Source organism: Schistocerca gregaria, chromosome 9 (genome assembly GCF_023897955.1).
Source record: "Schistocerca gregaria isolate iqSchGreg1 chromosome 9, iqSchGreg1.2, whole genome shotgun sequence".
Taxonomy (NCBI): domain Eukaryota; kingdom Metazoa; phylum Arthropoda; class Insecta; order Orthoptera; family Acrididae; genus Schistocerca; species Schistocerca gregaria.
Window position 1 is genome coordinate 244,621,354 of NC_064928.1, and position 144,179 is coordinate 244,765,532.

The 144,179-nt window shown below is 44.6% G+C and overlaps 1 protein-coding gene across 4 annotated transcripts; it reads left to right on the forward strand.

Moving 5' to 3' along the window:
• Positions 1 to 38,450: 38,450 nt before the first annotated feature.
• Positions 38,451 to 93,396, forward strand: LOC126291817 (luciferin sulfotransferase-like). 4 transcript variants are annotated; one of them, XM_049985513.1, is made up of 7 exons: positions 38,451 to 38,714; positions 57,137 to 57,368; positions 62,030 to 62,129; positions 62,217 to 62,361; positions 80,384 to 80,504; positions 86,706 to 86,800; positions 92,750 to 93,368. In XM_049985513.1, exons 2-7 carry the CDS (start codon positions 57,167 to 57,169, stop codon positions 93,056 to 93,058), a joined length of 972 nt encoding a protein of 323 aa, XP_049841470.1. In that variant the 5' UTR covers positions 38,451 to 38,714; positions 57,137 to 57,166; the 3' UTR covers positions 93,059 to 93,368. The 4 variants fall into 4 exon arrangements, with proteins under 4 accessions (XP_049841470.1, XP_049841473.1, XP_049841471.1 ...); XM_049985516.1 differs by having other exon boundaries at positions 38,519 to 38,714; positions 57,145 to 57,368; positions 92,750 to 93,378; XM_049985514.1 differs by lacking the exon at positions 38,451 to 38,714 and adding an exon at positions 43,710 to 43,916 and having other exon boundaries at positions 57,145 to 57,368.
• Positions 93,397 to 144,179: the final 50,783 nt, after the last annotated feature.

Here is a 144,179-nt window from a genome sequence, read left to right on the forward strand (position 1 = left end):
TATGCACAATATTTTATGAAGTACTCGTTCGAGACATACCAATGTCCTCAGTTTATTACTTTTTATGAAGAAGAGCAGGTAAGACGCTGCAAACGTGAAAATTAGGGTACCCTACGATTAAGTTTAACAACTTTTGTTTGCTATTCACATACTTTGGCTTCGCCGGCCGGTGTGGCCGAGCGGTTCTAGGCGCTACAGTCTGGAACCGCACGACCGCTACGGTCGCAGGTTCGAATCCTGCCTCGGGCATGGCTGTGTGTGATACCCTTAGGTTAGTTAGGTTTAAGTAGTTCTAAGTTCTAGGGGACTGATGACCTTCAAAGTTAAGTCCCATAGTGCTCAGAGCCATTCTTTGGCTTCAGCTTTTGACCTGTGAAGTTAATTTTCGGTTGTTGGTTGAATTTTGCTGCCGAGTTTTATGTATTGCTTCCATTTTAGTGTCATGGAATCATCGATATTTTCGTGACTCGATTTGCGATACGGGAGTAATTAACGAAGAAATAGTTTTTGAACTCTGTCACAATAATTTCAGTTAAGAACCCCGTAATATATAATATAATTTCATATAGCTAGAACGTCCTTCTGTTTACAAAATATATCATGAACGTAAAAAGCTGAAACCTAAATCCAAGCAGCTTTAACAACTTCACGTATTTCTCCGGTTAGTTTTTTCGTTATTAATTTTGCTTTATAACATTGTTTCTTTGATATATTAGTACACAAATTTACAATTCTCAAACGCAGAATTAGCACCAGTTGGTGTATTGCGGTCCTTCACTTCAGTGTTGTCTTCAGTCCTGAGACTGGTTTGATGCAGCTCTCTATGCTACTCTATCCTGTGAAAACCTCTTCATCTTCGAGTAACAACTGCAACCTATGCCCTTCTGAATCTGCTTACCGTATTCATCTCTTGGTTTCCCCATCTGATTTTTACCTCCAACTTCTCCACCCCACTACTAAATTGGTGATCCCTTGATGCCTCAGTGCGTCCTACCAACCGATCACTTCTTCTAGCCAACTTGAGCCACAAATTCCTCGTGTCCCACTTGTATTCAGTACCTCCATGATTAGTTACTTGATCTAATCTAGTCTTCAGCGTTCTTCTATAGTACCACATTTCGAAAGCTTCTATTCTCTTCTTGTCTAAACTATTTGTAGTCCATGTTTCATTTCCATATATTGTTACACTCCATACAAATACTTTCAGAAAAGACTTCCTGACACTTAAATCTATGCTCAATGTTAACAAATTTCTCTGCAAAAACGCTTTCCTTGCAATTGACAGTCTAAATTTTATATCCTCTCTACTTCGACCATCATCAGTTATTTTGCTCCCCAAGTAGCAAAACTCCTTTACTACTTTAGGTATCTTATTTCCTAATGTAATTACCTCAGCATCACCCGACTTAATTCGACTACACTCCATTATCCTCGTTTTGCTTTTGTTGATGTTCATCTTATATCCTCCTTTCAAGACACTGTCCATTCCGTTCAACTGCTCTTCAAAGTCCTTTGCTGTCTGACAGAATTACAATGTCATCGGCGAACCTCGAAGTTTTTATTTCTTCTCCATGAATTTTAATACCTACTCCAAATTTTTCTTTTGTTTCCTTTACTGCTTGCTCAATATACAGATTGAATTACATCGGGGACTGACTACAACCCTGTCTCACTCCCTTCCCAACCACTGCTTCCCTTTGGTGTCCCTCGAATTTTATAACTGCCATCTGGTTTCTGTACAAATTGTAAATAGCCTTTCGCTCATCGTATTTAACCTCTGCTACTGTCAGAATTTTAGATTATTCCAGTCAGCATTCTCAAAAGCTTTCTCTAAGTCTGCAAATGCTAGAAACGTAGTTTTGCTTTTCCTTAATCTGCCTGTTACGGCAATTGTTATCAGTCGCATATCCTAAACATTTAGTAAAAAATAATTTTTCCATCAGAGCTGACGTTATTTTAATTGCAAACAACGGTCACACTGCACTTTATTGCTTTCTGGATGGGTGATTTCCCTCGAAAAGTAGAATCAGTAACCTCTAAAGGTCTGAGACTCTTGCTTTTAAAGTGATACACATTGCTGCCTAACTTATTTAGAAGCATTGACCCGTCTTCTTTATAGGTCCTTTGGACTTGAACATTATTCAGTTCAAAACAAATTGAAATTTCCTTCAGAAACATTTAAATTCAATTGCTCCTTCAAAGCTGGCGACCAAGTCTTCGCAGAAATGTATCTCGATTTCAGAGGGACAGCCATGAGGTGAGCTAAAACTAGATTTTTCGGAGTCTAAAATACTGCTATGTTGCAGGTTGTAAGCAGCCGTGAAAACTACGGGAAATATCGCCAGCGATAAAACAGGGAAATGTATTTGTGTCGCCGGCCGCGGTGGTCTCGCGGTTCTAGGCGCGCAGTCCGGAACCGTGCGACTGCTAGGTTCGAATCCTGCCTTGGACATGGATGTGTGATGTCCTTAGGTTAGTTAGGTTTAAGTAGTTCTAAGTTCTAGGGGACTGATGACCACAACAGTTGAGTCCCATAGTGCTCAGAGCCAATTGAACCAATTGTATTTGTGTCCTCCACGATATAACTGACACTCCTCTCATCTTCGTGGTTTGGTTAGAAGTCCATGTTATATCTGACTGCCTTGATTGAATATAAATTCCTTTAGAACACTACTCAAAAGTTATTTCAAAAGCGGATAAAAGTTACCTGTTTTAAACGTAAAAACTAGGCTTGTGTACAGCGGAATATTAATCTGTAGCACAATTCTTTTATCTTGGCGTCTCGCGCATGCCCGCCCAGACGCGGGAGATTGCTGCGTTGCCAGTTGTACGCGCCAAGAGAAGCAGCGCCATAGTATAGTATGGTTCGCAAACTTACGTTTAGGGGGGAGCGCTCAGCTCATGAAGTAGAGCCACCACGGCCGCATCAACCCTTTCGCTGCTACAGAGACGTGCTCCCCGCATTCCGCGCTGTGCGCGATTTTGTCATCACTGCACTGCTCGCCTGTGCTGACACGTGGTGTTCCGACTGCTTTGACACACTTATGATTCAATTCCACAAAAACTATCTGGCCCAAAAATTTGATTTTTACACATTTTCTTGACTGATACCTTCCCCCCATAAATGACTTAATTTTGTTTCGATGTTCAACGCAGTTATTATGCAGCATTAAATATAGTAAACCATTGCACGAAAGTTTGAAGAGTTTGCAGAGGTAAAAGTCCATAGAGTATACTTCCCGTATGGTCGATTTTAGTTGCCACAATGTTGCGAATGAAATGTGGACAAGATACCTAAATTTGATATAAAATTTACTGTATAACAATATCTCATTTGATTTAAGTACCACAGAGGTGTCGTATTTAATATTGAGAAATATTCCGTCTTTCGCGACTGTAACAAAAGTTTTATTTACACCGGGCACGTTTGGGTTTATTTTAAAGCACTTCAATCAATCAAAAGGAAGTAGACAAAATACATTAAACAAAACTGTGGACTTTCAAAAACATTAGCACTTGAATATACCGTCTATCAGTGAAGTGCTCTGAGGTATGTCAAATATAATTTTTGTGTGTGGCACATACAAACAGCATTTATTTGCTAAAACACTGATCACCCGACACAAACGTTGAATATTGTGTTACCGCAGCACAAAACTGCAAAAGTTGACTTTGCAATGGAGGAGACAAAATAATGTCCACTGAAGATGCTTCAAAAGAGAGAAATGCGTCTGGTCTAAATAAGTCGCTTATTACAGTTGCAGAAGAGGAATATATTTCAATACCATTGGTAAAATTGCGACTGTGGAACAAAAACAAGAAAGAGAACATGAGTACCATTGTGTATGTGCCATACCTCTCATTGATTGAGGGGCTTTAAAATAAAGCCAAACGCGGCCGGTGTAAATAAAACTTTTAATACAGTCGCGAAAGACGGAATATTTCACAATATTACATACGACACCTATATGATACTTAAATTAAATGAGATATTGTTATACAGTAAATTTTATATCAAATTTAGGTATCTTGTCCACATTTTATTCGCAACGTTGTGGCAACTAAAATCGACCATACGGGAAGTATACTCTATGGACTTTTACCTCTGCAAACTCTTCAAACTTTCGTGCAATGGTTTACTATATTTAATGCTGCATAATAACTGCGTTGAACATCGAAACAAAATTAAGTCATTTATGGGGAGAAGGTATCAGTCAAGAAGACGTGTAAAAATCAAATTTTTGGGCCAAGTAGTTTTTGTGAAATCGAATGTTAAGTGTGTCAAAGCAATCGGAACACCACGTGTCAGCACAGGCGAGCAGTGCAGTGATGACAAAATCGCGCACAGCGCGGAATGCAGGGAGCACGTCTCTGTAGCAGCGAAAGGCTTAATGTAGAGACAATGCACTAGAAATTTCAAAAAAATTGCATTGAAACGAATAAAATTCGTGAAGACACTTCGATATTGTTTTTAAATAATGAAAATATGAAACACGGCACAAGGTTTGAACTCTTCACCTTTCACTTACTAATCCAACGCCTTAACCGTTTTTTTAAAAAATATTTGCGAGCGTTTTTTTAATCTCTTTTTTTTCGTGTTTGTTCGTTGCTTCTGCTCGTGGCGGACGTCGCAAGACGCCCGTTTCAGTTCGTCGTTGATCAATTAACTCTTTTTTTTTTTTATTACAGAGGGCAGCTAACCCTCAGACCGAACACGCTGAGTTAATCGTGCTGGCGAAATGGCTCTGAGCACTATGAGACTTAACATTTGAGGTCATCAGTCCCCTAGAACTTATAACTACTTAAACCTGACTAACTTAAGGGCATCACACACATCCATGCCCGAGGCAGGATTCGAACCTGCAAGCTTAGCGGTCGCGCGGTTCCAGACTGAAGCGCCTAGAACCGCTCGGCCACACCGGCCGGCACCGTTACGCCAATGCAGCTCGTTCTACGATGTAACTCCATGAGGACTCTAACAACACGTCACACAACACTGTTCGTATGACTATGAATTACTCACGTTTCGTCGAAGTACAACAGGAAATAAACAATTACCGCTGTTCTTTATTCCGAAAAAGCGGTTCATGAGATTGATACAAACACCTTTCCTTGCTATCGCCTGAATTAGGAGTCTTATTGCTTTTTTGGTTTAATTGATTAATAGAATAAAAGGAACTGGTACAAAGAAAGCTTTTTCCAAACTTTCTACAAAAGAAAGTCTGCTATAAAGACATTGCTTTTGTTCTATTACTTTATTTATGACTGAACGTTTCTAAAACTGAAGACAGTCGTCCGTGCTGTGCTCTGCAGTGGAGATCTGGCAACGTCGTTCTCTGTTCATTGGCTGACTGTGTTTTGTGACGTCAGATGCGCAGAACGAACCTAAACTCGGCCGCCAACATAAATGACGCGCATTTTAGTACTCTATTGAGCTGTACTGAACAGATTCTGAACGCAGCTAGGCATTGTTTTATGTGGCGAGGAGAGGTCTCGCCCGCCGTTACTAACAAACAAAAAGAAAATGACGAGACAGCGTGTAGCGTTGCAAATTATTACGAGCTGTCACCTTGCACTGAAAGCGTAGCTCGCCGTGGAGCTGGGAGGAGGGCAGAAGAGCTTCTCACGCTGCCTGCTGTGCACAGCGAGTTGTGTAGTTGATTAACACTACGTGCAGTGCGTCACACACTCTCTGTCAATCTGAAGAATTGCTGTTAAGTATTGATCTATCTCTGGGTACTACAATCATACTGTTAAAATTTCAAATCAACAACGGCACTACTTTCGGAGATATAAAATTTTACCTGAAACACACAACCGTACTGACACTCTGAAACGGAGTTAGGTACTGTAATTTATTCAACAATAAATTAAAAGCACAACCACGAAGATAGGTGTATATCTCTTCTAAATTTCTGGAATTTTCTTTAGTTTCCAGACGTAATAACAGTACATTCGAAAATTATTTTATTGTGTTTTGGTTATGTTTCGGAGAGAGACTGAATGGAGGACATTCGTAGAGTTAGAATGTCGGATTTTATTAAAATTATGTAAATGTAAGCGTGAGAGTGTTATTGTGTAATAAGGGAATTTCTGACGTTTGTCCGAGTGAGACTGATTTGGTAAAAAGCAGCCAGAAGGGGCGTTCAATATTGAATTCATTAGTAATTTATTTTGTAGAAAGGAATCGTATTTTGTTTCCATTAAATTTTATCTAGTTTCGGAATTACGAGATTTCTAATCTAAATTACGTGTGGTAATCTGATTGGTTGTCCTTAGAAATACAGCGAGATGATCTGATTGGCTGCTTAACATACTAGCCCACAGCAATCCAGCATTTCCTGCGCGTTTGAGTAGGGCTTTGTGGCTCAGATCTGTGAGTAGAGATAGTCGCTCTGGAGCTGGCTTCTGGTAAACACCTGCGTTAAACCGCGCTTCTCAAATTTATACCAAAATGAAGAAATATGCGCGTTTGATGGGCTCTCGTGTAGTTGATGAAAATTGACTGCAGTGTTATTTTGAAAGTTTGTTCTTTGTGAGTGGTTTATTTTAGATTTCACATGTGGACATTTCAAGTCGTACATAAACTCTGCGTGGAGTGTGTCGTACAAACTGAGACATTAGGGCTGCCACTCCCGTACAGGAAGACTACTGAACGACTGAGTGTGTTAACTCGCAAGTAGTCGTGGGCCAGTGAGTATTTAGGACGTTTAAAATATCGTGTCGGACTAAATATGTTCTGGCTGCTTTTGGGTGTAACCTTATTACATGCCAGTCAGTAACATTGAATAATTAATGACGTGATATTAAATACGGTCTTGGTAGTAATTTTCCTTCTTTTAAAGAGAATAAACGAACTGCAGGAAATTTTAGACATTTTTTTTCAAACGAGTCATGCAAGAATCCCGAGCACTGGATAGTTTAACTAACTTCCATGCCCATGGATTGGAGTTACGTGGCGTTTGCGTGGTGGGTACTTAGTCGCGTATTCACCAACGCTCAGTATATACCATAGCAAAGTGACGGAGCAGACAACCTGAAACGTATTCAGGTAGGTGGACAGATATGTGAACGGGCAACCCGTCCCTCCACAAGCGGCAGATTTTATGTGCGTATTTTGCCCGAGCTGTGATTTCCAGACGCTACATTACTTCCTGTCGCTTCGTAGCTTAGTTGGTGCCTCCCATAGTTCTCACCATATTCACGAGACTCTCCATCTACATCTACGTAATTACTCAGCTTGAAGGTGGTTCATTGAACCCTTTGCCAGCCACTTTATTGTGAATAGCAGTCTCCCTAGCGTTCCACTCTCGAACGGCGCGCGGGAAAAACGAGCACTTAATTTTTTCTGAGCGAGTCCTGATTTCTCTTATTTTTTCTTGATCATTTCTCCCTATGTAGGTGAATGGCAACAGAATGTTTTCTCAATCGGAGAAAACTGGTGGTTGAAATTTCATGAGAAGATCCCGTCGCAACGAAAAACGCCTTTGTTTTAGTGATAACCACTTCAATTCACGCATCATGTGTGTGGCACTATCTCCGCTATTACGCGATAGTACAAAACGAGTTGTCCTTTGTACTTTTCCGATGTCATCCATCAGTCCTATCTGATGCGGATCCCACACCGCGCAGCAATAGTCCAGAATAGGGCGGACAAGTGTGATGTAAGCAGTCTCTTTAGAAGACCGAAAATAGAATTGCACTTTCTAAGTGTTCCGCCAGTGAATCAGTCTTTGATTGGCTCTACCCACAACATTATCTATGTAATCGTTCCAATTTAGGTTATTTGTAATTGTAATTCGTAAGTATTTAGCTGAATTTACAGCCTTCAGATTTGCGCGACTTAAGGCGTAATCGAAATTTAGCGGATTTCTTTTAGTACTCATGTGAATAACTTCACTCTTACTTTTCTTTATTCAGAATCAATTGCCACTTTTCGCGCCATACAGATAACTTATCCAAATCATTTTGCAATTAGTTTCGGTCGTCTGATGACTTTACAAGACGGTAAATGACAGCATCATCTATAAACAATCTAATATGGCTACTGAGATTCTGCTATGTCGTTAACACACGAGTGTTGGTACTTTAATAGTGGCAACAATTTATTCACAGCTCGTACAAAATAGATATGTGTATCCAAGTTTTACTGACCTTCAAAGTAGTCACCTGCATTGTGTATAAGCCGTTGCTAGCGATGTGGAAGTTGCAGGATACTCTTAGCAGTGCCAGTTATATTGACAGTTCGAGCGGCGCGGTCTATTGTCCGACTAATTCGTAGAAGCGAATGCCGTGAAGTGTTTCCTTCAGTTTAGAAATAGTTGAACTCACGAGGACTAAGTCAGGGGAGTGCAGCAGGTGGTGTAGCAAACAGCAGCCCCGTCAGTCAAACAAATCAGTAACAGCTCGCACTATACGTGCTTGAGCATTGTCCTAAAAAATGACGCTCAGGTCCTGCAGAAAGCGTCATTACTTCTGTCTGTTCATTTTTGTAACACAACCTACGACCTCCATTGTGCATCGGACGTGTTCAACTGCTCGCCAGTTAGGTTGCACACATTCGTAGGTTTCACGAGCATCCGAGTTACCGTCTCCTTTTCCCACTCGCTGCAGTTCATCCCCCGCTAGGGCGGCCCAGGTCAGGGTTCACGACTGCGGTTTGCGTGCGGTCCCTTCTCTCCGAACTGGAGTCCTTCCCTTTACCACCTCTACTTGAGGTCCATCCACGCACACCTCGGCCGAAGCTTCGTCTGGACCTTTTGCATGGCCCTAAGGACTCCGTTAACCCCGTCGCTTTCTGCTGTCACTTCCTATCAATTCTTGTGTTCCGGGGCTCTGAAGTGGTTTACACCGACGGCTCAGTGGCTGATGGTGATGTTGGTTACGCCTGTGTCCACAGAGGCCATATTGGACATAATTCCTTGCCTACTGACTGCAGTGTGTTCACTGCAGAGCTCGTGGCCATATCTCGTACACTTCAGTACATCCGTTGCTGTTCTGGTGAGTCGTTTCTTCTCCCTGAGCAGCTTAAAAGCTATCGACCAGTGCTACCCTCGCCATCCCTTGGCAGCGAACATCCGGGAGTCCATCTCTGCCCTGGAACGGTCCCGTCGCTCAGTGGTGTTTGAGTGGACCCCACGACACGTCGGAATCCTAGACAACGAACTTGCTGACAGGCTGGCCGAACAGGCTACGCGGAAACGCCTCCTGCAGATGGGCATCTCTGAAACTGACCTGCGTTCAGTATTACTCCGCAAGGTTTTTCGCCTTTGGGAGGCGGAGTGGCATAACAGTAAGCACAACAAACCGCGTGTCACTAAGGAGACGACGAATGTACGGGAGTGTTTCCTGTGGGCTTCTCGCAGGGAATCATTTGTCCTTTGTCGACTCCACACTCGCCATACGTGGCTAACGCACGGTCACCTCCTCCGTCGTTAGGACCCACCTCGGTCCCAAATGACAGTCGCCCTCCTCTTGCTGGACTGCCCACTTTTAGCCGCTCTGCGCCGGAGTTTTAACTTTCCCAGCACCCTACCTTCGGTGTTGGGCGACAATGCCTCAACAGCAGCTTTAGTTTTATTCGTGAGGGTGGGTTTTATCATTTGATCTAAGTTTCAGTGCATGTCCTTTGTCCCTCTGTGTCGCCCACCCTACTGCTTTTAAGGTGGAGATTTTAATGTGTTGCCGAGTGGCTGGCTTCTCCTTTTTTATTCTCATTGTACAGGATGGGCGTATGGGCAGGCGGTGGGCGTTATGGAATGATTAGGATTATTTTTAGAGAAAGGCCATTTATTGGCTAAAGTATGTTGAAAGGGCTACATAGGCCTAGGGAGGTGAGGGTGAGCCAGAGCTTAGAGTTTGGCGAAACATAGTTGACGATGCAACCGAAAGTGCTTGTCTGCCAAAACTAAGTCCACAGTGCCGCAGCACCGGCAGAAGCGGGAGATGTTCAATGCTACAGGGCGCGCATCCGACTCGCTGGTGAGCAAGAATACGAGAGGGCGGGCCCGGCGACGGGCGGCCGGGTGTGTTCGACGCACCACGCGGCTTCCTCCGCCCTGATTGGTCAGGACCGAGCAAACCTCGGTGCTGACTTCCTGTTGCTAGACCGTGGGACGAAAGAATTTGCAGGCAGCTAACACTGCCGGCCGTGGCTTGGCCGCAGTGGAAAAATGAAGTTGGCGTTTGGAAGCACATATAATAAAGTAAGATCTCCTACTGTCTGGCTCCTCCCTCCCCCCCCCCCCCCCCCCCCCCCGTCTTTTAAACCAACCAACCAGCCAGCCAACCAACCTCCTTTGAACGTTCTTGATCGATGTTCCCCGTTAATCCTGTCTGTTAAGGATCCCAGACTGTGGAACAGTACTCCAACAAAACAGGACGGACAAGTGTAGTATAGGCAGTCTCTTTAGATTTGTTATATTTTTAAGTGTTCTACCAATAAAACGCAGTCTATGGTTTGTCTTCCCCACAACATTTTGTGTGTATTTTTGCTAATTTAAATTGTTCATAATTATGATTCCTAAGTCTTTAGTTGAATGTATGGTTTAAATTACACTGATTTATCGTGTAACGGAAGTTTAACGGATTCCTTTTAGCACTCATGTAGATGAGCTCACATTTCACATTATTGAGGGTCAACTGACAATTTTTGCACCATTAAGATATCTTTTCTCAGTTCCTTTTGATCTCCTGATGACTTTACGAGACGATAAACTACAGCGCCATCCGGAAACAACCTACGACGGCTGCTCAAATTGCGTCCTAAACCATTTATATAGGTAAATAACAGTAGATCCCGTAACACTACCTTGGGGAACGCCGGAAATCACTTCTGTTTCACTCGATGACTTTTCGTCAATTACTACGAACTGTGACCTCTTTGACAGGAAATCACGAATCCAGTCACTTAACTGCAATTTCACTGCAAGCCGCTTTTGTGGTACAGTCAAATGTCTTTAAAATGTAGAAATACGGACTCGGTTTGAAATCGCTTGTCAATTGCACTCAGCACTTCGTGTGAGTAAAGAGCTGATTGTGTTTCACAAGAAAAAGAACGATGCTTTCTAAATCCGTGTTGACTGTGTGTCAATAGATCGTCCTCTTGGAGGTCATTCATAACGTTCGAACACAATATATATTACAAATTCTGCTGCATATAGACGTTATTGATATTTCCTGTATTTTAGTGGATTACTCCTACTACATTTCTTGAATGTTGGCGTGACCTGTGCAACTTTCCAATCTTTGGGTACAGATCCTTCGTCGAGCGAGCGGTTATATGTGATGGAGTGTGGAGCTATTGCATCAGCATAGCCTTTAAGGAAGCTAGTTGGTATACAATCTGGACCTGAAAACATGCTTTTATTGATTTAAGTTGCTTCATTACTCCGAGGATATCCACTTCTTCGTTACTCATGTCGACAGCTGTTCTTGATTCGAATTCTGGAATATATACTTCGTCTTCTTTCGTGAAGGCATTTGGGAAGGCTGTGTTTAGTAACTCTCCTCTGGCAGCCCTGTAGTTGATGTTATTTCCATTGCTTTCGCACAGAGAAGGCATTCACTGTGTCTTGCTGCTAACATTCTTTACGTACGAACAGAATCTCTTTGTATTTCCTGTCAGGTTTCGAGATAAAGTTTCGTCGTGGAAACAATTAGTAGCATCTCACACTGATGGCCGCGTTAAAACCCGAGCTTCTGTAAAAGATCGGCACTCTTGGAGATTTTGTGTTGGTTTAAATTTGGCACCCTTTTTTCGTTGTTTTTGCAACACTGTTTTGTGTACCAATGGGGATCAGCTCAGTCGATTATACCTCTCTCAGCTGCTGTCGACACTATATGCCCGTTGTCACTCATTACATTGGTGCTATCTCTTTTTGTCTCTGTGTCCCTGTCTCCCGTGTCACAGCCACTGTGCCCTTCGTTCTGTCCCACTACTACAGTCTGCTCTCACTGTCTGTGTCTCCCTCTTGCTCTCTTACTGCTCATTCCTTCCTTCCTTCCTGCTGATGCTGCCGCCGCCTCCTCATATTGTCACTATTTCTCTCTTCCTCGTTTTTATTGTCATATACACTTCCACTGGCTCTCACCTACTTCCTCTTTCTCTCCCCCACCCTGTCACTATTTTTTACACCCTTTTCCTAGTACTGCTGTGTCACTGTCAACTATGTCCCACTGCTACTGTCCCTCTTCCTTTGACAGTACCATTGTCTCCTTTGCTCTTTCTATAACACAACCATTGTGTACTGCCTTCCAGTATTTATTCTCTCTCTCTCTCTCTCTCTCTCTCTCTCTCTCTCTCTCTCTCTCTCTCTCTCTCGGCATAAAAAGCGAACTCTAGAAATGCGAAATAATAAACCGCAGAGAAAATTAATTCTACCGTTCAGGAAAAGTAGCAACTTGAATATATCATTGTAAAATGCGAGGGAAGTTCGAATTGGCAACTTATTGCACAGTGCAGAAACGAGCGAACGGAAGCTTACACGCAGACCGCTACCAATAAAGATTGCCAGCTAACGTCCTCACTGAATATAAATAGGATTTCTCTTACCGGATTCCTTATACTTGGTAATGTTTGATCATCATAAACCTCAATCAGTAGTAAATTCCTTCTCCATGCTGTCTGTCCTCCAGCAGAAGTAGCCGCAGTGATGGCTAACGAGGAAGCCACGTGGGCTGCAACCCGCGGGCGGCTGAAGTGCCAGCACAACGTCGCCAACTGTGCCGCGCTTCAGCTTCACCATGGCGCCTAAACTGACTCGCACAGTGTCTTCAGCTTCACCATGGCGCCTAAACTGACCCGCACAGTGTCTTCCGCCGAAAATGGTTCCCCCAAAAAGGGTCCAACCGACCCAGAAAGGTGCACCCACTTGAAGTATTAATGGCGAACATTCTTCAAACGAGAACGCATCACATGGGCAGGATCCCGCACACGATTGCCATGGGCCGAAAGCAAAGTGGTTCACCGAAGACGTAAAATTGCATCAGTGACAAAAAAGAGTTCATACAGTACTTGTATGCGTTAATCGAAACTGATTATATGTTCCATGCAGGGACAGAAACAGACACAGCGATACTGCATGGAAGTGACGATTTGATTGGATTGAGGAGTTCCTAGATAACAGAACGCAGCAGGTCATTCTCAATGGAGAGAAGTCTTCCGAAGTAAGAGTGATTTCAGGTGTGCCGCAGGGGAGTGTCATAGGACCGTTGCTATTCACAATATACATAAATGACCTGATGGATGGTATCGGAAGTTCACTGAGGTTTTTTGCAGATGATGCTGTGGTGTATCGAGAGGTTGCAACAATGAAAAATTGTACTGAAATGCAGGAGGATCTGCAGCGAATTGACGCATGGTGCAAGGAATGGCAATTGAATCTCAATATAGACAAGTGTAATGTGTTGTGAATACATGGAAAGATAGATCCCTTATCATTTAGCTACAAAATAGCAGGTCAGCAACTGGAAGCAGTCAATTCCATAAATTATCTGGGAGTACGCATTAGGAGTGATTTAAAATGGAATGATCATATAAAATTGATCGTCGGTAAAGCAGATGCCAGGCTGAGATTCATTGGAAGAATCCTAAGGAAATGCAATCCGAAAATAAAGGAAGTAGGTTACAGTACGCTTGTTCGCCCACTGCTTGAATACTGCTCAACAGTGTGGGATCCGTACCAGATAGGGTTGATAGAAGAGATAGAGAAGATCCAACGGAGAGCAGCGCGCTTCGTTACAGGATCATTTAGTAATCGCGAAAGCGTTACGGAGATGATAGATAAACTCCAGTGGAAGACTGCACGAGAGACGCTCAGTAGCTCGGAACGGGCTTTTGTTGAAGTTTCGAGAACATACCTTCACCGAGGAGTCAAGCAGTATATTGCTCCCTCCTACGTATATCTCGCGAAGAGACCATGAGGATAAAATCAGAGAGATTAGAGCCCACACAGAAGCATACCGACAATCCTTCTTTCCACGAACAATACGAGACTGGAATAGAAGGGAGAACCGATAGAGGTACTCAGGGTACCCTCCGCCACACAACGTCAGGTGGCTTGCGGAGTATGGATGTAGATGTAGATGTAGATGTAGATGTAGAAAACGTAACCTGATGAAGGCCTTAGTCCACATAAAAAAAATTACTCATAGCAGCTTATGAGGTAACAAAAAATTTCTGTCCTTGAACGACTTTTTTTACACAGCAGGCCCAGAGGATTACAGATAGATTACAGCTGACATGCGAGAACTATAGCGAAGATAAATATCGCGATCTACTACAAACTCATTACAATAGCTCCAAATGACAAATCCAAGAGAACAGCTGCCTTTCAACGGGTAAGTCGGCATTAACACAATAAATCACTGTTACGCCATATAGTGACAAGAACTGTTGTGGATATCTTACATCAACAGTGGAGAATTCCCTAAGAGTAACCCACAAATTATGAGCAGATAGAACAGTTCGCCAATATTCGCCTTTCGTATGCTATATTCTAGACAGATTAAAGTAGAAAAAATGTACTTATAGTTTCCAGAAGTGGATGTCACAGATAGCGGTCTTCACTTCTCACGCCAGTTGGATCACTCTCACCTCACCTCACTTTATAACACCTGTAAGTCTTTACTCTTTGATGAAGGTATATATACATACATTTTTGCTGCTGTACTGTGTCCATCAACAGTACTGGAATCCTGATTCCCATTTAGCTGCTTACTTCAAATTAGTAGTCCTTCAAAAATAATCCTCCATGCATATGTTCTATGATCAAATATCTGCATTGCTAACGAACTGCACCTATCTCCAACATTCCGTTGACAGAATTTCATGTTTGCTTTAAACTCTTATATGCTAGAATATTGCACCGTGAGCCCGTCTCCCCTCTCCCCTCTCCCCTCTCCCTCCCCCTCTCTCCCTCCCCCCTCTCCCCCCCCCTCTCCCCCCTCTCTCTCCCCCTCTCTCTAACCCCCTCTGTCCCCCCTCTCTCTCACCCCCCTCTCTCTCCCCCCTCTCGTCTTCTCTCACACCCCCTCGCCCCCACCCCCTGGTACCGTGCAAGTGCCTGCTCCAGATAGGCAACCAGCAAACGGAGATGCTATCTCCAAGAGAGTTGTCACACCTGTCACAACCAACGACTCAATATGCTGCACTGTAAAAATCTGTACTTACTAAGATTCCAGCAGTCTGCACAAATACTCTTGTAATTCATTGAAAAATCTGTTCATAGCTACATGAGTACTGTGAAGGTGCTTGATATTCTCTTTGAAAGTTATAATAGTATTTATATTGCCACACAAGAAATTTTCTAGGACTCGTGAGTATGCATGAGGAATAAAAAATACATTGACAGTGATGTCTATGAAAGCAAAGGTAATATCTTATCTGTTGCTACTTCTGAAAAGGTATGGCATCGAAAATAAAGGCCAAATTCGGTTTTACCTCGTCTGGTGGTGGTACAGACATGTTTTTTCCATTTCTTGGCTCAACTTGAGTCGTCTGTTATTGTCTACTGTTGGCGGAGCGTTGAATGCGATGGAGCAGGCCACTCGGTGCTCTGGCTACTGATGGCCCAACATTAGTTGATGAGAAATTTATTGCCCACCTGTGTGGCCGAACGGTTCTAGGCGCTACAGTCTGGAACCACGCGACCGCTACAGTAGCAGGTTCGTGTCCTGCCTCGGGCATGGATGTGTGTGATGTCCTTAGGTTCGTTGGGTTTAAGTAGTTGTAAGTTCTAGGGGACTGATGACCTTAAAAACTAAGTCCCACAGTGCTCAGAGCCATTTAAATCATTTGAGAAATTTATTCATTACAGTTTACAGTAATGTGTTGTCCTTAGAGTTGGCGCCTACGCCGGCATCGATGCACTATACAGATCTCACAAGCGACTGATTCCGGCGGGAGTTGTTGTTGTTGTGGTCTTCAGTCCTGAGACTGGTTTGATGCAGCTCTCCATGCTACTCTATCCTGTGCAAGCTTCTTCATCTCCCAGTACCTACTGCAACCTACATCCTTCTGAATCTGCTTAGTGTACTCATCTCTCGGTCTCCCTCTACGATTTTTGCCCTCCACACTGCCCTCCAATGCTAAATTTGTGATCCCTTGATGCCTCAAAACATGTCCTACCAACCGATCCCTTCTTCTAGTCAAGTTGTGCCACAAACTTCTCTTCTCCCCAATCCTATTCAATACCTCCTCATTAGTTACGTGATCTATCCACCTTATCTTCAGTATTCTTCTGTAGCACCACATTTCGAAAGCTTCTATTCTCTTCTTGTCCAAACTAGTTATCGTCCATGTTTCACTTCCATACATGGCTACACTCCAGACAAATATTTTCAGAAATGACTTCCTGACACTTAAATCTATATTCGATGTTAACAAATTTCTCTTCTTCAGAAACGCTTTCCTTGCCATTGCCAGTCTACATTTTATATCCTCTCTACTTCGACCATCATCAGTTATTTTGCTCCCCAAATAGCAAAACTCCTTTACTACTTCAAGTGTCTCATTTCCTAATCTAATTCCCTCAGCATCACCCGATTTAATTGGACTACATTCCATTATCCTCGTTTTGCTTTTGTTAATGTTCATCTTATATCCTCCTTTCAAGACACTGTCCATTCCGTTCAACTGCTCTTCCAAGTCCTTTGCCGTCTGTGACAGAATTAGAATGTCATCGGCGAACCTCAAAGTTTTTACTTCGTCTCCATGAATTTTAATACCTACTCCAAATTTTTCTTTTGTTTCCTTTACTGCTTGCTCAATATACAGATTGAATAACATCGGGGAGAGGCTACAACCCTGTCTCACTCCTTTCCCAACCACTGCTTCCCTTTCATGCCCCTCGACTCTTATGACTGCCATCTGGTTTCTGTACAAATTGTAAATAGCCTTTCGCTCCCTGTATTTTACCCCTGCCACCTTTAGAATTTGAAAAAGAGTATTCCAGTCAACATTGTCAAAAGCTTTCTCTAAGTCTACAAATGCTAGAAACGTAGGTTTGCCTTTTCTTAATCTTTCTTCTAAGATAAGTCGTAAGGTCAGTATTGCCTCACGTGTTCCAACATTTCGACGGAATCCAAACTGATCCTCCCCGAGGTCTGCATCTACCAGTTTTTCCATTCGTCTGTAAAGAATTCGCGTTAGTATTTTGCAGCTGTGACTTATTAAACTGATAGTTCGGTAATTTTCACATCTGTCAGCACCTGCTTTCTTTGGGATTGGAATAATTATATTCTTCTTGAAGTCTGAGGGTATTTGGCCTGTCTCATACATCTTGCTCACCAGCTGGTAGAGTTTTGTCATGACTGGCTCTCCCAAGGCCGTCAGTAGTTCTAATGGAATGTTGTCTACTCCGGGGGCCTTGTTCCGACTCAGGTCTTTCAGTGCTCTGTCAAACTCTTCACGCAATATCGTATCACCCATTTCGTCTTCATCTACATCCTCTTCCATTTCCATAATATTGTCCTCAAGTACATCACCCTTGTATAAACCTTCTATATACTCCTTCCACCTTTCTGCCTTCCCTTCTTTGCTTAGAACTGGGTTGCCATCTGAGCTCTTGATATTCATACACGTGATTCTCTTCTCTCCAAAGGTCTCTTTAATTTTCCTGTAGGCAGTATCTATCTTACCCCTAGTGAGATAAGCCTCTACATCCTTACATTTATCCTCTAGCCATCCCTGTTTAGCCATTTTGCACTTCCTCTCGATCTCATTTTTGAGACGTTTGTATTCCTTTTTGCCTGCTTCATTTACTGCATTTTTATATTTTCTCCTTTCATCAATTAAATTCAATATTTCTTCTGTTACCCAAGGATTTCTAGCAGCCCTCGTCTTTTTACCTACTTTATCCTCTGCTGCCTTCACTACTTCATCCCTCAGAGCTACCCATTCTTCTTCTACTGTATTACTTTCCCCTATTCCTGTCAATTGTTCCCTTATGCTCTCCCTGAAACTCTGTACAACCTCTGGTTCTTTCAGTTTATCCAGGTCCCATCTCCTTAATTTCCCACATTTTTGCAGTTTCTTCAATTTTAATCTACAGGTCATAACCAATAGATTGTGGTCAGAGTCCACATCTGCCCCTGGAAATGTCTTACAATTTAAAACCTGGTTTCTAAATCTCTGTCTTACCATTATATAATCTATCTGATGCCTTTTAGTATCTCCAGGGTTCTTCCACGTATACAACCTTCTTTCATGATTCTTAAACCAAGTGTTACCTATGACTAAGTTGTGCTCTGTACAAAATTCTACTAGGCGGCTTCCTCTTTCATTTCTTAGACCCAATCCATATTCACCTACTATGTTTCCTTCTCTCCCTTTTCCTACACTCGAATTCCAGTCACCCATTACTATTAAATTTTCGTCTCCCTTCACTATCTGAATAATTTCTTTTATTTCATCGTACATTTCTTCAATTTCTTCGTCATCTGCAGAGCTAGTTGGCATATAAACTTGTACTACTGTAGTAGGTGTGGGCTTCGTATCTATCTTGGCCACAATAATGCGTTCACTATGCTGTTTGTAGTAGCTTACCCGCATTCCTATTTTCCTATTCATTATTAAACCTACTCCTGCATTACCCCTATTTGATTTTGTGTTTATAACCCTGTAATCACCTGACCAGAAGTCTTGTTCCTCCTGCCACCGAACTTCACTAATTCCCACTATATCTAACTTTAACCTATCCATTTCCCTTTTTAAATTTTCTAACCTACCTGCCCGATTAAGGGATCTGACATTCCACGCTCCGATCCGTAGAACGCCAGTTTTCTTTCTCCTGATAACGACATCCTCCTGAGTAGTCCCCGCCTGGAGATCCGAATGGGGGACTATTTTACCTCCGGAATATTTTACCCAAGAGGATGCCATCATCATTGAGTCATACAGTAAAGCTGCATGTCCTCGGGAAAAATTACGGCTGTAGTTTCCCCTTGCTTTCAGCCGTTCGCAGTACCAGCACAGCAACGCCGTTTTGGTTAATGTTGCAAGGCCACATCAGTCAATCATCCAGACTGTTGCCCCTGCAACTACTGAAAAGGCTGCTGCCCCTCTTCAGGAACCACACGTTTGTCTGGCCTCTCAACAGATACCCCTCCGTTGTGGTTGTACCTACGGTACGGCCATCTGTATCGCTGAGGCACGCAAGCCTCCCCACCAACGGCAAGGTCCATGGTTCATGGGGGGGGGGGGGGGGGGGGGGGCCGGCGGGAGTAGCAAAGACTAAACACAGTCTCAGAAGCCTGAGTATTTATTACAACTTGTTTGAGACAGTAACCTCATGTCGGCTAGCGATGAGCTGTCTTCACCTCATTCAGTTTTACGATAGTGACTTTCAGGACTTCAGCTTGTTGCTTTGCTGACATATCAGCAGGCCGATAGGTGCAAGTGAAGGGCTTTTAGTTTCTCTTTCGAAATAAAGCTGAGCTGTTTCAGTGATGTGATGACTGCTGGTCGCTTTTTTCTGAGTTCACAATTGAAGCTGGTCACCTACCTGAGGTAAGGCAATCCCCGACGGGTGTGTTTCATTTTCCACAATGTCTGCTTTGTTCGTCATTTTGATTGGGACACGAGATGTTGGCCTGATCTTGTGCTGGCTAGGTAGGACTTGGAGAAAATTTTTACATTTGTCTGTAATACAACTCTGTAACATTACATTTATTAACTGTTACACATTCAATATCTAAAAGTATGTCTTCCTAATACTTGATATTTGCGTTGGAGCTTTATTTTTGAGATTATGCATACATGCTCAAAGTTCAGTCCTTCTGAATGGGTTAACAGCGCAACTGTGATGTTGGTTTTATCTCAGTCTGAAGAACCTGTAATTATTGAGGATATGTTGTCAGGATTCAACTTCGGTTTTTTAATAGTATCAATGAAAAATAGACTACAAGAAGCACTTTGCAAAGAGGTTGCTTCATCCATGCTAATATTTTGCTGAACACACAATTAAATTTCTGTATAGGGGATTTTATTATAAAAGAATAAGAATGTTACATAGTTTTTTCATTTCCAAGCCTTTCATAATTATGGCAGGATAGATAAACTAATCTAAACAAGATCTTAATTCCATTCCACTGTCCTGTATAGTGCATACATGTAAAGTAGAATACATTATTGCACCATAGCTGTCATATTGACTGGTTATGGACTCTTCTGATCGTTACAATTCAAATCACACAGCCTTTTTCTAACTCTTCATTAAATTTTTAAATTTCCTTATATGCTCTCCACTTAAGGCTACCATTGGCTTCTTTGGTCCATTGCTCTCTGGATCAAGCCTCTAAATGTTCTATTTTGTATGTAAGCTTTCATTATTATTATTATTATTATTATTATAAAATTTTGCACAATACAGTATGTCACATCTGTGATCTAATTTTACTCCAGGCTTTGGCATATTTCGAATAACCATAGCTGATATTCGTATTAAATTTTCAGATAACTGGCGCCATTCAAAATTCATTTACACTACTTTCCTTTTACGACATTGTGTGCTCTCAAACTCAACAACTGGAACGAGATTCCGAAAATAATGTATTTCTAGTCACTATACTCATATGTAGGTGGCCACTGTTGATATATTCACCAGTAGGTATCCAAGAAACTCAACAGCTGGAACGAGATTCCGAAAATAATATATTTCTAGTCACTATACTCATATGTAGGTGGCCACAGTTGATATATTCACCAGTAGGTATCCCAGACAATCGTCTACAAGAAAATAACAATTATGAGTTACTATTTAACTTTTGCACAAAACATTAGTCAACAGTATGTAACTGCACTACTTACAGGTTGCTGATTGTATAAAGCAGGAATTTGGTACGTGTTTTCATGCAAATAGCTAAGCACACTCTCTTCTACTGCTTAGACATTTTTCTAGTTTAATTAATTATTGTGTATCGTGGTGTAATATACACTGTGTACATGGACGTTATGCAAACATATTCGTACTCTGAAACTGTCTTCGCATTGGGAGACTACCTGATTGTCATAAGTGATGCTTTTGGAAGCTTTTTTCACCACAGTGCATGCTGCATTCCCAAGAATAACTTTCACAAATCCCACTTAACAGCAACATGCACTTACTGGGGCAGTACCGTACTTTGTGGGGCAGTACCGCACTTTGTGGGGGGGGGGGGGGGGGATGCGGAAGTGGCCTCGTGAGGTCGCCGCGGTGAAGCAATAATGGGGGCTGCAACTTCATGTATACACGTGTCGAATGGAATTGCGCTGTCTACTGTAGGCCTTATTGTGGAACTTTGATTAAATCTAGTTACATAAAAAACTAAACATGACAAGATGTGAAGCGAGAACTTTCAATCTGCAAGCACGGAAAGTGCCGCAACACGACGTGGCAAGGACTCGACTAACGTCTGAATTAATGCTGAAGGACACCACGAATCTGTCCATAAATCCGTGACAATACGAGGGGATGGAGATCTCTTCTGAACAGCACGTTGCAAGGCCTCCCGGATACGGTCAATAATGTTCATGTCCGGGGAGTTTGGTGGCCAACGGAAGTGTTTAAGCTCAGAAGAGTGTTCCTAGTGGCACCGTTCCTACAGCCAGCCTGTAGCAATTCTGGACGTGTGGGGTGTCGCATTGTCCTGCTGGAATGGCCCAAGGGCGTAGGAACGGACCTGAATGGATGCTGGTGATCAGACAGGATGCTTAGGTACGTGTTACCTGTCAGAGTCGTATCTAGACGTATCACGGGTCCCATACCACTCCAACTGCACGCACCCAACCCCACGACAGAACATCCACCGTCATGTCTGTTGACATGCAGGGACCATGGATTCATGAAGTTGTCTCCATACCCGTACACGTCCATCCGCTCGACACAATTTGAAACGAGACTTCTCGACCAGGCAGCGTGTTTCCAGTCAACAGTGGCATTGGACTTCTGATGAGCGGCCCAGGCGAGGCGTAGAAAAAATCGCTCTGAGCGCTATGAGACTTAACTTCTGAGGTCATCACTCCCCTAGAACTTAGAACTACTTTAACCTAACTAACCTAAGAACATCACACACATCCATGCCCGAAACAGGATCCGAACCTGAGATCGTAGCGGTTGCGCGGTTCCAGACTGTAGCGCCTAGAACCGCTCGGCCACCCTGACCGGCGCGAGGCGTAGAGCTTTGTGTTGTACATTCATAAAGGGTACACTAGTGGGCCTTCGGCTCCGAAAGCCCATACCGATATTTCGTTTGAATGGTTCGCACGCTGACACTTGTTGATGACTCAGCATTGAAATCTGCAGCAATTTGTGGAAGGGTTGCACATGTGTCACGTTGAACAATTCACCTCCGTAGTCGTTGGTCCCGTTCTTGCAGGGTCTTTTTAAGGCAGCAGCGATGTCGGAAATTTGATTTTTTACCGAATTCCTGATACCCACAGTACACTAGTGTAATGGTCGTACGGGAAAATCCCAAATTCACCGCTACCTCGGAGACGCTGTGTCCCATCGCTCGTGCGCCGACTATAACACCAAGTCCAATCTCACTTAAACCTTGGTAACCAGACACTGTGGCAGCAGCGACAGGTCTAGCAACTGCGCCAGACACTTGTTGTCTTATTTAGGCGTTGAGGACCGCAGCGCCGTAGTCTTCTTTACATATCTCTGTTTGGATGCATTGCGGCACTTCAGTGTATGTAAATGAAAAAAGTATAGGATAAAATGCTTATGGGTAGTCAGCTCTCGATAAATGGTTTCAGTGATAGAGAAATTGACCGTTAAAGGCAGTTGACACAGTTTATATCACTTTAGGTATAATATAACCTACACTCTTCCCAACAAACGAAGGCGTCATTTGATGTGTAATCCAGAATCTACATTGCAAAAAAGTAATCCGATACGCCATCAGCAGTTAACATTGGAGATTCGAAGATAGTGTTCAATGATAAGGCGTTAAAGGGATGAAATACTCAGCTTGCAAGCAGCTGCAAATTTTCAGCCTCTTCACACCTAATCCACTTTGCAGAGTCATGCGTCTGTTTACGTACATGCAAAGTGACATTAGTGAACAAAGCCAGCTGACCTTAAAAGGAGAACTTCACATTACGACTGTAAACTGTTTAGATGTTGCTGGACTTCTTGTACTTCTAATGTCGGTTCGTCAACAAGGCTCTACATCAAAGAACGCTGATTTCATTTGAACAGCATCCAGCCTCGAAAGTATATCTAGAATCTAGAACGACGCCCATACAAGAAATCTATTTTTCACTACTTTTGATCGCCAAGTTACCATTCTCTGACACATATGAGTGAGCCACTGGACCTGCCATAAAAATCATGACATTTTCTGTTCAGTAAAATTCCTTAGACATTTTCAAAGTCGATTTTCTTGAAAATTTTTCAGAGTTGCAACTAATTGCTGTGGTAGATTGATAATTCAGAAAAATAGTAGCAGTAACCGACACAGAGACAGACGTAGCAACAGGGAAGCAACCGCTTTTGTGACACTTACGAGTTCTTGACCAGGAGCGAATTTATTGTATCATCTGTGTGCTTTAATAGTTTAGTTTTTTGAGTTTCTACGTGCAAATTTAATATCTAATAGCCACTGTTCTCTAGTTTTCGTTTGCATCGTAAATTAAACCGATTTTGTGACACATTCAAAGTTCCTAATCAGGACCGAAATTTTTAGTTTCACCCGAGTCCTTCGGTACCCGTACCCGTGGTCTAGGGGTAGCGTCTTTGATTCATAATCAAAAACGTCTTCGGTCCCAGGTTCGATCCCCGCCACTGTCTAAATTTTGATAAATAATCAGCATTGGCGGCCGAAGACTTCCGGCATAAGAAGTCAGCCTCATTCTGCCAACGGCCTTGTCAAAGAGGGCGGAGGAGCGGATAGAGTTTCAGGGCACTCTCTTGCCCTAGGGGTGGGAAATTGCCCTTAAAGGCGGAAGAATCAGCAATGAACAACGACATGAGGATGCAGAAGGCAATGGAAACCACTGCATTAAAGACACGTAACGTGTATCCACAGGACATGTGGTCTGTAGTTGAAGAAGTGTCATGATGATCTCTCCATTGGTAAAAGATTCCGGAATAGTCCCCCATTCGGATCTCCGGGAGGGGACTGCCAAGGGGGAGGTTACCATGAGAAAAAGATTGAATAATCAACGAAAGGATAAGGCTCTACGAGTCGGGGCGTGGAATGTCAGAAGCTTGAACGTGGTAGGGAAACTAGAAAATCTGAAAAGGGAAATGCAAAGGCTCAATCTAGATATAGTAGGGGTCAGTGAAGTGAAGTGGAAGGGCGACAAGGATTTCTGGTCAGATGAGTATCGGGTAATATCAACAGCAGCAGACCAACACCGACAACAATAGTTCAGGTATACATGCCGACGTCGCAAGCTGAAGATGAACAGATAGAGAAAGTGTATGAGGATATTGAAAGGGTAATGCAATATGTAAAGGGGGACGAAAATCTAATAGTCATGGGCAACTGGAATGCAGTTGTAGGGGATGGAGTAGAAGAAAAGGTTCAAGGAGAATATGGGCTTGGGGCAAGGAATGAAAGAGGAGAAAGACTAATTGAGTTCTGTAACAAGTTTTAGCTAGTAATAGCGAATACCCTGTTCAAGAATCACAAGAGGAGGAGGTATACTTGGAAAAGGCCGGGAGATACAGGAAGATTTCAATTAGATTACATCATGGTCACACAGAGATTCCGAAATCAGATACTGGATTGTAAGGCGTACCCAGGAGCAGATATAGACTCAGATCACAATATAGTAGTGATGAAGAGTAGGCTGAAGTTCAAGACATTAGTCAGGAAGAATCAATACGCTAAGAAGTGGGACACGGAAGTTCTAAGGAATGGCGAGATACGTTTGAAGTTCTCTAACGCTATAGATACAGCAATAAGGAATAGCGCAGTAGGCAACACAGTTGAAGAGGAATGGACGTCTCTAAAAAGAGCCATCACAGAAGTTGGGAAGGAAAACATAGGTACAAAGAAGGTAGCTGCGAAGAAACCATGGGTAACAGAAGAAATACTTCAATTGATGGATGAAAGGAGGAAGTACAAACATGTTCCGGGAAAATCAGGAATACAGAAATATAAGTCGCGGAGGAATGAAATAAATAGGAAGTGCAGGGAAGCTAAGACGAAATGGCTGCAGGAAAAATGTGAAGACATCGAAAAAGATATGATTGTCGGAAGGACAGTAGGATGCAAGTGCTACTCTGAGATAAAGAGGTTAGTACAGGAAAGGAATTCGTGGCGGGCCGCATCAAACCAGTCAGTAGACTGAAGACAAAAAAAATAAAAAAAAAAATAAAAAAAACTTCGGTAGTTAAGTTTTTGAATATCTGCGTATTATTAGACAAGTTCGTGCGTTTTCGTCAGGGTCTATAGTAGAGATGCGCAGCACGCGTGCCGATAGTCCGTTTATCTGCATAGTGCATAGTTTAGTTTTCCACAGCCTTTAGTATGGACAGGTACTGCGATTGCTCTGTGCGGTATTTATATTCAACAGGATGTCGTAGTACGGCATACTCATGATTAAATGTGGTTGGTTGGTTGAGGGAGGGGAACTAACCGCGGGAACATCAGTCCCATAATCTGAGAAGGCAGATACAAATGGAGGAACAACACGCACAGCACAGTTAAAGTATTTTCATTAAAGACTGGCGTGATTAAAAATTATGTTTACCGGATGGAAGTCCTACCGCATAAAACTTACTGCCACGCAACCTATTACGTCCCGTGGTGCAAAAGGGAGGCAGTCAAACAGGAGCTTCAGAAGATGGTACAGCGACGTGTTACAGAGCCTTCCCATCCGCCGTACAGCAGCTCATCATTAGCTGTGGGCAAGGCTGGCGTAGGGGTGCGCCTTGTTCTTGATGCACGAGCTATTAACAAAATAATGGTTCCCATAAGAATCAGGCCAGAAATTTTATCATCAAAAGGATCTGAAGAAATATATTCAATAAGGATATTTGCACAGATGCCAAAGTTTCGTCTTCTTAGTTTTATATTTTATCTAAAACTCTGTATGCTGAATATATAAACTCTTTGAAGTTTTATGCTGCACCTGTCACACTATTGTCTATTGCACAAGGAAGAACGTGTACTAATGCACCAAACGTAATGGACATAAATATTACCAATGATATATATATGTGTAGATAGCATTAGAAGGGAATAAAACTGCTGACATTTGTTTGATATTAGAAGCAATAATGATCCTTTACTTTTAAGTATTTGCTGAGTATAACTAGTAGTTCTGTATGCTGTCATGATAGTATATTTATCTTGTCAAAAGTGACTCTATGTAATGAGAAAGTATCACTATGGCACTAAACCTGTGAAATTCGGAAATGAGGACTGAATATTTTGTCAGCGAAACATTTATTTTCATCATATGAAATCTAGAAGTTTGACAAGTTTATAATGGAACATATTTGTGTATAAATAATTTAAAGTAGAGGAGATTGGAAAGTGATGAAAAAAGACCAAATGAGAACTAGTAGCCAAGTGCAAACATAAACAGATGAACTGTTACCTGCAACTAAATGTATATAGAGCAAGAGACATTAATATTCAGTGTAACTTGTTATCTTGTAGTAAACATATTTTTTTTCAGGTTTAATTTCTATGGAATACATATGATACACTTATGCATTGAATACTACCAAGTGAAGCACACTTAGTTAAACTGCATGCAAACAGAGTGCGTTCTCTGGTCACACTTGTGCTATATGGGGAGACACTAAATTGAGCTGATCGTTTATTGAAAGAAAGCTGGGCAGGCCATGTAATAACTAAACTGTAAATGTTAGTATGTAAGTATCATGAAAGATAGCATTTCTAGTTCAAATGGCTCTGAGCACTATGGGACCTAACTTCTAAGTTCATCAGTCCCCTAGAACTTAGAACTACTTAAACGTAACTAATCTAAGGACTTCACACACACAACCATGCCCGAGGCAGGATTCGAACCTGCGACCGTAACAGTCGCGCGGTTCCGGACTGAAGCGCCTAGAACCGTTTGGCCACTGCAGCCGGCAGCATCTCTAGTATATAAGTTAAGCGGGAGCTAGTAAATGGTGCTATTGGACTGATATTTTATTTTGTATGTGAATATTTATGTGTATGCTTACCTATTGCTTACCTGTTTCTAATGAATTGATATGAATTATGTTTTGAATTAGAAAATTGCTATGCAAAGGTGTTGTGCCACAATTTTATCAGCATGATCCTTTATAAGTTAAATGATGTGAGACCATGAGATATGTGAGTTTATGCAGATCAAGAGTTTAGGTTTTTGCCACATGGGATTTCGGAGGCATGTGTTAATTTCGTGATCGCGGTCTGTGTTCTGATATTGTTTGTGCATTGCTCACTGCCGATCCTTATCTAGAATAGGATTATTTCATGGGTACTTGGTAACACGACCATAACCTAGGTAATGCTACTCAGTAAAAAGGGAGAAGTAAAGAATTTTGTGAACATCAGAGCACGAGCAACGCATTGCAACGAACATGGCTAACATAAAAAAAAACACACACGGGCGACATACTATTCATGTAAAGTACGCCACTTGTGAGACAAATGTAAAAACTATGTCACTTAACTTGTACGAGAAGTAAATGCGATCCAGGGAACGAACAGACTGGTGTGGATAAGAAAAAGGGCCTCACTTATTTGCGAGTGGTTTCATACATGGAGATTGCGACGTGAACTAGTGGACAATGGTCGCAACAGGACACTCAAGCGAGTGAACAAGCGTCACATGAAGTGAACAGTTCATATGCCAAACTCACCACTGTGAACTGTATGCCAGCCAATGCAGTGAGAAGTCCTGTGCACATGACACGTCTTCCGTGTGTACACTCACGTTGACACATGTCTCAACACACTAAAGAAGTGACTTAGTGAACTTGCAGAAGGTATTATTGCATTGGCGAGGTAATGGACAAGTAAAAAACTGCCTCGTCAATAAACAAACACAGCGTGAAAGCGTGCTAATTGTCGCCGCACTCAAACTTTACAATTATACACTGCAGGGACGTTCTTGAAATGCCTTTGGTGAACACTAAAATGCATAAACGAGCACTGTTTGTAAAATCAGCAGCCAAGAACTCGACTCACTTGCTTTGAAAATATGCCGTGATCTATAGACAGTGGTGCCAACTACAAACTAGTAATAAATAAAGTTTCCTAAAGATAGACCTGGATCGCAAGAATAATACACACAGAAGACAATAATGAAAGTGAAATCTATTGTACTAATCAAATTTTGCTCTAGGACAGCTCTGCGATATTGAACTAACTTTTGTAGAGCTGATACTACTGCCTTGCTTTGATTTTCATGTATCAACGGCCGCAGGAGGTCGTCACGTGTACGGATCGAGCAGAGTGGGGGCGTGGCCGAGCGAGCAGGAGCGGGGGCGTGGCCAGCCGGCAGTGCCGTTTGCTGGCGTTCCAGCTGTGATGGCCAGCGGGTCTCCCGGAATCGTCTCCAGAGGTCACCACAGGAGCAGACGGTCCCGCCTCCCCAACAGAGCGCGCCTAATAGAGAAAGTGCAATGTGTCAACCGGACTCGCTGCGAGTGTTTCTTGGTTACAGACAATTGCGTCAAGATTGTTATTAAAAAATTAGTAAAAAAAGAAGAGGAGATAACACAGAACTTTTTTCTGTAGTGCTGTATTTATGTATACTTACTAAAAGTTCGTGGATATTTTCTTAAAAACAAATGTATTTGAATAAACTTAAAAAAAAACAGGTACAGAAAGACAGTAACGTGTACGTACCAAACATTTTCTCTAAAAGAACTACCAACTGGACAGTGTGTATTGTTAATGATGATGTTGGAATATATTTATTTACTCCTCTGTAACACAATGTATAATACCACAGTTGAATCCTTGTTTTGTATTTCTTGAGACAAAATAAGAAACAAATGTTCAAGGAGACAATGAAATGTTGCTTTTTTGAATAATTAATAGAATATTCCACAATCTCTTATTTAAGGCTAAAATACATTAAGAACGATCTTTCTCTGTGTAAACAAATCTGTAAAGTAAGGAGGAAAGGACCCGATTTAATGTGAGGAATGCATTTTTTGCTGTCCGGGAAAGAGCGATCCAGAGAAATGTTTATGTATTGTAACTGTAAAACAAGTTGAAGGCAGTCGCCGTAGTTTTGTTTTTGGATTATACAAAAGCAGCAGCTGTGAGCTCTAGCTCTCTCTCTCTCGTTTGTTTTCGATCGCTGTTTCACAAAACATAAGTCACTCAAGTGTCTATAACTTTTGATTAAATAGTTACGCCAATGTAATCAGAATAACCGTGTTTAAATTAAGAATCTTCTTTTCTGTTTCATTAATTCCACATATCAAATTATTATGCTGCATTTTAGAACTTTTTCAGGCTGCAGCGAAGAAGAATTGCCGACGAATTGTCTGGTGGCCACAGCCGAGCGCTACTAGTGTTCCCTTGGCTATTATTTTAGCGAACTTTTATTTCAGCGTGCCTGTGACCTCTTCTACCGGTGTTTTCTATCAGTATCCGGGCAATGTAATTACGCAAACTGCGTAATTTTTGAAATCGGTCGCTGGCCTCTAAACAATGCCGTCGGTCAACTTTCTCGTCGGTCTGATAGGAATCTGATGCTGGCTGGTGGGATATATAATTTAATTATCCTCAAGTAGAAATTTTCTATGCACCATTTTACTATTTCAGAAACTTTGCCACCAGAAAAAGTGATAAATAAGGTTATAATTCAGTGGATTATATAACATAAAATGTAGGTTGAAAGTTGTTTACACCTTTCCCACTTCTACAATTAATAGGTTTACATTTCAGTGCATTAGATTCTCAACCAATAAAAGCAATTGTACATTCAATTATTTTGGTGCTAAAATAACTGTAAAATACCACCTTTTGCAAGCAGCTGGTGCAGTAGAGGCGCTAATACAAAATAGTTCAAATGGCTCTGAGCACTAAGGGACTAAACATCTGTGTTCATCAGTCTCCTAGAACTTAGAACTACTTAAACCGAACTAACGTAAGGACATCACACACATCCATGCCCGAGGCAGGATTCGAACCTGCGACCGGAGGGGTCACGCGGTTCCAGACTGAAGCGCCTAGAACCGCACCGCCACACCGGCCGGCGAGCTAATACACGTAGCTCAGTAGTCTAAGTAGTAAAATATAAACATCGGATAAACCGTCCGCAAAGAATGTTAAAATTAGTAATTATCACCTTCAATGGGTTTGCGCGGATTTTGTTCTAAAAACCGAATATGCACTGGGGCAATATCTGAGCGTGATGGATTTGAGGATCCGAAAAACATTCTTGACACTTGTCTTCCAGTTTTCAGCGACAGAGTATGCGAGTTCAGTCGGACAATCAAGATAACTGCCTCATTTTTCCGCCAGTTCCTACTTCCCAAGTATGCCGAGGTCATGCAAATGTATGTGGAAATCAAGAACGCCTCTTTTTCGCAGTCTGCTGGCTTTAGTGAATAGGATTTACATGTCAACTACTAAAAAATCTCGAAACTTTCCAAATTCTGGTTCCCACTTCGGCGTTAAGAGAAATTTTGAGTTTGTGATAACGAATGTATAAATACAGGATTTTACGCAGGAATACGCAGAAAATTTGCAAAAGTGATGTTCAATTAAAGCTGGTTACTACCCAAGAGATAACCATGTAAGCTGCACCTCTAATTATCTACGTCATTTAGATGTATTAAATTTTTCAAACCTTTCACTTCCTAGGTGTTGTGTACATAGTTCTGCATAGTCAGCGCGTGCACAACTTTCCCACTAGAGCGCAACCCTCTAAGCACAACAGCGCAGGCGCAGCGCTCGTCCGTCTCTGCAGTACGAGATGGCGGTGCCATAGAGACGGACCAAATTCGAGAACGAGAATTTCACTCTGCAGGTCTCAGGGACGCTGAAATAAAAGTTCGGTAAAATAATAGCCGACTGAACACTAGTAGTGCTCAACTGTGGCCACCAGACAATCTGCTTCCACCAGTCCGTGTAAACGAGTGTACAGACCTTCGATTAGTCAGTCTGCATTTGTCTGCACCAGTCTGTACCAGCCGATAGTCAAGTTTCAGTCTGCACATAGTAAGATTATATTCATGGCTATGTACAGGAATATGGTAAATGTATATCAGAGATATATGTGAGAATAAGATTAACGTACCAATACCAAAGGAACTTCAGATTGTCAATTGTAAATAGCATCCAGAACCAAGTTAAGTAATTTTTATGCTTGTTATTATTTTAATAAATGTGTGTGAAAATTAATCAAGTTGTGTTTAAAATTGGTCACCGTCAATCTCCTATTCTAAGCGTGCAAGTGGCATTTCTATCGTCTGACCTAATGGCAGAAGATAAACATGCCACAATAAGACCACGAGACACATTGCTGACACTCGCCTACTTCGTTAGAGCAATAAGTCAAATAATCTGATGGTGTGTATAGTGAAGGTCTTACAGTATGCATACCACACTAGGAATGTGAAGCATGCGGAAATAGTTGAGAAAAACATCGAAAATGTATCTGTTGATGCGTACGGCATTCGCTACTTGTAATGTTGAGACTTGTGTAACATTTTTAGTGTCGCGCCCCATCCTCCCTTTCCCAAACTTAAATCTGCAGATTAACTGCCAGTCAGATCGCCGTCATTCGAGAGATAGTGGTCCTGACGGCGTCCTTCATTCGTTAAACGAAGCATACAACGTGTCAGTGATGAGTACTGGAGAGGAGAACAAGAACTGTCTTGACACGAAAACTGGGAACAACATAAAAGTGACAGCAGATTGTGTTATGTGGAAGAAGTAAGATGCAGGAAGTAAGTAGGCAGAGGAGAACAAAAGCTGGCTCTAGTTTTACAAAATCTCTCTGTATTGGAATCAGATATTGATGTGGAAATAATTAAAGCGTTCCTGGAAGTGTGCCCCTGGAGCACAGCACTATATGGAATTGAGAAGCAGAGCACCGGAAATGCAGGGAAGAAGACGGGAGGAAGACAACGGTTTAAGGTACCGTCTCCAGCGAGGTCAGTGGAGACTAAGCACAAGCACAGGTTGTGAAAGGACGAGGAAGGAAATCAGCCATAACCTTTTCAATGGAACCATCCAGGCATTTGCCTGCAGCGATTTAGGGAAATCACGTAAAACCCAAATCAGGACGGCCGGAGGCGGGTCTGAACTGACGTCCTCCCGAATGAGAGTCCTGTGTACTAACGACTGAGGCACTTTGTTCGATAGAGGAGGTGAAAGCGCAGGCAGTGGATATGTGGCAGTAGCGCAGAATGTTATAGGTAAGTGGACAAATAGAATACAAAATGAAGAAATTTATAAACTAAGTGGACAGAGAGACTAAATGAAGTGATTTTTTAAATTCACTGGACGATTAGAGTAAGAAATGGAGAACTTTGTAAATTAAGTGGGAAAAAGTAATGTAACTTTTTCTGCGGCTGCAGTAGGTCCAGAACACCATCTGTCACCCAGATGCTATGCTGTATACTTTTCATCTCAGTTATTTTCTTGTACGGACGCTTTTCTCAAATTTTCTCGATGTAGTGTATGAAACGTCCCCTTAGAAAAATTATACAAGACTGGTCTATGTGAAACGTCCTCTTTGAACAATTATACACGACTGTGCTTAAACTGAAACACAATATTTTTGGCGCAACGCAGTCTGACTTTCAAAAATCCCTACAAAAGAATGTCCCTGACTAACATTAATCTATACCTTTCACAAATCACTTACCTCACAAAGATCTTCGTTACTCAAGATACTGCAATACAGCGAGCGCCACTACTGCCAGCTAAATAAAAGATTCAAACTACTGAAGGCACTAACTACTGATAAGCAGAGTCAGCAAATGAAGGATTTTAATAGAGAACAAACAATGTATTTACTTTAATAGTCATAATATATAATCAGTACATGACATCAATTCTTAAAAATATCAAAACTCCGCCATCTCTCTCCCCACGTCCACCACTGTTGGCGGCTCACCTCCAACTGCACAACGCTACGCGCTGTTAACATCCAGCCGCCGCTGCCCAACACTACAATGGCAGACAACAATGCAAACTAGCCACAGACTGCGCACAGCACAGCCAGTGATTTTTCATACAGAGCGCTATGTGGCGTTACCAATAAGAAAACCTAAACAGCCTACTTACATAGCCCCCATGCTCCCCACAAAAAAATTACAAATTGTTTTGGGCAGTGGACAATGACGATTTGATAAATTTTTTTATAATTACAATAACAAAGAAATGAAATGCACACACTGATCGATACAATGTTGGTCAAAAGCTGAAATTTTCTCACAGTCCATAAAGACAGTCCTGATCATTCATTAAAGTAAAATTGCAGTATTTTTCTCAAAGTCTGAGTAGTAAAATAAAATGCACACAGAAGTAGTGGATTTCCATGCAGTCTTGAAGAAGTAGTGTTGTCCTTCCAATGGAAAGACAGTGCTGACTCTTGACATGCAGACAGGTAATGGGCCACAACAGAGCAAACCCACAGCAGAGTCAGTCGAAGTTTTGAAGAATATTGGTAGATAGGTCAACACAGAGTAGACCCACTGTAGTCCTGGTAGAGATTACTATTGGTAGGCCACCAGAGGTGCAGACCCACTGCAGTCCTTGTAGAAATAATGGTATTGGTGGGTCATCAAAGGTGTAGACCCACTGTAGTCCTTGTAGAGATGATGGTATTGGTGGGTCATCAAAGGTGTAGACCCACTGTAGTCCTTGTAGAGATGGCCAGCAACCATCTGTTTGACTGTGCAGGCGCACAATCACCATTGAAGAGTCTTGCAGGCAATATAGCAAGTCCATAACACCACTTGTCCAATCACAAAGAATTTGTTTGAAATGTCCTTAGAACCAGCAATGCTGTTATCCAGTCCCTTGCTGAGTTATTAACACATGTGCAAACACTATCAGTCCCTACTTCTCACATATTGTCCATATACTATGACCAACAGAAACCTGCGCAGTGAAATGTAATTTACAAGTTACTTAATTTGATGGACTGGTGTCAATTACAATTTTATAACATGAGAATACAATAACAAAGGCACAAAATATATCATTAAAGAACATAATCGTACAGATAACATTTGCAGTAAAACAAGCTTTACAAAAGAATCGAAATAACAAATACACCAGTGTTACAAAAATTATGACATAAGTACATACATAAAAGATCAGAATAACTTTTGAAACCTCAACTTCACAGATGAGCATTAGAACAAAACAGAATAAATAATGTGTAAACATCTTTACAAAGTAAATAACATGTTATTAATGCAAATTATATTTGAGGATAACAGTATTCCTCATCATAGTGAATGTAGCTTAGTATTATAAGAGAAAAAATTCTATGAAACAGTACACAGAGACAGGAAGAAAACAAATACACAAGGGTACACAAACACATAGTGGGATAACACAAAGAAAGGACAGGGTTTGTTTTACTGCAGTATTTTGCAAACAAAACTTTCTTTACTTCTCGGAGATCTCCCTTCATTCTTCATTATTTCCAAAAAGCCATATCGAAGCCTGCTTTCTGTATTATGCTCACATCCTCTTTCAAAAATAGTTTTTCTCCACTATACACTACTTTTTTGGCCAAACCATTTTCTTATAGCTTCTCAATGCATTTCTTCCAATTCATCATATTTATTTTCTTATATAGTCTGCCCCCTCTTAAGCTAACTTAAAATCTACTGAGCTCAGATGCTAAACTAAGGGACGAGGCAATGCAGCAGCACAAAACAAATTAACACAAACAGCAATGATAAAAAATGGAAATTGGCAAAAAAAAGGCAGCAATACTACAACTAATATAAGGCAATGCGCAGCAAACAAGAAAAATAAATCAGTAATAAAATTGGCTTAACCTAGTAATACAAAGTGACATTCAGTAGCACTATGCATGGCAAACAGGAGCAGCAAATGCTATAACTTATACCTAAACATGACAGAGCTCAAGCAGAAAAAATGTTAAACTAAAGACAACAATTCAGATAAGGACAATGTCTATTCACATCTGAATGTCTATGTAATTAAAGTGGTGCACCACAAAAACTAATGCTACAACAAATTACCAAGTACTTGAAAAGAAAATTATATATACAGTTACCATTAGAAGTCGCTTCTTATTGCTCTTTCCATTCCAAGAGCTCCTTTTTCGAAGAATGTGGATCATGAAATAATTATTTAATAGATCTGTTGACAGAAAGTGTTCACATTAGCAACTGCATTTAATTTAATTTTATAAAACCAATGCTGCAACACAGCTGGAAAGAAGAAACTGTGTACAAAGCATAAAAATATCATTCAATAGTCATGCGACATTTCATAAGTTAGTACAAATTCTCTCAACTCTTGTAGAAAGGCACTTGTCATAATCAGGTGTGCAGATGTAAGAATGTTTCCAAGAAATAAGCGTATCGTATTTGCGGTGCTTTCTACAAAGGACTGTCAATAGCGAGGATAATGGCCTCCCCCCCCCTTTTTTTTTTTTTTCGCCTGTGCCTCTGAAAGGCACACACTAATGGCTTGTTTTCCGGTGGCTGTCGCCCAGCTGGATGCCCACGACGCATTACATGCAGGTGGTCACTTAACTGTCTTACCGAAATATTTACGACACCAGTTTCCGCTACAGTGGCCGTCTCATATAAAAAATTTCACAGGTCAAGAACTTGCGTTACAAATCTGTAGAAACAAAATCCTATTGATATAACAGTGTCCAAAAAAGTTCCGTCGGCACTGTAATACATTCACGCATTTACATACATTTCATAACTCTTAAAGTACGATTCTTGGTTTCCAACCACCTTTTTCATAAACCAGAGTCCCTAACCACTACTCATTATTCCTTACATTATTCGTCGACACTTCTTCAATATTTCATCACAAAGATACGTAGCATAATCAAATAACTCATATAGCATCAGCTTATTGATCATAAACATATCGCAACAGCGTAATACACATCGTCATCATAACATCATAAAACCTCAGCCAAATCTCAAAATCGTCGTAGCTTCCTCCAATAATTTCAAAACCTAAAAAAAATTCTCTGCTCATGTCAAAATGGTCATCTACCTCAAACGTACTTTAAAATCATGATCCCATACCAAATACATCATTCAAACCTCTCATAGTATCACAATGGTTCCGAAAAAATATGAACAGTTCACAAAGTACAGACGAAATATAATTTCATAAGTGTAAAGTTATCCACCTGCGTAATTGCTTAAATATGTGTCACTGACGTAGTAAAAAGATGTTTGTTTCTCTGTCAAATAATCAGATAGCTGTGTAATTCTGTGTTGGAGAAATATGGTACCTATGTGTAAAGTTGTATAAGCAAATACCACATTAGCTAGGGCTCCTTGTGCTTGCCAAACACATGGTACACAAAGTAAGGGTGCACCCCCCTGAGGATTAATGTAATTATACCCTCAGGTGTTACAGATTACAGCAATGGAATGAAATGTATCACGAAAAACTTTCTTTTTAATTCAACAATCTTGATAAATAAATGGTTTAAGTACCAAATTAATCACTCAAATGCGTGCCCTGTAGTGCTAAATGTGCTGTAAGATAATTCTGTGGAACTGTCGTAGTTATCGTCCTCTGTAAGCAAAGTTCTGCTGAAGTCAATGTACTTACCTAATCATAAATCTTCGTTACTCAAGATACTGCAATACAGCGAGCGCCACTACTGCCAGCTAAATAAAAGATTCTAACTACTGAAGGCACTAACTAATGATAAGCAGAGTCAGCAAATGAAAGATTTTAATAGAGAACAAACAATGTATTTACCGTAATAGTCATAATATATATATCAGTTCATGACATCAATTCTTACAAATTTCATAACTCCGCCATCTCTCTCCCCACGTCCACCACTCAAGCTACTGCAATACAGCGAGCGCCACTACTGCCAGCTAAATAAAAGATTCGAACGACGGAAGGCACTAACTACTGATAGACACAGTTAGCGAATGAATTAAGCCATAAAAGTGAGCGGCGTTGCCAGCGTGCAGACAACATTATCAATTAATAAAATTCGAGTAGTTTATGTTCGGAACAGTAAACCGGCAAGTTGTTGCTATGAAGGTGGTGAACGGTGCAAGAATTGTCTCCGAGGAAGGAGAAAAGTAATGAATGTAATTTGTGACAAAGGCGTAAACCAAGAAGCTAGCCCTGGACAGGCTGAAATCTGATCGCACCATACAGTCATAAAATTTCTTATGTAAGTTAGCCTGTTTATAAATAAGCCCTAATTGCTTGTGGGAATAGTTTGAATATATTTTGTGTTTACCAGATTTCTTATTCTATTCTTTTCCTTTATTTTTTCTTACCTCCATGCCATATTATTTTTATAAATGTCAATCAGCCTTCACTACAGCAGAGAATACTGCGGCACCCTGGTCGTAGACACAAGGCCGCTCCTTGTCTTCTATACAACTCACAGCTGCCCCGTTTATTAATGATTTCATTTGCAAAATGCAATTTTTTTATTGTTCATTGTTAAAGGTCCCTTAGGTGATTATAAAATTCATACTGATGACGTAAAGAAATCCGGGTTGTTCTTTTCCAAATAATAGAAGTCTCTGAGTAATCAAAAAGTAGCCTCCTTCAGACAACGATCAGGAGCCGACCAGAAGACGGACGTCTCCGACCGCTTTCTTGTCTCCTGTGGCAAAGCTGTGCCAAACTTACTATGAAACACAATATATATATATATATATATATATATATATATATATATATATATATATATATATATATATATAATTATCAGATTAAAATTTTAAAAAATTGAAATATATTTAACTTATGTTTTTTTCTTTTATTTTATCATACTAGAAGTTCTGTATTTCCTCTTTAGAGTTGCCTATGAGAATGGTAAAAACTCATGACGACAGTTATGTCCTGGAATATTAGTAAACGATGTTAGCAAAGGGATCAGCTAATTCACCATTTCCAAAGTGGACGTGGCTTTCAGTTCCGATGATCATCCTTGCAGTCGATACGTCATAACAGTTAAACATTCACTGTCGACAGTGCATCTTAGATCATATCCAGGAAAAATGACATTTTCTTCACATTATGCTGGACTTTGTACCATTAACGCTGTACTTCGTAGGCTGATTCGAACTCGAACTGGTATTTACTAATGAGATCAGTGCGAGGTGTGAATAACTGATGTGACACCGTGCGTCTGCTTTCTGTTACTCACTGGCACGTTAAATCTACCATACCTACTAGCATTGTCGCCGAGAGCGGCTACTGAAGTGGCTTGCCTACAGGAAAGCACATCTGTAAAGCTCCCCGTGAGAAAGCGTTCTGTGGCAACACTTCACGATTGTCTGATAAGCGAAGCAGTTACACGTGCCTGGCAGTTGTGAATTAACATCGCGCTCGTTTCTGGGGGGCGTTATCGCCGCGAGCGGAAAAGTACCAACTCGTGAAGTCAAGTTGCAATTAGGGCGTGAACACAGCTCACCTTAAACATCACTCGTGCCTCCGTCTCTGTGTGTGTATGTGAGTGTGCGTTTGTCTGGTGTCCTTCCGTGAGGGTGCCTGGCTACTGTGCAGCAGTAACAGAAACGCTGCTGGTGGAGGAAGGAACACCATTTAGAGCACCACAGTTCTTTTTGGAACAGGTATGTGCCACACTTATCTTGCTGCATACACGTCCACTTTCACATCTTCATCTGTGGGGTGTTTCAGACTTTTTGCACACACACACACACACGTCTTCTCGGAAGCGGTCGTAGTTTTTCAAGTAAACTGCGTATCAAACAAGCTTGTAAAGGCGAATAGAATGCTGAACTTTGCACCACCCGCAAGCTGCCGGAAAACAAAGAAATCGAACTCGACGTCAGAATCTGAAACGAAAACATGAAGTAAGTTCAGATGAACACATGGGAGATGATACTTCATCGTTGCAAGCTTATCCATCTCCCAGTACCTACTGCAACCTACATCCTTTGGAAGCTGCTTAGTGTATTCATCTCTTGGCCTCCTTCTACCATTTTTACCCTCCAATACTAAATTGATGATACCTTGATGCATCAGAAGATGTCCTACCAACCGATCCCTTCTTCTAATCAAGTTGTGCCACAAACTTCTCTTCTCCCCAATTCTCTTCGATACCTCCTCATTAGTTATGTGATCCACCCATCTAATCTTCAGCATTCTTCTGTAGCACCACATTTGGAAAGCTTCTATTCTCTTCTTATCCAAACTATTTATCATCCATGTTTCACTTCCATACATGCCTACACTCCATTCAAATACATTCAGAAATGACTTCCTGACACTTAAATCTATATTCGACGTAAACAAATTTCTCTTCTTCAGTAACGCTTTCCTTGCCATTGTCAGTCTACATTTTATATCCTCTCTACTTCGACCATCATCAGTTATTTTGCTCCCCAAATATCAAAACTCGTTTACTACTTTAAGTGTCTCTTTTCCTAACCTAATTCCCTCAGCGTCACCTGACTTAATTCGAATACTTTCCATTATGCTCGTTTTGTTTTTGTTGATGTTCATCTTATATCCTCCTTTCAAGACACTGTCCATTCCGTTCAACTGCTCTTCCAAGTCCTTTGCTGTTTCTGACAGAATTACAATGTCATCGGCGAACCTCAAAGTTTTTATTACTTCTCCATGGATTTTAATACCTACTCCGAACTTTTCTTTTGTTTCCTTTACTGCTTGCTCAATATACAGATTGAATAGCATCGGGGACAGGCTACAAACCTGTCTGACTCCCTTCCCAACCGTAACTTCCCTTTCATGTCCCTCGACTCTTATAACTGCCATATGGTTACTGTACAAACTGTAAATAGCCTTTCGCTCCCTGTATTTTACCCCTGCCACCTTCAGAATGTGAAAGAGAGTATTCCAATCAACATTGTCAAACGCTTTCTCTAAGTCTAGAAATGCTAGAAACGTAGGTTTGCCTTTCCTTAATCTTTCTTCTAAGGTAAGTCGTAGGGTCAGTATTGCCTCACGTGTTTCAATATTTCTACGGAATCCAAACTGATCTTCCCCGAGGTCGGTTTCTACTAGTTTTTCCATTCGGTATATTAAAATAATATCTGACAGAGTTTGAAGGCAACCGCCGCCCCACAGTGAAAAACAGGAAACGAAGCCCAGCTGGTGGAGGAAAGTAGGAATGGGCGCGCCGCCCCACAGCTAGGAACACAATTAGCAGCGCCGGCGTGAACGTGTTAAGATGAATTTTTCTAGTGTTTTGAGTCACTCTGGTGATATGATCAAAAAAGCAAACGACGGCGTTAACGGAGAAGGATTTCATGTTAGCAGAATTCTCGAGAGCGGCTCAGTCTTCTCTTCACAGCCGGCCCGTGTGGCCGTGCTGTTCTAGGCGCTTCCGTCTGGAACCGCGTGACCGATACGGTCGCAGGTTCGAATACTGCCACGGGCATGGATGCGTGAGATGTCCCTAGGTTAGTTAGGTTTAATTAGTTCTAAGTTATAGTGGACTGATGACCAAATATGTTAAGTCCCATAGTGCTCAGAGCCAATTGAACCATTTTTTCTCTTTACAACGAGTCACCGGTTCCGTCTTACATGGTGAAGTAGAAGACAGACTCTTCCACAGCAATTTTATCATCTCCCTGCCCACTCAGCCTACATGTGGGACAGCCTGCAGTGACTGTATAATGTATATCGCTGGTGCTTGTTGAGGGAACAGTGACTATATGCCACTGATGCTTGTTGAGAGAGCAATGCGTGCATGTACGCCTGAGGCTTCTTCAGTCAACAGTGTTTACCATTGAGGCTTGCTGAGGGAACACTGTTTGCGGCTCAGTCTTGTTGAGAAAACTGTGACTGTATACTGTTGATGGTTGTTGGGGGAACAGTGGCTCTATATACCAGTGACAGAATAGTCACTGTATACTGTTGAGAGTTGTTGAGAATACAGTGGCAGTATACGGCTGAGGCTCGTTCAGGAAGCAGGAAAAAAGAGCTCGATTCGTGGCTTAACGGAGATGGGGTGTTCCAGGTGCACAATACTAATGTTGACTATTACATCTTAACTCAATTCGTCAGCTGTCAGCTGTCGACCGACCATTATCTCCACGTGGGCACATGGGCCGACGAGGATTCGAACCTGTGACCGTAGCGGTCGCGTGGCTCCAGACTGTAGCGCCTGAACCGCTCGGCCACCCCGGCCGTCACCATGTAAGTGCCTCAGCGCATGTCCTACCATACTATCCTTTATTCAGGTATGTGTTTGCAGTGTGTGTGTGTGTGTGTGTGTGTGTGTGTGTGTGTGTGTGTGTGTGTGTGTATGAAGCAGTCGTGAAGCATGAGCAATGCAGTTGTTCACTTTGAAGCCACAAGGACTTTAGGTTGGGGGTCCGTCAAGACTGAAGGGTACTTTATTGGAACTGGCTCGAGAGCTGAGTTGGCAGCCACTGTATCGCTGAAGCTACAGTCATCTGTCTGTAGGTGAAACAGGTAACCAGAATGTTCGTCAGTACGCTGACTAAAATTCCTTCCAAAAGGCCTGATGCCAGACAACTGGAGAGCGGAAATGGAGCATAAAAATTACTTAGCTACTGAGACAAGCCAGAAAAAAAAATGCTTTATCATCGTACTAAGTGCTATACCGTGGAACTGAGCGGTTCTGTGTGCTTATAAGTAGGTTCTTACAAGTTGATTCTTGCAAAGAGGAAACAGGAAGCAGCCACTGATAATAATACTATCTATTATCACAAATGGTGCTGTTAACGGTTTAGAATCAACAGGTTCGATGCAGACACGCTTCCAAATTTATATCAAAATTTCGTTTTCTGTTCCAAAATGTACGAAGGGCGTTTGAGAAGTCGATTCAAAGATAAAAACTACTTACGTGTTTGGGGTAACCTTTTTTTATTCTTCGACAAAGTCTCCTTTTAGACTTATACACTTCGTCCAACGCTGTTCTAGTTTGTTGATCCCTTCCGAATAATAGAAATTGTTTAAGTCTGCAAAATAGCTATTAGTTGCTACAACCACCTTATTGTTTGAATAAAATCTTTTTCCCGCCAGCCATTTCTGCAAATGGGGAACAAATAGTAATCCAAGGGAGCCAAGTCTGGAGAATAGGGGGGATGTGAAATGTGTTGGAATCGTATAACCATTAATTTTCCGACCGCAGCTGCTGAGGTGTGCGCTGGTGCATTGTCGTGATGGAAAAGGACTTTTTTGCGGGCCAATCGCCGGTGTTTTTGTTGCAGCTCGGTTTTAAAACGGTCCAATAACGATGAATATTATTCACCTGTAATAGTTTTACCCTTTTCCAGATAGTCGATGAGGATTATCCCTTGCAAATCCCAAAAGACAATCGTCATAAACTTTCTGGCCGAAGGAATGGTCTCCGCCTATTTCGGTGCAGATTCTCCATTCGTAACCCATTGTTTATACTGTTGTTTGGTCTCAGGAATATAGTAATGTATCCGTGTTTCATCCACAGTGACGAAACGATGCTTAAAGTCCTGTGGATTCTTCCTGAACAGCTTCAAACCATTCTTGCAACACTTCACACGATTCCGTTTTTGGTCAAGCGTGAGCAATCGCGGAATCCATCTTGCGGGTAGCTTTCTCGTGTCCAAATGTTTATGCAAAATATTATGTACCCGTTCATTCGACATGCCCACAGCAACAGCAATCTCACGCACCTTAACTCTTCTGTCATCCATCACCATATCATGTATTTTATCAATGATTCCTGGAATCGTGAACTCAACAGTGCGTCCGGAACGTTCAGCATCACTTGTGCCCATATGGCGACTCCGAAAATTTTGAAACCACTTAGAAACTGTTCTAATCGAAGGTGCAGAGTCACCGTAATGTTTATCAAGCTTCTCTTTAGTCTCCTGAGGCGTTTTGTCTTTCAAAAAGTAATGTTTAATCACCACACGAAATTCTTTTGCTTCCATATTTTTTGAACAATCATTGGACTTCCTTGATTCACACGAATGCCAAACACAAAGAAATGGACCAATATGGCTGAAACTTGGCGTTCGTTGTTTCCAAAGATGCTACTAACTAAACATGACCTCGATACGCGCCGGTGGTGCCATCTCTCGGACATTGCACAGACATTTCGAACGCCCCTCGTAATTGAGAAAAAAAAACAGTTAACAACTAATGTAAATAACAGGAAATGAAACTTTCTGACAGATTAAAACGCCGGACCGAGCCTCGAACTCGTGATCTTTGTCTTCCGCAGCCTCGAACTTGGGATCTTTGTCTTCCCCGGGCACGTGCTCTAATGACTATTTTTTGTTGATCTCATTTTGATCTATATCGTCCGTTGAATTGATTCGGGGCGGAGATCCGATGACGACCGTTCAGGTTCTTCGTTGATCCGTGCACTCAGCTTTTTTATTACAGAGGATAGCTAACCGTCTGAGCTACCCAAGCACAACTGAGGACCCGTCCTCATAGGCTCTGCACCACAGCGGTTGTCTTAAGGAAGTTCCTGACACGAGCGTGCACTAAGCAGAACTCAGCGAGCCGTTTAGCGTCGCCGGCTGTTTGTGTAAACAGAAGACCGAGACACCGGCTGGCTGCCTACTGTATTACGATAGGGCAGCGGTCGGCGATCGCCACGTTCTCTGCACGGACGTGTAAACACACACGCCGACAGCGCCGCTCCACAACGGTGCAGAGTCGGCAGTTGGCTTGCCGACTGCAGCATCTGCAGACGACGTAGCGAAGTGTGCCCCCAGTTTTTGTTAACGTGACGCTGCTGCTAGGACGCTGCGTAATCCATCGCACACAGATGCCTACACACGAGGACTGACACGTAAACAGCAGGTGGTGAACCGCCACTTTTGCAGGTAAAGTTATCGAGTGGGCGCGCAGTTTTTCGTAACACGAGCGCGCTCGCGGCGCTCTGCGTACACATGTAAACAATAGCTGCCTTTATGTGACCAAGGGCAAATTCACATTTTAATATTAGTTTGGTTAAATAACGATAATTTATACATAATGTGAGCGGAAGCACAGTTTTCTAAACAGTAATGAAGTAAACTTTAATTATGTCGTTCAGTTCCCACAGACTGGTGTTTCCGAGCCAGCAGTGACAAATTCGAAGCGTTTAAAGTGCAGTTGCATCAGGTCCCAGCTAACCGCTTATTCGATTACTAATTATCTTGTAGGCAACTACCTCACTGTGGAATTGTGCTGCTAACTCGTAATGTGCGTCATTTTCTTGCACGAATGTTAAATTTTTTCTCCCCTATCTCGCTTTTTTTTTTTACAGGGACAAATAAAAGTGACCTGGACGTGATTGTATGCAGCACGTTTTGTATTATCGCGAAATATGGGAGAGAGTGTTACTGAACTGATACAGCATTTGGGCTGGACATCATTAAAAGAAAGGCGTTTTCGTTGTGACGGAATCTTATCACGAAATTGCAATCTTCTCCGGTGTCGAAAATATTTTGTTGACAGGGAGAAACGATCACCGCGATAAAATAAGGGAAATCAGAGCTCGAACGGTGTAGGCGTTCGTTCTTTCTGCGTGCTGTACGAGATTGGAATAATAGAGAATTGTGATTGTGGTTCGATGAACCCTCTGCCAGGCACTTAAATGCGATTTGCAGAGTGTCCATGTAGATGCAGACGTATGCATATAAGCAGACCCCGTGACTCGCACCCGACCGGTACGCCCGTGACGTGGTCCTCACAGGTTCAGATCGTCGTACTGTGTGTGTCTGTGTGAGTGGGGCAGCGCGGAGCGGACGACGGTACTCACAGTGGAGCAGCGGGTGTCCGTTGCGGGAAGTCACGCGGCAGCAAACTCGTGCAAACGGTGAGGTTAGTTGTTTGTAGAGAAGTCTGATGGCGTCAGAGTGCCATGCAGCGCTTAGTCCGCAAATGGCGTCAGGCAGGATCTGTTTCAACCAAGTCAAAAGACATTCCGAAACGTGCCCGCACGCCAGAAAATGCACGTGCGGTTCATCACAAAATGCCTCAGAGTCTTACCAAACAAACCCGACGCCTCTCGCAAGAGACCGGCATATGACATAAATCATGCAGACGAATGCTCCAACTGGATCTGCACGTATATCCCCGCCGAGTTTCTGCTGTTCGTGAATTAAAACCAGCAGACGCTCCAGTTTTGTGAGTGGCTGTTCACTGAGATAACAATGAATGGCGTCAGTATGGATGTGTTCTTTATGTCTGATGAAGCCTGGTTTCGCCCGAGTGGTTATTTTAAGTCACAGGAGGGAAACACCTACAGCTCCTTCCAACAGCATAGTGGAACTGGCCATACAGCCGGCCCAGTCTTGGAGCACGTTTACAGAGTCCTCACGCCTGTTCGCGGCTCTAACCGGCCATCAAGGCTCAAGGTCACCTGATCTGCCAGTCTCCGAGTACTTTGTGTGTAAAGTCCTCAAGTCTGACGTGTATCGCACCTGCTCTCATTGCCTTCAAGAACTGCAGCGAAGCATTTGGGATGAGCGCCTTCATCAGCTTGCACGCCAGGCCCCGTCAGTGCCAAGAAATGAATGGTGGTCACTTTCAACACGTTCTACAGTCAGGTCAGCACTGTATTTCCTTTCCTCTGCTGTTTCTGTGTACCCTGAAACTGTGTTCTCCGGGCCACTTTTATTTTCGCCACCCTGTATTACTGCTGATTACATGGACGTAAGACAACACTATTTGTCACTGTGTCAACTGAAGCAGCAACTAAGGAATATGTGTGGACTCGTAACCCTGAAACAACAATGGAACGGCGGAAAAAACATTTTACTTATGACTTGCGTACTTTATACACAGACGGGGCCACTCGAGGGTTAACTTATGTCTCCTTGTTGATTTCTTGAAGTTAACTGAAGACCGAAGTCGCTCTGGATTAGAACGCTGGCCGAAGTGGCCGTGCGGTTCTAGGCGTTGTAGTATGCAACCACGAGACCGCTACGGTCGCAGGTTCGAATCCTGCCTCGGGCATGGATGTGTGTCCTTAGGTCTGTTAGGTTTAACTAGTGCTAAGATATAGGGGACTAATGAGCTGAGAAGTTGAGTCCCATAGTACTGAACCATTCGAACGCTGAGTGGCCGTTGTAACAGGTATTGGCGGCACTCGTTAGCCGTCTCACTTTAATTTGAAATGATATGCAACTTATACTGTTACTGTTTAGGCTCATATTATAACCCGACAACGCTTCGCACTTCATAAATTTGTGTGGTAATCGGATATACGTCCTAATCTGTGACAGCTCTGTTCAAAAATGTTCAAATGTGTGTGAAATCTTATTGGACTCAGCTGATAAGTTCATGAGTCAGTAAGCTTACACACTACTTAACCCAAATTATCCTAAGGACAAAAACACACACACACACACACACACACACACACACACACACACACACACACACACACATGCCCGAGGATGGACACGAACCACCGCCGCACGGGACAGCTGTGTCGGGCAGGTAGCTGCTTTTAGCTCCTCGTTGCGACTTGGCATACTTTGAAGGTATGCAGCCGAAAATTGTTGTAGATCTACGGCACTTGAATGAAAAGGATATAGAAAAGTTCTCGGCTCATTTACACTATGTGATCAAAAGTATCCGGGCACCGCCAAAAACATACGTCTTCCATATTAGGTGCATTGTGCTGCCACCTACTGCCAGGTTTTCCATATCAGTGACCTCAGTAGTCATTAGACATCGTGAGAGAGCAGAATGGGGCGCCCCGCGGAACTCACGGACTTCGAACGTGCTCAGGTGATTAGATGTCACTCGCGTCATACGTCTGTACGCGAGATTTCCACACTCCTAAGCATCCATAGGTCCACTGTTTCCGATATCATAGTGAAGCGGAAATGTGAAGGGATACGTAAAACACAAAAGCATACAGGCCGACCTCGTCTGTTGACTGACAGAGACCGCCGACAGTTGAAGACGGTAGTAATGTGTAATAGGCAGACATCTATCCAGACCATCACACAGGAATTACAAACTGCAAGTACTATGACAGTTAGGTGGGAGGAGAGAGGACTTGGATTTCAAGGTAGAGCGGCTGCTCATCAGCCACACATCACTCCGGTAAATGCCAAACGACGTCTCGCTTGGTGTAAGGAGCGTTAAGATTGGACGACTGAACAGAGGACAAACGTTGTGTGGAGTGGCAGGGTGTGCGTATGGCTAATGCCCAGTGAATGTCGTCTGCGAGCGTGTGTAGTGCCAACAGTAAAATTCGGAGGCGGTGGTGTTATGGCGCGGTCGTGTTTTTCATGGAGGGGACTTGCCCCCCTTGTTGTTTTTCGTGGCACTGTCACAGCACAGGCCTACATTGATGTTGTAAGCACCTTCCTGCTTCCCGCTGTGGAAGAGCAACTCGGGGATGCTGATTGCATCTTTCAACAGGATTGAACACCTGTTCATAATGCACGGCCTGTGACGAAGTGGTTGCACGACAATAACATCCTTGTAATGGACTGACCTGCACACAATCCTGACCTCAATTGTATACAACACCTTTGGGATGTGCTACGGTCGCAGGTTCGAATCCTGCCTCGGACATGGATGTGTGTGATGTCCTTAGGTTAATTAGGTTTAAGTAGTTCTAAGTTCTAGGGGACTGATGACCACAGCAGTTGAGTCCCATAGTGCTCAGAGCCATTTTTGAACCTTTGGGATGTTTTGGAACGCCGACTTCGTGCCACGCCTCACCGATCGACATCGATACCTCTCCTGAGTGCAGCACTCCGTGAAGGATGGGCTGCCATTCCCCGAGAAACCTTGCAGCACCTGATTGAACGAATGCCTGCGAGAGTGGAAGCTGTCATCAAGGCTAAGGGTGGGCCAACACCAAATTGAATTCCAGCATTACCGGTGGAGGGTCCCACGAACTTGTAAGTCATTTTCAGCGAGGTGTCCGGATACTTTTGATCAGATAGTGTACCAGTTTTAAATAATGACCCTATACTACAACCCCTTACGTATCGATAACGTAGGGATCTTGAGAACAAGTTTGCTCGTAGATTAATATTACAGCACCCGCAGAGAGAGTCAGACAATTACTCTTCCCGCACACCATCCGTGAATTGAATGGGAAGAAACCCTAATAACTGGTACTGTGGAACGTACCCACTGCCATGGACTTCTCTTTGGTTTCGGGGGTGTAGACAACGATGACTGTCCACGCACAGCGAGTTGTCATTTATGGCGGTCCACGGAGCTTGCATTACTCACAACAGTCCGACACTTTCTTTCCATAATGCTCCCATTAGTGACAAGTTCATGCTCTATTCAGAACGTAACAGTTCGACAGTTCTTTGCGTACGTTTTTCCCGAAGCAACACCGACACGTTGTTAGGTGCATACCTGCGTGAAATTGTCACTCCTACAGCTGAAACGTCCCCTTAGAAAAATTATTGAATTACTGTGCTGGTAAACCCCTTACGTTATTTGATTTTCAAACAGCTGAGCAGAACTGAACGTACTCAGGCATATCGCTCTTTACTTAGATGGGTAGATCACATAAATAATGATGAAGTATTGAATACGATTGGGGAGAAGAGAAGTTTGTGGCACAACTTAACCAGAAGAAGGGATCGGTTGGTAGGACATGTTTTGAGGCATCAAGGGATCACCAATTTAGTATTGGAGGGCAGCGTGGAGGGTAAAAATCGTAGAGGGAGACCAAGAGATGACTACACTAAGCAGATTCCGAAGGATGTAGGTTGCAGTAGGTACTGGGAGATGAAGAAGCTTGCACAGGATAGAGTAGCATGGAGAGCTGCATCAAACCAGTCTCAGGACTGAAGACCACGACAACAACAACTTATCCTGATCAACACTAAACTAACACACAATATTTTTAGCGCAACGCAATCTGACTTTCAAAAATCGCTACAAAAGAATGGCCCTGACTAAGAATAACCTATACCTTTCATGAATCACGTACCTCACAAAAATCTTGGTTACTCGAAGTACTGAAATACAGGGAGCGCCACTACTGCCAGCTAAATAAAAGATTCTAACTACTGAAGGCACTAACTACTGATAGGCATAGTTAGAAAATGAAAGATTTTGATAGAGAACAAACAATGTATTTACCTTAATACTGTTCAAAAGTCATAATATATACATCAGTTCGTGACATCCAGTATTAAAAATTTACTGTCTCTGATGGACACACGTCCAGATCAGCCGCTCTCAAAACTCCGCCATCTCACTCCCCACATCCACCACTGCTGGCGGCTCACCTCCAACTGCGCAACGCTAGCGTTGTTAACAGCCAACTGCCCAACACTACATTAGCAGATTCCAACAGTGAAAACCAGCCACAGACTGGTCACAGCACAGTCAGTGATTTTCAGATAGAGCGCTACATGGCGTTACCAACATAAAAATCTAAACAGCGTACTTACACAGTCTGTCTGTTCGACTGTCGATGTAGCTCTCTCTCCCTCTCTCGTATAGCAGGCTGGGGGTATTGTGATTACCAGCAGAGAAGCAGAAAGAGTGGAATGGGGCGGTCAAGAGAGACTGATTTTATTCATTTTTAGGATTTTTAGCTCTTGCATCTCTTCCGTGTTTGCAATTAAAATTGTTGGATATAGGTTTCGCCTTTTATGCAAAACTGTTTTTTCTTGTGACTCAAACATGCCTCAGCACCTCTGTACCATCGTCAGAGGAGGTTTGTTTATTCAACAACTGCAAAAGTGAACATATTTTGTCAGTGATTTAAAAAATGAGGCATAAAGGCACTTTTCGTTCGTTTTTGTTCTTACCTTGAGTTTACATTATATGGTTTTGCAGGACCGTCTGTATGGGGTCCTGCCCTGGTAGCTTGTCACCTGCAAACCAACAGATATGTGGAATGGATCGGCCTGCGCAGAGCTCCAATCTGGACGCGATGCAACCTCTGTGCGGTGAGTCAGAAAGTCGACTCTGTTCGTGACGCCAGCGTCCAGCACCACTGCCGTCTCTGGTTTCTGTTCTTGAGGAAGAACGGGCTACCGTTGCTCCTCAGACATTCAGGCTCCACTTTGAAAAGTCATAAAGGTGAAGGGTGGATACAACCCATATTAATATGTCCACCAACACAATGCCGGGATAAAAATTAGAACAACATTTAGAGTTCCCAATTCACTTAAGATTTATTGATGCAGCAGTTCATGTGGGTGCATGAAATGTTTACATGAACAGATCAATAGTTCATGTGGTTCCGAGGTACGAGCTATCGTTCCGTGCAAATCAGTACGTGATGTAGCTTCCACAGGCGACTTTGCAGGCTCTCATTCTGGCATCCAGTCGATCGTACAGGTGGCCAATACGGTCCTAGGGTGCGTTATTCGACGCTCGCTCGACCTGTGCACGTCGTTGGTTAAATGTCGCACGAGTCACTCCTCTTCCCATCATATGGCACACGTGCTCGACTCGAGAAGAGTCCAGCTATTGTGCTGGCCAGGAAAGTTGCAGAGCACGTCGAGTTTTCACGAGTACTGCGTGAGTGACTGTTATCGTGTTGGAACAACGGATCATTTTCCTGTTGTGAAAACGACAAAAGAACCGGCCTAGTAACATTCTACATCTACCGATAGCTAGTTACCATTCCATCCAGAAACACCAAAGGTGAACGAGAGTTGTAGCCTATCGCACCCCAGGCCATAAGGCCTGAGGTAGGGCCAGTGCGATTTGGACGAATGCACTCTGTGAGGTAGCACTCACTAGGTGTACGTCATAAGCGCAAAAGAGCAGCACTTGTGTGCAGACAGAATGTGCTCTCATTGCTCGAGATGACGGCGTGCCGTTTCATCTTCCAAGTGTCGTCTGACCGCAGCAGTGGAGCCCCGCACGTCGATGCCGTGGAACGAGTGGAGGATGGGCGAGAGGTGTGCATGCTCGAAGTCCACCGTCTGAAACATCTTCACAACTGTGACTCTTCAGGCTTTCCCGGCGAGATCTTGCCATGTGGAATAATCGGGCCTACTGCCGGATGTTTGTGTCGCTCTGCCACAATATTTCGGCCACGTAACTAGTTGCCTTCTTCAGGTGCCGCCTGAGACTGCCGTGTTGGAAAAATAGGATGGGGCCCCTCCACGCCCACACCAACGTGGTGACCAAACCAAAAGTTCTATTGTCACCTCTGTAAACATGTTTTAGTTTTTGAATCAGGCGTCACAGGATGCGGGCTGTTATCCATGCGTCTGGGTAGGATCACTCATTAACACGGTCCATCAGGAGGATAGAAGTGGTCGAAAACGATCGAAGGGTAGCGGTTGTAAGGGCAGAGGAAAAAAAGTGCCGAGGGAAAAAAAAACCTCTGTGACAGTAGGACGGGTAGTAAGAGCAGTAGCGGCTTGATAGCTGCGACAGAGCATGCGAGGTGAGGTCAGGTTAGAGTGAGGCATCGTGCATCGTTACCTATGTGCTGCGTGTCCGTTAGCTGGGTCAGTCCGGGTGCCGCGGCTGGGCTCGCTTGTAGTCTGCTGGGCCGGCCGCAGTGGCTTCCTCCCTGTAACATCAGAGTTTAGCGCGGCAACGCATGCGTTGCTGTTAGGCCCTCTGCTGCGGCTTGTCGTCGGTGACTTGGTGCAGCTTCATCAGGCTGGTGCAGAACGGCAGCGATCGGCTACCGTTCAGCGTCCTCCTCTACTGCACGCCGCAGCCCCTTGCGGGGCCCGCTACGACGGCGGTTTTCTTCTTTGCACCTTTCACCTGCGGTGCTGCTGGGGCAGCCGCTGGCTCAGGCGCACGAACGTCCTTCTGCGAGGTCGCAGGAGTGTTCGCAGGTACTACTGCGCTGAGGCCTCGGGCGAAGAGTGCTCGCAGTTGCCTCGAGGCCTCTTCGTTCTCTGCAGCCACAGCGCCTGCGAAGGCAGCCCCGTCTGCCGCCATGACGGCTCTGAGGGCTGCAGTGGCCTCCTTCACGGCGGTGGCGTGCTCGAGGTCACGTGTCTTCTCGGGAGCGCGGGCTGCTTCCTGGCCGCCCGCTTCCGGGCGGTCGTCGCTGCCCTTGGCAGGTGGAGCTGCCGCTGCGCCGTCCCTCAGCTGCGCCGGGCTGTTCCGCACCCTACGCCGTTTCCGACGTCTTCGCTTCTGCCACTGCGTCGGTGCTCGGGAAAGCCGCGCAACCGCGCCAGCTGGCGACGTGCGGGCCGCCGCACCGGGCGCAAGTCGGCAGAACGTTTCTGCCGCGGCTGTCGTGCTCGCCCGAGCGCTTGACGCACCGCGCCGCGTCGCGGCAGTACTTCGCAACGTGGCCCTCTCCCTGGCACCTCAAGCACTGGGGCTGGGGGTCCGTGGCGGTCGGGAGAGCCTCTGACGTCACCGGGAAGCCCAGCAGCTTCCGCAAGTCGAAGATGTCGCTCCCGCCGTCGACTGTATGCACGGTCACGGCATAGAGCGGCGCCCTCTTCCTGTCGGTCCGGTTGTGCAACCTTGCGGAGCGCTGCCTAGTCACAGCACCGAGGCAGCCCCCTGAGGAGTGCCTCGGTCGTCTCCATCCTTCCTACGGAAGGTGCCGTCTCACGCGCGTCTACGATGTGTTCTGCCACTGCGACCTCTATCGCCCTGTGGTCGGCCACGTTTGCAGTTCCAACACAGATCGGCGAGTCTGTATCGACAGACTCGTAGACCACTTCGTTCCGAGCGCAATTCGTCGTGGTGTCGAACAGCGCTGTTCACCCGCCTTTGCACTCGGCGTACGAAGGGGAGACAGGCCGCATCTCGTCTTCTCGGGAGTTCCTTGCACGGTCGGCAGACAACCGAAGAACCCTTCGTAGCGGCAGGTTTCCTCTGCGCACCCTTCTTTCCCATGCTGCGAGGCGCGGAGCACGACAATCTGCACGCGTTGTGAAAACAACGCACGACAAGTTGCTCTCCGCTGCGCCCACAGCGCAGAAACTTGTGCCGTGACTGTAAACAGACACAGGACGTAACTGTGAACAGGAGCATATTGCCAGCTATCGTGGCTGTGCAACATTTAAGAAGGCGGACCCTAAACAGCGTGCCAACAATGCTCCGGCCAGACGGGTGACCCCTGGCCTTAGTTTTAGCCAAATCGCGAGTGGAAAGGTTGCCGCACCTGCCACGCAGGCTAAATCGGCACGACCGCGTCAGGTTAGCGATGCTACCAAAACACGCCCGCGTGCCGAGGTTGAAAACGTCGGCCAGCGGGCTGATGTGAGTGACGCTCGCCCCGTCGCAAAGGAAGTCGTTTCCGGGCGCGGACGGCAGAGAACAGTGAGAGAGCGGCTCGCGCCAGCCAATCAGAACGCAGCACAGCAGAGCGAAACGGAGCCGGCAGCTGTAGCCGCCCACGGGAGCGGACGGCAGCCAGAGCAGCCGATCGCATCTGCAACCTCAGCAAGCCAGGAGACTCCTGCAGATTTGCAAGCTGAGCTTTGCTCGCTTCTCAGAACTGTCAAGGAGATGCTCGTGCAATTACCGCAGCTCTTGATTGCTGCAGTGCAGACGGCTCTAGCAGCCGGCCACCAACAGGTTTCCATGCAAAACCATGAATAACACACCAGTTCATGGCTTGACAGTTTGCGCATGGAACGCAAACGGCATAAGAACTCAGGCTGGTGAGTTCCGCCAATTCCTGTATGACGAGGCAGTAGACATCTGCCTCGTCTGCGAAACACATCTAAAGCCAGGAGTCAACGTTCGTGCAGCAAACTACACCTGCTACCGAACAGATAGGTTAACAGCAGGGGGAAGTACTGCAGTATATGTCAAAACCTCTCTCAAGCACCATTTAGTACAAGTGCCTCAGCTTGCTACGGTTGAGGCCACTGCTGTAGCAGTACAAACTTCAGAGGGTCAGATCACTTTTGTGGAAGCCTACCGTCCGCCCAGGGGACTCCTGAATCCCGCTGACTTCGCGACACTGATGACCCTTCGTGGGAAACTCTTTGACGCCGGAGACCTAAACGCGAAACATGCGGAGTGGCATTCAAGAGTCACTAATACCAGTGGACGACGCCTACTACGTGTAGTACGGCAGCACAATGGGATCGTGGTGGGCCCCTATGACACAACCATCTATCCCCACAACAGAGGTCTAGCTGACGTACTCGATGTGGCGGTGGTGAGGGGTGTCGGACACCTCATTACTGTTACTACGCGGTGCGCACTATCATCGGATCATGTCCCCGTGGTTTTTGACATTGATCTCCAGGGAACAGAGCCACCACAATGGCGTAGACAGCTTCGCAGGGTGGATTGGGAGCAGTATCGGGAAAGTTTACTTGACGATCTCGATACTGTTCCTCACCCACGTGATGTAGGAGCTGATGAGATGATATGACGGCGCGCTGAGGTTGCGCTACAAGCTGTAGACGCAGCAACACCGAGGGGACCACGCAGGCCGCCTGAATGTTCGCGCCAGCTCCCTCCTGATATTCTGGAAGCCATACGCCACAAAAATAGGGTTTTCCGAGAATGGCAAATCACGAGGCAAGCCGCCACTAAACGTCGCCTCAACCAGCTTAGACGTGAGATTAAAGTGGCGGTTGAAAACCATCGCAATAGAGAGTAGAGAGTGGGCAGGGAGGGTGGCCATGCTCCGCCTTGATGATGGCTCTGCCTGGCAGACGACAAAGAGGCTTCTTAGGAAAGGGCAGCGTATACCTCCGCTACAAGTTGGTGGGGAGGTGGTTTGCGAGCCAGACGCCAAGGCTAGCGCCCTGGCTGACACGTTCGCGGCCAACTTCACACCTGTAGCGGACATCATAGACGCAGCACATGTACAACTCGTGCACGAGCGTCTGCCTGTATTCTTGGCAGCAGAGGCAGCTCCAGAGGACGAGATAGCTGCTATCACTGAGGAGGAGGTTGAATACCAACTGCGAACCCTAAACACCAGGAAAGCCGGTGGCAGTGACAGAGTGGAGGCAGTTATGCTACGGCAGCTCCCCCCTCCTGCTATCCAGCCGCTCACCGAGCTATTCAACCATGTGCTGCGAACTGGGGACTACCCCTCTGTATGGAAACATGCAGAGGTGGTAGCCATCCCAAAGTCAGGGAAGGATGCAAGGCTGCCGCAAAACTACCGACCTATTAGCCTCCTCCCAGTAATGTCAAAGGTCTTTGAGCGTATTTATGTCCAACGACTTTTAACTCATGTAAACCGCGAGTTGCTCATGCCTCCTGAACAGTTCGGTTTTCGGCAGGGGCATAGTACACAGCAACAGCTCTTGAGGTTAGTAGAAGATACGATGGGTGCCCTGGAGCGCCGGGAGTATTCAGGGGCGATACTCCTTGACGTCTCCAGGGCCTTCGACAGCGTGTGGCATGAGGGCCTCCTATTCAAACTTTTTGAACTGGGGGTACCGACGCCACATGTGAAACTCATTGCATCCTACCTGCAAAATCGCACTTTTAGTGTCCGCGCCGGTGACGGAATATCCACTAATAAGCCTGTTCGTGCGGGAGTACCGCAGGGATCCGTCCTTGGACCCCTGTTGTACACCCTGTACACGTCAGATGTACCTAGGACGCAGAGAGTGTCGCTAGTACTATACGCGGACGACACCGCCCTCTACGCACGATGTCTCAAGGTTAATATCCTTCGTCGTCGCCTACAAGAGGCGTGCGACGTATTGGGAGCTTGGGCAACAAAGTGGCGCCTGAAATTTAACGCCACAAAAAGCCAGGCAATTATTATTACACGTCGCCGGATACCAAGGGATCTTCAACCAGTCCAGATCATGGGAGACCCCATCCCATGGTCTCGCACTGTTAAGTATCTGGGCGTGACTTTAGACCTGCACCTCACATGGGGGCACATATCACAGAGGTTAGGGGCAGAGTCTTAGGACGCTTACGTGAACTCTACCCTGTACTGAATCCACAGTCCACGCTTCCCACACACTGCGGCATTACGCTATATCTGGCACTGATCAGAACAGTACTGGAATACGCGGCCGTAGTGTGGGGAAATGCCGCCGACTGCCATATCAAGCGGTTACAAGGCCTACAAGGTAAGGTCCTGCGCCTTGCCATGCACCTGCCGCGGGACTTCCCCACCAGGGACCTGCATGAAGTCACAGGGATCCCCATGATTAGGGATCGATTCAAACTGCTGGCGCGGCAGTTCTATGAGCTGTCGTCCCAGTCAGACAATAGGTTAATAGCAAACCTTGGTACCCAGGAGCACAGGAGGGGGACCACACGATGGCCCGACATGCTTCGGCAGTGATCGCCAGTGGAAACACTCACGACCACTGTTAGAGCAAAATCAGATACACTACACACGCACACAACACTCATGTGACACATAGTACACACACAACACGTTAGGCCATCAGAGACACAAGTACACTTAGGATAAGCAGGAATAACAATTGGGTTTAGCCTGTGAAACCACAGGGCACATAGGTTGTCCCTTAGGTTAAGAGTCGCTCGCTCACTCTCTTCCCCGGTGCTCCCTCGGACGTCCGCGCCCGACTTGGGCGCCATCTCTGGCAGCCCTCTGAGGCCTGTCCTGTGTCGGGCATTCCGTTCGCGGTCCGCGCCCGCCAGGTGCTGCTCCTGGGCATAAATACTGGACAAGATCCTCCAATATGGCGGCGTCAGGTAGCACCTGGCCGAAATATTGTGCCAGAGTGACACAAACATCCGGCAGTAGACCCGATTATTCCACATGTCATCTTCACAACTGTGTTGATATGCTGGATTCACAAGCACTGATGTGTAGCTGTACGACCTGCCACTGCCGTCCTTTACAATACGACGACCCTGGAGGACGTCTGTGCTCCGTGGGCGACCAGAAACTCGTCTACAAGTGTACCACTGCTGCACGAATACATCTCCGTGGTACAGCCCCTGCTTGCTTCAACGTTTGCATCACACTGAGGCTTCTGGCTCTGAACATTTTCTTTTGATGTGTACACACAGGTGGTGCTCTGGTAGCTGTGCCACTATGCCACCTGTTGCGGACAACTTTGAGATCATTATCAAAACATCCAGTATCCCCCAGGTGGCATGTGCCGTCACGGATCAAAATCGACGTCGTCTTTTCAGCTGTACTGTTTTCTTCCCGCTTATGTAATTGTAAAGGCAGTTGGTTATAGGAGCAAATCGGAAGTTCCACAGGAGTTCCGGCAGTGCGACAGCCATGGAGGTGACGGGGGAGCCGCTGCGGCACCCACTGGCGCACAAGTTCTGCGCCGCCCTGGAGCACAGCCGGAAGGACCGCTACGTGGTGACGCAGCCTGCCGGTATGACCATGCCCAGCGGCTTCCTCGCAGACGCCGGCCGCATCCTCGACTTCCCCGTCAGGCCGGACGACGTCTGGGTGGTCAGCTTTCCCAAGTCAGGTGCCATCTCTGTCAGTCTGTGTCTGTATTTATCTGTGTCTGTCTCTCTGCACATGTCTCTGTCTGCACCTCTCTCTCTCTCTCTTTCTCTCTCTCCCTCTCTCTCTCCCTCTCTGTGTGTGTTTGTCTCTTTCTGTGCCATGAGAGTCTGACGCAGGTCGGCCAATGACGTTAAGCTGGAGCGGTAGGGGTGTTGTCCCAGCACATACTGAGCAAGCCATTGTGGGTTGCTGGAGCAATGGGGCGTATCTCACGAATGGAGCAAAGCCATAGTCATTTTCGTTTCCTAGAACATCGCTTTGGTTCACGGAATTATAGGTATGCATCGCTTTCCTAAGTGCTTTTCGCTCTAGCACCGTGGAGATCATTCCTTGATGCTGCAACACGTGCCCTACCACCGTCTCCCGTCTTCTTGCCAGTGTTTGCATATATTTTTTCTCCGACGATTTTGCAGAGAACCTCCAAATTATTTATCATTCCACCTGAATTTCAACATTCTTCTGTATAACCACATCTCAAACGTTTCAGTTCTGTTCTGTTCCAGTTTTCCCAGTGTTCTTAATTCACTACAATATGAAGCATTTGGAGCATCCAAACGTACACTTTCAGAAATTTCTTCCTCAAATAAAGATCCATGTTTGACACCAGAAGACTTCTCTTGGCCAGGAATGCCATTTTTGCTGTGTAAGTGTGCTGTCTATGCCCTCCTTTTTGTATCCGGCCTGGAAGGCGGCCCGTGGGTCTCCTCCTGTAGTTTAGAGGGTAGGCCGAATGTAGGAAGCTAGGAGCAGCAGGTGAGGTAGAACTCTCAGTACTGCAATTAAAGTGAAAGCGGTTTTAATATATCTCAACACAATACTAAACGTGAATACATAACTTTGTACTGAGGAGCACGTAGGTGCGAAGTCGGATGTATCAAAGCCAACTGAAGTTACACAGGCAGAATCTGTAGCGGCTCGCCCACTATGAAAATGAAAGAATGTTGGTTGGTCGTCTGCTCGTAATCAAAATGGGGTGAATCTGGAGCGGCGCTCGTAGAGCTGCACGGCGTCGGCTAAAGGGCGCTGTGGTCGGCGCTGTTCGTCCGCTCTGGTAGTGCCAACCTACGAGAGCGCACCTACGTTGTGGCATCGTAGCTATCGATACCACACTCCTTTTTCTGTCCGCAATTGCTTATTTTGCTTCCAAGGTAGCAGAACTGCTTCACTATGTCTACTCCGTGTCACAAATTTTGATATTAAGTTTCTCGCTGTTATCTTTCCTGCTACTGGTCCACAAAAACACGGGAGAACTGCCGTAAGTCATCTTGCCACTATATTAGGCACAAAGTCTTTTGGCCACTCACCTGAAGATGGCCAAAAGACTTTCTGCCGAAATATAGTGGCAAGATGTTACTCACTTACGGCAGTTCTCCCCTGTTTTTATGGAACAATCAGAACGCCGGGAAAATTTCAAACATCACATTCCTGCTACTTCTCATTATATTTGTATTTTTCTTGTTTCCTCTCAGTCCACAGTCTGTACCCATTAGAAAGTTCATTCTTTCCAATGGTTGCTGTTATTCTTCTTCACTTTCACTGAGCATAGAAATATCATCAACGAATCTTATCATTGATAGCTTTTCGGCCTGAATTTTAATCCCACTCTTTCATTCTACCATTGCTCATTCATTTCCACCATCGCTTCTTCGATGTATACAGTAGGACCCAAAGACTGCATCCCTGTCTTACACCACTTTTAATCCGAGCATATACTTATTGGTTTTCCATTCTTATTGTTCTCTCTTGGTTCTTGTACATATTGTACGTCATCCGTCTTTCCTTGTAGCTTGCTTCCATTTCGTCTAAATTTCGAACATCTTGCACCATTTCATAATGTCGAACGCTTTTTCTAGATCGACAAATCCTATGAGCATACCTTGATATTTCTTCAGCCTCCTTCCAATATAAATTGCAAAGTCATAAATGCGTCTCCGGTTGCGAATAAGGCAGTATCTCTCAGACTGTGTGTGTCAACCGGCCGCATCGTTTTGATTACAATCGTCGTATACGTATAACTACTTGTTGGAGATTCGTTGCACTTACTTGGAGCGGGTACTTCCTCAAAGTTGTATCCAAGAGGTCCAAACACCTTTCAAGATTGCTCTGTATCAGCTATCTTTTCAATGTGTTATAGCCTTCAGCCATTGGGCACAACGGCAATCTTTCCTCGAGCATTTTAACACAGCAGGCCGTATTTTTAAGGGACAAAGGCACAAACTAATTTAATATGATTTGTAAGCAATATTCTTTTATTGAATAAAACGGCTGGAGAACCGAGGACGTTTTGTTCATGTATGCCGTCACGAAAGACACCGAGGACAAATATTCTTTTAGTGTTTCATGCGAATTTTACGTGATGTAACTACAGTTTTATCTGTTGCTGGGCAATCCATAGGCTCTACACCAAATGTTAAAATCGGTAAAGGTAGCAACTGCTATTTTAAACTCTCTGGTTATTAAGTAACTTCAGAACAATTTCAAACAGATTTAATCTGAACGAGGAGAGTATTTGTAACTAACATTTTTCACTACTTCGTTTGAACATCCTGTATCGTATTTATTCACAAACAGCATTATATTGCATATAAACCTTTAGTTCGCGTATATATCCTTTTCAGAGGCATAACATACCTCGTTCTAATTCGCTTCACTCGAAGTATGATTCAAGATTCCATTTAGAGTAAAAATGTTTCAATAGAATAATTCAGTACTTTCATTACACACGATCTTGTGAATAATTCCCAACACGTTTCTGTGTACAATTTCTCCCACATCACTTTACTACATACTGTTCGTACGCTATTACATGTGAATATTGATACACGTAACTTCTGTATCCATGTCACTCACTTTTATAAGACATACATAACATTTTCTCGTTGAATAAAAAACGCATGAAGTCATATTTGAACAATAGTCTCAGTGTGACAATGGTGGCCAATTTCTCAGCCTGCAGCACCTGTGCCGGGAATTCCGTCGCTCTTGCGTTTGCCTCCTCGCGACCACAAAAAGGGTAAAACACAAACAGACTCAGCATTCAGTATCGAACTGTGTCTTAGGGTTAACTTCTCTTACCATGTATCATAGTGCGCATGGATCAGAGCGTGTTGATCAGCTGCATAAGTATCCACACACTTTACCTTTCCTAAGGCCAAACTGATCGTCATCGATCAATTTCTCAATGTTTCCACTATTCTTCTGTACTTTATTCTGTCATCAAGCTGGATGCATGTAATGTTAAGGCGACTGTGTAACAATTTTCCCACCTATCTGCCATTGTTACCTTCGGAACTGAGAAGGCAATGTTTTTCCGAAAGTTTGATGTCGCCATTCTCATAGATTCTACTCATCAACTTGTACAGTCATTTGGCTCCCATTTCCCACAGTCATTTTAGAAATTTCGTTGGAATCTTATATATATATATATATATATATATATATATATATATATATATATATATCCTGCTTTTTTTACAAGTCTTCTAGAGCTCTTTTAAATTCTGAAACTGAGTCCCCTAAGTCTTCCTTATCGCCTGCATCTTCTTCTGCTCTCATGTCATTAGACAATTCCTCCCCCTCAAAGAGGCCTTCAACGTATTTCTTCCCCTACTGGCTCTTTCCTCTGAGTTTAAGAGTGGACTTCCCAATGCAGTTTTAATATTACCATCTTGCTTTTCATTACACCGAAGGCTGGTTTGATTTTTTATATGCTTATTGAGTTGTTTCGACTATTATTTCTTTTCCGATTTCTTCAGATTTTTCCTGTAGTCATTTCGCCTTGACTTCCCTTGCACTCCCTGTTTATTTCTTTCCTAAGTGATTAATATCGCAGTTCTCTTGTCTTCCCCTGAACATTTTTGTACTCCCTCCTTTCATCTATTACCCAAGGATTCTTCGGAGCTACCTTCCTTGTACCTATGTCTGACTCTCGGACACCTGCGACTGACTGTTTTAGAGCCGTCCATTCCTCATCAGCTTAACTGTCTACTTTTACATCTTATCGGAGTATCCACATCCTCAGCACACTTCAAACGTGTCTCGTCATTCCTCAGTACTTCAACATCCCGCTTTCTTCCTTAATGGTTATTCAGTCTAATTCCCTTCAACTTCAGTCTACTCTTCATCATTACTAAATTATGATCTGAGTCTATATCTGCTGGTGGTCACATCTTACATTATTTCTCTACTAACACCTTTAATTTGATGCATGTGCTATTGAACTGATAAGAGTTTAAATTATTATGGATAAGCTCTTATGAAAAAATAATTTGACTGTGAAATGGGCTGTGGATCTTACAATGTTAGTATTTGATTATACAATATAGATTCATTTACTCCTCTTCACTTTCTTCCTGACCACCCAGTATATCCTTGTTTTCTTTTTATGTGTGCCTTTTCAGTCCCTTTGTGTAAGAGGGATCAGGATCCCTATAAAAGCATATTAACATCAGTTTTCTCCTGCTAAATATGCAGATGAAATGGGAAATAATTTCGACAATACTAGAATGCTGTGCTGTACCGTAACTTATGGAGTATTTATCTAGCGGTAGGTGTAGACAGTCAAGTTTCGACATTCCTTCCGTTTGCATTCTCTTTACTCAGTCTTTGCTGATCCGACAGGCACGACCTGGACGCAGGAGATGGTGTGGCTGCTGATGAACGACCGCGACTTCAGGACAGCCAGGCAGGTCTGCCTTCCGGAGAGGTTCCCGTTCCTCGAGTGAGTATGCCGGACTCGGCTCTGGTGCTGCGGTTGGAGAGAAAAGTTCAGCACTCTGAGGTTTCCCGTTGTTCGCCCCATCTTCAGGTATTCAGCTCTGGTGCCGGAGGAAGGCAAGGCCCGCATCGCGGACACCATAGAGCTGGCCCAGAGGATGACGTCACCGCGACTCATTAAGAGCCACCTGCCTCCAGCGCTCCTGCCGAAGCAGCTTTGGACCGTCAAGCCGAAGGTAGGCAAACGGGGGTATCTGCCACGAACAATATTCTTCTTCTGACTGTGGGGAGGGCACAGAGAAGTCAAGAGCAGGAATCCCAATGATGGAGCTAAACTACGATGCAGAATGATGCCGTCACATTGCTCTACATGAGCTGTCTGATCAAAGCTCTCTTCACTCCGGTTAGTGGTCATTAACATGGGGTGTTTGTCCATCCTTCGCCTTTATGACGGCTTGAACTCTGCCGGGGACACTTTGAGAGAGGTGTCTGAGTGTCCACAGAGCATTCCACGTTCCTCTCCGAGGAGCTGAAACCAGAGAAGCTAGAGATGTTCGACATTACGGCCTGGAGTGAAGTCGTCGCTCCAACTGAAATCAAAGGTGTTCCGTTGGTCTCAGGTCTGAACTCTGGACACGTCAGCCCATTTCAGAAATGTTATCATTCATCCACAAACTATTGCCTCATAAATGCTGCTTTATGAATGAATGGATTGTCATGCTGGTACATTGCTCTTCTCCGAAGATTTTCTCTCCCGCATGCAGCACTCAGTGGCGTTAAATCTGCTCACAACCTTCCAATGTTAGCGCATTTCTAAGCGAATTAAGATTAAAACACCCTCAGTAATAAAAAGAGAATCATATCGTAGCACCACCTCCTACATACTTCACTGTTCTTACGACTCCGGATGGCAGATAACGTTTTCCAGGCAATCGCCAAAGCTGAACACTTCCATCAGGTTGCAGCAGTATACATGGTGTCCCATTTATCTTGACCATCCTAAATAACTGTTTGCCCAGATGCGAATTAGAAAACTCGTCTGCTTATTGAAAAGAATCTACTGTATTCGTTGAGTCAGTGTCTTCCCTGGCTAATAACAAATCCACACTTGCATTCTGTCTGAACTAATTAAAAACAATTTTATGTGGCAAATAAGAAAAGTAACTTCGAGGGGTGGATTTCTACGTCTACGTGATTATTCTGCTATTCACAATAAAGTGCCTGGCAAAGGGTTCAATGAACCACATTCAAGCTGTCTCTCTACCGTTCCACTCTCGAACGGCGTGCGAGGAAAAACGAGCACTTAAATTTTTCTGTGAAAACCCTAACATCTCTTATTTTATCGTGATGATCATTTCTCCCTATGTAGGTAGGTGCCAACAGAATGTTTTCGCAATCGGAGGAGAAAACTGGTGACTGAAATTTCATGAGAAGATACCGTTGCAACGATAATGTTTTAATTATAGCCACTCCAATTCACGAATGTCTGTGGCACTATCTCCCCTATTTCGCGATAGTACAAAACGAGCCGCCCTTCTTTCAACTTTTTCGATGTCATCCGCCAGTCTCACTTGATGTAGACCCCACACAGCAATACTCCAGAACAGTACGGACAAGTGTGATTAAGCATTCTCTTTAGTAGATCTATTGCACCTTCTAAGTATATTCTGCCAATTAATCGCAGTCTTTGATTTGCTCTAACCACAACATAATCTATCTGATTGTTCCAATTTAGGTTATTTGCAATTGTAATCCCTAAATATTTAGTTGAAGTTACAGCCTTCAGATTTGTATGAGCTATCGTGTAACAAAAATTTAGCGGATTTCTTTTATCACTCATGTGAATAACACACTTTTCTTTATTTAGGGTCATTTGTCACTTTTCGCACCACACAAATAGCTTATCTAAATTATTTTGCAATTCTTTTTGGTCATCTGCTGACTTTACAAGACGGTAAATGACAGAATCATCTGCAAATAAGCTATGAGGGCTACTCAGATTGTTTCCTACGTCGTTAACATAGATCAGAAACAATAGAGGGCCTATTAACCCGCCCGGGGAGCCGAGAGCGCTGATGCGCTGCTTCCTGGACTAGGGTAGGCGCGCTGGCCGCGGATCGAATCCGCGCGGTGGATTAAACGATGGGGGCCAGTACGCTGGCCAGCCTGGTTGTGGTTTTAAGGCGGTTTTCCACATCCCAATAGGTGAATACCGGGTTGGTCCTCACGTTCCGCCTCAGTTACACGACTCACAGACATTTGAATAAGTTCGTTGTCTTTCACGGCTTATACTAGACGCAGACAGCTGGGGGGTTCAGGGTGGCGGCAGGAAGGGCATCCGGCCATCCTCTGCGATGAACACTGCTGAATCCCGACCATGCATTGGAGTGGGATAAAGGCCCAAGGAAGAAAGAAGCAAAGAACAATAGAGGGCCTATAATACTTCCTTGGGAACGCTTGATATTATTTCAGTTTTACTTGAAGATTTTCCGTCAATTACTACCAACTGTGACATCTCTGACAGAAAATCACGAACCAAGTCGCTCAACTGAGGTGATATTCCATAGGCACGTAGTTTGGTTAGAAGACACTTGAGGAACGGCGTCGGAAACATTCTGGAAATCTGTAAATATGGAATCAACGCCCCCTGTCGATAGCACTCATTACTTCATGAGTATTAAGAGCTCAGTGCCAGTAAGTCGTTTTATTTGCGGTAATTCATAATTTCGGGATACAGTACACGTTCCAAAACTTTAGTGATATGGGTCTGTAGTTCAGCGGACTTCTCCTACTTGGTGTGACTTGAGCTATTTTCAGTCATTAGGTGCGGAACTTTCTGTGAGCCAGCGGTTGTAAACAGGGTGTTACAAAAAGGTACGGCCAAACTTTAAGGAAACTTTCCTCACACACAAAGAAAGAAAATATGTTATGTGGACAACTGTCCGGAAACGCTTACTTTCCATGTTAGAGCTCGTTTTATTACTTCTCTTCAAATCACATTAATCATGGAAAGGAAACACACAGCAACAGAAACTACTAGCGTGACTTCAAACACTTTGTTACAGGAAATGTTCAAAATTGTAAGGTGTCAGGCAAATCCAACACCTTCCATGAAAACCCTGACGTGATAAGCAAATCCACTAGTATGTCACGTAGCTCCGAATAAATCGTGACATTAAATTAACCAAAGTAATACAAGTAACGAGTGAGCAAATGGTTTGCCACAGACTAACACAAGAATGCCTAAATGCATGTCGTACCTTCCCACCGTGAGGCAGAGGCAGTTCCGAGGGGAGAAACGAGGACAGAAGCCGAGAGCAGAACCGTGTTAAGCTAGAAGGCCCTACGATAAGGGACGGAGTGGACACCCACGTCGCTAGCCTACCGCTAAGTCTACCACCCGCACGTTTTAGTGAGAGGCTTTTTCGCGTCTCTGTTACGTCAAGGACCACCCTCCAGCCCATCTTAAAAGCTAGAGCCCTCCAGAAGAACAGTATAGATCTCACGATAACGCTAAAAGGACCACACCAGCTGCAGGTTTTAGCGTGAGACTTTTTAGCGTCTCTGTTACGTTGCAAACTTTAAAAACATTGCCCCACCACGAAAAGTATAACGTTTCTCATTGGATAGACAGAATTTTTGCGGGCGGAGCTTAAGGTTAACATTGAGACCCTGATTGGTCAGATGAAAACACAGACAGATAGTTTTTTTAAACCAACTTCGGTAAATTGTAGTAACGAGAAGTTAGAGAGAGTGGGTTCCGAGACGGCGAGCTGGATGGCTGGTGCGGCGGCCGCTGTCGCCCTGACGCTGCCTAGACACCGACAAGGTAATGAACGCACGCGAAGTCGCATTTTTGAGCGCATAAGGCTTCACTCAGAACTGCAGAAGACTCATCTGTTACACCCCTTTTTTGCGTAATACTAGTGTCGATCGTTAATTAAAACTCATGGTGTTGACATTTGCCACTTGAAGTAAAGATCTGAAACGCGATGATTTTTCTATTTTATAGTTATTGAGAAGCCACATCAGCCACTGTAATTTACGACAAGTTAGATAAGTAATTAAAGATAATTGAGGGTCACTGTAGACCATTTTGATAGTTTTCTCTTTTGTGAAACTTAATTTAAACCTAGATTATAGATGTGATATGATGTAGGTCATCCTTCGATCGATTGTAGAACTTGGAAACCCATTCAGGGAGTATTCGTTCACATTTTTGTTGAACGCAGTTGGTTTTTACCATCCTGTATTAAACCATTTCCTTTTATCTATACTGCAATTTATAAACGATGTTTTGTGAGTAGAATAAAATTTCCAATGGTAAACTTAACTGCTTTTTCGACGTTATTTTACCAGCTAACTAAAAATAGGAAAGCCTTGAACCCTTTGCACTATATTTAGTTAGTATTAAGATTCTTTTACAGGGAGTGCAGTGGAGCTGACGCTAAGATCATTTAGTATTTGGTTATATCATCGCTAGTCTCACTGAACTCTTCTGAATTCTACATGTCATGTGTGGTCTGGCGTCTCCTTACCAGCAACAGGTCCCAGGTTCAAACTAGTTAATTCCCTAAAAAACACGCTCAGAGCGTCGTTGCGCGAAAGTGGTAGGGAGACACGATATAGTACAATCAGACACCACCATGAATGTTTAGAAAATGTCCTCCGTTAGCGAGGATACATGCATCCACCCTCCGTCACATGGAATCCCTGATGCGCTGATGCAGCCCTGCAGAATGGCGTATTGTATCACAGCCGTCCACAATACGAGCACGAAGAGTCTCTACATTTGATACCGGGGTTGCGTAGACAAGAGCTTTAAAATGCCCCCATAAATGAAAGTCAAGAGGGTTGAGGTCAGGAGAGGGTGGAGGTCATGGAATTGGTCCGCCTCTACCAATCCGTCGGTCACCGAATCTGTTGTTGAGAAGCGTACGAACAGTTCGACTGAAATGTGCAGGAGCTCCATCGTGCATGAACCACATTGTGTGTCGTACTTGTAAAGGCACATGTTCTAGCAGCACAGGTAGATTATCCCGTATGAAATCACGATAACGTTCCCCATTGAACGTAGGTGGAAAAACATACTGACGAAACTAAAATGAGCTCTAACATGGAAATTAAGCGTTTCCGGACACATGTCCACATAACATCTTTTCTTTATCTGTGTGTGAGGAATGTTTCCTGCAAGTTTGGCCGTCCCTTTTTGTAACACCCTGTATGATTGCTAAATATGGAGCTATCACATCACCATACTCTGAAAGTAACCTGACTGGTATACAATTTAGACGGGAGGCCTTGCCTTTTTTAAGTGATTTAAGCTGCTTTTCTACACCGAGGATATCTACTTCTGTGTTTCTCATCTTGGCAGTTGTTCTTGATTGGATTTCAGGAATATTTACTTCGTTTTCTTTGGTGAAGGAGTTTCGGTAAACCGTCTTTAATAACTCTGCTTTAGTGGCACTGTCATCAGTGACTTCACCGTTGTTATCGTGCAGTGTAGGTATTGATTGTGTCTTGTCACTGGTGTGCTTGATGTATGATGTAATGTAACGGACTACTGAAACTACCGATACCAACGGCTGGTGAGGTGTGCGGTGCCGTCAATCAACTTGAAGGAGCAAGTGAACTTTAACTACGTAAACATAAACATATTATTATTTTGTTACAAAACTGTTAATATGAGGACAATCATGAGGTATATTGCCACAGAACTATATTATAAACACTTTTCATTTTTCATACTATGTTTTTAATATATGTATACGTGCGATGTGTAAAATATCGATGTAGAACCAAGGTTGGCAGTACTGCACAGTTTGTAAGCTCTGCGAACAGGAGCCGGTGGTTGGCGGGAGTGGAGACAATGGGCAGTTGGTGTCGAGACGTCTTGTAATACGCTTGCTTTGAGAAGGTCAAGGATAGAGGATGCGAAATGATGTATTGGAAAAGCTGTTACACTGAAAATTATTGAATATCGTCACGATGTACATTTATAAAACAAAAGTTGGAAGTTTAAATAGGTGTCAGTTCTTACGCAGCAGAATACACACCCTGTACCTCAAATTGATTTAACAAACAGCGGATGGCGAGATTCATCACTGGACCACGAGAGTGCAACAACAACCAGTAAAGGTAAGAAAGTTATATTACTCTAAATTCAAACTGTGACGATACCTTTCTTTCAAAGTTTCTTCAGCCCTGTACGCACTCTGTGAACAGCGTGTCGGGGACTTGTGGTCGACTAGGCACACCAGGGAGGCCACACAGCTCTCAAATGATGATTTGCACTCTCCCCCGGAGAAAGAGACGCATTACGATGCCACATTCCGAGACAGAGTTTCGTTGTGGAATTTATTAAAAGCATCTTGCATTGAAATACGAGCTATATTTCTAACTTATGCAAACTTTGCCAATCTTGGGGATCTTGCGTTCTTTTAAATTTGGCATGCTTCTTTCGTTGGTTCTGCAACAGCGATCTGACCTGTTTTTTGTGATCAATACCATCACTTACTAATTTATCTGGTATATATCTCTCAATTGGTGTCGATACTATCTCTTTGAAATCATTCCAAACCTTTGTACGCTTACGTGATTAGATGGGAATGAGTGGAGACTGTCTGTTAAAAATTCGTTAAGAGCATTTTTATGAGCTTTTTTAAATATCTGTACTTTGCGTTTCTTTTTGGTGGTTGTGGGAGTTACGGTATTCATCCTAGCAGCAACTGCCTTGTGGTCGCTAATCCCTGTATTCGTCGCGATACTCACTATTATTAGTTGCCAACAGGTGAAGTATGCTTTCGCAACCATTTACTCTTCGAGTGGGCTCATCAACTAAATGTTCCAAATAATTTTCTGAGAAAGCATTCAGTACAATTTCGAATGACGTTTTATGCCTGCCGCCGGCTTTAAACGTATAATTTTTCCAGCGTATCGAGGGTAGATTGAAGTCACCACCGACTGCAATTGTATCAGTAGGGTTCCTATTTGAAATGAGACTCAAATTTTCTTTGAACTGTTCAGTAACTATAATATCTTCTGTGTCAGGGGGGGGGGGGGGTCGGCAAAACGATCCAATTAATAGTTGCCCGATTGTGAAGTATAACCTCTAACCATACTATTTGGAAGGAACTATCTAATTCAATTTCATTACAAGGTAAACTACTTCTGATAGCAATGGCGGAACTTTTTGTTTACGTATTGACGCAATTAAGAAATACCGAGGTAGCGCGTAAGCTTGTGTGCCTTTTTAAGTGATTGGTTCTTATTACTTTATTCACAGCAAATGTAATTTACGTAAGGTCTAGAAGCAGTTTTTATTATTTTATAATTTGTAATTCTTTTATTTTATTTATGGATTCTTCAGTTAGTTCTTGGTAGTATAGTTCCATATTTAAGGCTGATCAATAAGTACCATGTGTTTGCTTTCCTGATTTTTGTTTATTTCAAACTATTTTTCGGCTTATTGGGCCATCCCGAAGACTGGAGCCCAGAAAGCCGAAAGATTGTTCGAAATAAACAAAAATCAGTAGAACAAAAACAGTGCACTTCTTGTTCAGCCTTAAATTCCTTTATTTGATTCACAGTGAAAGCGATGCAACTGTGACTGCTGTTGCAGTGAGACTGATTCCTGCTGCCTTTTAACGATTTTATTCGTCTTTCCCTCATTTTGGAGTTTATTCATTCGACTTTTGTACCAACACGGTTATTTCTAGTGAGGAATATTTCAACTAGGAGCCTGCCACACAACACATTTCAGGTTCCGACTCTGCCAGGGTTGTTCACTCATTCACGATCGACGTCACAGAGTTCACCTCTACCCAGTCAGGCGGTTTATATTCGTACCCTGTGTGTCTACAGCCCTGTCAGACATCATGCGTTACGCACCGAAGACGCACAGACAGTCTGAAAAAGTTCACGAACTCGGACTTCACAGCGCGATTGCTTCCATGCTCGAGACAAAGAAGTGTGTGTACCACACTTTCCTCCAACGCATATTTATGCGAAAATGGGCTCGACAGGTGCATGACTAAAAAGCTGTCGCCCCCGTCGAGATTCTTTGACAGAAAAATAGGGGAACATACAACGTAAAACTGATTTTCGAGGGAGCTAAGAGCCGCAACAGGTGACAGCTTGAAATGTGTTATCCAATCATAAATGGGAAACAATTTGTGATAAAGCAACGAAAATTGTCGCCCAGGCAGGCAGGTGACCCGCTGAACACAAAGCACTAGCGGACCAGAGGGCAGTGCGGAAACTTTTGTGGGAAACCCACGTTGACAAAGGGGCTGAATGTTAAGCCCCAGCTAACGCAGCGAGCGTCTCTGAAACGGCGAACGTGGGCACGGTAAGAATGTGGTTGAAGAATGGTGAGCGTATGCTGACGAATCATCTGCTCTTCCTCGTTACAACACGTCAGCGGTTGTGTCTGCATACGCCGTCACGGCACGGCAGCACGAAACGTGAACTGTAACGTGGATGCGTTCTAGAGGGGTCAGTCTTATGCTGTGGGTGGCATTCGCCTGTAACTCCGTGGTACCTGATGTTTTAATCAAAGACACCATGACGGATGTTGGCCACGTGAAATTATTGCGCGCCATTTAATGATTGCGGAATATGGATCGAGAATAAATCGAAGAAAGTACAGAGAAGTGACAGAAATGATAACAGAAACGCTAACAGCGAGAAACTTTAAATCAGAACATGGGATCACGAAGCTGACGAAGTTAAGGGACTCTCACACCTTGACATCACAGATACCCATGACGGACGGAGCAAGGAAGGCGTGAAAAGCAGACTGGAGCTGGCAAAAAGGGCGTTCCTGGTAGGAGAAACCAACCAGTACCAAACATGACATGAGAAAAACCGAAGCAGAAGAAAAATGATGCGTTGGCGATTTCGTGGTACAGAAAAATATCGAATATTAGGTGGAGTGATAAGGTAAGGAATGAGGAGGTTCTCTGGTGAAACGGCCAAGGAAAGAAAGTACGAAAAATAGTGGCAAGAAGAAGGGACAGGGTGACAGTAGATATGTTAAGACATCAGGGAGTAACCTCCATGGAAATAGAGGGAAACGTGCACGTTATGAAGACACTGCTAGTTCTGAGTGGCAACTTTTCGTTCCGTCCCCTTCATACATATCTTTGCTGGAACAGATATTTTTTGTCCTGTAGTATGAAGTGTGAGTAGATGTCAATGTCATGTTATGATCTGAATATCTTATTATAGTGTTTACTGATTTTTTTCAAGTACACAATAAGTTTATGACAATCTTTGTAATAACGGTGATAAACGTAATGGGTTAGAGAATACTGCTATACGAACAGCCAGAGAGAGAAGGAGCTACATCGATAGTCAAACAGACAGACAACAGGAGTGAGGATTTCACCCAGGTATGCAGCTAACAACGTGTCGGTGTTGCTTCGGGAAACACGTACGCAAAGAACTGTCGAACTCTTGCGTTCCGAATACAGCATGAATTTATCACTAGTGCGGGCATTATGGAAAGAAAGTGTCGGACTGTTCTGAGTAATGCAAGCTTCGTGGACCGCCATAAATGACAACTCGCTGTGCGTGGACAGTCATCGTTGTGTACGTTCTCGAAACCACGGTGAAGTGCATAGCAGTGGGTACATTCCACTTATTAGGGTTTCCTCCCGTTCAATTCACGAGTGGTGCGCGGGAAGAGTAATTGTTTGAATTTCTCTGAGCGTGCTGTAATATTAATCTAATCTTGTCCTCCATATCCCTACGTTAGCGATACGTAGGGAGTTGCAGTATACAGCTAGAGTCATTATTTGAGACGGTACTTGAAACTTTGCAAGCAGGCTTTCTTGGTATAGTTTACGGCTCTTTTCAACAGTCTGCCAGTTCGGTTCCTTCAGCGTCTCTGTTATAGCCTCCCCCTGATCAGACAATCGTGTGACCATTCGCGCTGGCCTTCTCTGGTTGGATTACGAGCAACAAACAGCTGAGGACGTAGGGTGCAAGGGCTATTCCGAGATATAGAGTCGGGCACAGGAGTCAGAAGACTGATGAACGCCCCTCAAAGAGAAGAAAAATGTGGGGTGGTTTCGCCAGAACTGTGTTTTCCTTCTTACAGAGATTCCCAACTAAGCTCCTCGAGCATCTCTGTTACACAGGAATTAATTTTACTCTGCAGGAGAGTGTGCGCTGTTCTGAAACTCCCTGGCAGATTAAAACTGTGTGTCGGAACTCTACTCGAACACCGGATTTTTGTCTTTGCTTTGGAAGGCGGGAGACGAGGTACCGGCGGAAGTGGAGCTGTGGGAGCGAGCCTCGGGCCGTGCTTGGCAGCTCAGCCGGCAGAGCGCTGGCCAGGGCCGCCCTGAGGTCCCGGGTTCGAGTGCCAGTCCGGTACACAGTCCTGATCCCGCTGGAAGTCTCGCACCAGCGCACACTTTCGTGTGGGCCGTACCGACCCCGGCAGCGCTTATTTCATTTCACATTTCACATTTCACATTTCATTTTGTGTCTGGTGTCAAGCATACTCTATAAAGGCAGCAGGCACTGCGACGGTACCCCAGAGTAGGTCGCACTGTTACGTTGTGTGCCATCTCCATTAGAGGTGCACCACTCTTTCCGAAAACAAATCTGTCTTCCATTCACCTTCAAAGCCCAGGGTTGATATTACGGTCCGACACACAGATATAATCACCCCATTAACTACGGAAGGCGGGCCTTTGACATCCTCTGGCCATCTTGTTTGTGTACGGGAGTTGCGAAGCGACATATTCAGCAGCTCGCCAAGCTAGCAACAGTTGGGAGCACTGCGTTCGTTTGTGAGTTGTCATGAGCTCATAGGATCAAGTAGGCACTTATAGTGAAACACATCCCCTTCGAAAAATTAATGAATTACTGTGCTGATAAACCGCTTACGTTATTTGATTTTCAAACAGCTGAGCAAGACTGAACGTACTCAGACGTATCTGTCTTTACTTATTCTGATCAACACTAAACTGGCAAGCAATATTTTTAGCGCAACGCAATCTGACTTTCAAAAATCCCTACAAAAGAATGACCCTGGCTAACAATAACCTATACGTTTCATGAATCACTTACCTCACAAAAATCTTCGTTACTCGAACTGCTGCAATACAGCGAGCGCCAATACTGCCAGCTAAATAAAAGATTCTAACTACTGAAGGCAGTAACTACTGATAGGCATAGATAGCAAATGAAAGATTTTGATAACAAACAATGTATTTACCTTACTAGTGTTCAAAAATCATAATATATGTATATCAGTTCATGATATCCAATATTACAAATTTCCTCTTTCTGATCTACATACGTCCAGATCGTCCGGTCTCAAAACTTCGCAATCTCACTTCCCCACATCCACCACTGCTGGCGGCTCACCTCCAACTGCGCAACGCTACGCGCTGTTAACAGCCAACTGCCCAATACTACAATAGCACATACTCCAGCAATGCAAACCAACCACAGCCTTCACACAGCACAGTCAGTGATTTTCATATAGAGCGCTACGTGGCGTTACCAACCTAAAAACCTAAACATCCTACTTACAATAGTTCTACTTAATATGTGGATTTCAGTTAAAAACCTTAAATTTCCGTGGTATTTACGTTACCAGTAGCCACAGTTCCGCGTTTTAATTACTGCATAGTGTATATTTGCTCCGTTTGTTTTGCGCGAGGCATTTGTTTTCGAGTGAGTAGTCAGTTGTAACTGCAGAACTCGTTAAGTAGTTGGCCAGCAGCTGATGCCCAGGCAGCAACAGTTCAGAGCAGAGCGTGTTTTGACCGCACCGTACTCCGTGCTTGCCCCGACTTCAGCACGGACGGGGAGTGTGGCTGCCGTGTTGAGACGCGAGCTCACCTGCAGGCCCACCGCCCACGGCCCCAGGCGGTGCCGGCTTCGGTCGCGCAGCTGGAACCCGGTGCGGACGGCCGTCGCCGTGGGGGCTGGACGCAGGCTGCGGGGGACGTCCGTCGCGTCCCGCGAGGGTCCGCTACTGTGACTGCCGGGGCACTGCCCGTACTGTGGAGTGATCGTTTCGAGGCGTGGCAGGCAGCGACAGGTTTTCCAGGGGCCATCGTAGAGCCTCCCCAGTTCGTCTGGCGGACAAGTTGCGGGTGCTATCTCTGACCGACAAAGGCTCTGAGCCAGATGTAGTCATTCGCCATGTTCCAATGTTACAGAGAAAGTAAAGTTTGGAAGGTAGGAGACGAGATACTGGCAGAAGTAAAGCTGTGAGGACCGGGCGTGAGTCGTGCTTCGGTGGCTCAGATGGTAGAGCACTTGCCCACGAAAGGCAAAGGTCCCGAGTTCGAGTCTCGGTCGGGCACACATTTTAATCTGCCAGGAAGTTTCATTCCAGAGAAAAGTTCTCAGCCCACAAGATCTGTGCACTGACAGATGGGCGGTGCTTTATTGCTACTTGCGTGCTCAGGAGCGTAGTGGGGCCTCTCAGACATATATATGGCTGTGAAGGAGGGTGACCTCTGTGTGCATACCAGATGTGGAACGAGTGCTTGTAGATGCCATGAAGAGCATAGAGTGCAGCGAACTGCAGGTGATGGTTCATGTTGATACTAACGATGTGTATCGATTGGGATTGTGAGAGGTTTTCGCTGAATTTGGGTGGGTAGCTGAAATGGTAAACACTGCCAGTCTTGCTTGCGAGATGTAGAGCTCACCATCTGTAGCGCCGTTGACAGGACCGTCTGCAGACCTAGCGGAGGGCTAGAATCAGAGACTAAGTCCATTCTGCGACTGTGCAGATGGTAGACTTCTCGATTTGAGCCACAGGGTGGTGGAGATGCGCGTTCCGCTTAATAGGTCAAGCGTCCACTACATGCAGGAGGTGGCTACACGGGTAGTGGGAACTGTGGAGCCGAATGGGCAGATTTTTTGGTTGGAGGGGCGGGGCTTGAGACAGTGGAAGGAGGAGCTCAGTTTCAAACTGTACAGGACGAACCCAGGAAGAGGATACACAAAGCAGCAATCAATATTGTAAACTCTCATAGCTGTGTTGGGAAATAACCAGAGCAACAAGCGCTCATAGAAATCACCGGGGTCAAATGGTTCCAGTACCAAAAGCTGGTTAATGCCGGATATAAGTTCAGCCAAACTTTTGCAATTGACCTAACAGTCTTTAGAAAACAGAGATTAAAAACATTTGATGGGGGCGTCATTGTTCCTGTTAGAATTATGAGGGGCGTTCAATAAGTAATGCGACAAACTGTTTTTCATAGTCCATTTCAGTTTTTTTGACTTCCGGAAGGCTTTCGATACAGTTCCGCACTGTCGCCTGATAAACGAAGTAAGAGTATACGGAATATCAGACCAGCTGTGTGGCTGGATTGAAGAGTTTTCAGCAAACAGAACACAGCATGTTGTTCTCAATGGAGAGACGTCTACAGACGTTAAAGTAACCTCTGGCGTACTCACAGAGGAGTGTTATGGGACCATTGCTTTTCACAATATATATAAATGACCTAGTAGATAGTGTCGGAAGTTCCATGCGGCTTTTCGCGGATGATGCTGTAGTATACAGAGAAGTTGCAGCATTAGAAAATTGCAGCAAAATGCAGGAAGATCTGCAGCGGATAGGCACTTGGTGCAGGGAGTGGCAACTGACCCTTAACGTAGATAAATGTAATGTACTGTGAACACATAGAAAGAAGGATCCTCTATTGTATGATTATATGATAGCGGAACAAACACTGGGAACAGTTACTTCTGTAAAATATCTGGGAGTATGCGTGCGGACGATTTAAAGTGGAATGATCATATAAAATTAATTGTTGGTAAGGTGGGTTCCAGGGTGAGATTCATTACGAGATTTCTCTGCCTCGTGATGACTGGGTGTTGTGTGGTGTCCTTCGGTTAGTTAGGTTTAAGTAGTTCTAAGTTCCAAGCGGCTGATGACCGCAGATGTAAGTCCCATAGTGCTCAGAGCCATTTGAACCATTTTTTTCATTGCGAGAGTCCTTAGAAAATGTATTCCATCAACAAAGGAGGTGGCTTACAAAACACTCGTTCGGCCTATACTTGAGTATTACTCATCAGTGTGGGATCTGTACCATGTCGGGTTGACAGAGGAGATACAGAAGTTCCAAAGAAGAGCGGCGCGTTTCGTCACAGGGTTATTTGGTAAGCAAAGATCAGTGCCAGAATAAAAGCAGGAAACCGATCTTACCACAGCCTATCACAACTGCTTCGGTCCAAATCTCTCTCCAGACAGTTCAAGATTCGACTGTACAAATCCCTGATGCAGCCTGTTGTTCTATATGGCTGTGAGACATGGAGTATCCGGAAACAGGGCTTCAATAAGCTCCTTGTTTTTGAGAGAAATGTGCTTCGGAAGATCTTCGGTTCGGTTCTGGATGCAGATACAGGGGAATGGAGGATCAGATAGAACCAAGAGCTTGAGGAACTATACCAGCAGCCCAACATAGCAGGAACTGTCAAAGCCAAACGAATGCAGTTGGCCGGCCATGTGGCCCGGATGGAGGATCACAGATGGCCTCGGAAGCTCCTGGATATCACACCTACAGGAAAGAGACCTCCAGGGAGACCCGAGAAGTGTTGGAGGGATGGACTCCGTGAAGATTTAAACCAAGTGTCAATGGATGTGGACGGAAGGCGGATGGCAGCAGTGGACAGAATACAGTGGAGGAGGAAACTTGTGGATGCGTGCGGTCCACTGGGCATGATCACGTAGTAGCAGTAGTAGTAGTAGTAGTAGTAGTAGTAGTAGTAGAGGCTATACTTAACTGCCCGAAGGATCTAATAAGTGGTTCCTTTAACCGAAGCCTCGACTCAGATGTAATAGTTGTCGAACTGTTCAAAGAAAACCTGGGTTCCATCACTATTTTGGTATTCCCGTTCCCATACAATTATAGTTGATGGTGAATTCAATCTACCCCACATTTGTTGGCGAAAATACATATTAAAAGTGTGTACTAGGTACGAAACGTCGTCAGAAATTGTACCAAACCTTATATGCGAAAACTATGTTGAGCAGATAGTTCAGGAGCCAAGTCGAAGTCTATATGGCTGCGAAAACAGACTTGACCTTTCAGCAACAAATAATCTTAAGCAAAACGGCAGCATCATGACTGATACAGCGATCAGTGACGACGAGATCATTGTAGCGAGACTGAAAAACCACAAATTTATAATCCACCAAAGTGAACGCAAGACAGATCTATTTAAAAAAAAAGTGTAGACGTGATGTGTCTTAAATTCAAAGAAATAGTAATCGAGGCAGTTGAGAGGTTTACACCAAAATAAATAAAAGATGGTGCTGATCGGCCATGTTTCACAAAACAGGTCAGAACGCTGTTGCAGAAGCAACGAAAAAGGCATATCAGATTTAAAAGAACACAAGATCTCCAAGACTGGCGATGTTTTGCTGAAGCTCGGAACTTTGCGCGGACGTCACTGCGAGATGCTTTTAGTGGCTTCCACAATCAAAATCTTCTCGAAATCTGGCATAAAATCCAAAGACATTCTGGTCGTACGTAAAGTACACCAGCGGCAAGGCATAATCAATGTGTAATACAACCGATGACAGTGTCACTAAAGCGGAGGTATTAAACACAGTTTTGCAAAATTCCTTCACCAAATAACACGAAGTAAAAAACACTGGTGTCCAAAATTAAAGCAACAAACGGAAATTTTGCAAGACTGCATTTATTTTGCCACAAAACACCATAAAGAAAGTAGGGACAATGTGTAGAATACAGAGCGTAAAACTGCAACAAGCGTTCAACGGTAGACAAAAACGTTCTTCGCTTTTTCCAACTCAACGGGTTTGCGTACACATTCCGTCAACTGCTTAATTTGCTCAGTACGGGGTATGGCCACCTCTGGCAGCAATACAGGCCTGTCATCGGCGACGGTGGGTGCTGTGAATGACGTCATAAATCTCATGCTGAGGCAGCAACGCCCATTCTTCTTCCAGAGCTACTCGCAAGTCTTGGAAAGTGGTTGGTGGATGCTGACGGGATGAACGCCGTCTCCGTAGTGCATCCCAGACATGTTCTGTGGGATTCAACCTGGGAGAATAAGCAGGCCACGCCATGCGCGCAGCATCTTCCGTTTCCAAGAAAACATCATCCACGCGTGCTCTGTGACGTCCAGCATTATCGTCCATCAACACAAAGTCTGGGTGCACAGCATCTCACAACAACCGCATATGAGGCGCCGAGATTTCATCACGTTGCCTGACAGCAGATAAATCTTGCTGATTCAGCCGCACAATTTCATAAAGAGGTGTTAGAGTGGTCAACATAAATCCTGCCCCCACCATTAGTGATCCTCGATCTCTTCCCATAATGTTTGGCTCCCGAAATTGTACTTCACGTGTCCTCCAAGTGCGGATCCATCAAAAATCACTCTCCATACCAAATCGGCATTCTGTTCGACCGTCCAGTGTCATGTTGACGACTCCACTCCACACGTTCCCTTCTGTCATGGTTAGACGCCATTTGCCGTGCAGTACTGAGGCGGTACCGTAGTGCCCTTGCAGCCAAACAAGGGTGCTCTCTTTCTGATGTCACGTCCCACAGTGCACCGGAATGCCGCCTTCCGTGCAGAACACGATGCTACGGACATCTGCTGAGGCCGGCCGGTAGGGCCGTGCTGTTCAAGGCGCTTCAGTGTGGAACCGCGTGACCGCTACGGTCGCAGGTTCGAATCCTGTGTCGGGCATGGATGTGTGTGATGTCCTTAGGTTAGTTAGGTTTAAGTAGTTCTACGTTCTAGGGGACTGATGACCACAGATGTTAAGTCTCATAGTGCTCAGAGCCATTTGACATCTGTTGACACAAGACGGAGAAACAGCGGTTCGTTGCTTTGATTTAGGACACCAGTGTATTACAGAAATCGCAACTGCTAACACAAGTGACTTAAAAGTATATGTCCTTGGTGTAGCAAAGGAAAGCACATAATGAAGATAAGTCTGCCGACCAAGACAGCGTCCCAGTAAGGTTCGTTTTTGAGTAAGCTGGTACAACAGCCCAATACATAATCATCTTATACAACCGCTCGCTTGATGAAAGGTCCGTATCAAGTTGCACACCTCACATCGATCCTCAAGAAAGGAAATAGCAGTGATCCGCTAAATTCCAGACCCATATCACTAACGTAAATTTGCAGTAGGATTTTGGAACATATATTGTACTCGAAAATTATGAATTACTTCGAAGCTAAGACACCGTCAGCACTGATTCAGAAAACATCTTTCTTATGAAACATATCTAGCTCTTTATTCATACGAAGTAATGAATGATATCGACAGGGAATCTCAAAGTCATTCAATATTTCTTGATTTTCAGAAGGCTTTTCACACGATCTCTCACAAGAGACGCCTAATGAAGCTGCTTGCCTGTAGAGGATCTTTTCAGCTGCACGATTCAGTCCGAGATTTCCTCTCAGAAACGTCACTGTACGTAGTAATCGACGGAAATTCATCAAGTAAAGCAGAAGTGATACGCGGCCTTCCTCAAGGAAGTGTTACAGGCGCTCTGCTGGTACTAATCTAGGTAAACCAGACAATCTAATCATCCCTCTTACATTTTTTACGTATAATGCAAAGTCATCAGAAGGAAAAACCAATTGCAAAATGACTTAAACACCATATCTGAATGGGCGAAATTTGGAAATCGTGCGTCAGTAAGGAAATGTGTAAGGTCATCTAGATGAGAACAAGAAGAAATGGTTAAATTTCGATTGCACGATAAATCAAGCAAATTTAAAGGCTGTCAATTTGACCAAGTTCCTAGGAACTACAACTACGAACAACTTTAGTTGGAAAAGCTGAACTAAATCCCACATTTTACTGGCGGAACAGTAGCTAGATGCGATGGCTCTACTACAGAGACCGCCCACATTAGGCCTGTCATCCAAAAAGTTCGAAGACGGGCAGGCCATTTTGCGTTATCGCGAAATAGAGGAGAGAGTGTTACGGATATGATAAGCGAGTTGGGATGGCAAACATTAAAACAAAGACGTTTTTCGTTGCTGCGAGATCTCCTCACCAAATTTCGGTCAACATCATTCTGATTTGTCGCCGAACTACATAGGGAGACATGATCAAAATGAAATAAGAGAAATCAGAGTCGCACAAAAAATAAGTGTACATTTTTCCCACAGAGGGCTGAATTAGGGAGTTGAAGAGTAGAGAAACAATCCGAAGCTGGTATTTTAAATCAGCTGGTTGACTTCAATGCTGATGATAATTGCCTATTTTTTTCACAGATCATATACGTCGCCCGGAATCCAAAAGATGCTGCCACCTCCTTTTATTACCACATTCGGCTGATGTACGACCTGAAACTCCCGCTGGAAGAATATTACGAAGCGTTTCTTGCCAATGTTGGTAAGTGGAATTATTATTAGGCATTTCAATAAAGGAAAACTCCCCTTGTTTGTTCTCTCTGAGTCGTAATTATTTAATGAATGAACTAAATGAATATTTCGGAAGAGGGATAAAAGTGCAAAGGGTAGAGGAAGACAGAAAAGTTGAGGTTCGGAGACCACAAGGAATTTCCTGCTGGATAAAAGGTTGCCTTAGAAGACTTCTTGAAAGAAATGGGGAACATAATTGGAACAGGATATTGCTTAAGGATACAGAAAGTGTAGACGAAAGTGATGAGGACCAGTTGAAAATAAAGTAGCACGTTGCTTAATATAAAAAATGTGAGCGACACAGTAGTAAAAGATTTTTTAAAATAAATTTCCGTCATTTGAGTGTTAATTGTTCATTTATTTGACATCACGATTTCGACCTTTGTTGCCATTACCAAGTGAATGTTGAAATGCTAAAATATGTCTGGCCTATCTGTGACATGCCCTCGTCGAAACAACATATTTCTGGTCTTCTAGAGCGGTTGTCGCCGTATGGGATACAAGTACATATGGGACATACAAATACAGCTAACTTTATGCACAATGAGGAACCATTAACAAACAGTGTGGCGTATTTAATATTCCTGTGACCAGCGATTATCACTTTTGTTCATAACGTTTTTCGACAATGAAATGTCACACAGGCAGTCAGACATATTTTAACATTTCAACATGCTCTTGGGAATGGCTCCAACGGCCGAAATCATGACTGTGTAAAATAAACGAACAATTAACAATCGAATGACGGAAATTTCTTTCAAAAAATTCTAATGACTGTAGTCCTTCACGAAGGAAAGACCATAGTAGTAAAAGAAGTTAGAGTAATTTTCTGAAAACACATTTTGGTATGAAAGTGAGGAAGAAGTTCCTGAAAGTGTATGTTTGGAGCAGAGCATTGTGTGGGAGAGAAACGTACACCATCGGAAATAAATTGAAGAAGAATGTGGAATCACTTAGGAAGAAGAATGTTGTAAGTTAAGTCTACAGATGAAGTACGAAATGGAGAAGCAGCAAAGAGAATAGCGACGAAATGCGCTGATTGAAGAAGAACTGAAAGGTGAGTGGCTGGTGTGGAATATTTTTAACCTCGTGCTGGGAGTAACAAGATAGAGTTTAAGGGGCAGACACGGAGTGGAGTATGAGGAATGGGCTGTGGAGGGTGTTGTGTGTAGAGGTGGGAAGATTAGCACAAGGCAAGGACAGAAGGGTGAGATCATCATTAATCGACCGACTCATGACGGAATAATAAATAACTTATTCTTATGGCACTGAGAGCCATTCTGATGTGACGTTTATACAAGTGATAGTAAAGAAGGGTTCTCCCATAAGGACACTACTAATGGTTTAAACTTAAATTTGATGGAAAAACAATCTTCTTTTCATAATTTTTCATTTATTTTTCCTCCATCTTACATACTTTTCTGCATCATAAGTAATAAGTTCCGACGAGACCCGTACTGCAGTAAACATAGTTGGGCGTCGCGCTTTCATTGTTACATAACTACATCTTGTTGTCCTCTAAAAGTACTGAATGCGCCTCCCACATTTCTTAAAACAGTCTTTAATTCCAAAAGGAACGTCTTTTATGGTTTTCAGTCGTGGGTTTCAACTGTCTCAGACAGTCATCTCGAGGTCGGAACGCAACGTCACGGACAATGCGTTGTCCACGTGCAAAATACACGATAGAAGGTCGAAGAAACTTTTATTGGGTTTTGTGTTCGTTCGATACGAGACTCTCTCGCTCGTGAAATTGGCTTCATGCTGTGCTTCGGTATCGCTTGTTTCGTTTCGCTTCGCCTCGCTTATTTAGTCATTTAATTTGAGAAGGTAATGAAAGACCAGGGGACCAGCGCGTAACTTTCACAGTTTTAAATTTGTTAATAATGTCAGTAGATGGAATAATTGTAGCCGTTGCGGCAAGGGTAGTTGTGGAAAAGAAGAAGAAACGTCTTTAAAAATGAACCGCACGAAGTAATTAATGTATTTGATACATTCTTGTATATACATTACCACACACTTTTTAAAAAAGCATTACAGTTCGTCGGTGTAAACGATATTTGACGTAAGAATATAATCTTAGTGTACTTTTTGTTCTCCATTTTCTTTAATGGATACAGGAATGTAAGTTGATTTAGATACGCTTGAAAATATTACATACAATTGTAAAGAAGGGATTTGGTAAACGCAATCCTGCTTTTTGACGTTTTTATCCCTGCGACCTGTTTACAGCGATAGCAAATGCAGTTTCAATAAAGAACAATATTTGTGTCACTTGAAAATGTATGCGTGGATCAATTGGTGTTGAGTCTATCTGTGTATTCCAAGAGTTTTCCCGGTGTCAGTCAGCCGAGCATCAATTGTAAACAGTGGGCACGAGCGAAACTTCCGCACTTTTATATTTTTCAATAATGGCAGTACGTGGAATAGGTGTAGTACTAGGAGGAAGGGTGGTTGAGGGATCCTGTAAAAATGAACCGAACGATGTGAAACAATAATCGTGAATTTGTGGTACTCCTTATATGTATATTCCCATGCACAGAATTTTGAACAGAGTGCAGTTACAGCAAGCACTTTAAGCCAAAGTAGCAACAGGTACATCATAATTGAAGGCACAATGACGTTTGTCGTTCCAGAAAGTATATTCGTTTAGAAACTGATATAGAGTACCGTACTCGTAAAATAGCGTGAACATCTCGGATTTATTTTATAGGCGTAACATGCTGTCATAGGAGCCACGACGTACATGTCATAAACTACTACTAATAATCATACATAAAATACTTAAAAGTGGCCTGAGGCCGAAATTGTGCAATCGTACAGGAAATAAAGAGAATGGCAGCTGAAGGCTTCAAGAAATCTTTCAAAAAAGTCATCGCAGCTGCGGACCCTATAGCATTGAAAATTGTAAATTACATGTGTCAGTCTTTTCTGTGCTTTGTATTCTGAGCTGTAGTTTGTTTTACAAGTAGACGAACGTGTCACCAGTACATATTCACATTTGTGTGTTTCATGCTTAATTCGTCAATTAATCACAATGACGACTCACTCCTCATAAAATGAACACACCCACGAGTACTACGGAACATACTTCTATTATACTAACGAGGAAGCACCAAAATATTTTAGAAATATGAGGGCGGAAAACGGGAAATAGCAGTCCGTGGAGCAGCTGGAGCAACTGCACGCCTACGTCCGCCGCACCTCAGTGGACTTGTGGAGTCAGTAACTTAGATTTAGGGAAAGTTTTGACCGCCAATGTGTCATTATGCGACGTTTACATACAGTGAGCTGACAGAAGTAAGGAGGTAGCAATATGGTCAGATACAGGTGGCGGTAGTATCGCGTGCAGAAGTTACTACAGGGCAGTACATTGGAGGAGATGTCACTTACACTCACGTGATTCAAGTAAAGAGCTTTCCGACATGATTGTGATAGCACGATGGAAATTAACAAACTCTGAAGGGGCAGTAAAAATTGGAGATAGACGCATGGGACATTCCATTTCGGAAATCGTTTGGGAATTCAATACTACGAGATCCACAGTGTCAAGAGTGTGCCGAGAACATCACACTTGAGGCATCACCTCTCACCATGAGCAACATGGTGGCTGACGGCCTTCACTTGACGATGGAGAGCAGCAGCGTCTGCGTGGAGTTGCCAGTGCTAGCAGACAATCAACTCGGCGTGACGTAACCGCAGAAATCAAAGTGGGACCTACGACGAACGCATCCGTCAGGACACTGAGACGAGATTTGGTGATGACGGGGTATGACAGCAGACGACTGAAGTGAGTCGACATCGCCTGCAGCGCCTTTCCTGATGACTTCGATTGGAGCCTAGACGAGTGGAAAACCGTGGGCTGGCCAGATGAGCCCCAGTTTCAGTTGGCGAGAGCTGATGGTGGGTTTAGACAGTGGTGCAAGTCCAACGGAGCCATGAGGACCCAAGGCGTGAACAATGCGCTTTACAAGCTCGTGCTGGCTCCACAATGGCGAGGCCTGTCTTTACGTAAAATGACCTGGATCCTCTGGTCCAACTGAACCGATCACTGACTACAAATGGTTTGGTTAAGCTGCGTGGAGACTGTCTGCAGCCTTCCTGCACTTCATGTTCCCAAACAACGATGGAATGTGTAGCGATGACAATGCGCCATGCCACCGCGCCACAACTGTTCGCGACTCGTTTGAAGAACATTCTGGACAACTCGAACCAAGGATTTAGCCACCCAGGTCCCCTGACATAAACCCCATCGAACCCTTATGGGACGTAATCGAGAGGCAGGTTCGCGTACAAAATCCTGCACCATCAACACTTTCGCAATTATGGACAGCTGCAGAGGACTTTCAAAAACTTGCTGAGTCCATGCCACATCAAACTGGTACACTACGCCGAGCAGAAGGACGGCGTTAGCGGGTGCGGCGTGACTTTTGTCATCTTGAACCAGTCATCTAAAAGTCTCGACCGTTTCGCCAGCTGACGTACTACGGGCCTCACCAATCCCCAATGGGAACTTTATCCGAAGGGGCGTCGACCCGAGAGATGAACGAATGCTGGCATCATTCGTATCAGCTATCCATTGGATAACTCTGCCTTATCACCCCTCTCAAAGTAATTATGTACATGTCTGTTGCGATTTATAAGAGGGTCTTCACAGAAATCACTACATCTTGTTTTAAATGTTTGCTCTGGCCATGCTTAGACAACATCCAAGAAGAGCTATACGTTTCGTCACAAGATTGTTTAGTAAGCTTGAGAGCGTCGCTCAGCGAAATGCAGTGCACACGCTACAAGAAAGGCGTCGTGCATCACGGGGAATCTGATTCTACAAACTCTGAGAACACACGTTCCGTGAAGAGCACGTCACCTCCTCCCACACGCATCTTGCAAAACAACCCTCGTCGGAAAATACGATAAATTTTGGAGCTGAAATGGCATGGCGAGATGCCGACAGCTGGGTTATCCACATACTGTGGAGCAGAAAAGGTGAGGACGATGGAACTACAGTGCTGGCACAAGTAGCCTCCGCCACACACTGTGAAATGGCCTGTGGTCTACATAACTGTGTACAAGCCCCACAAGAAAACAAAACAAATATCCTGCCTGGCAAAGAAAATGAAGCACCCAGAAGACATGGCCGGGTGTCACTGTAGCTTCGCACACATGTGTACCATCAGCGGGTATGTAAAAGATTAGAGTTTCAGGTTTGTGTGATCGATGGAACAGCCAGCCGACTGCATTAGTGTTTTTCATGTGTAGTGCTATTACCCGACCTTCCATGGTATTCAGTGCATGAGAGCAGCCTTAGACGTTTGATCACAGTGAAGATATCGCGTACTCATGTGAGACAGCGATATCAGTACCTGAAGAGTTTGCAAGGGGCCTCATTCTGAGCTTGTATTTGTCTGGCTAGTCGAATCGAACAGTGTCCAGACTTTTGGGGCGTTCAGGTGGGATAGTGGTCCGATGTTAGACTGAAAGGGAACCGACACCCTTCGTCAATTTGTGGTGGACCACGTGTGACCACCACAGGGGAGGACCGCCGCACTGCGCATCAGGCGCAGCGTCTCCTCCTCACACCTGGGCCTGCCTGCTCTCTCGCAGTGAGTAATGGCCGCCCTGCCACATGCTGTTCCATAGCGCGCCACTGGCCGGAGACCATCAGCAGCCAGGCTCAACAGTGCGTCACAAACGTTCCTCGTGTGACAGTGTGATGGAGCCATTTGTCGACAGGATAGTGCTCGCCCACATGTGGCATGTGTGTCTATGAACCATCTGCTTAATACTGAGCTACTACCGTCGGCAGGAAGAGACCCAGACCCGTCACCAGTGGAACGTTTATGGGGCCACCCTGGACGTCAACTGTTTTCTGGTGCCAGTATCCAGCATAACAAGGATCGGCTACAACAGCAGCGGACGAGCTTACCTCAGGAGAAGTGGCTTTAACACAACTTTCCCAACTGAATCAGCACAGGCATCCAGACGAGAGAAGGGTCATGTTGCAAATGTTTTTTTGAATTTGACTCTGTTTTCTAATCAATGAAATAACTTCTCATACCCTCTCAACCCTTAAGTTTCATTTTCTTTTCTCCTTCCCTTCCGAGTCCTGTACCTTTTTTTGCCAGGCAGTGCACTTCGCTTTATAACTGTGTGCCTCCCTTTATTTCTTTTGCAGTTTACTACACACCTTATTGGACCAATGTCCTCGAGTTCTGGAAAATGCGGCATGAGCCAAATATCTTGTGGATTACTTACGAAGAAATGAAAAAGGTAAGTGAACATGACCAGCTTGTGAGAGTGGAATAGCTGTGAAGTGTCCACACCTCTGACGATCTGCGCAGTTGCCGACTTTCGCCCTACAGCAGTTTTGGTACCATTCATCATCATACCTCTCAAAGAAAGCTTGCAATCTTCGCACATGATATCCTCAACACAAGGGATGGGGGAAAACGCTTTCGAAAACATCTTAATTCAGAACAACCTGATTGTGTCATTCAGAATATCCTTTTGAGAAGTTAAGTTTCTATCGAATACGTAGTTAAGCACGAGCGTGGGTTACTTTTTATTTAGGAAACACGAAGCAGTAAGTTACCCTAGGCCACGACATTCTCAGTGCCAAAAATTACAGCGGGAGGCTCAGAGAATTTCATCATTGGCCCAATACTGTTCGTGCTTTATGTCTGACCTACCACGTTATTTGAATCTAGATGCAGAATTAGTTCTGTTTGCAGATGATACACGCATTTTTGTGAAGACGAGCAAAGAGGCATGGGCAGAGTAAGTAGTAAGCGATGGTAATGTGGAAGTTGCTAAATGGCTTTGGGAAAATGGCCCAGATTTAGATTTTGAAAGCATTCAACTTATACAGTTTTGTCCCATCACAAATACGCCACCTCCTATTAACTTAGTATACGAACGAGAGATAATGAGCAGGGTAGAAAGTTCTGAGTTGTTGGCTGTGTATATCAGTGAAAATGGGAAATGTAAAAACCATATAGTGGGCCTACTGAAACACTTTGGTTCAGTTACTTTTGCCACAAGTATAATGGTCAACTTTTCGAATATAGATGACAGTAAGTTGACATATTTAGCAAATTTTCCTTCATTGATGGCTTCTGGAGTATATCCTCTCTTAGGCAGAAACTATTCATCGTACAAGAGAAAATAATTAGAATTATGCATGAGGTTCGCGCGCGGGCGCGCGCGCGCGCGCGCGCGCACACACACACACACACACACACACGAGCGCGCGCGCGCCTTGCACTCCTCCCATCAAGCATCTGGCTATATGTACCATAGCTTACCTGTACATTGATTCCCTGGTAAATTTTTTATCAAAAATTCATCTGAGTTTGACAGTAAGAGCATGCATCTAACCTCAGCACAGAAAGTGGTGAAATACACAGTTATAAAACTATTTGAGAATTTACTCACTAAATGAAAATTTGTAACACACAGCAGAAATAATTTTTTGTGTTAAACTGAGCTCCGATAAATCATCCATTGAACCCACAGGACCCCATATAAAGCTTTCTGTCGTTCCAGGTGTTTTCGAGATGGAAAATTCAAAACACCTGCCGCGTTATCTTTGTCTGTTTTCAGTGTCTTTAATTGAATTAGAGTTGACCCCCAAAATTTTCTGTTTATGAACAAAATCCGTTTTCTCGAACCTGATCATTACTGAATTCATCAGCTCTTCATTTGTTATCTTACACCCTTAATCTCCACCATTGTTCTGTAGCACGTTTCAGAACCTTCCATTCTCTTCTTGGCTGTACAGTTAAACATCCATATTACACTTCTCCATATATTTCTACACTATAGAGAAATTCTTTCCGAAAGAATTAACACCTTTATAGACATCCTAGCGTGGCGAAAGGCGGCTCTTAATTTTCCAGCAAAGTGGTCACAAGGAATGTCGCACCCATCACCTGCCGACTTTGCAAATGTTGCCGCGAGTGTCCTACTGGTCACCTACTGACGACCAGCGCCATACCCATCTTCTGACTTCGCCACGCGGCAGACTCGACGCCTTACGACTGTGCAGTGGTGCACACAGCATCACGATCATAAGTTTACGACTTCGTCATTGTTGCCACTAGTGCCACAGTCGCCATCTTCTGATTTTGTCAGTGTTGCAACAATGTCATACTCACCATTGTTGCAGTGAGTGTCACAGTCCAACCTGACTACCCCAATGTTGCACCTCCTTCAGTGTTACAACTAAAATCACTTAATAAAAGCAAGTCTTCTGGTCCAGACTGTATTCCAATCAGGTTCCTTTCGGAGTACGCTGATGCATTAGGTCCTTACTTAACAATCATATACAACCGCTCGCTCGACCCAAAGACTGGAAAGTTGCACAGGTCACACCAATATTCAAGAAAAGTAGTAGGAGTAATCCAGTTAATTGTAGCCAATATCGTTAACGTCGATGTGCATCAGGATTTTAGAACATACGTTGTGTTAAGACATTATGAATTACCTCGAAGGAAACTGTCTATTGACAGACAGTCAGCATGGGTTTAAAAAACATCGTTCCTGTGAAACACAGTTAGCTCTTTATTCGCATGAAGTGTTGAGTGCTATTGACAAGGGATTTCAGATCGATTCCGTATTTCTGGATTTCCCGAGGGCTTTTGCCACTGTACTACACAAGCGGCTCGTAGTGAAATTGCGTGCTTATGGAATATCGTCTCAGTTATCTGACGGGATTTGTAATTTCCTGTCAGAGAGGTCACAGTTCGTAGTAATTGACGGAAAGTCATCGAGTAAAACAGAGGTGATTTCTGGCGTTCCCCAATGTAGTGTTATAGGCCCTTCGCTGTTCCGTATCTATATAAACGATTTGGGAGACAATCTGAGCAGCCGTCTTCGGTTGTTTGCAGATGACGCTGTCGTTTATCGACTAATAAAGTCATAAGAAGATCGAAACAAACTGAAAAACGATTTAGAAAAGATATCTGTATGGTACGAAAAGTGTCAGTTGACCCTAAATAACGAAAATTGTGAGGTCATGTACGTGAGTGCTAAAAGGAATTCGTTAAACTTCTGTTACACGATAAATCAATGTAACATAAAAACCTTAAATTCAACTAAATACCTAGGTATTACAATTATGAACAACTTAAATTGGAAATAACAGATAGAAAACATTGTGGTAAGGCTAATCAAAGACTGCGTTTTATTGGTAGGACACTTAGAAAATGTAACAGGCCTACTAAGGAGACTGCCTATACTACGCTTGTCCCTCCTCTTTTAGAATACTGCTGCGCGGTCTGGGATCCTTACCAAATAGGACTGACGGAGTACATCGAAAAAGTTTAAAGAAAGCCAGCACGTTTTGTATTATCGCGAAATATGGCAGAGAGTGTCACAGAAATGATACAGGATTTGGGCTGGAAATCACTAAAAGGAAGGTATTTTTCGTTGTGACGGAATAATCTCACGAAATTCCGATCACCAGCTTTCTCCTCCGAATGCGAAAATATTTTGTTGACACCGACCGACATAGGGAGGAACGATCACCACGATAAAATAAAGGAAATCAGAGCTCGTACGGAGAGATATAGGTGTTCATTCTTACCGCGCGCTATACGTGAATGAAATAATAGAGATGTGTGAAGGTGGTTCGCTGAACCCTCTGCCAGGCACTTAAATGTGATTTGCAGAGTATCCATGTAGATGTAGATGTGGATGTACAACGAGTGTCATAGTCGTCAGCTGATGATGTTGACAATGTTGCAACAGCTACTGTACTGATCATCTTTTGGCGCATTAAAACACCGCTGAATCTCACCATTGTCACATTTCTGCAAAATCTAAAGTTTTTTTTATCGGAGATATAAACAGGGAAAGTATACATTCAGATGGTGACATTTTTTCTTGGTAGCCCTCTGTATTTTATATACTGTGTTTAAGAAAAGTGTCACATATTTCTAATGAAGGTAATATTGCTAAAAACTACACTGCTCTGCAAAACGTAAGAACCAGATACATAAAGTAACGTAAGATGTTGACCACTCGCTAGAAATGAAAATAAATGCGGGAGCTTGTTGCCAGACGTCTCCCATCCGTAAACAGAAGGTTGGACGTCACGTCGCACGAGGTCAGCGTGACTGCAGCGGCAGATGGCGTTGGCCCTGCGTCGCGAGGCAACTGGAGGAAGGCCGAAACACGGTGAGCAGCTGCAGTGCACTGTGGTGGTGTTCTTCATTGCGACATTGCCTGGAGACATCTGGATGAATTCGCATCGGGGAAAATCGTTGGGGAAGCTGGAAGGAGGGCGACGTGTGACGAGCGTATCCCAGGAGTTCGCGACTGCTCCCAGCACTGCTTCACCAGAGGCGCTGCTGCCGACTGTGAGGTGCCGGACAGAGGTCGGCTACTCTGTACAGTGGTCCGGCGAGTGCAGGGGCCGGTGTCTCTGTCCGATGACCAGTACGTGTCCAAGTAGTGATGCCAGGTGTACTCTCGTAGGACGACGAGTGGGAACACGTCATGCACCCCGAAACATTGCCAAGCATGATAGATTTTGTCGTGGTGTGGGGTAGGTGCAGTGTAATATGGGCTCACAGACCTCCTAATCTCCAAACACGGTACTCTCACTGTTCAGCGTTATTCTGACGCTGCTCTTCTTCCCCTGCCTTCAGTTTTATGGATGACAATGCGCGACCGCATCAAGCTGTGCAAGTGGAAATGCTTTTGGAACGAGAGTACTTTGAGAGAAAGAATTGGCCTGTCCGTTCCCCGGAGTAAAGTCCCACTGAGCTCGTCTGGGATTACGACTAGTCCACAAGCACCACGCGTTGTCAGCCACCACTGGTGGAGGAGAGGAGCTCCCTGTCACAGGGACTCCTCACCAGCCATGTGGCCAGCGTGGGAGGACACTGCAGGGCACGCACTGCTGTCCACGGTGATCACACACTCTAACCATAACCGTGTCCCACCTTTTTTAATGTGCAGGGGACCGTCGTAAACCACGGTGAATTCAGTCTTATTATGAGCTTTCAATAAAAGTGGTATTCATCTTCGTCTCGATGCCTATATATTTCTGTTACTTTCCGTGCTACACTGTAGCAGTGCATTCTATCTACGAGCCAACTTTCATGGAGCCAAGATACTTCGCTATGGTACCTAATCCCACAGTTACCTCGGCCTTAAAATTTGAACGCCAGTGTGGAATAAAACGTCCTGCTCTGATCTGCCCACAAACCAGTAGGCCCAGTTCTTAAGATGTGATTTGCTGAAGATCCAAAGTTCAGAACCAGAAGTTTATTTATAGAGGACGCAGGATTTACATGTGATGGCAGAGTAAATTACCACAGGACGCATTAGCACATCTCAAACAATCGACGGCTTCATTACCAATGTGTGGGGCGGAACATTTGGTGACAGACTTACTGAGCCATAGACAGATTATCAAGTGCTCTGTTTCATCCTTTTGTGTTCGATGAATTTCCAGCGCAAGTGTAGAACGCCGCTCCTCACAAAAAAAGACAAAGACTATGGTTTGTGCAACCTACAGCACCACCCCATTTTCTACAGACTGTGCAACAGTGGTTCACTGCAAGGTTTCGTAGAAGATGGATTGTTTGAGAAGGTTCGGTATCATTGACTCTGCATTGACCAGACCTCAAACTGTTGGATATTTGGAAATTTAAAGGCATTGTAATGTGCTCAACTCGTCAACACTGTGCAGACGTTATAGGAGCATGTGACTAATCCATGTATATGAAAGTGTGTGTGATATCTGTGAAGAAGGCCTGAAGGATGTGTCAGGAAGTATGGTAACCACGTGGAGGCCTGTCCATAGCGTCCACTTCTGTGAGAGAGGATAGTTTGATCCATATCTCAGCAGGAATCATTCCCTCACACATCATGATGGGGCTTTTTATTTTATTTTTTACCAATATTACCTGATGATGTAATATGTGACACACTTTTAAACACCACCTATTCTCTTTACTTTTGGTGTCATGTTATTTTGGTACCCAAATAGCAAAAGCTATACCGTAATTTTAGCATCTCATTTCCTATTCTTATTCCTTAACATCAGCTGCTTTCTTTGAGCTGTATTTCATTACTCTTGATTGTGTCCACCTTATAACCTCATTTCAAGGCACTGTCCATTCCATTTACCTGGCCTTTTCAAGTCCTATGCTGTCTGCAATATAGTTACAATGTCAACTATATGGCTACTGTGGTGGATGCCCACAGGATCTTCGTGCAGTGATACAGAAGACGGCAACCTTTCTGGGCCGGATCGTAACGGACGAGGAAGTGGAACCACTGGAGGAGCACCTGAGCTTCAGCAGCATGCGCCAGAACCCGGCCACCAACTACGACGGCCTGGTGCAGAGGCTGCGCTCCACCACAGGCCTGCCGCCGGTGTCCCAGGACCTGGCCTTCATGCGCGAGGGCGAGGTTGGCGCCTCCAGACAGCGTATGTCCCCGGAGATGGACCGCCGCTTTGACCAGTGGATACAGGACAATATACAGGGCACAGGATATGATGGTCCCGTCTGACCCCCATAACCAGTGGATATAGGACAACATATGGGGCACTGGATGCCAAGATCCTATCCAGGATGCGTCTCCATAGCCAGTGGATTGAGGACAATATTTGGGGTACCACATGCAAACCAATGCTTTGCACTGCTACTACTAATATGCAAGAGTATAAACTGTGTTTAAAGGCAAATAGTGTACCAGATTTGTACTTCAAGAATGTACAGTATGTGTGTTTGTGTTGAGGACTTTCTGTAGAAAATTGGACATCATTTGTAAATTCATTTGTAACTATCATGTTATAAGAACTGAATTAAACCCTTTAAAATCTAATGAAAGTGTCAGTATGAATGAAATTGAGCCACGGGTATTTTTCAATGTCGTATCTTCCCCATTGAAATCAGTGCTCTGATACCATGTAAAGCCATACACCGTACAGTGCCAGTGATTCAGTCATCTCATATCAGTGTATTTTATATATTTTGTGTAATATATTTGTTGAGACATGCTGACTCAGAATCCTCCAGCGACTCTGTCTCCCCAGAGTTGCTTTTCTGTTCTATTTCCACACACCCCCATGGTGGTACAACCTCTGGTGCTTGTGTTGGGGAAACCTCAGTTACCATCATAGTTTTGTTAAGGACTAGGGTATTTCTCAGATAATGGCAGATGGTTGAGGCAGGTGCTCGCAAAATTCGGGATACAGTGGTTCGAGTCCCATTCTGATCCAAATATCAATTGTCAGCACTTATTCGATCATGCAGCCTATTGTGAATCCAAACTTTTGTCAGAACTGCATGAACACCTCGAACTAATTTATGAGCATAACATGATATCATAGGAGCAACAACGTATACGATAATCTGTTACTAAAAATCATCCATACAATACTTGAAAATGGCCCAAGGCCTGTACAATCGTACACGAAATAAGGAGAATGGCAGCTGAAAGCTTCAAGAAATTTTTCAAAAAACTCATCGCAGCTGTGGACGCTATCGCAATGAACATTATTTTAGTCCTTTTTGACTTATTGAGATCCCTCAGTGTAATGAAATGATTGTGGGAATTTATATTTATTTATTTAAAGCAATGAAAAATGTTTCTCAAAAGCAATTTTATATATATATATATATATATATATATATATATATATATATATATATATATATATATATATATATAAAAGTTAAATGCATTTCTCCTGCTACAATATTGTCATTTGATTCCCAGTGTTGTTTCAGCTTTTATATTAAAGGCAACTCCAGTCAATTTTTATGGAATAACATCCATACTCACGTTACTTTGTTAATGAGCATTCATGTACTTGCTGCAGATGATGGGTACACAAGAAAACTGATTAGATGGATGTGTTTTATAGAGGTGAACTGAGATGGTGTAATTCGATGAAGCTTTGCAAGGATATGTTGGGCAGAGCCCCTAGTATGCCCGTCGCTCGCGGCGCGTCGTTTTTTTCACATCTGAGCGAAGTTACACAGTAACAACAGTTTGTTGAAAACCGAATTTCTCTTTCACTGGGCCATAAAAAAGGGAAAACGCTCTCTAAAGTTCTTTAACTGTGTTGTGAGCGGTGTTTGAACGACACCTGTGCTGTCTGTGGCTTGGCGCAGTTGGTAAAAGTACAGCATAACAATTTTATAGCTCGAGTTCGATTCCCACTGCTACCCATCCTTTTTTTATTATTCATTGTATATTATTCCTGGCAAGGCTGAATTACCAATTATAAAACTTAATTATAGTTTAACAGTTCAGTGTTATACAGTGTTGTTGCTGCCAATGAAGAAAACTAAGAAAGACACAGCATGTGTTCCTCTGCAAATGTTGGATAATGGTTCAGACAAGACACGATAACCAAAAAGAGTAGTTACGTATATATCAAAAAGAAATTTAATGCATGTCATCCTCTTTGGAGGGATCCAGTCGATTGGATTGCTTTTACGTTCGTTCGGTCGGTTTTTTCAGTGGAAATCCGTCGTCGTACGCCCCTCCTGATGCTGCCAGGGTACTAGCTGGCACCAGGAGGTGGCGTAAGGCGCAGAGCAGCGCGAGCTCCGTACCGCCGGCTCCTGGGCCAGGGAAGCAGCCGCAGCGAGGAGGTGGCGTGAGGCGTAGGCAGCACGAGCGCCGTACCGCAGGTTCCTGGGCCAGGGCAGCAGTCGGCGCGAGGAGGTGGCGCGGTCGCCGCCGCTACGCAGAGCCACTGCGCAAGCGCGGTCAATGCTCCGCTCACGCCACCTCCTCGCGCCGGCTGCTGCCCTGCCCCTGGCATCAGCAGGACGCTGACTTTGAGCGTGACCCCCCCCCCCCTTTTTCTTTTTAAATTAATGGCTATCATACCATTTCAATGCAACGGAATGCAAACAGTCGCTAAAATTTGGCGTCCATGCTTTTTCCTTCACGTACCCCTAATAAATCTTTTGCACTTGCTCAGCCTTACTAGTCATGTGTTGTTTTAACTGCCCCTGGAACAGGTTAATGGAGAGCAGTTTTAAATCGTGTAACGAACAATTAGTGTTTCACTACAGTGGGCATGCGTACTGTTCATTTCAACTTCATTGTACCCACTAAGAGGCGTTCTTCTCAGAACGGACTCGGGGACAGGCTCCCTACCCTTCGGAGGTATGTGTACGTACTACCCGTGTTTGTATTGCACACTGCTGTTTTTTACCTCACTAAATGAAAGTTCTACAGACTAGTTTGGTAACTCAGTCTGTAAAACTACCAATCAGCGGTTTCAGTTGAATGAACAAATGAATAGAATACATGCTTCAACCACAGAAAATGTAAAATATTGGTCCCACTTGAAAAGAAAGTATGAACAACTCAAATCAGTACGCAGGACACCATCGGATTGTGTCGACAGTTTTCATTTCGTTGTTACCATCACTACAGTCCGATTAAAATTATTTTATAATTCATGGCTACGGTTGCCATATCCTCTGCCGCCTATCACTCAGTTGTAGGAATTCTGTAATGTGTGGCGTGGATGAGGTTGCCATTCGTAGCAGATACCTCGTCGGGACACTCTGAGGTGGGGGTGTAGAAATGAAGCAAAAAATTTATTTAATGTAATTACTTTTTATTTAGAACACAACTACATCGAACTTTTTGCGGCAGGAGTATTTAGTACACCATACTTTTTGGAAAATCTCACCTTTCACATCTTTCTTGCTTTCATGTATTTATAAAACTCAATGCAAGAGGCTTGTAGTTAAAAATGGCATTGTAAGACTAATTCCCTGGCAGTAGTAGATTTGTTCATCAGTCCACTGGTCCGACATCAGCGTAAATACTCTTTCCACAGTGGCGTTGTGTGCAGGAATGCAAAGGAGATACTCGCGTAATTTCACCAGTTCGCATTTGCGTTGGGGTTTTCGGTTCCCTTAAGTAAATAAATCCATCTTTCTTCCTTGGGATGTTTAGACTTTCTTTCTTCCAAGTCAAGCTTAGTTTCTAAAAAGGTCTTCGCAAATATATATTTGAAAAATCGTGACGAAAGTGGGTCTTGTCGGGGTGCCGGGACAAGAAGGTCTGCATCGGTGACGATCCCGAGACATTGGGGAGGATGGCAGTCCTAAACACGGGGCAGTGATGGAGATATGAGCGAAATGGGCGATGCTCTGCACACAGCTGACTTTAAGTGACCGACGACTGAACTGTGTCAAGTGACCACAATCACGTGATGCACAATGTACCTCAGAAGAAGGCGATCAACAGCCTGCGGAGAACTGGAATCACGATCGCTTCATTCACAGGGTAAGCTAAGCCCTATGTGCTATACGATTGTTTTTGCACAGTCGTCTTCCACAGCAAAATTTCGGCTTTACCGGGAAAAGCAAACAGTAATTTCTCGCTGTCGTTGGTTACCTAAACTATCCACACCATGACCACATGTGATGCCGTGTTACATACCGATAAACAGTCTCGGTTGCAGAATATAGGCGACACAAAAGGATTCCAGACGAAGAAAGAATGATAAGAACAAAAATAAGAGCAAATAAAAAAGTCAACAAAACGATGAAAATGAGGCATCAAAGTATTAGAAATAAGAAATACGTTTAAACCAATTAAGAGAATAATAAAGACTATCAAAGTTTTTTGATTAATTTAGAAAAATAGAAAATTTATCTGTATTTCACGAGATACGAACCTTCGACTTTCTTTACACTACCGAAAGCAGCAGCATTTGTCCGTCTCGTGTACCAGGCGCAACGGTTGACTGACAGCATTCAAAAACTCGGCTTCACGCAATGTCATACGAAGCCTACCTAATGTAGGCCGATCTCTGTGAGAATGGTAACTATAAATCACGCTGTAGCGTGAAATAATAAAGAATACAGGATGTCTGCTGTAGCACGGAGAATACTTGGTGAATATTCTGTTTGCTTTAAACACGTTGTCGGTTAAAAATGCAAATGGTAATTTTAGTTAAAAAATTACAATGAAATGAACACCCTTAGCTGCTTACAGACGTTGACATACGTCAACGGGGACAGATGAATACGTGTGCCCCGACCAGGACTCGAACCCATGATCTCCTGCTTACAGGGCAGACACTCTATCCATCTGAGCCACCGAGGACACACAGTAGGGCGCGACTTTTGGGATTTATCTCTGACGCGCCTCCCGCGAAACGCACATTCTCAACGCATTGTCCCGCACTACATTCGTAGTGCCTCCGCCCATTATACTCATTACTCGTGGAGCGTTGCCGATTCCTTAAGAGTTCGGGCACTGTTTGTGCATTCGCACAGAAGAAGAAGACGGTCAAGTGGCCGGTGAGCCTTAACTATATATATACTGAGATGGTATCTATTCTTTCGGACATATCATTTTTAAATAAACTTTGGGCGAAGTTTCATTCAATATTGCTGAGCCATGGAATTATTACGTAATACACAGTTAATTTTGTCTCTCACAAGGTGCTACGTATTCTTTGAAACACGAGCGGTATTATGTTTGTCAAGTATCTGGTTCTGTGTATACGTAGACAACACACATTTTATTTGGCCAGACTCACTGAGTATCATTCGCTTAACTGTGTGTAAAATTTCCCCGTCCTAGCTGCTATTAGGTAACCTACTCGCCAAGTGCAATCGGGTACGAACCGAACAAAATTTGAAAATTCTGACGACTATTATTCAGTACTTAATTAGATGTTAAAAATTTATCGCTTCTCCTTAGCGAAAATTGGCTCTCCAGGCCGTATTTAACAAAATTAATATTATACGCCGTAAAGGAAATAGTCCACTAATCTTAATATCGTACTAACCAGGGAAGGAAGCAGCATTGACACAAACAAAAGAACATTATTTTCGACTTTGCAATAATAAACGTGTTTTCAATCACAAACAAAGTAATTCCTAATTGTTACAGATTTTGAGAGGTGTACATCGAGCAAAAAAAGAAAAAAAATTGCTAGTGTATCCATTAAGTTCAGTGGTAATAGCAAGAGAAATGAAACATTTTACCGAACAAAAATTTGCTATCTTGTTTTTCTAATGTCTTTGTCTTTTTCTGTGAGATTACACGAACACACGTTACTGAGTATTACATCTTTGGTTCAGTACATCTTGCGAAATAGACATGAGTATTTTTTTACACACATTTAACGTCATTACTGAATTCATTTCCAGGCGACCGTATAATGCCCCCTGGAACGTTTAAGGCATGAAAACGAAATGTGGTTTCAACGGCCTACATATCATCGAATTAGACATAGTTACATAACTGAGAATATCTAATTTTCGCACTTTCAGTGTCAGACGGTTTATTCATATTGATACGACGAATACATGAATAATTGCCCTTGGGCATGTGCCACTTACCATTTGTTATTGTAGAAGACCTACGATTTTGTCTTTGAAAGTGTTATGTCAATTGGTGTGTGGTGTGTGTCAGTCTGGAAGAGAGACTTTGGATACTTCTGGGGATGCAAGTAATTTATTTAATGCTGCCCCATTTGGGTAAAAGGCATGTGAAAACCCAAGATGGAATATCGAAAACCCGCCCGCTGCCCATCAGACTACACAACCTGACTTCTGTCAGGTGTCGTGGCTTTATGACTGAGATTCAGGTGCTTACCTTAAGAGTGAGGCCATATCACACTTAAAATTGCAATTATGGTTTGAAATACGACGATAACGGTGGTAAATTTCAACTCGTAAAATATTTAGAAGATCTACCCATATGTGTCACAAATTCATGTAAAATTACAGTCTTCTTTAATTATCTGGAAAGCATTGCATACAATGGAAAAAATGTCCATTCTTTCGTTATGTTTTTGGAACTCTTTTCTTTTCTCATTACGCAGGTGGTTTCTTTTGCCCTTATCTAAAGGTCACATTCTTCATTGTCGAAGACATTGTCGGCGTAGGTGTAGGTAGTCTGCACACGACTCACGCCCTGCCGTGTGGGACGCTGTGGTCCAGGTGCGGTCTGAGAACCAGCTGCGAGAGCGGACGGGCACAGAGAGAGGCGTGCGGCGCTCTGCCTGTGCAGTCTGAGAACCAGCTGCGAGAGCAGAGGAGCACAGAGAGAGGCATACGATGCTCTGCCGGTGCAGTCTGAGAACCAGCTGCGAGAGCGGAGGGGCACAGGGAGAGGCGTGCGACGCTCTGCCGGTGCAGTCTGAGAACCAGCTGCGAGAGCGGAGGGGCACAGAGAGAGGCGTGCGACGCTCTGGCGGTGCAGTCTGAGAACCAGCTGCGAGAGCGGAGGGGCACAGAGAGAGGCGTGCGGCGCTCTGCCGGTGCAGTCTGAGATCCAGCTGCGAGAGCGGAGGGGCACAGAGAGAGGCGTGCGGCGCTCTGCCGGTGCAGTCTGAGAACCAGCTGTGAGAGCGGAGGGGCACAGAGAGAGGCGTGGTAGCCTGGTAGCCTAGACAACACATCTGTGACCATTATCGTGTCCACTGACACAGCTTATTTAGAAATCATATTCGTGTTCTGATAATGTCCAAAGAGACAATCTGGTATTAATAGCTTATATGATAGCAAGAACTTTAATGATTGATGGTCACAAAAGACTTTCATGTGCTTCCCATAAACGTAATAGACACACTTTATAAAAGCCCACTTTACTGCTAGGGCCTCAAGTTCCGTAACGGAATATCCTGTTTCGAATCCCGCCAACACAGAGCTCCCAAAACAATTTATCCGTCTCTCAGCCTTGCCTGACGCTTGGTCCGTTTGTGACAGACAAGCCCCCAAACCACAGGGTGCGGCGTCGTTAGCATGACAAAAGTCTTTTGTCATGCCCAGATGTTACAATACTTCCGAATTCACTAGTGCTTGCTTGAGTTTTTCAAATGCTGCTTTGCACGCACCAGGCCAGTGCCGAAGCACATTCTTTTTTTTTTTAGTCGGTAAAGCATCATTATTCAGTGACTGCGCTGGTACAAAACGTCTGAAGAAAGAGGCAAGTCCTATACAGGCTTTTAACTGGCTTCTGGTTCTGGGGTAGAGGAAGTTCTTTAGTGCATCCATTTTGCCTGCTTCTTGTGCCATTACAGCAGGTGAAACGATGTGTCCCAAAAACTTGATTTAGGTGTGTCCAAATTTGTAGAGCGTTCGGATGAGACAGTGGTCCGACGTTGGACTGCCTGGGAACGTGAAGTCAGGGATACCTGTCGTCGGGGGAAACTGGGTCCCCCTCTTTGGTCGTGTACCAAGCATACCGCAAGACTTAACGTCTCCATTGCCATATGAGAACAAGTGATGGACTCGTTTGCAACATTCTGTGTCACCGTGCAGGTTGGACACTGGCTTCGGCCGGACCAGGGCAGGCTGTCGTTAACTAAAACAACACAAGGGGCCGCCTTTGGAATGGTGTCGTGACCGGGAAGCACGGACTGCTGACGTATGGTGATGCACTGTGTCCAGTGACGAGCAGCGGTGCTGCACAATGGCGGACGACTGCCACTGTCGAGCATAGCGGAGACCTGGGGAGAGGTGGCCTTCCTCCAGTGCTTTGGGGAGGCACAGCAGCATCGCACCTGGCCTCATGATGTGGGGAGCCGTCGACTGTCACTTCAGCTCACTGTTGGCAGCGGCTGTGAGAACTGTGATGGCACAACCGTACGTTCCGGACATCGTGTATTCCCGTAAGTTACTTCCGCTGTGACAGTATTGTGGTGCTAGTTTTCTGCAGGACAAAGCCCATCCATACACGGTACTTGTTTCTACGAACTGTCCGTATGGTACTGAATTGCCCCATAGGCCAGCGAGATCCCAAAATCTGGCCCTGATAGAACATGTCTGGGACCAGCTCGGACCTCAAATCAGCCCCAGTTACAGTATTCAGGGTACCAAGAATCCGACACAACAGTTGTAGGTCAGCTTGCCTCTGGGGAAGACAAAGAAGCTTTATGACTCCTCCCCTCTGGAATCAGTGCATGCATCCAGTTGTGCGACCTTAATTTGAAATCTTAATCACTGAAATAGTACACACTTGTTTATGTTACCCCGTGAAAGAAACTGGTACAGGCATACGCATTTAAATACAGAGATATGTAAACAGGCAGAATACGACGCTGCGGTCGGCAACGACGACGCTGCGGTCGGCAACGCCTATATAAGACAACAAGTGTCTGTCGCAGTTGTTACATCGGTTACTGCTGCTACAATGGCAGCTTATCAAGATATGAGTGAGTTTGAACGTGGTGTTATAGTCGGCGCACGAGCCATGGGACACAGCATCTCCGAGGTAGCGATGAAGTGAGTGTCTTCCCGTACGACCATTTCACAAGTGTACAGTGAAGATCAGGAATCGGGTACAACATCAAATCTGCGACGTCACTGCTGCCAGAAAAAGAATCTGCAGGAAGGGGACCATCGACGATACGAGAGAATCGTTCAATGTGACAAAAGTGCAACCATTCCGCAAATTGATGCAGATTTCAGTAATGGACCATCAACAAATTTCAACGTGTGAACCATTCAATGAAACATCAGTGTGGGCATTTGGAGACGAAGGCCCAACCGTGTACCCTTGATGACTGCACGACACAAAGCTTTACGACTCTCTTGGGCCTGTCAGCACCGACATTGGACTGTTGGTGACTGGCAACGTGCCTGGTCGGACGAGTCTCGTTTCAAATTGTGTCGACTGGGTGGACGTGGACGGGAATGGAGACAACCTCATGAAGCCATGGGCGCTGCATGTGAATTGGAGACAGCTTAAGCTGGTGGATGCTCTGTAATGATGTGGGGCGTGAGCAGTTGGATTGATATGGGACCCCTGATACGTCTAGATACGACTCTGACAGGTAACACGTACGTAAGAATCCTGTCTGATCACCTGCTTCCATTCATCTCTGGCGGACTTGGGCGATTCCACCACGACAATGCGACACTCCAAACATCCACAATTGGTACAGTGTGGCTCCAGGAAGACTCTTCTGAGTTTAAACACTTCCGGTGGCCACCGAATTTTTCCAGACATGAACATTATTGAGGATATCTGGGATGCCTTGCGATGTGCTGTTCAGAAGAGATCTCCACCCCTTCATAAACTTACGGATGTATCGACAGCCCTGCAAGATTCACGGTGTCGATTCATTCCAGCACTATTTCAGACATTATTCGCGTCCATGCCACGTCGTGTTACGGCATTTCTGCGTGCTCGCAGGGGCGTTACACGATATTAGGCCGGTGTACCAATTTATTTGGGTCTTCAGTGTATGATCAATCTAATTGCTCCCAGGGTGGGTGTGTCCTTGACACTTCAGAGAGAAGCGCCTCTGGGAAGTCTAATGTCATCATGGGCTGAGAGAAAATCGCATGCACTAACAGATAAACAATGTATGCAGCCCCTTTATGTCACAGAGCCGTCAGATGTGAAAGCTCCTGATAATGGGTCCACACGTGCTGTGTGGACCGCCTTATCCTTGTATACGGAGAGCTACCTGCAGAGCAAAGTCTGTGTAAGCCAGCGGAGATAAGTACCATAGAGGAAACAAACTGCGTCCACACGTGTCATCGGGGTCGCTTTATAGGTATATAGGGAGACCTAACTGCAGAGCAAAGTCTTTGTAAGCGAGGCGATATGAGAGGCACAGAGCAAACGATTCATACCCCCAGAACTGCTGGCTCCACTTGGTTGCCGTTGAGCAGAATTAAGCTACTGATCGGCGGGGACCGGTTCCCTGCTTTATTCGGCACATTCCGTACTCTTCCAGCATTGGTAAGTGCGCCTTAGTTATAAAGGAGACTCGTGGGGGATTCGTTTGTGCATGAAGGCAGTGGAAGGAAGGCGGATAACGGTTTAATATCTCACCCACGATCTGCAACCACATCTACACTTCACAAGCAACTTTTTAGCTTGTGGCGGAGTGTGCTTCTGGTACAGGGAGAACAATGGTCGCTGGTGCTCTTTGTGACATCAAATTTCACTCGTTTTTTCGTCGTGATCACTGCGCAGGATGTACATGCAAGAAAGTAATATGTTACCCAACTGTTCTTCGAACATAATCTCTCGGAATATCAACAATAGTCCTCTCTGTGACGCACCACGTCGCTCTCGAAGCTCCTGCCACTGGAGATTGTTGATGATCTCTGTAATGCTCTCGCACCTGCCAGGCGGTCCCGTGATCAACCGCTTTGCTCTTTGTTGGATATTCTCGTACCTTCTATCAATACGGCGTGGTAAGATCGGGGGTTAACAGGCAATATTCAAGAGTAGGTCAAACCAGTCTCTTGTAAACCATTTCTGTCGTAGATGAAGTACACTTTGTTGGGATTCTCGCAATAAATCTCAGGCTGGCATCTGTTTTTCCTACTACACTAGCGTGCAACAATTAAGGTCGAAAGTAACTTTCGAATAAAATAGTTCGATAGACCTTGGACCATACATAGAAAGAACTGCTACAGTATAGCACAAAGATGACTTGAAGAGAAACGTAGTGAGGCGATCATAAATCACACTTTTATTCAAATGCAGTTATTGCACTTAAGGCAAAAGGTTACAAAAGGTGGGACATGGTTCTTAATAGAGTGCCTATGCTCTACAGTGTGCTCCCACGTTGCCACATGACTGGTAGTGAGTTCCCGTGGTGGGCCGTTACATTCCCCCACCAGCACGGATGACAACTGCTGGATGGTCGTTGGTGCACGCAGGTGCGCTACAGTACGTCTCCCCAAAGCGTCCCACACTTGCTCATTGGGCCAGGCCAATCCAGCTGCCAAATATATTCTTATTCCAAGAGGTGCTCCACCTGTACAGTTCGATGCAGTCGCGTATTGTCATCCATAAAAATGAAGTCTTGGCCGAATGCACCAACAGGAACATTCACACGGGTAAGCAATACAGTATCACTATAACATTGACCAGTGAGCGTAACATGTTCAATGGTCTGGAGTTCAGTAGGCCAATGAAACTTTATGCCTTCGCACACACTGTAACAATTGAACCATCAAAACAATCACGTCCTACAATATTACTGGGTGCATTACACGTTCCCACCTCTCGCCATACAGTATGAGGGTACGTCCAGCACTGTCTAACATGATCGTTATTGTAGTAAGTTAGATATATGTTCCATAGACTGCCTGAAGAATATTTTTATTGAAATGATATGGAACGAGTCTGTTTACAGTTTATGTGTACATGATTAGTATTAAACACTGATGTACACTTTTTTCTGTGCTCCTCAAGCAACAACACATACAAACAAATCTTTTCATGCAGCCTTTCAGTTTTCAAATAAAAATTCGTTCTTTGGAATAGGAGGAGTTGAAGAGGGTAAATGATTTTAGGATAGATTTAATATTTGCTTTGATATCTCTGAGACATTTTAAGTCACTGGGGAAATGATCAAAGATTTTTGCTGTTGCGTATTGAGCTTCTTTCTGAGCCACGACACTTTATATGACGAATTTCACTAGCGAGTGTATGTATTGTGACGTTGCAGTAAAAATGACAAGCTCCTTGATGAGGGTGAACAAATATTATTATTATTATTATTATTATTATTAATGTTCGCTTTTGTGCAATCAGTACTTTCTAAGTGGTGAGATAGTCCACAAAATTATTTCGTAAGACAGTATTGAGTGGAAGTATGTAAAATACGTTAGGGGGTTAATTCGTTGGATTCTAATATTAGCAGTTATACAAACAGCGAAAGTTGCTGAAATTAACCATATGAGAAACTCAGTAATATGCTTCTTTCAGTTCAAGTTATCATCACTATGAATAACCAAAAATTTTGAGCATTCCACCCAATTTGCTGATGTGTGCTGACGTGTGCTACGTCAACAGTTAGTATGTCTCTATTTGTTGTACAGAAATGAATAAACTGTTGTTTTTTTTTTCAAAATTTAGCGAGAGTCCATTTTCTGAAACCACTTAACAATTGTTTAGAAAACATCATTTACCCTCTCACCTGTTATTTTCTCTCTAATGGGATTTATAGTGACACTAGTATCATCTACAAGAAGTACTATATCTACTTGTTGAATGTTAAGTGGAAGGCCATTCACATGTATAAGGAATATAAGTGGACCCAAACTTGATCCTTGTGGGTCTCCCTGGTCACTACAATTTTCTACTCCATGAATATTGCTTGAATTCGGTTTGTTAAGGCATGATTCAAACCAGCTGTATGTAAAACCGTCAATTTTACAAAACTTGAGTTATTTTGAGAAGGTAACATGATCTACACTATTAGATATCTCACACAGATTAAGAAAAATATGAAAAGGGGAATTTTATTATTTGAAGTTTGTACTACGTCATAAGTGAAAGTATAAATAGCATTCTCAGTCGAGCAACCCTTCTAGAATCGAAAGTATAATGTGCAGACTAATTTTTCTCAGCTTAAGAGACAGACTGCTGAGTAAATTACTTTTTCTAACATTTTAGAAAAGATGTCAGCAAGGGAATTCCTGTCACCTTCCTTATGAAAAAGTTTAACAATTGCATATTTTAACCTCTATGGGAAAATTCCCTGTGCCAGTGATGCTTTACATTCATCACTAAGGACATTACTTATTACATTGGAACAACTTTTTAGAAATTCTATTTCAAATTTCATCAACACTACAAAGCTCTTGTTTTTTTAGAATTTTTAATTTCAGTGATGCATGTTGTTGATATTTCTAGTTACTTAAAGTCTTTTCGAATGGCATGTTTAATACATTCTCTTGCTTCTTCAATTGAAGCATTTAATCCTACTTTTTGCTGTCACAGCCAAAGTGACTGTTAAAAGTATTCACAACTTGTGAATAGTTAGTCATGACATTGTCATTTGGATTAACTGTTATGGTACCTTGCATCTGTCTGGCTGCTCTGTCGTCCATTTCCCAATACCCCATATAGTTTTCATTTTATTTTTCACATTATTAATTTTTGTCAGGGCATATGTAATTCCTCACATTTTAATGACTTTCCTTAAATCACTAGAGTATTTACTTGTAGTATGCTAGTAATTTTGGGTCTCAACTTATTCTGGCACTTACATGGATATCCCTCTTCCTCTTAAATGCTATTTTAATTTACTAATTATCCATATATTACCTTTTATTTCAATGTATCTCTCGGGTAAATTTTTAGGAAAGCAGCCTTCAAATACTGACACAAATTGCCTAGGGAATAAACTGAATTTGACATTAGCATCTATTTCTACATATACCTCATCACATATCTCCCCCTCTTAGCTTATTCGCAAAACAGTGTATCCTGTTTTCATTAATAACCTTTGCATGAACCTGCCTTAGGGCTACAAGGTGCTAATATTGTTTCCTTCCATTAGTTCTACATCATGATCAGATAGTCCATTAAAAATCTGGTACACATTAAACATGTCAGCCTGAGCACTGTCTATAAAAATGTTACCAGTCAGTGTCCTATCTTGCTGCACACAAACTGGAAAATTAACTACTGAGGCTGAATCACCCAAATAACGATTCTAGTTCTCTTATTGTATCCATATCTTATAAGAAATCTGCATTGAATTCTCACACACCAGTAACTGTTTCTTTCTTTACTGACAGGTAGCTCAATAATGTAGCTAGATTTGCCATAAACAGCTGAGTTTCCTAAAGCGGGATCAGTAGACTGTTACAATTACCACACAAGTGTTCTGTGGTAATAACTCACGTCCATATTATTCTAGGTTCTGATCGACATAGAAACTATTTGTTTCAATATTTTTAACTTTGTGCCTAAAACTCCACACCAAAATGTGGTGTCATCGCCAGACACCACACTTGCTAGGTGGTAGCCTTTAAATCGGCCGCGGTCCGTTAGTATACGTCGGACCCGCGTGTCGCCACTATCAGTGATTGCAGACCGAGCGCCGCCACACGGCAGGTCTAGAGAGACTTCCTAGCACTCGCCCCAGTTGTACAACCGACTTTGCTGGCGATGGTTCATTGACTTCTACGCTCTCATTTGCCGAGACGATAGTTAGAATAGACTTCAGCTACGTTATTTGCTACGACCTAGCAAGACGCCATTTTCTGTTACTATTGATACTGTGAATCATGTAATGTCAAGAGCGATGTTCGTCATTAATGGATTACAGTTAAGTCCGTTTTTCTCAAGTCTAATTCCCTTGCCATGTTCCAGACCTCACGCCAGCCTGCGTGAGCTAAAACGCGTGCATTTCGGCCTCCTTTAGTAACAGTGTTGGCTCTCCTGCCAACCACAACATTGGCGACGAGGCAAAACCGAGTTCTTATCTAAATTGCCCTGATTTACTTGTGTAATGGCTTCGCCACAATCTCCAGATGTACTGTCCGAATTTTATCGCTTACAGAATCAACAGACGCAGGCCTTACTGGATGCCCTAGGACACCTCGTCCAGGGTCAACGTGCGATGCAAGACGATGCGGCAGCCGCCGCTTCACTGCTAACGCAGCCTTAACACGCGGTTGCACCAACTTTTCGACCTTTTGATAGTGCACTGGAAAGCTGGACGGAGTGGTCACGCCAATTTGGATTCCATCTCGCCGCCTACAGAATTCAAGATGACGAATGGCAGCCTTTTTTGTTATCATCGGTCGGCGTGACCACGTACCGTGTGATAGTCAAATTATTTCCCCGACGCGACGTAGCAACTTTGTCCTACGAAGAAATTTTGTCTGCATTAGATGCATATTTCAAGGAATCAGTCAATGTAGTTGCGAAAAGGTATACCTTCTTTCGTACAAAACGTACGGCAGGTCAGACTAATCGGGAGTGGGTTGCAAACTTGCAAGGCCTTACTAGGGATTGTGCTTTTGAGTGTCAATGTGGACTCCCTTATTCAGATACTATGGTACGTGATGCAATTGCACAGAACGTTTCTGATGTTCGTATAAGGGAACAGATTTTGAAACTAGTAAATCCCTCCCTTGAACAAGTGATGGACATATTGGATCGGCAGGACACGCTTGACTTTGCTCAGGAATCATTTGAAACTTCGCCAGCAGTGTGTCAGGTTAACCGGCCCGCCGGGCGAGCTGCACGGAGCAGTAAACAGCCCTCGCGCCCGGCCTCGCCGCTGCCGCCAGGCTCTCAGCCACGTGTACCGCGACGGCAAGCAAATGCAGTGATCAAATCATGCCCGCGAGTGCTACTAAATATTCGCATGAGAATTGCCCGTCACGCCAAGCTATTTGCTTCTATTGTAATAAAAAAAAACATGTTCAGAGTGTTTACCAGAAAAAGCTCAGATCGGAAGCTCAAAACTGTTCCAGGCCCTTTGCTTCGCTCCGGAATCGGAATCGAACCAAGGATACTCAGCCTCGCGAAACTTCGCCCATGGAAATTCATGTAGTTCTTTCCACTCCGCCCAGTGCCACTCTCTCTAACAGTGACTGTGTTCGTCCCAAAAATAGTGTGCGTCGACATCGCCGGAACTCCCGTTAAGTCGCAAGTGATTATGTACCAGTGTCAGTTCACGTTGCACGAGACAGTCGCTCTTGTCGTCAGCAGGACAATAAACTTTTTGTGGACTTGGACATTAACGGCAAAGTGATACCATTCCAGCTCGATACCGGTGCTGCAGTTTCACTGATCAATCGAGACGCTTACAAACTGCTGGGCACACCTCCGTTGCGTGCCGCAAATGTTAAGTTAACTAGCTATTCAGGGCAAGAGATCCCTGTGTTAGGACAGTGCAGCCTTCTGGCAACATACAAACGACAAACAAAACATGTGTCATTTTACGTCCTTCGTTCTTCTTCTGTAGTGAACTTGTTTGGTTTGGATTTATTTGACTTGTTTAACTTGTCTATAGTAAATCAGGTCCTCTCAGTGAAGCAGACTGTGCCTTCAGGCAGTGTTTCTCGTCTATGTGAAGAATTTGCAGACATTTTTGCTCAGGGCCTCGGTTGCGCTAAGAACTATAAAGCACATTTGGAACTGAAAGTAAACGCGCATCCGAAATTTTTCAGAGCGCGCAATGTTCCCCACGCATTGCGTGACGAGGTCGCAAAAACATTACACGATCTGGAATCACAAGGTGTAATTGAACGTGTGCAGGCTTCTCTCTGGGCATCACCCTTAGTAATTTTGCCAAAACCTTCCGGAAAGTTGAGACTGTGTGGACTTCAAGGCAACAGTGAATCCACAACTAGTGATTGCAACTTTTCCTTTACCCCGCCTGGAAGATCTTTTTGACAAACTGTGCCCGGGTAAATATTTTTCCAAGTTGCACCTGGCAGATGTGTACTTGCAAATACCGGTGGACGAAGAATCCCAGCGCGTTTTGGTGGTTAACACGCATCTTGGTTTGTATCGATTCAAACGACTGCCATTCGGGTGTGCATCCACCCCTGCATTGTTTTAGCAATATCTACAAACTGTTTGTGCGTCGGTCCCTACTGCAGAAAATTATCTGGACGATATTGTGATCTCCGGAAAGATGGAAGAAGAACATTTAGCCAATCTCAGAACATTATTTCAGATCTTGCGACAAAATGGTCTTCGCTTGCGGAAGGACAAATGTGTGTTTTTTGCTCGTGATTTGCCATACCTGGGACATGTAATCAATGTCCAAGGCATACATCCCAGTCCGAGGCACGTTCGTGCCATGCAAGACTTGCTTCGCCGCAGAATTTGAAGCAGCTACAGTGTGTGCTGGGAAAAATTAATTATTATCGCCGTTATATACCACACGCCTCTTCCATTTCAGCTCCGCTGCATCACTTACGCCGTAAAGGTGTTCCGTTCGTCTGGACGACGGAATGCGAACGCGCCTTTCGCCAGTTGAAATCGGCGTTGATTTCCAATACTTGCCTTACGCCATTCGATCCCCAGAAGCCCCTCTTGTTGAAGGTGGATGCATCGGATTTCGGGATCGGAGCTGTGCTTGGGCACAAAGATGGGTCGCACAATCGCCCTATTGCCTTTGCGTCCAAATTGCTCTCGTCTGCGCAAAGAAATTATTCACATATCGAGAAAGAAGCATTGGCTCTCGTATTTGGTGTTACAAAGTTTCATGATTTCTTGTATGGTCGTCACTTTACCATAATCACAGACCACAAACCTTTGACATCGCTTTTTCATCCCACCAAGCCTGTACCTCCACGTACAGCGCAGAAATTCATTCGCTGGCCTATTTTCCTCTCGCAGTACCGCTACGATATCTTGTATCGGTCCACTGTTAAACACGGAAACGCCGATGCGTTGTCCCGCTTGCCTGTTGCTGAGGATAGGGCATTCGATTCCTCCGAACTTGCTTGCATGTTCATTGATGCGGAAACCGATGACGTGGTAGAATCGTTTCCGATTGATTTTCGTCGTGTAGCTACAGCCACAGCTGCCGACCCTGTCCTTGATCCCGTTCTGTGTTTTGTTGCTAGGCAATGGCCCTTATCAAAGTCACGGATCGCAGACCTGTTGGGTCGCCGACTTTTTGCTCACAAGGAGAGACTTTTTGTACGACGTGGTGTTTTGCTGTTGCGTTCTGATAATGATCATTCCAGGGTCGTGGTACCATATTCGTTACAGTCCTCTGTCTTACAGCTTCTCCAAAGGACATTGGGGTATAGTGAGAACGAAACAACTTGCTCGTCAGCACTGTACTTGGTTCGGAATCGATGCCGCGATTACGAATATGTGCTCCTCTTGCATGGTGTGTGCCGAACAACAATCAGCACCACCGCCGAAATTCTTTTCATGGCCAAACGCCACTTCCCCTTGGCAACGCTTACACATCGATTTTGCTGGTCCATTGTGGAATGCTCGATGGTTGGTCCGGATGTCTTCCACGACGTCATCTGCCACCATCCAAGCGTTATCCGCTATCTTTTGCATTGAAGGTCTTCCACAGACTATTGTTTCCGACAATGGCCCACAATTCATGTCCGCAGAATTTCAGCCATTCTGCAAGGCCAATGGTATTCAACATCTGACGTCCGCGCCATTTTCGCCACAGTCAAACGGTGCCGCTGAACGATTGGTCAGGACTTTCAAGTCACTGATGTTGAAGTTGAAAGAGTCGCATTCTCGGGAGGACGCGTCATTGCTCTTTTTCTCCTCGTATCGCTCTCAGCCCCGAGATGGTCGCTCGCCGGCTGAGATGCTCCACGGTCGTCATCATCGAACCTTGATGTCTTTGCTACATCCGCCGCATCAGGTTCCTGTGCAGCGGCAGACACCTGCTTTTGCTCCAGGCGACGTTGTCTACTATCGCCACTACCGAGGTTCACGGCGTTGGCTCGAAGGATGCATTCTTCGCTGCCTCGGACGCGCTATGTATCCCTGTTCTGGGGGCCTCTGGTGAGGTGCGTCGGCATCTCAACCAGCTGCGCCTCTGTCGTCGCACGGGATCTGCCGCTCGCCGTCTGCTTTCAGCGACGGTGTCGTCCGGTCAGCGCCCTGGGGACCCATCTACTGGCTCGCCTCAGCCCCAGGTGTTACCGACGCTGCCTTCCATTTTGCCACATGGCGACGCGCCGCCGCCACCGCCGCCGCCGCCTGTTCTCCCGCCGGCGACGCCCGCAGTGGACGCGTCGCTGCAACCGCCGGGCGCCTCCCTGGGTCACGCGCCGACGATAACTTCCCGTGATCAGTTGTCCTCCGACATGGAACTCTTGCCCGCTAAGGACCATATATCGTCTTCGCCCGTCGGGTGCCCCGGCCTGATTGAGGTCAACCCTTCGGCCCCTCCTGTCTCTCTACGGGCGCATACACCTCATGTTGGCGTGCACCCTGGAGCAGGTTTTCAGGCAATTCCTAGCTCCCCGCGGTCCGAATGGCAGGGTGCGGGTGGCACAGCCTCGCCTGTTGCAGGCTCCCCACCTCGTCGCATACGTCAACATGGGGCCCTCCCCACGGCGGGCGGAAGCCTTATGCCACAACCGTACCCCGATTTGCGGGGGAGGAATGTGGTGTCACCGCCAGACACCACACTTGCTAGGTGGTAGCCTTTAAATCGGCCGCGGTCCGTTAGTATACGTCGGACCCGCGTGTCGCCACTATCAGTGATTGCAGACCGAGCGCCGCCACACGGGAGGTCTAGAGAGACTTCCTAGCACTCGCCCCAGTTGTACAGCCGACTTTGTAGCGATGGTACACTGACAAAATACGCTATTTGGCGAGACAATAGTTAGCATAGCATTCAGCTACGTTATTTGCTACGGCCTAGCAAGGCGCCAGATACTGTGAATCATGTAATGTCAAGAGCGATGTTCGTCATTAATGGATTAAAGTTAAGTATTCCACCAGCTACGTCCGCTTTTCTTAATTCTAATTCCTTTGCCGTGTTCCAGACCTCACGCCAGCCTGCGTGAGCTAAAACGCGTGCATTTCGGCCTACTTTAGTAACACGGTGTTGGCTCTCCTGCCAACCACAACACAAAATGATGCTAGTCTATAACCCGTGATTTTTAACTTTTTCGTACCTGTCGTTATATGGTGTTCAGAGAGGAATGGAACATCCATCATTTCAGAATTTTCCACATCTTCTAGCCATACAAGAAGCTTATCCATCTTATTTTTCAACGCTTCAGTTTTCTGGAGGAGCAAATCAATTTTATTTTTCTGGAAACTGTAACGTACATTATAGTCCAGACCTGCTCTAATTTCTTATAATACTCTCTGTCTGTAATCTGACCAACCAAAAAATGTACCGACTCCAATAATCACCTACGACCCCTTTTATACTTACTCAAAGGTCCTCGATGATTCTTAACAAATATGATTTGTGTATCTCCATCTTGCACATCTTGCACATCTTGCAACGTTTCAATCAAAAGCAATCCATACAGCTCTTTATTAAAAGTGCTAACACCCACGTTAACCCAGGGCTGGCCATGGCACTGCAAAACCTTCACAAACATCTGAGGAGGTATGCTTTCGCTGCTGCTATCCCCTCATGAACCATGGACCTTGCCGTTGGTGGGGAGGCTTGCGTGCCTCAGCGATACAGATGGCCGTACCGTAGGTGCAACCACAATGGAGGGGTATCTGTTGAGAGGCCAGACAAACGTGTGGTTCCTGAAGAGGGGCAGCAGCCTTTTCAGTAGTTGCAGGGGCAACAGTCTGGATGATTGACTGATCTGGCCTTGCAACGTTAACCAAACGGCCTTGCTGTGCTTGTACTGCGAACGGCTGAAAGCAAGGGGAAACTACAGCCGTAATTTTTCCCGAGGACATGCAGCTTTACTGTATGATTAAATGATGATGGCATCCTCTTGGGTAAAATATTCCGGAGGTAAAATAGTCCCCCATTCGGATCTCCGGGCGGGGACTACTCAGGAGGATGTCGTTATCAGGAGAAAGAAAACTGGCGTTCTACGGATCGGAGCGTGGAATGTCAGATCCCTTAATCGGGCAAGTAGGTTAGGAAATTTATTAAGGGACAAGGGTAGGTTAAAGTTAGATATAGTGGGAATTAGTGAAGTTCGGTGGTAGGAGGAACAAGACTTCTGGTCAGGTGAACACAGGGTTATAAACACAAAATCAAATAGGGGTAATGCAGGAGTAGGTTTAATAATGAATAGGAAAATAAGAATGCGGGTAAGCTACTACAAACAGCATAGTGAACGCATTATTGTGGCCAAGATAGATACGAAGCCCACACCTACTACAGTAGTACAAGTTTATATGCCAACTAGCTCTGCAGATGATGAAGAAATTGAAGAAATGTACGATGAAATAAAAGAAATTATTCAGATAGTGAAGGGAGACGAAAATTTAATAGTAATGGGTGACTGGAATTCGAGTGTAGGAAAAGGGAGAGAAGGAAACATAGTAGGTGAATATGGATTGGGGCTAAGAAAGGAAAGAGGAAGCCGCCTAGTAGAAATTTGCACAGAGCACAACTTAATCGTAGCTAACACTTGGTTTAAGAATCATGAAAGAAGGTTGTATACGTGGAAGAACCCTGGAGATACTAAAAGGTATCAGATAGATTATATAATGGTAAGACAGAGATTTGGGAACCAGGTTTTAAATTGTAAGACATTTCCAGGGGCAGATGTGGACTCTGACCACAATATTGGTTATGACCTGTAGATTAAAACTGAAGAAACTGCAAAAATGTGGGAAATTAAGGAGATGGGACCTGGATAAACTGAAAGAACCAGAGGTTGTACAGAGTTTCAGGGAGAGCATAAGGGAACAATTGACAGGAATAGGGGAAAGAAATACAGTAGAAGAAGAATGGGTAGCTCTGAGGGATGTAGTAGTGAAGGCAGCAGAGGATAAAGTAGGTACAAAGACGAGGGCTGCTAGAAATCCTTGGGTAACAGAAGAAATATTGAATTTAATTGATGAAAGGAGAAAATATAAAAACGCAGTAAATGAAGCAGGCAAAAAGGAATACAAACGTCTCAAAAATGAGATCGACAGAAAGTGCAAAACGGCTAAGCAGGGATGGCTGGAGGACAAATGTAAGGATGTAGAAGCTTATCTCACTAGGGGTAAGATAGATACTGCCTACAGGAAAATTAAAGAGACCTTTGGAGAGAAGAGAACCACATGTATGAATATCAAGAGCTCAGATGGCAGCCCAGTTCTAAGCAAAGAAGGGAAGGCAGAAAGGTGGAAGGAGTATATAGAAGGTTTATACAAGGGCGAGGTACTTGAGGACAATATTATGGAAATGGAAGAGGATGTAGATGAAGACGAAATGGGAGATACGATACTGCGTGAAGAGTATGACAGAGCACTGAAAGACCTGAGTCGAAACAAGGCCCCGGGAGTAGACAACATTCCATTAGAACTACTGACGGCTTTGGGACAACCAGTCCTATCAAAACTCTACCAGCTGGTGAGCAAGTTGTATGAGACAGGCGAAATACCCTCAGACTTCAAGAAGAATATAATAATTCCAGTCCCAAAGAAAGCAGGTGCTGACAGATGTGAAAATTACCGAACTATCAGTTTAATAAGCCACGGCTGCAAAATACTAACGTGAATTCTTTACAGACGAATGGAAAAACTGGTAGATGCAGACCTCGGGGAGGATCAGTTTGGATTCCGTCGAAATGTTGGAACACGTGAGGCAATACTGACCTTACGACTTATCTTAGAAGAAAGATTAAGAAAAGGCAAACCTACGTTTCTAGCATTTGTAGACTTAGAGAAAGCTTTTGACAATGTTGACTGGAATACTCTTTTTCAAATTCTAAAGGTAGCAGGGGTAAAATACAGGGAGCGAAAAGCTATTTATAATTTGTACAGAGACCAGATGGCAGTCATAAGAGTCGAGGGGCATGAAAGGGAAGCAGTGGTTGGGAAAGGAGTGAGACAGGGTTGTAGCCTCTCCCCGATGTTATTCAATCTGTATATTGAGCAAGCAGTAAAGGAAACAAAAGAAAAATTTGGAGTAGGTATTAAAATTCATGGAGACGAAGTAAAAACTTTGAGGTTCGCCGATGACATTGTAATTCTGTCAGAGACGGCAAAGGACTTGGAAGAGCAGTTGAACGGAATGGACAGTGTCTTGAAAGGAGGATATAAGATGAACATTAACAAAAGCAAAACGAGGATAATGGAATGTAGTCAAATTAAATCGGATGATGCTGATGGAATTAGATTAGGAAATGAGACACTTAAAGTAGTAAAGGAGTTTTGCTATTTAGGAAGCAAAATAACTGATGATGGTCGAAGTAGAGAGGATATAAAATGTAGACTGGCAATGGCAAGGAAAGCGTTTCTGAAGAAGAGAAATTTGTTAATATCGAGTATAGATTTATGTATCAGGAAGTCGTTTCTGAAAGTATTTGTTTGGAGTGTAGCCATGTATGGAAGTGAAACATGGACGATAACTACACTCCTGGAAATTGAAATAAGAACTCCGTGAATTCATTGTCCCAGGAAGGGCAAACTTTATTGACACATTCCTGGGGTCAGATACATCACATGATCACACTGACAGAACCACAGGCACATAGACACAGGCAACAGAGCATGCACAATGTCGGCACTACTACAGTGTATATCCACCTTTCGCAGGAATGCAGGCTGCTATTCTCCCATGGAGACGATCGTAGAGATTCTCGATGTAGTCCTGTGGAACGGCTTGCAATGCCATTTCCACCTGGCACCTCAGTTGGACCAGCGTTCGTGCTGGACGTGCAGACCGTGTGAGACGACGCTTCATCCAGTCCCAAACATGCTCAATGGAGGACAGATCCGGAGATCTTGCTGGCCAGGGTAGTTGACTTACACCTTGTAGAGCACGTTGGGTGGCACGGGATACATGCGGACGTGCATTGTCCTGTTGGAACAGCAAGTTCCCTTGCCGGTCTAGGAATGGTAGAACGATGGGTTCGATGACGGTTTGGATGTACCGTGCACTATTCAGTGTCCCCTCGACGATCACCAGAGGTGTACGGCCAGTGTAGGAGATCGCTCCCCACACCATGATGCCGGGTGTTGGTCCTGTGTGCCTCGGTCGTATGCAGTCCTGATTGTGGCGCTCACCTGCACGGCGCCAAACACGCATACGACCATCATTGGCACCAAGGCAGAAGCGACTCTTATCGCTGAAGACGACACATCTCCATTCGTCCCTCCATTCATGCCTGTCGCGACACCACTGGAGGCGGGCTGCACGATGTTGGGGCGTGAGCGGAAGACGGCCTAACGGTGTGCGGGACCGTAGCCCAGTTTCATGTAGATGGTTGCGAATGGTCCTCGCCGATACCCCAGGAGCAACAGTGTCCCTAATTTGCTGCGAAGTGGCGGTGCGGTCCCCTACGGCACTGCGTAGGATCCTACGGTCTTGGCGTGCATCCGTGTGTCGCTGCGGACCGGTACCAGGTTGACGGGCACGTGCACCTTCCGACGACCACTGGCGACAACATCGATGTACTGTGGAGACCTCACGCCCCACGTGTTGAGCAATTCGGCGGTACGTCCACCCAGCCTCCCGCATGCCCACTATACGCCCTCGCTCAAAGTCCGTCAACTGCAAATACGGTTCACGTCCACGCTGTCGCAGCATGCTACCAGTGTTAAAGACTGCGATGGAGCTCCGTATGTTACGGCAAACTGGCTGACACTGACGGCGGCGGTGCACAAATGCTGCGCAGCTAGCGCCATTCGACGGCCAACACCGTGGTTCCTGGTGTGTCCGCTGTGCCGTGCGTGTGATCATTGCTTGTACAGCCCTCTCGCAGTGTCCGGAGCAAGTATGGTGGGTCTGACACACCGGTGTCAATGTGTTCTTTTTTCCATTTCCAGGAGTGTAGTTTGGACAAGAAGAGAATAGAAGCTTTCGAAATGTGGTGCTACAGAAGAATACTGAAGATAAGGTGGATAGATCACGTAACTAATGAGGAGGTATTGAATAGGATTGGGGAGAAGAGAAGTTTGTGGCACAACTTGGCTAGAAGAAGGGAGCGGTTGGTAGGACATGTTTTGGAGCATCAAGGGATCACAAATTTAGCATTGGAGGGCAGCGTGGAGGGTAAAAATCGTAGAGGGAGACCGAGAGATGAGTACACTGAGCAGATTCAGAAGGATGTAGGTTGCAGTAGGTACTGGGAGATGAAGCAGCTTGCAGAGGATAGAGTAGCATTGAGAGCTGCATCAAACCAGTCTCAGGACTGAAGACAACAACAACAACATCCCCTCCAGGTCACCTTTAATGCTTGTTAGCCGGGCTGTTTAGTGCTCCTCTTATTCTAGGCATTTGGCCTTTTGCATAAAAATCTCAGCGTGAGGTCTCCATGTCCCCTGTCACCTGGCTATGCTAGGCAATAGGTAGGCGAGGTGGAGGTGTTACGGTGTGGGGAGACATAATGTGTCATGGCTGTATTGAGCAGGAAATCTCTGAATGCGGTATACTCACTGGTCATCTTTATAGTGACACTGTGCTCCTACCCCACGTGCGTCTCTGCAAGAGTGCATTCAGCCATGACTTCAACCTTTTTGGATGACAACGCGCGACCGCATCGAACAGCGCAGGTGGATCAGCTCTTGGAATGGGAAGATACCGAGCGGTCTAAGGCGCTGCAGTCATGGACTGTACGGCTCGTCTCGGCTAAGGTCCTCCCTCTGGCATGGGTGTTCGTCCTTGGGATAATTTAGGCTAAGTAGTGTGTAAGCTTAGGGACTGATAACCTTAGCGATTAAGTATCATAAGATTAAAAAAAAAAAAAAAGACGATATTGGGCGAATGTACTGCCTGCACATTGCCCGCACGTCCCCCCCCCCCCTCCCCACTTAAATCCCAGTGTGTACGTGTGAAATGCGTTGGGGGGGAAGTATCGCAGCAACTCCACAAGCACAGAGGACCATCCAGGAAGTGCCGACCTCGCTGGTGGAGGTGTGGCCATACCACAAGAAGTCGTCACCAACCTTCTGGTCAGCACGGGAACACGTGGCAGACCACGCCCTGTGGTCCATGCTGATGCCACACACTTGTAACAGCCATGCCCCACCTTTTGTAACAACCGAAGAACCGCCGTAGGTATTCAGTTTTACTACTGTCTTTGAATAAAAGTGTCATTTATGTTCGTCTCATAGTGTAGTTCAGTCAGTTACCTTATGTACTGCACTGTAGCCACTCTTTCTACGTATGGTGCAAGTTTCACCGTTCTGTGTTACTAGGCAGTGAGACATCACGTGAAAGTTGCTTCCCTCTTCAACTTTTGCACACCAGTGTATATAACATATATTTACCGAAATGTTAGGTCAACAATAAAACAATTACTGTTTTCTCCGCCTTACTAAATATTCAATTATAGCGCTGCAATTATCTTACATCTTGCTGTCAACGCTTTTATATCAATTAGCCTTTACTATAGTTTGCTCAGCTAATGTAACTGCAATCGAAAATCTTTAAATGACGTGAATCTTGCGATAGCCTTTTATAGATTTTTGGGTGACCAGCTTCGTGTATTTAACGTGTAAGTACTTACTTTTTGTTGTTTCCACGTTTTCGTGCCTCTGTGCAAGTTGTATATGTGTATCGACCTATTCCGACGTTTTATTTGTTCTGGGCAGGAATTTTCAATTTTTGACAGCAGTTTCTGGGGAGTTTGCATATGTGTGTGTGTGTGTGTGTGTGTGTGTGTGTGTGTGTGTGTGTGTGTGTGTGTGTGTGTGTGTGTGTGTGTGTGTGTGTGTGTGTGTAGGGCAGAGTTCCATCGCAGACTGTTTTGAAAATTCAATGTGACTGCTGTTACTTGTAGTAAGAACACATCACACAGGTTATTGTACATGATTTCAGGGTACCCCGAGACGGCCAGCTGATCCAATGCTCTTTATTTCTGCATAGCTAGTGCATGCTGCACTCATTCAAAGCTCCACACTGTAGCAGCTAAGCCTAAATTTCCCACTACAACTTACACTCTCCACACGTCTCTTAGAAAACTATGTCTTGATGCTTCAGGACATGTCCTATCAACCAATCCCATCTTTTAATCAAGCTGTGCGATAAATTTCCTTCTTCCCCTAGTTCAGTTCAGTACATCCTCATTACTTATTTGATCTACCAATGTAATTTCCAGTATTATTTGCCCCACAGCGTTTCAAAAGCTTCTAGTCTCTTCTTGTGTGCATTGCTTATTGCTCACGTTTGACTTCAACACAAGGTGTCACCCCCCCCTCCCCAGACAAATACCTTCATAAAAGACTTCCTAGCACTTAAATTTATATTTGAAGGCAAAAAAACTTTGCTTTCTATAGGCAGTCTGCATTTTATGTCCTCTCTATTTTGGCCATCATTAGGTATATTGCTACCCAAAAATAAAAACTCATCTATTACTCTAAGTGTCTTCTTTCCTGCTCTAACTCCTTCAGCCTCACCTGTATTAATTAGATTAAATTCCATTTCCCTTGTTTTAATTTTGTTGATTCTCATCACACATCCTCTTTTAAAGGCACTCTTTGCCATTCAGCTATTTCTTCAAGCCCTTTCCTGTCTCCAACAGAATAACGACACTGGTAAATCTCACACGCTTCTCTCGGAACTTTAATTTCCTTTCGAAATTTCTCTTTGGTTTCCTTCACATCTTCCCTAATGGACAGATTCCTAATTGTCATCTGGTTTTCGTACAAGTTGTAGACAATTTCTTGCTCTGTGTATTTTGTCCTTGCTACCTTCAGAATTTCAGAGTGTATTCCAGTCATCATTCGCAAAAGCGTTCCCTAAGTGTCTCGATGGTAGAGGTTTGCATTTCTTCTCTCTTTTCTAAGACAAGTCGCAGGGTCAGTATTGCCTCGTGTGTTCCTGTATTTCTGTGTAACCCAAACTGGTCTTCCCCAAGTTTGGCCTCCGCTACTTTCTCAATTCTTTTGTAAATAATTTGTGTCAGCATTTTGCAACCATGACTTATTTAACTGACTGTTCATTTGTATTAAGATACCCATTAAGAAACGCTGTATGGATGTGGTCAGTTCATTGCAAGGGTAGTCACATATAAATTTCTTATACTCAATTTGATTACAGACTTACATGTAACATAAGTAACTTAGTGTGTGTAAATAGTTTTACCTTTTTGTATTCAGAAATTCTCCAATGTTATGAAAGCGATGTGTAAGTAAAAATTGTTTTAGCTCTACTCCAAATTTATGAAATTTCTTAGTTTTTTTATTGCAGCAGCAATACGCTGAAAATACTTTGGGTTGATCAGAATGAGATTTACACTCTGCAACGGAGTGTGCGCTGATATGAAACTTCCTGACAGACTAAAACTGTGTGCCGGACCACTTCTGTGAAGTCTGGAAGGTAGGAGATGAGGAACTGGCAGAAGTGAAGCTGTGAGGACGAGGCGTGAGTCGTGCTTGGGTAGCTCAGTTGGTAGAGCACTTTCCCGCGAAAGGCAAAGGTCCCGAGTTCGAGTCTCGGTCCGGCACACAGTTTTGATCTGCCAGGAAGTTTCACTTTGGGTTGATGATGTACATTTTTTGGTACAGGGCTTTTTTATAGGTGTCACTGCAGCTATGCACCTGATTATTCAATGCTGAAAATTCCTGGTGAGTTTTCAGAATGCACACACATTCAAAGAAGTATATATTAGGAAGTCTCATTATTTTAAATTCTTTGAATATTTTCCGGCATGGCTCTCTACAGGGAACTGCTTTCATTATTGTCACAGCCCTTTTGAAGATTGAAAGGTTATTTTGCCCTACTTGTGTTTCCCGAGAAGATCACACCATAGCTAAGCAAGCTGTTCACACCGTCACAGTAGGCACATTACAATGATTTAATGCTACAACAGCCCAAAGTATCCTTGGCACGTAACAGCGTTTACTTAGTTTTTCATTCAAAACTTCTAGATGCTTGTTCCGCCTCAAGTACTGAAGAAGGTTCATCTTCAACGTGTTGTCTGCTTTCCGAAAATGATTTGTGGCAGCGAAATGTTTATTCTTTTAATAAGGAATGTTCTCCATAGGCTTGTTTCAACTTTTCACAGTCACACACGAGGGTTCCCCAAGTTTAACACAAACGTGATGAAATAACGTTCCTCTAAAAACCGGTGATCCATTTTTGTAACACACAACAAAAACACAACTTCACTGTCGGCATTCTCAGAAATCACACGATGGCTGTACGGAACTGAAACACGGACTATACGGAAGGGATGAACACACTGGTGCACACAAGGAGAATAATACAGGGTTGCCGGATGGCTCGCAATGTTGAGAGTCTCCTTACTCTTGACACACGCCTCTCTCGCAGGTGTGTGCCGGCCAGGCTGGCGATGTCGGTCAGTGGACAGCCCCTCCAGCACCGCTGCTGGAGAAGTATTCGTCAGACGTGGCCGGCGCCCGCCAGCAGAGCTGCGTGGTCACCCAGCCTGGAGGCGGCTACCTGCTGGACGGACAGCGCATCCTGGACTTTCCCGTCCGGCCGGACGACGTGTGGGTCGTCACATTCCCAAAGTAGGGCGAGTCACAACAAAGCCAGTCCGCACACTTCTCCACACACAGCCAGACGCCTCTTCGAAAGAGTTTGGTCATTGGCCGATGTAAGAAACAAAAATAATTAAGACAAAGATTTGCAAGCGTTTAGTGCATAAAATACGACCCTACCAAGTACCGCATCAGACATGGGACTGGATACAGAGAGAGAGATTTTTTTATCTTACACTGTCTGACAAAAGAGGTGACGCAGCCACAAAGGTAGAAGAAAACGAAATGAACTTTACCTGTTGGAGGGTATGTGATGGTATTTCAGTGATTACAAATCGAGTCAGAGTTGCAAAGATCGTGGCAGTATACTGACGTGACAAAAGTCGTCGGATAGCCCTCAGTGTCGTCTCAGACCTCGTTTTGCCTGGAATAGTGCAGCAGCTCGACGTGACATGGATTCGAAAAGTCGTTGGATTTTCCCTGCCTCTTCAACTGTTCACAATTGCGAAAGTGTTGCCGAGGCAGGTTTTTGTGCACGGACTGACCTCTAGATTATGTCCCATAAACATTCGATGGGATGCATATCGAGTGATCTGGGTGGTCAGGCCATATTCTCTAATTGTCCAGAATGTTTGGGAAATACCTGGTCATAAATCAGCCTGTAGTTCCTCGTTGGTGGCAGCGATCATGGCGAAAAATTGGGTGTAAATCTGGGTGGGTGGGTGCAAGTATTGAGACAACCTGCATTCTGGCCCAAAGTACTGTTATCCAAGATGGCGGCGATGACGTCAACAACTGATACAACCATCCTTCCCTGGTGGGAAGTTCAAATTCCATCAGGACAATGCAACCTCTACTAACCCAAGGAAAGGCCAGGAAGTTAGATCACTCGGGCCACCTCCACTAACGTAGCCCCCACTCCCCTCCAACAGAAAAATGTCGGGAAGTTCAAATTCCACCAGATAATGCATCGCACCACGGTTATCTCTACTAACCTAAGAAAATCGCAGGTCCCTTCGGATACCCCCACTGACCTAAGATACCCAACCGCCACCTCCTCCTAGGGATTTTTTGGGAAAAGGACTCAACTAGTGCTGGGCTGCTGGAGAGAGGAAGGAGTGCATTTATTTTGGAATAGTTTATTTAGGGATGGAGTATATTTATTACACTGATACAAAACACACACTCTGACGTCCTTGGGTTCACACCACACAACCTGCAGACACGCAAACCACTAAAAGATTCTGCAAACATGCTTGCTAATAGTTAACTGTAGAAATCGTGCACCAGACTTTATTTAAACAATTTGAGGCTCTACCGAAATCGAGTGTGTTCACCACGTGGTCCGGAGTCCAACTGACCTAGTACACAGTACCGCCGCCAGAGAGCGCTATCACCCCACTCATCTGTTTGGCCACTTACTCTCTCCTGCAATTGTAACGGTACTGATGCGACATATGTGCCCTGCACAAGCACACTGAAGTCACATCTCTATCTAAATAAGCGACAAATCGTCCTGTGGCCTGTGCGTGTGAGTGTTCACCACTGCTGACGTCATTCCCCTCTCTACCTGCGGTCCAGCGAAGACCTATTTCTAGAGTGACTCACCCTCACAGATGCTATAGAAAAACTTTTCCACCAGTCGCAACATATCTTCGTTCATCCATTATGGATTGTGGGATGACGGCTGGCAATAATTTACCAGTAGCCGTATGTATTGTAGAAATTTATTTTATTTTATGAACTTCTATGTGCTCCCAGTTTTGGCATTATATTGATGCCATCTTCAGACGCCTGTACATGGCTCTCTACAGGGAACGGCTTTCATTACTGTCACAGCCCTTTCGAAGATTGAAAGGTTATTTTGCCCTACTTGTGTTTTCCGAGAAGATAAAAAAGAAGTTCATAAAATAAAATAAATTTCTACGACATATATGGCTGTTGGTAAATTGTTGCATCAAGAAGCACATGACATATGTGTGTGATGCATATACTGACATCACAGATCATGCAATAGAATTCCAGGAGGCTACCTGCAACCCCGCAAAGTGACATGGTTGTCAGCTGTCAAACCACGCACAGCTGCCCATTCGGGTCCCACAAGCATCAGGCAGTAACATCCCTTTCGTACTTGATACCTGAGAAATGCCTCTCGAAATACGTGTTCATCTAGACACCGTTACAGACGCGACCAGGTGGGACTGCACTGGCACCTCCATGAGCTACCACCAGGCACAAGCCAGGGTGAGTCATCACTCTCACGTCGCTGCAGGTGAAAGTTGTTTCTGTTTTCAAGTGTACAGTTAGAGATCTCATAGTGTTATACTGACGTCACAGAACTCCCAACACGCGCTCACGCCGGTCCCATATGCGAGATGCCTCTCGGCAGCATGTGTGTTTTGCCATTGCTGATGCGATACCCAGGGATACTGACATCATCGAACAGCACAGGGCGCACAGCTCGTAGCGTGGCATGAGAATTTCTAACTGTGCTGAACTGCCCAGCATGACTGGCACAACGATATGAAGTGTGTGCGTAGCTACAAACCATCGCAAGAGCGTCTAGTAAGGTTCTCAATCTTATACTGATATCACACGACTATGAAAAAAATAAGAAACGAGTCGACCTCTCAGAAGTTCTATAGTGTCCCAGAAATAGTTAATGCTCTCTTTCTAAATGTCTCATCTTGTATGAAAGCAAATGATTGCCCTAACAGACCCTGTTAACGAAAATAGCGCACAATAATGTCGAACGCAGTTTTCCACACAGGCTTAACGTGGCACGTGGCACCCTTCCTCTGGTTGCAACACAGACAAACGTACTTACCACTATGTATGGACTTTTATATCCCAGCACAAAGGATACGTATGAATCAAGCATTATGACTGGCTCTTATTGAATTTACCTGCCGAATTACTGTTGTCGCCGGTATCGAAACACCATCCATCTTTTCTTTATTTCTGCAGATGAGACTTTCAGAGGTAAAAACTATTTTACACAGATCGCCATATTTCACCAACAATTATATCATCCAAAGTGCCCCTACATATCGTCTAATAAGGAGAGCCTCTTACTCAATTACACTGCTCTCCCACTGAAGACAGGAGCTTTAATATTAGAACGTGAAACCGACCTGCGATCCGTCAATATATCATGTCTAACGTCTCGATGTAGTAAACATATAACTCGTATCCTATGCCATACAAAATCTGCTCTTTTACATCATTTGTACATATACCGCGAAGACAGACAGCGCAGTAAATGTACTCGCAGCAGTGGATATTTACTGCGAGGTCAGGAGGGCACCCACCCCCAACGTGTGACTAGAGCGCTCTCAGTGGATCGAAGTCACTCTCAGAACTGTTCTACAAATTCAGCCTCGTTTCCCCCATCGGCACAAACGCATTACTGTTTCTGGTCTGCACCTGCTTATGTGCTTGCTTGCTCGCTTTTCTACACCCAACTCCAGACTCTGGGATTACAAGAACATATCTAATTTCGCATGGTTTACTAAAATATCATACCATTTTCGTAGTACTTCTCGATATCAAGCAAATATCAATATCGATTGCATAGCAGTACCACCTGCGCGATATAATTCCGAAAAACTTTAGCTAGCGTGCTGTAAACTGCTGACAAACTAGAAACCTATCACATCTGAGAATACATTTACTCGGAAACTCGAAAAAAATAGAGAAAACTAACAATTCCACTCATGAATACCGATGTCAACGATGTAGCAGATTCCTAATCATTCCCTATAATTTACAAGGTCAACTAATGTATCTCTCATGTCTAGAGAACCGGCAAACGTGTCTTCCGCATGCTAGATGCACACGCCACAATCGATCTTCCCTCAACTAAATAAAGGCGCGAAATGTGCAGAAGCAGTCATCTGAACAATTTACATGGGAGGAGGGGGGGGGGGGGGGGGAATAACGGTCCAGCACAAACGCACGTCCATATTCAATCTCCTCAAATTTCCATGCGGGATATAGGAGTCTCTACATAACGGTGAGAACGTTTGTGTGTGTTGAAAGGAGAAGAAGGGTGCCACGATAGGCCTGTGAGGAAGACTGCATTCGACGTTTGTTGTTGTTGTGGTCTTCAGTCCTGAGACTGGTTTGATGCAGCTCTCCATGCTACTCTATGCTGTGCAAGCTTCTTCATCTCCCAGTACCTACTGCAACCTACATCTTTCTGAATCTGCTTGGTGTATTCATCTCTTGGTCGCCCTCTACAATTTGTACCCTCCACGCTGCCCTCCAGTACTAAATTGGTGATCCCTTGATGCCTCAGAACACATCCTACCAAACGATCCCTTCTTCTAGTCAAGTTGTGCCACAATTTCTCCCCAATCCTATTCAATACCTCCTCATTAGTTATGTGATCTACCCATCTAATCTTCAGCATTCTTTTGTAGCACCACACTACGAGAGCTTCTATTCTCATCTTGTCTAAACTATTTATCGTCCATGTTTCACTTCCATACATGGCTACACTCCATACAAATACTTTCAGAAACGACTTCCTGACACTTAAATCTATTCTCGATGTTAACAAATTTCTATTCTTCAGAAACGCTTTTCTTGCCATTGCCAGTCTACATTTTATATCTTCTCTACTTCGATCATCATCAGTTATTTTGCTCCCCAAATAGCAAAACTCCTTTACTACTTTAAGTGTCTCATTTTCTAATCTAATTCCCCCAGCATAATCTGACTTAGTTCGACTACATTCCATTATCCTCGTTTTGCTTTTGTTGATGTTCATCTTATATCCTCCTTTTAAGACACTGTCCATTCCGTTCAACCGCTCTTCCAAGTCCTTTGCTGTCTCTGACAGAATTACAATGTCATCGGCGAACCTCAAAGTTTTTATATCTTCTCCATGGATTTTAACACCTACTCCGAATTTTTCTTTTGTTTCCTTTACTGCAAGCTAAATACACAGACTGAGTAACATCTGGAAGAGGCTACAACCCTGTCTCACTCCTTTCCCAACCACTGCTTCCCTTTCATTCCCCTCAACTCTTACAATTGCCATCTGGTTTCTGTACAAATTGTAAATAGCCTTTCGCTCCCTGTATTTTACCCCTGCCACCTTCAGAATTTGGAAGAGAGTATTCCAGTCAACATTGTCAAAAGCTTTCTTTAAGTCTACAAATGGTAGGAACGTAGGTTTGCCATTCCTTAATCTAGCTTCTAAGATGGTCGTAAGGTCAGCATTGCCTCACGTGTTCCAATATTTCTACGGAATCCAAACTGATCTTCCCCGAGGTCGGCTTCTACTAGTTTTTCCATTCGTCTGTAAAGAATTCACGTTAGTATTTTGCAGCTGTGACTTATTAAACTGATAGTTCGGTAATTTACACATCTGTCAACCCCTGATTTCTTTGGGATTGGAATTATTATATTCTTCTCGAAGTCAGAGGGTATTTCGCCTCTGTCATACATCTTGCTCACCAGATGGTACAGTTTTGTCAGGACTGGCTCTCCCAAGGCTGTCAGTAGTTCTAATGGAATGTTGTATTCTCCTGGGGCCATGTTTCGACCCAGGTCTTTCAGTGCTCTGTCACACAGTATCATATCTCGCATTTCATCTTTATCTACATCCTCTTCCATTTCCATAATATTGTCCTCAAGAACATCGCCCTTGTATAGACCCTCTATATACTCCTTCCAACTTTCTGCTTTCCCTTCTTTGGTTAGAATTGGGTTTCCATCTGAGCTCTTGATATTCATACAAGAGGTCCTTTTTTTCCAAATGTCTCTTTAATTTTCCTGTAGGCAGTATCTTTCTTACCCCTAGTTAGATAAGGCTCTATATCCTTACATTTGTCCTCCAGCCATCCCTGCTTAGCCATTTTACACTTCCTGTCGATCTCATTTGTGAGACGTTTGTATTCCTTTTTGCCTGCTTCGTTTACTGCATTTTTATATTTTCTCCTTTCAGCAATTAAATTCAATATTTCTTCTGTTACCCAAGGATTTCTAGCAGCCCTCGTCGTTTTACATACTTGATTCTCTGCTTACTTCACTACTTCATCCCTCAAAGCTACACATTCTTCTACTACTGTATTTCTTTCCATATTCCTGTCAATTGTTTTCTTATACTCTTCCTGAAACACTGTACAACCTCTTGTTTAGTCAGTTTATCGAGGTCCCATCTCCTTAAATTCCCACCTTTTTGCAGTTTCTTCAGTTTTGGTCTACAGGTCATAACCAATAGATTGTGGTCAGAGTCAATATCTGTCCCTGGAAATGTCTTACAATAAAACCTGGTTCCTAAATCTCTGTCTTACCATTACGTAATCTATCTGAAACCTGTCAGTATCTGCAGGCTTCTTCCATGTATACAACGTTCTTTCATGATTCTTAAACAAAGTGTTGGCTATGATTAAGTTGTGCTCTATGGAAAATTCTACCAGGCAGCTTCCTCTTTCATTTCTTACCCCCAATCCATATTCACCTACTATGTCTCCTTCTCTCCCTTTTACTTCTACCGTATTTCAGTCACCCATGAGTATTAAATTTTCGCGTCCCTTCACTATCTGAATAATTTCTTTTATTTCATCATACATTTCTTCAATTTTTTCGTCATCTGCAGAACTAGTTGGTATATAAACTTGTCCTATTGTAATAGGCGTGGGCTTCGTGTCTATCTTGACCGCAATAATGTGTTCATTATACTGTTTGTAGTACCTTGCCTGCACTGCTATTTTTTTAATTCATTATTAGACCTACTCCTGCATTACCCCTATTTGATCTTGTATTTATAACCCTGTATGCACCTGACCAAAATTCTTGTTCCTCCTGCCACCGAACTTAACTAATTCCCACTATATCTAACTTTAACCTACCGTTTTCCCTTTTTAAATTTCCTAACCTACTTGCCCGATTAAGGGACCTGACATTCCACGCTCCGATCCGTAGACCGCCAGTTTTCTTTCTCCTGATAAAGACGTCCTCCTGAGTAGTCCCCGCCCGGTGATCCGAATGGGGGACTATTTTACCTCCGGAATATTTTACCCAAGAGGACGCCATCATCATTTAACCATGCGATAAAGCTGCATGCCCTCGGGAAAAATTACGGCTGTAGTTTCCCCTTGCTTTCAGCCGTTCACAATACCAGCACAGCAAGGCCGTTTTGGTTAGTGTTACAAGGCCAGATCAGTCAATCATCCAGACTGTTGCCCCTGCAACTACTGAAAAGGCTTCTGTCTCTCTTCAGGAACCACACGTTTGTCTGGCCTCTCAACAGATACCCCTCCGTTGTGGTTGCACCTGGGGTACGGTATCGACGTTATTCTGCACTATTTTCGTAAAAAGTTCTGTTAGGGCAAGAATTTCCATGCATACAAGGTGAGACATCAAGAAAGAGAGCATTAACTATTTATGGGACACTATACTATTTCCTAGAGGTATTTTTTTTCATAGTCGTGTGACATCAGTATAAGATTGGGAACCTTGTTAGATGCGCTTGCAATGGTTTGCAGCTACACGTGTGCACTCCGTGGCGTTGCATCAGACACACTAGGCAGTTAAATACGGTTAGATGCTGTCATGCCACACCAGGAGCAATGCTCCCTGTGCTGTTCGGCGACGTCTGTATCCCCAGGTATCGCATCAGCAATGGTAAAACACACGTGCTGCCCAGAGGCGACTCGCATATGGCATCGGCATCAGAGTGTGTTTGTGTTCTGCGACGTTAGTATAAATCTGTGACGTTAGTATAACACTCGGAGAACTCTAACTGGATACTTGTAAATAGAAACGATTTTCACCTGCAGTGGCGTGAGACAGATGAGTCGTGCTGACTTGCGCCCATTGGTGGCTGGCGGCTGTGTCAGCGTGCTCTGTGAAACCTCTTCCCTCCTGACCAGTCGTGTTAGGAACGGTGCCTAAGTGAAACCGTATTTCAAGAGGAATTTCTCTGGGGTCGAATGGGCAGCTGTGCGTGGTTTGACAGCTGACGGCTGTGTCACTTTGCCAGGTTGCAGGTAGTAGCCTCCTGGAATTCTATTGCATGATCTGTAACGCCAGTATGCGCGTCACGCGCATATGTCGTGAGCTGTGGAACAGTTTTTCTGTAGCGTCTGCGAGGGTGAGTCTCTCTGCATATAGGTATTGGCTGGACTGCAGGTAGAGAGGGAAATGACGTCAGCAGCGGCGAACACCCATGCGTGAGGCCCAGCAGACGACTTGGCGGGTATTTAGATAGAGATGTGATGTCAGTATGTGCGTGTGGGGTACACACGTCACACAAGTTCCGTTAGGATTGCAGGAGAGATTAAGTGGCCGAACAGATGAGGGGGATGACAGTGCTCTCTGGTGATGATACTGTGTACTAAGTTAGTTGGAGTCTGGACCTCGTGGTGAACACAATGGATTGCGGTAGTGCCTCAAATTGTTTAAATAAAGACTGGTGCATGGTTTTAACAGTTGATGATTAGATATCATGTTTGCATAGTCTTTTAGTGGTTTACATGTCTGTAGGCTGTGTGGTGTGAGTCCAAGCATGTCAGAGCATGTGCCTTGCATCAGTGTAATAAATATACTCTATCCCTAAATAAACTGTTCCAAATACACTCCTTCCTCTCTCCAGCAAACCAGCACTTGTCGAATCCTTTTCCCGAGAATGCCTTGGAGGAGGAGGAGGAGGAGGGGGTCGGGTGTGTTAGGTTAGTGGGGGGTGTAATGCATACGTGTATTACCTTCACGTTTTTAGGCCAAGTATTACGCACATTTATGCGATCGGAAATGCTAAGTAACAGCCAGGCTACATGTACGTCTGACAATTACGTGTCAGCAAGTAGAAATAATGATAATATCATAGTAGGCTATGTTGTGCAACCTTAGTAGGGACAAGATCCGCATATTCAGGAGTAGGATCTTACAATGTGAGACAGTGTTCCGGGACAATGTCCGCAAACGTGATGTCAGGTCCACCTGGCAACAGCGATCTAAACGCCCATTGGCAGAAAGTTTGGATATATATATAGGAAATGAGTGAAGTGTCCTTATTGGCTGAGGGAGAAAGGTGGGGTCTCTCTTATCTGTCAGGAAGATAGGGCGACTTAGTAGCGAGGCGAAACTCAAAACGTACGGTGGAGTAACAGGGGGTGGCTCCAAAAGACAGGGCGCGCGTTAATATTCCAGCTGTTAAACAAGATATAAATTGAAGGCATTAGTTATGAGAAAGCCACATGTCGTAAGTACACTCTGTCACGAGTATGGAAAGTAAGAAATGTGCCAATGTGTTGTGAAGGGTTGAATAACGGTGTAGCCAAGAGCCGCCATATTGGAAATTCTGTGAAGTGTGTTTCAAAGTATTCTTTGTTCAAACGAGTATAGTACAAAATGTTGTTAACATTTCACAGCTGGCATCCCGACACACCCCACTTGAGCAGGACCACAGACCGACATTGAACCTGGCGCGTGAGGACCACTACTGTGCAACGAGAGACTACTGAAGCAGCAAGACACCAGGGTAGTGATACAGAAACCAGGCAAGTAAGGCAGAGTCGCCTTCTTCTCGGTACATTGCCACAGAGGGCTTTGCAGCGGTATGCCAAGTGGCCTACCTTCCCGCGATTTTCTTAGGTTAGTAGAGATAACTGTTGTGTGATGCATTATCCTGCTGGAATTTGATCTTCCCACAGTGTTTCTGGGAGAGGGGAGGGGAGGGGAGGGGAGGGGGTTAGGTTAGTGGAGGTAGCCCAAGTGACCTATCTTCCCGTCCTTTTCTTGGGTTATTAGAGGTTGCATTGTCCTGATGGAATTTTAACTTCCCACCTGGGGGTTATGGCAGTGGGGTGTGGCACTTTCCCACCAGTTTGGAAAACAGTACTTGCGTCATCAGCTGAAGTCACGGCCACCATCTTGGCTGATGTCATCAACTGACATCACTGGATGACGTCAAGGCCGCCATCTTGGATAACGGTACTTTGGGCCAGAATGCAGGTTGTCCCAATACTGGTGCAGCACTACCTACATACAGTAATGTCTTCGACACACACACACACACACACACACACACACACACACACACACACACACACTTGGTTTTACAGGTTTTGCCTCCATAAACTTCACAGCCCCCCCCCCCCCCCCTCACTGAATTAGTTATGGCCAGTCTGCGTCTTAATGTTTGATATCTAGTTAAGTCCCACTTGGAAGGTATGCACATACTGCACTTTCTAATTGTATGGCAATAATCACTGTGCAGTATAACCTAGCCAACCTTCAACAGTCTCATTAAGATTAACTATGTGTGTGGCACTTTTATGTTAAGGTTGATCAGCTATCATCATTAATTGTCCTTCTTCACTGTAAATCTTCTTATTCACAACACATCATTGCTCAATTACGTTATTGCTGTTTTGACTGACACGGTTTCCACGCTCGAAATCTCGGAACAGACCGACTTTCCTAATAAAGTTAATCCTCAATGCTACTAGCAGTTATAACTGACAGTCCGCTTTCATATTAAGCTGAACACGTTATTGACCTGACGCAGGTTCCACACACCAAATCTCGTAATAGACTGACTTAAAAATGGCTTCAAGCACAGTGCTTATATAGCTTTGCAAAAATAACTACTAATGTTCCACATTGTTAAATACGTAATTTCGATAATTTACAATTAGAATTTCACATCTCAAATTAATTGAAAAGTGCAGAAAAATTAGTTTTTGTCTGAACTATATGTTATAATAAGAGTTTCCATTGAAATAAGCCTTCTTGATGACTAAACCTGTAACCTGAAACAATACCATACATAAAAGTGTTCATTATCCAGAAATTAAATAAGTGCTGATATTTCTCTTGTTTAGGAAATAAGCCACATCAAAACTTCAAGTGTGTCTATGGATTATTTTCCTTACGCTTTCCGTACGCTTGTACGATTCTCCTCCGTAAACGATTTGTTATGCGTGGAATTTAACACTTCGGCCTTCCTTTTGCTATCTTCTACTGCCAAACCAGAATAGTCAACGAGTGACTAAATGGAAGCATTTGACACGCTTATCCATTTGACATGGGACCAGAATTGATTTTGGTTCTTCTCCAGATCTGTAGACAAGGTATGATAATGGTAGCAGTTGTATGCTTCTGGCATATATCTTTCAGTAATACATCAATTACATTTGTTTAAATGCCAATAATGTGACTGGAATTGGAAATAATTGCTGTTAGTTAATTTAACTGAGCTGGAACAAAATTAGTTACTTAAAATGGCTGAAATTAATGAGAAAACTATTCTGATTAATGGAATTTGGCAACGTCCTCTACTTGGAATTACAGAGTGACAGCTTTATCTTATGCCACATCTCTCACTAACACCAATGCTAACTAAGAAACCAAAAAAAGTATCATTCGAGGAGGAAAATAACAAAACAAAATGGGAATAGGTCCCAACTTGCTTTGCTTCATGTTCTTCAAGCCAGTCGCAAAGTACTGCGGCCCAGATCTAACATTCTGCGTGGTGTCTGTTCTAAGTCGTGTCTCCCTACCACTCTCGCGCAACGACGCTCTGAGCGTGTTTTTTAGGGAACTGACTAGTTTGAACCTGGGACCTGTTCCTGGTAAGGAGACGCCAGACTACAAATGACATGTAGAGTTCAGAAGAGTTCAGTGAGACTAGCGTTGATATAATCAAATACTTAATGATTTCATCGTCAGCTCCACTGTACTCCCTGTAAAAGAATCTTAATACTAACTAAATTTAGTGGAAGGGGTTCAAGGCTTTCCTATTTTTAGTTAGTTGGTAAAATAACGTCGAAAAAGCAGTTAAGTTTACCACTGGAAATTTTATTCTAATCACTAAACATTGTTTGTAAATTGCGCTACTGATGAAAGGAAATATTTTAATACAGGATGATAAAAACCAACTGCGTTCAACAAAAATGTGAACGAATACTCCCTGAATGGGTTTCCAAGTTCTACAATCGATCGAAGGATGACCTATGCCATATCACATCTATAATCTAGGTTCAAATTAAGTTTCACAAAAGAGAAAACTATCAAAATGGTCTACAGTGACCCTCAATTATCTTTAATTACTTATCCAACCTGTCGTAAATTACAGTGGCTGATGTGGCTTCTCAATAATTATGTTGTTGTTGTTGTGGTCTTCAGTCCTCAAACTGGTTTGATGCAGCTCTCCATGCTACTCTATCCTGTGCAAGCTTCTTCATCTCCCAGTACCTACTGCAACCTACATCCTTCTGAATCTGCTTAGTGTAGTCATCTCTTGGTCTCCCTCTACGATTTCTACCCTCCACACTGCCCTCCAGAACTAAATTGGTGATCCCTTGATGCCTCAGAACATGTCCTACCAACCGATCCCTTCTTCTAGTCAAGTTGTGCCACAACGTCACCCCAATCCTATTCAATACCTCCTCATTAGTTATGTGATCTACCCATCTAATCTTCAGCATTCTTCTGTAACACCACATTTCGAAAGCTTCTATTCTCTTCTTGTCCAAACTATTTATCGTCCATGATTCACTTCCATACATGGCTACACTCCATACAAATACTTTCAGAAATGACTTCCTGACACTTAAATCTATACTCGATGTTAACAAACTTCTATTCTTCAGAAACGCTTTTCTTGCCATTGCCAGTCTACATTTTATATCCTCTCTACTTCGACCATCGTCATTTATTTTGCTCCCCAAATAGCAAAACTCCTCTACTACTTTAAGTGTCTCACTTCCTAATCTAATTCCCTCAGCATCACCCCACTTAATTCGACTACATTCCATTATCCTCGTTTTGCTTTTGTTGATGGTCATCTTATATCCTCCTTTCAAGACACTGTCCATTCCGTTCAACTGCTCTTCCAAGTCCTTTGCTGTCTCTGACAGAATTACGATGTCATCGGCGAACCTCATAAGTTTTTATTTCTTCTCCATGGATTTTAATACCTACTCCGAATTTTTCTTTTGTTTCCTTTACTGCTTGCTCAATATACAGATTGAATAACATCGGGGATAGACTACAGTCCTGTCTCACTTCCTTCCCCACCACTGCTTCCCTTTCATGCCCCTCGACACTTATAACTGCCATCTGGTTTCTGTACAAATTGTAAATAGCCTTTCGCTCCCTGTATTTTACCCCTGCCACCTTCAGAATTTAAAAGAGAGTATTCCCAGTCAACATTGTCAAAAGCTTTCTCTATGTCTACAAATGCTAGAAACGTAGGTTTGCCCTTCCTTAATCTAGCTTCTAAGTCGTAGGGTCAGTATTGCCTCACGTGTTCCAACATTTCTACGGAATCCAAACTGATCTTCCCCGAGGTCGGCTTCTACTAGTTTTTCCATTCCTCTGTAAAGAACTCGCGTTAGTATTTTCCAGCTGCGACTTATTAAACTGATAGTTCGGTAATTTCACATCTGTCAACACGTGCTTTCTTTGGGATTGGAATTATTATATTCTTCCTGAAGTCTGAGGGTATTTCGCCTGTCTCATACATCTTGCTCACCAGATGGTAGAGTTTTGTCAGGACTGGCTCTCCCAAGGCCGTCAGTAGTTCCAATGGAATGTTGTCTAATTCAGGGCCTTGTTTCGACTCAGGTCTTTCAGTGCTCTGTCAAACTCTTCACGCAGTATCGTATCTCCCATTTCGTCTTCATCTACATCCTCTTCCATTTCCATAATATTGTCCTCAAGTACATCGCCCTTGTATAGACCCTCTATATACTCCTTCCACCTTTCTGCTTTCCCTTCTTTGGTTAGAACTTGGTTTCCATCTGAGCTCTTAATATTCATACAAGTGGTCCTCTTTTCTCCAAAGGTCTCTTTAATTTTGCTGTAGGCAGTATCTATCGTACTCCTAGTGAGATAAGCCTCTACATCCTTACATTTGTCCTCTAGCCATCCTTGCTTAACCACTTTGCACTTCCTGTCGATGTCATTTTTGAGACGGGGGTTGGGTGTGGGATTGAAGGGACCAGACTGCTAAGGTCATCGGTCCCTTGTTCCACGATAAAATCACACGAAATAAAATATGTCAGTCGTTAAAAACGGAGAACTGAGAGAAGGGACGACACAATACAAGAAAGGCAGACAAAGACCAGACAAACGGAACTAAAATCGCACCGAGTGTGAAGGTGGTTGGCCGACCATGAAAATAAGGAAAAGCCAACCACCAAATGACATTAAAACCCACAGTTTAAAACCACAGGCCAAAGGCCCAAGTCAATACAGGAAATAAAAGGACAAACACTCAAATCATACGATAAAAACCCCCTGCCCGAATAAAACTCAACACGAGGTCCGCCATAGCATCGTCATCACATAAAAGGGCAGGGAGGGTATCAGGCAGCGCAAACGTCTGCCTGAGTCCTGTTAAAAGCGGGCAGTCCACCAAAATGTGGACCACCGTCAGAGCTGCCCCGCAGCGACATAGCGGTGGGTCCTCCCGGCGCAACAAATGGCCGTGCGTCAGCCACGTGTGGCCAACGCGCAGCCGGCAGAGGACGACAGAGTCCTTCCGAGAGGCCCGCATGGAGGAGCGCCACACACGGGTCGTCTCCTTCACCGCCCGAAGTTTGTTGGGCGTGGGCAGGGTGCGCCACTCGTCACACCAGGCACCAAGCACTTTCTGGCGCAAAAGCGACAGGAGATCACACTCCATAAGGCCGAGTTCCAGAGCCGGTGAACTCACTGCCTGTTTAGCCAGCGTGTCAACCCGCTCATTGCCCGGGATGCCGACATGACCTGGGGTCCAAACAAAGACCACGGAGCGGCCGCAACGGGCAAGAGCATGGAGCGACTCGTGGATGGCCATCACCAGACGGGAACGAGGAAAGCACTGGTCAAGAGCTCGTAAACCACTCAGGGAGTCACTACAGATGACAAAGGACTCACCTGAGCAGGAGCGGATATACTCTAGGGCGCGATAGATGGCAACCAACTCGGCAGTGTATACACTGTTCCCGGGTGCCAGCGACCGTTGCTCACAATGATCCTCTAGAGTAAGAGCGTAACCAGTGCGACCAGAGACCATCGAACCGTCGGTATAGGTCACGGCAGATCTGGGAAACTCGGCAAGGAGAGCAACAAAGCGGCGGCGGAGGGCCGGAGGAGGGACCGAATCTTTCGGACCCTGTGCCAAATCCAGCCGAATGCATGGTCGGCGCACACACCAAGGGGGCAGACGGAGATTGGCCCGGAAAACAGGCGGGAGAGGAAAAAACTCAATCCCACACAGTAGAGCCCGGATGCGAACCGCGATCGTACACCCTGACCGGGGCCGCCTGTCTGGAAGATGGACGATCGAGTGCGGGAACAGGAGACGGTAGTTGGGATGCCCTGGCAAGCTACAAACGTGGGCAGCATAAGCGGCCAGAAGTCGGTCGCGCCGGATCCGCAATGGAGGAACACCAGCCTCCACAAGTAAGCTGTCAACAGGGCTTGTCCGAAATGCTCCTGTGGCGAGTCGGATCCCGCAGTGATGGATGGGATCCAGCAATTGCAACGCTGATGGCGACGCCGAACCATAAGCCACACACCCATAATCAAGGCGGGACTGGATCAGCGCTTGATACAGCCGGAGAAGGGTGGACCGATCGGCACCCCATCCGGTGTGGCTAAGGCAACGGAGAGCGTTTAAATGCCGCCAGCATGTTTGTTTAAGCTGCCTAATATGAGGCAGCCAAGTCAGCTGGGCATCAAATACCAGTCCCAAGAACCGATGCGTCTCTACCACAGCAAGAGGTTCACCGTCAAGGTAAAAGCGTGGCTCAGGGTGAACCGTGCGACGCCGGCAGAAATGCACAACGCAGGTCTTAGCGGCCGAAAACTGGAAGCCGTGCGCTACAGCCCACGACTGCGCCTTGCGGATAGCGCCCTGCAGCTGGCGCTCAGCAACTGCAATGCCAGCGGAGCTGTAGTAGAGGCAGAAATCGTCTGGATACAACGAAGCTGCGACGGACGATCCCACCGCCTCAGCGAGCCCATTGATCGCAATTAAAAACAGGGAGACACTGAGGACAGACCCCTGTGGGACCCCGTTCTCCTGGACCCGGGAGGAACTATGGGACGCAGCAACTTGCACGCGGAAGGAACGAGACGACAGAAAATTCTGAATAAAAATCGTGAGCGGGCCCCTAAGACCCCACCCATGAAGTGTGGCCAGGATGTGATATCGCCAAGTCGTATCGTATGCCTTCCGCATGTCAAAGAAGACGGCAACCAGATGTTGGCGGCGTGCAAAGGCTGTACGGACGGCAGACTCTAGGGAGACCAGATTATCGACGGCAGAGCGGCCTTTGCGGAACCCACCCTGAGACGGAGCCAGAAGGCCTCGAGACTCGAGGAGCCAACTCAACCTCCGGCTCACCATACGTTCTAGCAACTTGCAAAGAACGTTGGTGAGGCTGATGGGGCGGTAGCTGTCCACCTCCAGCGGGTTCTTGCCAGGTTTCAACACGGGGAGGACGATGCTTTCTCGCCATTGAGACGGGAACACACCCTCAACCCAGATGCGGTTGAAAACATCTAGGAGGCGTCGCTTGCAATTCACAGAGAGGTGTTTCAGCATCTGGCTGTGGATGCGGTCTGGCCCAGGAGCCGTATCAGGGCAAGCAGATAGGGCACTCTGGAATTCCCAGTCGCTGAAAGGAGCATTGTACGACTCCGCGTGGCGCGTGTGAAAGGAAAGCCTCCAACTTTCCAACCGCTCTTTCCGGGAGCGGAAGGCCAGTGGGTAATTCGTAGATGCTCTGCTAACCGGTCCGCAATCGTGTCGGAGTCAGTACACACCACTCCATTCAGCGAAAGCCCAGGGACAGAGACAGGCGGCCGATAGCCATGGAGTCGCCTAATCTTAGCCCAAACCTGCGATGCAGAGCTACGGACGCCAATGGTGGAAACATACCGTTCCCAGCACTCCTGCTTCCGTTGGCGAATAAGGCGTCGGGCACGGGCACGGAGCTGTTTAAAAACGATGAGGTTCTCCAAGGACGGGTGCCGCTTATGGCGTTGAAGAGCCCGCCGGCGATCTCTAATCGCCTCTGCGATCTCGGGCGCCCACCAAGGCACAGTCCTCCGCCGAGGGGACCCGGATGAACAGGGAATCGCAGATGCCGCCGCAGAAACGATGCCGGTGGTGACCGACTGAACCACCGCATCAATGGTGTCAGGGGAAGGAGGTGCGATAGTGGCGAGAGAGGAGAACAAGCCCCAATCAGCCTTATTCAGAGCCCATCTGGAGGGGCGTTCAGAAGAGTGACGCTGTGGTAGTGACAGAAAGATGGGGAAATGGTCACTACCACATAAGTCGTCATGGACACTCCAGTGGATGGATGGTGAAAGTCCGGGGCTGCAGATAGAAAGGTCGATGGCCGAAAATGTGCCATGGACGACGCTGAAATGTGTCGGCTCTCCCGTGTTTAAGAGGCAGAGGTCAAGCTGCGAGAGAAGAGTCTCGACATCTCTACCCCGGCCAGTAATCGCGGCGCTACCCCACAGGGGGTTATGGGCGTTAAAGTCGCCCAGTAACACAAAAGGAGGAGGCTGTTGTGCTATCAATGCAGCCAACACATGACGCGAGACATCACCATCTGGCGGAAGATACAAACTGCAGACAGTAATAGGCTGAGGCGTCCACATCCTTACAGCGACAGCCTCTAAAGGTGTGTGAAGAGGTACACATTCGCTGTAGACAGAGTGAAGGATGTAGACGCAGACTCCACCAGATACCCTCTCATAAGCTGCCCGGTTCTTGTAATAACCCCGATACCCACGTAGGGCAGGGGTCCGCATTGCCGGAAACCAAGTTTCCTGTAGGGCAATGCAGAGGAAAGGGTGACTGCTGATGAGTTGGCGAAGCTCAGCAAGGTGGTGGAAAAAAGCGCTGCAGTTCCACTGGAGCATTGCTTTGTCCATGTCCGAAAAAGGCGTGAAGGGGCCGAGGAGGCAGATCACGCCACTGGGTCACCTGCTGCCACCGATGGAGGACCAGTACAATCTGCTTCCATGGCGTCTGAGGGTCCGGCGAGATCCAGGTCCTCAGCGGACGCCCGGATCTCCACCTTATCCCCGGACGCAGAGCCTGTAGGGAGCAGTGGGGTGGATGCCACCGCGTGGTCCTTGGCCTTAGAGGTCTTCTTCTTCGTCTTGTCTCTCTGGTCCTTGGGTTTCATTGGCTGGGAGGGCTCCAGCGAGTCAGTCTCCAGGACGGAGGAGGAGCGGGAAGCCCTGTGATCAGCCGCTGGTCTGCTTTTCTTCCATTGGCTGACGTCACCCTTCCCAGAGGCGGAAACCTGGGAAGGAAGGGACCCAACGGACCCTTTCCATGCTATTCGAGCAGGGGAAGTGTGAGGCTTCCCCAGCTTAGAAGTGGGGACTGATGTCCCCGATGGTTGGGGGGTTGCTGCTCCTGAGGCAGGTAGTGCAGGAGCAGCAGGGAGTGAAGTGCCCCCCACCATCAAGGGGGCAGGTGTAGCATTCCGGCTCTGAGAGGTGGCAGTCTGAGGGAGAGCTAATGGGGCCATAACGGTAGTAGCCGCGGCGTAAGAGGCAGGCATTCGAACAGGATGGAGGCGTTCGAACTTCTGCCTGGCCTCAGTGTATGTCAGGCGGTCCAGGGTCTTATACTCCATGATTTTGCGCTCTCTCTGGTAGATCCTGCAGTCCGGCGAGCAAGGTGAGTGGTGCTCTCCGCAGTTTACACAGATGGGAGGCGGAGCACATGGAGTATCGGGATGTGATGGGCGTCCACAATCTCGACATGTGAGGCCGGAAGTACAGCGGGAAGACATATGCCCGAACTTCCAGCACTTAAAGCACCGCATCGGGGGAGGGATATATGGCTTGACGTCACAACGATAGACCATCACCTTGACCTTCTCAGGTAAAGTATCACCCTCGAAGGCCAAGATGAAGGCACCGGTGGCAACCTGCTTATCCCTTGGACCACGATGTACGCGCCGGACGAAGTGGACACCTCGCCGCTCTAAATTGGCGCGAAGCTCGTCATCGGACTGCAATAGAAGGTCCCGATGGAATATTATGCCGTGGACCATATTAAGACTCTTATGGGGCGTGATTGTAACCGGAACATCCCCCAGCTTGTTACAATCGAGAAACCGGCGGGACTGGGCGGAGGACGCCGATTTGATCAAAATCGAGCCCGAGCGCATTTTGGACAAGCCCTCCACCTCCCCGAACTTGTCCTCTAAGTGCTCGACATAGAACTGAGGCTTCATGGATGTAAAGGATTCACCATCAGCTCTCGTACACACCAGGTAGCGGGGCGAGTATGGTTCGCTGGCATCCTTAGTCTTTCGTTCCTCCCATGGTGTAGCCAGGGAGGGGAACGATTTGGGGTCATATGTAGTTGCGTTGCCCTGGAACGCTTAGAGACTGCTGGCGGCTGGCCACCAGCAAGAGATGATGTACCACGCTTCATTGCGGGTCATCCGCCCTGATGCCACCTACTCCGACCAAGGGCCCTCCCCACGGGCGCCACCCAGGCTCAGCAACGACCACCTGGCAGGATGGCCATTGCCGGGAGTCCCAATGCCCCAAGGAGATAGGCATCTACTCCTTGGCATACGTGGGGAGTTAACGGCGCTGGCATCAGCAGAGCGATCCCTGTGTAGTCAGGGGGCTACAACCAACAGGGTACATGGCGGCCCCACCACAACGGACTGGCTACCGTGCTGGATTTCAGGTGATGTAGTCCAATATCGTCATTGGCGCATAAAGCGGCACAGCATAGCAGACTGCAAGAAACCGCACCCAAGAACAAATCCACGCCCAAGAGATGGTAGGTGAGCGGGACTGCTAAGCGATGACGACAAACCTGGCTAGAGATGGTAATGCTTGATGGACACATCGCTCCTTGTAAGGCGCCCTTCCCCAATCGGCTCGCTCTTCGGAAAATTTAGAAGGATGGAGGTCAAACCCGTTAGGGGACCATCTCACAAGGCCAAAACGTTTGAGACTCCTTTTAGTCGCCTCTTACGACAGGCAGGAATACCGTGGGCCTATTCTTACCCCCGAACCCACAGGGGGGATTTTTGAGACGTTTGTATTCCTTTTTGCCTACTTCTTTTACTGCATTTTTATATTTTCTCCTTTCATCAATTAAATTCAATATTTCTTCTGCTACCCAAGGATTTCTACTAGCCCTCGTCTTTTTACCTACTTGATCCTCTGCTGCCTTCACTACTTCATCCCTCAAAGCTACCCATTCTTCTTCTATTGTATTTGTTTCCCCGATTCCTGTCAATTGCTACCTTATGCTCTCCTTGAAACTCCTTACAACCTCTGGTTCTTTTAGTTTATCCAGGTCCCATCTCCTTAAATTCCCACCTTTTTTTAATAATTAGATAACAGAAAAATCATCGCATTTCATATTTTAACTTCAAGTAGCAAATGTGAATACCATGAGCTTTAATTGACGATCGACACTAGTATTACGCAAAAAGGGGGTGTAACAGATGAGACTTCTGCAGTTCTGAGTGAAGCCTTATGCGCTCAAAAATGCGGCATCGCGTGCGTTCATTACCTTGTCGGTGTTTATTTAGACAGCGTCAGGGGGCGGCGGGCGGCACAGCTCCACACACCTCGCCGTCTCGGTAGCAACTCTCTAATTTGCTCTTACTACAATTTCCCGAAGTTGGTTTACTAAAAAGTTATCTGTCTCTGTTTTCAACTAACCAATCAGCGTCTCAATGTTAACCTTAAACTACGCCTACAAAAATTTTGTCTATCCAATGAGAAACGTTATACTTTTCGTGGTGGGGCAATGTTTTTAATGTTTGCTACATAACAGAGACGTTTATAGTCTCACGCTAAAACATGCAGCTGGTGTGGCCCTTTTAGTGTTATCGTAAGATCTATACTGTTCTTCTGGAGGGCTCTATCTTTTAACATGGGCTGGGGGCTGCTCTTGGCGATCGGCCGGCGATGTGGGTGTCTGTCCCTTATCTTGAGGCCTTCTAGCTTACACGGCTTTGCTCTTGGCTTCTCGTTTCTCCCCTCGGAACTGCGTCTGTTTCACGGTGGGAAGCTATAACATGAATTTAGGCGTTCTTGTGTTAGTCTGTGGTATTCCATTTGCTCACTCGTTGATCATATTGGTTTGGTTAATTTAATGTCAGGATTTATTCGGAGCTATGTGACACACTGCCGGATTTGCTATGATGTCAGGGTTTTCATGGAAGGTGTTGTATTTGCCTGACACTTTACACATGGCATATTGTCATCCACAAAAATTCCATAATGGTTTGGAAACATTAAGTTCATAAATAACTTCAAATGGTCTACAAACTGACGAACATGAGTAAGATCTAGTCCATTCCCTCTAAACACAGCCTGCTGTGGATTCAACATGGACGTGCACATTGGTTTGTTGCCAACTTGGGTGCACGGCTTCGTAGGGTTTGCGCCACATTCTAACCCTGCCACCAGCTCTCACCAACTGACATGGTGACTCATCTGACCAGGTCACGGTTTTCCGGTCGCCTCGGGCCAAATCGACACGGTCATCGGCCCTGGAGAGGCACTGCAGGCGATGTCGTGCTGCTGGCTGAGGCACTCACGTCTGCCGTCTGCTGCCGTTAGCGCGCTCTCCTTACAGTTGCGGTCGTCGCACGTCCCTCATTTTCCCCTGCTAGTATTTCACGTATGTTAGCACAGACGACCCTGCAGAAACGCCGCTGCTCTCGGTTGTTAAGTGAAGGCCGTCGGCCAGTGCGTTGTCGGTGGTGAGAGGTAACGTCAGAATGTGGTAGTTTCGGCATACTCTGGGCGCTGTGGATCTCGGAATATTGAATTCCCTAACAATTTCCGAACTAGAATGTTCCATGGACTAGCTCCATCTACCATCACTCGTTCAACGTCTGTTAATCCC

Bases quoted from the DNA above. Each gene is read 5' to 3' on its own strand.
- LOC126291817 (XM_049985513.1), top strand. From the start codon at position 57,167: ATGGAGGTGACGGGGGAGCCGCTGCGGCACCCACTGGCGCACAAGTTC. The intron at 80,505-86,705 runs GTAAGTGGAATT...TTTCTTTTGCAG, and splicing joins AGCGTTTCTTGCCAATGTTG to TTTACTACACACCTTATTGG. The intron at 86,801-92,749 runs GTAAGTGAACAT...GGATGCCCACAG, and splicing joins CTTACGAAGAAATGAAAAAG to GATCTTCGTGCAGTGATACA.